This window comes from Solanum dulcamara, chromosome 2, assembly GCF_947179165.1.
Source record: "Solanum dulcamara chromosome 2, daSolDulc1.2, whole genome shotgun sequence".
Taxonomy (NCBI): domain Eukaryota; kingdom Viridiplantae; phylum Streptophyta; class Magnoliopsida; order Solanales; family Solanaceae; genus Solanum; species Solanum dulcamara.
The window spans coordinates 82011063-82151859 of NC_077238.1; the positions used below are offsets into that span (position 1 = coordinate 82011063).

Sequence of the window (140797 nt, forward strand, 5' to 3'; positions counted from 1 at the left end):
ATGAGACTATAAGTATTATTCCCACAAGTCATTAAGGGGGGTCCTCGAGAGGTTTTAGAAAAAGAGTCAAAAAATCATATCACCAAAAAATTCATTAACTTACACATGAAAATTTAAGAAAATCACCTAATTCTTATTGAGTGGCTTTTAAATACTAAAACATGGTGTGGATCATGGTGAAGTTATACATATTGTTCCCCCAGGTAATTACGGAGGTGTCTGTAAAGGTTTGGAAAAAAAGTGTCCAAAAATGATATCACCAAAAATTCATTGATTAACACATACGAAAAATTATATTGAGAAAATCGCTTAATTCCTAACTAGTGTCACCTAAATGCTAAAAAAATAAGGTAGATCATGGAGAGGCTATAGTATTGTTCCCCCAGATCATTACGAAGGGTCCTTTAAAAGTTTTAGAAAAAATCTCCGAAAATTATATCACCAACACACGAAAATTTGAGAAAATCACTTAATTCTCGTTGAGTGACCCTAAATGTCAAAAAAAAATATCGTGTATCATGGTGAGGGCATAGGTATTGTATTCTAGGTCATTACAGAGGGTCCTGTAAGTGTTTTAAAAAAAAGATCAAAAATCATACCACCAAAAACTTTATTGAATAATGCACACGAACAAATTAAGAAAATCACCTAATTATTGTTAAGTGACCCATACATACAAAAACAATGGTGTGGGTCATGGTGAACCCATGTATATTGTTCACTTGGTCATATAGGTTTCGAAAAAAATTTGACCTGAAGCAAGTTCATCAAAATATCCATTGGCTAACACACAGAAAAAAAGAAGAAGAAGAGAAATACCTTAATTCTTCTTGTACGGCTCCTAAATACTATTATTAGGTCGTGGATCGTGTCAAGACTACACGTATTGATTCTCCGGATCATGGTGAGACTATACTATTGTTCCCGGATCATTAAAAAGTGTCCAAAAATTTTATCACCAAAAAATTTATTAACTAACACATACGAAAAATTAAGAAAATCGTCAAATTTCTATTGAGTTAGTTTTATTTATATTTAATTATTTTTTGCATAAATATAAGTTTTCACTTATATTGCACCAAAATCAAATGTCAAATCACCAAAATATAATAAATTTCTTTTCTTTCTTGAAATTGGCTAGACTCCAACACTTTCTGCTCTTTAATCATTGTCATATTGTAGCATATATTGACCATTCTTCTCCATTCTATTTATGCTCCAAAACATATCACCTTTTATCTGTCCTTTTGATATAATGTCTTAGAAATTAGCACCAATTACATCAAAATATTTTGCACTTTTTGAATATGTCAAATTTGGATAGCATCGATATTTACAACAAATTATATCAATTTATTATAATTAAGTAAGAAAACTTTGTTATTAATTTGATATAATTATGAATGCAAATAAACTTCTACTAATAACACTTAGAGCCCGTTTGGATTGGCTTAAAAAAATAACTTTTATGTATGAAGTGTTTTTAGAACTTTGAAGTGCTGAAAGTTATTTTTATAAATAAGCAGTTGAGTGTTTGGATAAAAGTGCTTATGATGTGAATTTTAGGATTAAAAGAATAAAAAAAAGGTAGTTTGAGAATTTAGTTAAAATATAAGGGATATAAAAGTAATTTCCATGGTCAAAGAAAATGACTTTAAGCACTTTGGAAAAAAAAGTTAGGAATCCTAACTTTTCATTTTTGACTGACTTTAAGAACTTTATGGCTTAAAGTCAGCATTAGGCAAACACGTCCAAAAGCTAAAAAGGGGCTTTAAGTTGGTTTTGACCAACTTAAAGCCAATCCAAACGGGCTCTTAATGTTCTTATACTCAAACTTCTATTTATTTATTTATTAAATATATGTCGATTATGTGAGCAACTTTGATCATTTCCTCTAATTCTACTTTTTTTTCCTTGTCAAATATTAGGATTGGTGATGTATGTGATGATGAATATTGAAGTAAGAAAACTTGTTCACTTTCCTAAATCCATAATATGTTTTTTCATTAATTAAAATAAAACTCTACATTTATTTGTTTAATTTTTGACAATAGTTATCATTCACCTAATCTTGTTGACATTTTGGCAATGGAAAGTTCAAATCTTTTATAGATTCTCTAATTTTTATACTCCAAGATTTAATATAATATATTAGGAGACTTTAATGTCTTGAATAGAAACTTAATTAACGAATAATTTATGAACAAGACACGTATGTATGCACGAAATAGAATCTTTAAAATAAACTTAGCTTGATGACTAGGCATATAACATTATAATAATCAAAAAAATTCTTACTTGCAGCCGATATTTGTATTAAATAAATAAGTTAATTAATTCTAATAATAAAAAATATAAATAATTAATTTAATTATTTTATATAAATATCGAGTGTGAATAAATATTTATCAATTCATCAGCCGAAAAAAGCAAGCCTATAATTGGAAAAAACAACAATTAAGATACAGTTCTCACTATTGCAACCAAATAAACATATATCATAGTGGAATACTTTAATCATGAAGTTATACATTTTATATTATAATATAAATTATCGATCAATATATTACAAGTAACTGTTATAGCAATTATTTGATATTTAATAACATGAAAAGCAAGATAGTGACCTATTCCAATAGCTTAAGTATATTAAGTAATGTAAAATTTTTATTATATTATCAATGTATGTAAATTAAACTTTTAGTTAATTTTATTTGGTGAGACATTCCAATAATTAAGAGATTTAGAAGTTGTTTGGCTAGTGAGATAAGAGATTATAATTTTGAAACAAATTGTATCCTGTAATTTTTTTTTTTATGATTAGCGCTCTTGAGATTGTTCATATAATCATATCATAATTATGATATTATTTTTTCCACATTCTATATGAGGTAATAATATTGAAATTATTTAATTTCGAGGTAGGAATGACATCAATGAATGACAAAGTGTGGTAAGCGATATTGAGATGGTTCAGATATGTAAAGAGAAAATGTACGAATGTCTCAGTGTGGAACTGTGAGAGGTTGGATATGGATGATTTCAGGAGAAGTAAAGGTAAGTTGAAGAACACAGTTGCAGCTTATCGAGGATATAAGTTTAGATGAAAAATTGTGAGAAACACAAATTAGGGTACAAAATTAATAAGTAATAAAACATTGTTTCGATTATCTTCCATACTACTAGTAATGGTCATAGTATTTCTTTTATAGTGTCTTGTTACTATCTATTATATTTTTGTACTTTGACTATCACACTTATCTTTTCATACTTTCAATAATATTTTATCATGATCCATTCATTTTAGTTATTTCATTTTTGATCTACTTTGATACTATGATTTTCCTAAAGCTAAGAATTTATTGAAAAACCTTTTTACCTCAATAAGGTTACCATAAAATCTATATATTTTACTATCTTCAAATTCCATTTAAATAATTACTTATTGTGGTACTAATCTCAAAATAAAATAACAAAATCATACATTTTCACTTCCTCAAAGCTTCTCTCATAAATTTGAGTTTCAATCATCTAATATCTCTCCCAAAAAAAAAAAAAAACAAGAGAGAGAGAATTCCAGGGAGATTGACTAAAAAAGTGTGTGTCAACTTCCTTCACATATGTGTAGACATATTCATGCAGGCACAGAAGGGAAAAAAATATGGAGAAAGAGTCAATATATGGTAAAGGTGGTACCTTTGACAAGAAAATTTGCAAGTTCTGTTGAATAAACAATTTGGGTGCCTTTTAAAGTAAATTATTCAGTGTGGAGAACGTCAATTTTTTGGAAAATTGAAAAATTATTATAAGGGGTATTTTTTTTCTTCCAAGTGACAAAAGGGGGTGTGGGTATTCTGATAAGAGGTGGGTATTGTAAAATTTGTTTCGAATGGTAGTAACAGAACAAGATTTGGAATTTTCTTGGGAATTTGATTATTGGGTTGTTGACTGGAAGGTAAAGTTGCAATCTTGGAAAAAAAAATTGGGAAAAAAGATGACATCTTCAGCTGTGAATTTGGTGATGACAGTGATTGGGTTTACAGTGAGCATTATATTCATAGTATTTGTGTGCACAAGGTTAATTTGTGCAAGAATTCAGTACTTGACAAGGAGGAGGTCTTCTGCATATACTTCTAGATCTGATCTTAGCATTGTAAGTTCTTGAATTTACAGGTTCAGTATCAATATTGTTGAAATTTTTAGTGATTTGTCACATATTTATATGTTTCGTGTCGAAAATACTGGTTCAATTGACCCCATATTGCATAGGGTTGGAGCAGCAAGGCTCAGAGAGGGAAAAATAATTGATTTTATATATATAAGATAATTTTCCAGTGAAGAGAGTTCGGATGAACCCCTTACATACACTCAGTGTTGTAGCTAGGAGATGTTCTTTCCTTAGTTTTCTTTGTTGCTCTTTGTTTGCTACTTTTTGTTGTGAGAAACTAAAATTTGAGCTGGGGTAGCAAGTATCTTATCATGACTGTAGTTTTTGATTGGTTCAGTAGTCTAGCTTGTACATAATCATGTAGGTCTGTGATGCTTAGTTTGTTTGGTTTGTGGACTTTTAGGATGCTTTTTATGACTTGTAGAATTCTTTGATTTGAAAACTTTCAAACTTCAAGTTGTGCTTGTAGGTCCTATTCCCCTCACTTCATATCCTTTGCCACTTATGTAACTAGATTAACCTTGTACTAGTTTAATTGCTTACTATATAATATATGCATCCAAGTTGTGGCATAATGGTCAATGAAGTGGGTTGAGAACCATGAGGTCGCATGTTCAAATTCCAGAGACAAAAAACACTAGGTTATTTCTTTCCATCTATTCCAGCCTTGGTGGACAGAGAGTTAGTTGGTACCTGGTAGGTATCCCATGGAGTTAATCGAGGTGCACGAAAATTGGCCCGGACACCATGATTATTAAAAAAATAAAAATTGCTTACTATATATATTGAGTTCCCTTTCTGTTTGTGTTCTGCTTTAGTAATGGATCTCTGTTTTTATATTGGTGGTTGGTCTGTGTAGCCTATAACTCAAGAATGTTGTCTTTCTACTCTGAAGAAAAATGATTTTTTTTCTTGTGAATCATTTATGACGCTTCTCTTAAACAATAGTTCCTGTTTACCTCGTACAGTTGGAACGTGGTTTACATGGTCTGGAGCCTCTTGCTGTTGCCAACTTTCCAACAAAGAAGTATAGTGATGCATTTTTTTCATTTGCAGAAGATACTCAGTGAGTTAAATCTTTTCTCCCAACTCATTTATTGAACGAGCTTACATAAGCGGCACTTGTTTCTAGTTGGTTGTTTTAAACTTCTTCATGAAATGGAATATTTGGATTGTAGATACCGAAAAGCAAATTTATTTTTGATGAAAAAGGATTGAAATAATTGATCCTTGTAGTAGGAGTATGTATATGTTTTTGGATTATGTTAACATTGATAACTGTTGAAGTCCATGCGAGTTAAATCTTAATATGACGGTTAGAAAATTTCTGAAATTTTAATTCATTAACATTGCAGAGGACTGATGAGTGGATCAGGAACATAGTGAACATCTGCTACCTGACTTTATTACGTGATAATCGTCTTCGTTTGAGATCTTGAAAATTCTTTTTTTGTTTTTTCATCTGAATCACGGTATAAGTTGAATGAACATTAGAAATGAAGAAAGAACTGGCTGCTCATTGCAACATAGTTTTGTGTGTTTAGATGAGCTGTTGACATCCATGTGTAGATTGTTTTAGTTTAGTGTATGATTTGAACAGATAGTTACAGGCAAGCTTAAAGAGCCTCAATAAGTTTTGTCGGAGAGGCCACCAAACTGCATATGGATGGAGATGATTCCAACATCTTTTCTAATATGGCAATTGGTGATAGTTGTAGTTTTGCCCCTAATTTAACTTCTCGTCTGTTGTTTTTGCAAGTTCATACTTTGTTGAACCATCAGGAGTAGTGGCCATGGAATTGTGGTACTTCCACAGGCTCTTAAGTTTTCAGAGTGAACTTCTTTTGGTGAAATCTTGTCAAGATTCAATTCTGATTTCTGAATCTAACTGGATTATGTGAATTATTTGGGGCGACACCGAGGGAAAACTTGGTGAAGAGAAGGTCAAGAAAAAAGAGACTCTTTTGGTTAGGCGACTTATCCTAAGCTTTGAATCTCTTCCTTTTGCTTTAGCCTGTGCCGTGTTCCTCCATTTGTTTATATTAGAAATATCAGTAAGCCTACAAGTGGATGAGCCGAATCAGGAGAAATTAGGATCAATTAGACTCTACCTGCTAAATTGAAAACTAAATATAGATTAGGTAGTGGACAAGATTGTGGAATCCAAAAAAATTGTTATACTCTTTGGATGGACATGTTTGAAGGTGGTGCCGATATTTTCATTCAAGAAGAACTGGTGAGAGGCCTCAGCTTAGAAATGTTTAAGCCAGCTTTCATTTGCATTTCCTTGTTAGATACGCCATTGCAGATGCATCTTCCACTTTCTGATTGAAGGATCGGGACATTCTTTTATCATTTACCATAGACCCTTTAGCTTTGGATGGTTCCCTTTTAGCTCACGAATACCTACATTTTCAGCAAAGGAAGCTGTCCATTCATTTACCTTTTGCACAGCCATCTTCTTTCATTTCCTCTGTGTATTTAATTGATGCCTCCAGCTCTCCTGCCCTTTTCAGGAAGGGAGAAATACTGAAGTTATTTTGAAAATCAGACTTTGTCTAGATCGATGAGAATCACAGCAATGAGTTTCAATTATTCAAAAAAACTTGAAAAGGATGAAATAATCGACTATTTACAAATTGGGAATGACGCGGGAATAAGCTGGCCTTTGCCAGGTCATATGGTGTTCGGTAGTACATACAAACTGTGAAGTAAAAGAAATTTGATGTCAAATCTGCATGACTGAAGTATTTACATCACTTGATGTTTATCTAAGTTTAATGATCATGACTATTGGTTGCCTAATGTACTTTATACTGTAAAGCTCATAAAGGTAGGAAAACATCAACTTGTGAGTTTCCGACTAGTATGCACAAAGCATCAGCAATACATGTTCTTGTGTGTTCAACAATATGTCAAAGAAAGGGAAGAGACAGAGGATCTGCTTGGAGATTACTAGAGGCGGTATGTGTTACTTTCTAGTTTATTTTGGCCATAGAATGCTCTAGGTCATGCAAGTATGTTCTAGTGGACTTTTGCCATCATCCATAACGTTAGAGGATGCCGAAATTCTTTGAGGTCACTCAAAGATTTGGTGTTTGTATAGGTCAATTTAGAATATATAGTGAGCCAGACGAGGAGATCAGTAGTTTGATGGAGATTTGGTACTGCTACGGGTGTACATAAAGCTTGAAACATGTCGTTCCTTGGAGTGTAAATCATCATAAAGCCTTTGTAGCTTCTTTGGTTACTCTTTTGGTCTCTTTATGAGAGTCAATTACTTTACTAATCAAAAGAATCTCTTTGAAACTCAAGCCATGGAAAACGTAATCGAGAGTTACTGCCCTAAGAGCCATTTCTGTTTTACTCCAGGAGAACTAGGAGTTGTTGAAAGTCTATCATATGAAGGTGGATTTTGCTCAGCTTAATCTCTAATGGAAGTACTTTTTTTGACTTACTGTGTGCGTTTATTGTGTTTAGAAGTAACATGATTTACATCATTTAATATTTATATGCAACGCCAAGATCCCAAACAAAGTCCTCTTTAAGACATTTTCATGTTTCTCCTGAATGTGGTACAATTATCATCATCTCTTGGTGAAAGGAGAAAACGGTGTATTATCAGGTAAGAATTAGGAAGATATATCACTTGCTGCATTTGTTTTGTAATCTATTTAAGTATGAATGCCGGTAAATAGGGGTTGCAGAAAGCAGACTGTGCGCACTACCACGTCAAAAAATCATCATGTCTGACACAATACAGGGGAAGCATGCCTGACATGTGGTCCAACTCGTTTGCAATTGAAGTGTAGTTAATTACTAATTGATAGTACATTATTCAACAGTTGAACAAATGTGGAAGTATCATGTATTTTCTTGATCCAATTGTGTGATATGATTTAAAGGGATACCGTTAATAAGTTTGTTTTGAAATCGACATATGTTGCTTATATTGTTTTGTTCGTCATGTTATCAGTGTCTCCTCTGGTGTACTATAGAAAACTTTCAATCAATCATCTTCTGACTGCCTTGTGTATTTCATTGCCATAGATGCACAGTTTGCCTTTCTGAGTATCGGGAGGAAGATACTTTACGTATTTTGCCATTATGTGGACACTACTTCCATGCCACATGCATCGACATATGGTTTCAGCAGCAATCTACTTGTCCTGTTTGTCGGATTTCCTTACGCGAGACTGCTGAGAACAAGTGCTGCTTGCAGCCCTTGTTTAGTTCAGCTTTTCGATCTCAATATACGATGGATACCCTGAATGTTAATTCGAACCAATGCTCGTCATCTGGGCAGAGGCATTCTTCAAGATTACACGACAACCAGAGAACGAACCCCACTACAGCAAGTGCATCAAATGCATAAGCCTTTTCGCCACAAGAGTATAAACGGTGAAATTGGCAGACAAAAGGTATTTACAATGTTGTGCTGACATTCATCCAGGTATCCAGATTTTGCTCATCCCTTTTGTTAAGTATAGCAAGGTGATATCTATGTACCATAGACTCAATACGGTCCAGTCCTTCTTCAAACCCTGCAAATAGCGGGAGCTTAGTGCACTAGACAACCTGGACGGACTTTTTTTCATGGCAATTTTTTTTCTCTTTTTGTAAATATAAGTTCAGTTTAGGTGGTAGCAGTCTTGTATACAGAGCCGGAGCTAGAGAGACGAAAGATCCAAATCTCTGTTCATTGGATAATTACACTGTATATATAAGGTTAAAATTTTTGTTTACTACGTTTATATAGTAGATAGATGATAAACTTTCTTGGTGAAAATTCTGTCTCCGTCATTGTAGGTATAACAACCATTATTTTAGTTGATATAGATGTGTATATGCCTTTTTTTTCATTCATATTGGTGTGTTTGCTTGAATGAAAGAGACATTGCAATAAAGTAGCCACAAAAATTGATAGTAGTACATAAAGACTATTTATGGCAACAATAATTTTGAAGTTGTACTACTTCTTTTTGAAGTCAAGTAAGAAAAAAGGGAATAATAATGGCATATGATTATTCTCATCTGTGACCGACGATTGCTGGCAAGAAGAAGCACAAAATAGTGAATAATTTTGTGTTGGTTTTTAATTTTTGTCTGTTAAGATAAATCGAGACATAAATTTATATTTTAGTATTATAATATCAATATCTCATAAGCTATGTCTCACGCCTTTAAAGAATTTATTTTACACTAGATACAAATTCAATTGCTAACGATAAAAATCAAAAATCAGATCATTTAAAAGATAAATCGTGCAATTAATAGTGTGTTTTTTACCTCTTTTGTTAGAAGGGCCCTCTTGCATTTAACTTTTTGGGCAGGGCATAATGAAACTTTATTGTTGTCTTAATTAATATTAACGACTAACAAGAAACCAAACATAGGAAAAAAAAGACTTTGTTGACTTCATTTAATGCCTCTCTGTTATAAAAGAAATTAACTTAGAAAATTAATAAGAGAGATAGTAAGAGAAAGAGAGAGGCAATTGAGAGAATTCTGATTTTTATGTATCTATCTTTGCATCAAACATTGGCTATTTATAGCCATAGCAAAGCAACTATCAGCACACCATCGTTGACAAAAGAGAAAAAAATTTAGGAGAAAAGAGGGAAAAGGGGTTAGAAGGAAATAGTGGGTAGGGGAAAAGGGACGAAAGCGACATTCATACTTTTATTATTTTACAACACTCCCCCTTGGATGTCCATGTGAAGGAAAAACAAATTCTAATGAAAGTACAAATATATATAGTTATTCTGAACATCCATAGATGTTGTGCATCGTTGAAACCTTATTAGGAAAAACCAGTGGGAAAAAGCCTAGTGAAGAAAAAAGAGTACATACATCTGGTAATACGCCTTGAGTGTTGCCTCATTAAAAACCTTACCAGAAAAACCCAGTGGGACAAAATCTTGGTTAAGAAAAACAAGAATACAACGCGTATTTTACTCCCCCTGATGAAAACATCACTTAATAGCTCGAAGACGATGCATTCCAATTTTGTATCTCATTTTTTCAAAGGTTGAAGTCGACAATGCCTTGATAAACATATCCGCTAAATTGTCACTTGAACGAACTTGTTGGACATCTATTTCACCCTTCTTTTGAAGATCATGAGTTAAAATTTTTTTGGTGAAATATATTTTATTCTATCTCCTTTGATGTATCCTCCCTTCAATTGAGCTATACATGCAGTATTTTCTTCATACAATATTATTGGAACGTCTCTTTTCAAAGAAAGGTCACTTATTTCTTGAATGTTTTGAGTCATTGATCTTAACCAAACGCATTCTCGACTTGCTTCATGGATGGCTATTATCTCTACATGATTTGAGAAAGTGGAAACCATAGTTTGTTTTGTTGAACGCCATGATATAGCTGTACCACCACATGCAAATAAATAGCCTGTCTACGATCGACCATTATGGGGATCAGACAAATATCCCGCATCTGCGTAATAATCAACTGTGACGTGGATTCATTTGAGTAAAACAATCATTTATCAATGGTCCCTCGGAGGTATCTGAATATATGCTTAATTCCAATCTAGTGTCTTCGCATTGGGGAATAACTAAATCTTACTAACAAGTTTACTGAGAAAGCTATATCTGATCTAGAATTATTGGCAAGATACATTAATGCATCAATTGCGCTAAGGTATGGTATTTCAGCACCAACAAGCTCTTCATCATTTTCATGAGGTCGAAATGGATATTTATTAATATCAAGAGGTCTCACAACCATTGGGGTACTTAGTGGGTGTGCTTTATTCATGTAAAATCTCCTTAAAATATTTTCTGTATATGTTGATTGATGGATAAATATCCCATTTGCAAAATGTTCAATTTGTAGACCAAGACAAAATTTTGTCTTTCCGAGGTCTTTCATTTCAAATTTCTTTTTCAGACATTTTACTGCCTTTGAAAGTTCTTCAGGAGTTTCGATAATATTCAAATCATGAACATATACTGCTATTATGACAAATTCAAAATCAAACCTTTTCATAAAGACACAAGGGTAAATTGGATCATTTTTATATCATTCTTTTAGCAAATATTCGCTAAGACGATTGTACCACATTCGCCCTGATTGTTTCAACTCGTATAAAGATTTTTGAAGTTTTATTGAACAAGTTTTTCGAGAATCTTTATATATTTCATACATTTTAAATTCTTGAGAAATTTTCATAAAAATATCCTTATCCAGATAACCATATAAATAGGTTGTAATGACATCCATCAAATGCATGCCAAGTTTTTTCATAAACTGCCAGATTTATAAAATACTTGAAAGTGATTGCATTCACCATAGGAGAATATGTTTTCATATAATCAATGTCGGGTCTTTGCAAAAAATTTTGTGCCATAAGTCGTACTTTATATCTTACGACTTTATTTTTCTCATTTCTTTTTCGCACAAAGACTCAGTTGTACCCCACTGATTTTATACCTTCAGGTGTTCGGACTATCGGTCCGAAAACTTTGCGTTTTTCAAGCGAAGCTAATTCAACTTGAATTGCATCTTTCCATTTTGGCCAATCATTCCTCGTCTATATTCATCGACAAATTTTGGTTCAAGATCCTCATGTTGTTGCATTATTTCCATAGCAACATTATAAGCAAAACTATTGTCGACAATTATATTATTTTGGTTTCGTATTTTTTCTGATGAGACATAATTTATCAGAATTTCTTTATCATTTTCAGGCGCCTTAACCTCTTCCAAGGTTTTATCAATTGTTATGTATCTCGCTCTTCTTGAGCAGGTTCCGGCATATCATGACCATCTTGATTGTTTGCTCCTTTTTTTTCCGAGGATTTTTATCTTTGGAACCGATCGATCTACCACGTTTTAAATGTGGTTTAGACTCATTTGCATTAATTAATTGTCCTACTGGGACATCAACTCGAATTGGAGCATTAACAACTGGGATATGAGATTTAGTAACTCTTGATAGGTCAGTGAATGCATTTGACAATTGATTTGCAATATTTTGCAAATGAATTATCTTTTGAACTTTCAGTTCACATTTATTTGTACGAGGATCTAAATGAGATAGTGATAATGCATTCTAATGTATTTCCCTTTTCAGCTGCTTACTTTCTCTCCCTAATGCTGGGTATACTAATTCATCAAAATGACAATCAACAAATCTTGCGGTAAATAAATCTCCAGTCATAGGTTCCAAATATTTTATGATAAAAGAAGATTCATACCCAACATATATCCCCAATCTTCTTTGGGGTCCCATCTTTGTGCGTTGTAGTGGAGCAATCTGAACATATACTGCACACCAAAATATTCTAAGATGGAAAATATTTGGCTCCTGCCAAAAGTCAATTATAATGGGGAGATTTTATGATAATTCGTGGGTCTGATCCGCACTAGACTTGCTGCATGCAAAATAACATGACCCCATAATGAAATGGAAAGTTTTGTTTTCATAAATATTGGTCTAGTAATTAATTGAAGACATTTAATCAATGATTCTGCTAGACCATTTTGAGTATGAACATGAGCAACCGAATGTTCAACTTTTATCCCAGTGGACAAACAATAATCATTAAATACCTTAAATGTGAACTCACCAGCATTATCAAGACGAATTGTCTTTATTGCATATTCTGAAAATTGTGCTCTTAACTTAATTATTTGAGTAAGTAATCTCACAAATGCCATATTACGAATTGATAATAAGCATACGTGTGACCATCTTGTAGAAGCATCTATTAAAACCATATAATATTTAAATGGTCCACATGATGGGTGAATGAGCCCACATATATCACCCTGTATACGTTCCAGAAATGTTAGGGAGTCAATGTTCACTTTAATTACTGATGGTCTAGTAATCAATTTGCTATTCTTTAAATTGAAGAATCTTTTGGTTCTTCAAAGAGTGTTCATGTGAACTCTCAATTATTTTGCGCATCATATTAGAATCGGGATGGCCCAACCGGTCATGCCAAATAATAAAATCATTTGAGTTAGTAAATCATAAAGGTTTACTATGACATGCGTTTCAACCATGCTAATACTTGTGAAGTATAAGCCGGATGAAAGAGTGGATAACTTTTCAAGTATAAACTTTTTGCCTGACATCATTGTAATAATGTAAAGATATTCATTCTTTTTATCATTTGTAGTCTCAATATGATAACCATTTTGACGAATGTCTTTGAAACTTAATAAATTTCTTTGAGACTTACTACAATATAATGCTTCATTAATTGTTAAATTTGTTCCTCTGACAAGTACAACTTTAGCTCTCCGGATCCTTCAATTAATCTTGTACTATCAGATATTTTATTAACATTAACTTCTTTCATAATCAAATAAGAGAAATATTTTTTATCTCTTAAAATAATGTGTGTTGTGATACTATCAATAAGACACATATTATCATATTTGATGTTGGATCCAACTGATGACTGGAAAATTTCCATATTCTGATATAGGAGTTAATTTATCTAAAAAAAATTAGAATTTCGTGCTGACAACGTGTTATAAAAGAAATTAACTTAGCAAATTAATAAGAAAGATAATAAGAGAAATAGAGACAATTGAGAGAATTATGATTTTTATGTATCTATCTTTGCATTAAACATTGGCTATTTATAGCCATGACAAAGTAACTATCAACACACCATCGTTGACAAAAGAGGAAAAAATTAGGAGAAAAGAGGAAAAAGGGATTAAAAGAAAATAGTAGATAGGAGAAAAGGGACGAAAGCAATATCCATACTTTTATTATTTTACAACACTCTCAATTTTTTAGTAGTACTATAAAACAACAACAACAACAACAATAATAATAATAGACAGTAATAATATCTATAAAGGTCATAAAATACAAAACTTAAACCCCACCACCCAAAAAAAAAAGTCTACAAAAGTAAATAACAAAATATATTAAACTAATTATAAAAAAACCACTTAGATTCTTGGTTTAATTTTAGCTCTTAGAGTATTTTTCATCACAACAGTAAATTCCAATTTTTCAGTAAAATCCACTCGGGTATTTTCCGGGTCGGACCATTCGAATTCTTGAATCAATCGGGCCAACATTAAACTGACATGTACCGTTGCCATATTCAAACCGGGGCAAATCCTCCGGCCCATACCAAACGGTATCATTTTCACACCCGATATACCCGTCATATCCGCATCCTCCTTGCCCAGAAAAAACCTATCCGGGTCAAACTTCTCGGGTTCGGACCATAAATTCGGGTCATCCGAAATCCCGGGTAAGAAAATTTCCACATTCACATCCGTGGGTATATCATACCCACCCAATATAGCTGGCTCCGTTACTGCATGGGTCAATGACATGTACGTAGGCGGATGCTTACGTAATAATTCTTTTATCACCGCGTTTAAATATGGCATTTTTTCTATATCTTTTTCATCGACTTTATTTTCTCCAACAGTATTTTTTATTTCTTCATACAATCGCGATTGTATATTTGGATTTTCGATAATTCTCCCTATGGCCCATTCTATCGCTGTCGCCGTTGTGTCCGTCCCTCCGTTAAGAAATTCCGAACATAATGTGACTAGTTCTGGATTCGTCGGGGCTGAATTTCTACCTGTTTTAAATAATTAAAAAAATAGAAATAACAAAATTAAAGATAATTAGAACTCAAATTTTGAAGAGAAAACGACTTTTCTTAAAAATATAAGTAAAAATATAAGTGCCTTCAAGATAAACAAATCGATTGTGTTATGCAAATTAACTTAATTAGAAAGACAAATCTAGAATTTGAGCTTTATGGATTCTAAATTCTAACAATTTATTGAATTTTAAATTTATAACTTATACGTATTTAATTTTAAACCAAAGCTACTAAATGGTACATCCCACTCTTATCACTTCTCATAGAAAGCTTGAATTTATAGTTGAAAAAAAGTTATTCTAAATAGTCATCTTATTTCATACTCCCATTAAATTTTAAATTTAAATTCAAACATTCAAATAAAATTGAAATTACCAAATCTTTTACTGTAATATATAAAAACCTCAAATCTCATTTTCAGAAAGACTTTTTTTGTCGTATACTAAATTTACTATCTTAAACATGCTATCAAATTTTTACAACTATAAAAGCATGTCATTAAAGGAAAAAGAGTATAAAGAGATGTCTTTTAAAGACAAGACTAATTAAAAAGAAAAAAGAAAAACTACATCAACAATAATAACAGACATAATCTAATTTCACTAATGAGATTTAAAGATAATAGTGTGTATGCAGTTTTATTCCTAGTGAGACTAGCTGTTTTTGAGAGAACCTCAATTCAAGTAACGTATTGTATACAAAACAAATATAATAACAAAGAAATCATACTAAAAAAATAACAAATAATACGATAACGTACCTTCAATTTTGAGATCAAAAAGTGTGTCAAGGTATGAAAATGAGGCAGCAGTTTTATCACATTCTGGACTTTGTAGAATGTTCTTACGTTTTTCAATAAATGGCACAATTGTTTCAATTTGTTGTTTTCTAACATCCATGGCCCGTTTTCTTTGTTTAGAGAAAAAGGGGCTCAAAATTGGTAAATAATCATCCAATCTTGGATCAAGAACAATCAACACACTTTTCATCATTTGATCAATCATTTCAATCGTTTTTTCATCCATTTCGACTCCAAAACAAATTGCCAGAAGAATGCAAAAGACGGCAAATCGAGCGTTTTTCAACACCCAAACGACGCCGTCATTTGCATCCGCTTCAGCCCGAATTTTCTCTATCATTTTGTCCATAGCGGATTGCCGTACGGCCCGAAATTCCTTAAGCTTTATAGAGCTAAGCCCGTTTTGGACCATATTTTTCCGCAATGACCTCCAAACCGGCCCGTATACAGCCGCGTTGACAGTAAACTTGTCGCAGCTAAATACGGTCCTGGTCGGATTTTCGCGAGGCCTGCTCGCGAAAACCTGACCCTTCTGGACTAGTGCTTCGTGGACTAAGTCCGCGCTGCTGACAATGATCATGGTCCTCGTACCCATTCTAAGGGTGAAAATGGGACCGTACTTCTGACGAAGCTCTCGCATGATCTGGAACCACGGTTTTCCAGATCGTGCGACTTGTAAAAGGTTACCGACTACCGGCCATCCCGGTGGACCGGGAGGTAATTTTAGTTTTTTTGATTTGTTTTTTTGGGTTAACAAGTAAATTAGGCTAGAAATAACAAAGGCTAAAATAGTGAAAATGAGATGATAATAAGGGGAAAGTGAAGAAGTTGAGAAAGAATCCATTGGGAAAAAAAGAGAAGAAAATAGTGCTATTTTTTCTCTCAATATTCTTTAATGTTTGTTTGACAAAAAAAGAGAAAATTTTGAGTATAAAAAGAGGAAGAAAGCTTGAAAATATAGGTGGGGGATAGGGAAATAATTAATAAGGCACTTCATCAACAAAAGAGAGAACTGTGGGCGTTAATTAATGCAAGTAAAGATTATTACATATCATTAATGATCGCGTGAGATGGATTAAATTCTTTTATTTTTATTTAAAAATATCGAATTTAAGTCGTGTAAATGAAAAAGATCTTAGCATATATAGGAAGTGTGTGATTCTCCTTTTAATGGACAATTCGCAATGTGAATCAGGTTCAGTATATCAAAGCTTAAAGCACGTAAAATATCAAGTGAAAAAATAAAAAATAAAAAATATGATTGTGTAAATTAATAGTGTAAAAATATTTACATAATCGATTATTTAAAAAAGTGGTTGCATATCTTTTTTTTTAATCAATAAGACCCAAGGGTCATTTTATATATTGAATTCAAAAGTGGTTGCATATCGGTTTCATTCTGTGACATAATTTGAATCTAATATAAAATTTAAGAAATAAATAAATTTATTAGAGCTATATGGCATTTATATGAAACTTATTCCGTTAAACATGATGTTAGGATATTTTAGACTAATATCTTCTCATTAATCACATTAGATATTTTTTTTGGACTATATTATCTTCTCATTAATCTCATTAAGATTAAAACCGAAACTGAAAAGTTAATAATTTTTATATTAAAAAGTGTGCATAGTGTCACATATTAGAAACATAGACTTTTTCTACCGCGAATTAATATTGTTATAAAATATAATTTTTTTTTATCAATTTTTCATCGAATCAATTCACTAGAAATCGCATAGTTGAAAACAAATTCTTACTGAAATACTGAAAAACTTTCTAATTTTTTTCGTGTGAAAACACACTATTTTTTTTAACCGATTCAATCTAACTATCTGTGCAAACTGCAAACAGCCACTAAATATTTTCAAGTGGAAATTTTTAATAGGAAAATAGTGACTTTATAGTACCAATGTTAGAATAAAAGGTATTACTAAAACGGATAAGTAATTTAATTTTAAAAAATAAGAATTAGCGACAAACAAATATTATCGTTAAATATCAAAATTACAGAGTAACGATTAGTTTCATAACTATTTTTAATGATAAAATACACTTATAATATAGAAAAAGTTATTCCCATAATTAATTATTTTTATATGACTTGAATTCAATATTACATATGGATGAAAAAGATGGGATGGGAAAACGGTGGAGTTGGGAGTCAAGAATATCTGTACAACCACCTCCTAATACTCACTAAATTTGGACCAGGAAATATTAATTAAGACATGACAAAAATGAAAAAATATGGAGTGTTGACTTTAAAAAAACATTTATGTACCATGCATGGCATTTTGTGCACAAACTTTTACTTCCTCAATTTATTTTTGATTTGATATATCGAAAATACTTTTTATTCTTTTTATTTGTCTGATTTTTTAGGGGCCAAGCGATATGAATTTTCGTCAATAGTTTAAGATGTATCTTTTCATCAAATTAATATGAGGAAAAATTGTAATTTATAGTAGATTTCGTATAGTTTTTAGATATCTAAATTTAAGAAGTCGGTTAAACTGATTTTTAAAAGTAAAAAGTGACAATTATTTTGAAATGGAGGAAATAGTAACTAATAAAATGAATTTATTATATTATCCTTTGAATATATAATAAATTCAATATTTTGAGAAAGGATAATAGTTAATAGTAAACGTAAATTAGAAATTAAGTGATAAATTATCTCTTGATTTATCAAACTGAACAAGTAAAAATCGATATTTATTTTTAGTACAATAAAAAAAGTAAAAATAAAGGAAAAAAGTACTATAAATATAAAATGAAACGAAGGAGTAGCTTTTTATCATAAATAGGAAGGTGAAAGTTATCATCAAGATTGTGGCGGGATGAATATATTTTTTCTATTCTTAATTAAAAATTTTGAATCAAAATCTTGTGTATAAAAAACAAATTCAATTCTAAGTTCTTCCCACTTTAATAAATCTTAGCCTTAGCTTTAATATTTAAGGAAAACAATTATGTTTTTTTTTTCTTGATAGAAAGGAATTTGCAAGAACCCCAAGTCCCCAACTTATTCTCTTTATTAATGAGTTTAGTTTTGAAATGATATAATATATGTGGCAAATCATAATAAATCACCATGATGATATTAAATTTTCATATGTTAAAGATATTTTCACCTTTTTTGGTTATGAAATTAAAAAGTTGTCTTTTCAGTATTATAAACACTAGATATGATATTACATGAGTTACTTCATTTTGTTGCTGTCAAAAATTTGTCTGTCCTTTGCCTAACAAAAGTCCAAATAGTGATCTTCTGCATTTAATAATAACCAATTTTATTGTTGTAACTTGTAAGTTGCAACTCAGCCTAAATCCTTGTTATTTTTAATTTATTGGGGAAACTCATTAAAAATCAAATTAACTTTTAGTAGACTATTAATTGGTGTGCACTCTATTATTGTTTTCATAATTGAACATTGATAATACAATTATTTGTTGTACTTTCCATTTAAAAATATATGCTTAATTAGTAAGTTGGACTATATCAATGGTGAAATCAGATTTTTTTTGTTTCAAATATATTCAGAGAAAGAGATTTTCTTCCTAGCTAGAATTTCAAGTCGATTTGACAATCGAGATTTAATATCTATTACATATACATAAAAATTACTTGATCTTATATATAGTATAATTTTCGACAAAAGATATTCGGATGAACCCCTTACAACTTGTGCCTCTAAACTTGCCCCTGCTATCGAGCTACTAGTATTACTGGTAAAGTTGTTGCCATGTGATCAGGAGGTCACGGGTTCAAGCCTTGGAAACAGCCTCTGACAGAAATGCAAGGTAAGGCTGCGTACAATAGACCCTTGTGGTTGGGCCCTTCCCCGAACCTTGCGCATAAAGAAAGCTTTAGTGCACCGGACTGCCCTTTATCGAGCTACTAGTCTTACTACACATTTAGCAAGAGTAGTCAAAACGACCCTCTTAAAGACTTGAAATCTCAATCAAAAATTCCAAAAGTTATTTAAAGTCGTTTGTTTTAAGGTAAAATCTAAATATATACCATTGATTTACCTTTTTTTTTACCCCTCTAACTAGGAGCTTTCATCATTTTGTTTTCTTGGTGACTCGAATTCATAACCTTAAGATTGGAAGTGATGAATGTTCAATTATCATCCAAGCTATTCCCTTTTATCACCGTCAATTTACCTAGTTTAAGTATTTTGCTGAGAAAATATTTATTAGAGTAATGAGTAAATAAAAAGGAAAATTATACTATATATAATTAAAACAAAAGATGGGAGGATGAGAGCAATAAATATAAGGAGGTCACAGTTGTTAACTGTTAAACAAATTAATGAAGCATGTGAAGTTAGTTGCATCTTCAAACTCCAGAAAGGAACAACTCTACTCACATTACATGAGGTGGACTGTCTGAAACTCTCAAATACTTATTTGTATCGGATATTTATATTAAATTATATAAATTTATTATAATTAAATTTTTTAATGAAGCAAGAATAATGCATATTTATTAATTATAATTAAGTGTGCAAACACATATCATATCTATATTGATTTAATCAAATATCGAATATTCAAATGCGATCGTGTAATTTTTTACCTCACATCGCGTGTGAAGATAGCATCATCAAGTGCATACGATGTAGAGATTTCTAGTTCGAGATATGATAATAGAGATACGTGATATAGCCTCTAAAGTTATTTTAAAACAATTATGATGAATTAAAATTTCTATTTTAATATATCCTTTTATAGTCAAATGAACTTTTATACAAATCTTCACTTTTTTTTTTGGAGGGCATGTCAACTAATTCTATATTACATAATTGAGAATGAACAATTCTCTTTTGGTTTTTCCTTTTTGGATGTTGTAGAAATCTCAAAAGTTTGAAACTATTGAAAATCAATTTTACTAGAACTATCATTTAACAATATACTAGTACAATAACAACAAATACAATATAATTATATAAATAGGATATAGTAAGAACTAGTAAAGATATCATACATAGTTTTACTCCTATTTTTAGAAGGTCTTTATTTGAATTTGAGACCGATAATCTGAACGAGCTCACACGACGTAGTTAAATAATAATGAGTAGAAAATAAAAAGAAAAAAAGAAGATAAAATGTGTCATAATTTGTGTCAGCATCTGCAAGTACAGTGAATACACTGATGGATTTAATATGGCTCACAGACCAAAAATCAAAACAAAATTCAACCCTATCCCTTTTGTCCCTAACTTTAAATCTTATTTTTTCCCAATCTTGGAATATGGCTATTTATTTATATAGATGCATGGTTGGGACAATATGTTAACAAAAAACTAATTTAATTGTCTATATGGTTTGGATGTTCTTGTAATGGTAGTTAAAGCACAATGAATCCTGGAAAGTTGAAACATGGCTACGTACAATCAAATCTTTCTATAACGAAATTGTTTGTCTGATTTTTTTTTGATTGTTACAACAAAATATTATTATAAATAACATATAATATAACATAATATGAAAAATTAATTTTAATAAAAACTAGGTTATCATAATCATAAAATGTTATAAAGAGATGTAAATGTATATGATTCATTATGTTATTTCTAGTTTCTCGACATGTGCATTACACATATATATTGAGTCGTGTATTTCATAATTTTGTAAAGCAATATTAATATAACTAAAATAAAATTTTGAATGAATAATCATATATGGCATAATAAAGTACAAGTTTTTTGTGAATGGTTAGTATTGATCATCGTATAAAGAATTTATCTTCGAGGTCAAGCTTATTGGATATCGTCAAAATCTACCAAATATGAACCATCAAAATTTAATTAGATATAAATTTAAAAAATACTATTTTTTAAAATTTGTTAAACTTTACAATGATAAGGTTATTGTTATTCTGCAAACTTTACATAGACGAGACCGCATAGCGCAGTGGATTAGCGCGTTTGACTTCGGATCAAAAGGTCGTGGGTTCGACTCCCACTGTGGTCACTCGTTTTCGTTTTCTTTTACGGATTCAACCGAACCCAATACTAACCAAAGCCTCGAAACACACATAATAATCTCACACTTCATTGATTTAGATTGTAGGTGTTTGTTTTCTTTTACGGATTCAACCGAACCCAATACTAACCGAAGCCTCGAACCATGTATATATCCGAACACATTATAATCTCACACTTCATTGATTTAGATTATCGGTGTACAAAATATAAACTCTTACATTTACGATGTCTTCTATCAGCCCTCTAAATTATATAGAACAACCAAAACATTTTTTCCATTATAGTACAAAAATACAAACATTTTAACCATTACATTATATCCCATAAATAAATACAATAGTGATAGGCAGCATACTTATCTTAGCTGCTTATTCACATTATAAATGAATTTCAAAGGTACTATTCGTAAATTTCAAATAAAGGTTGCTCGAACCCTTCAACTTGTTTAGAACTGAGGCGTAACTGTTGTATTATTTTCAAGAATTTGGAACAAACACTCCAATGTAACCAAATCCGGCTACAAGAAAGGCTATGCCTTGCAAGAATAAGTATATGTAGAATCTATTCTTTCCAAACGAGTAGTCGTACCACCCACAAAACATAAGGTACAACCCCACGAAAACCTCCACGAAATGTACCTTGTTGTACCATTCTCCTATCCGAAAACGAGACTTCTTGGAAGATCTCGTGCTTGTTTTTGCCTTGAGTCCATCTCCCAATTTCTCCGTCACAACCCATTCATTGACTCTCCCAACCTCAAATAGACCGATGAACGTTGCCCTCGTTCGATGAAGGGACATTACATTCTCAAACAAGATCCAAAAAACCAACAAATGGAGTGATCTACACATCAAAAACGAACGAAAAAAGAATCAAGAGAAGAACGAATTTAGGAATTAAGAGATTGAGCCCAAATGACAAATCTGTGAGGTCTGCTGGACCACAACAGACAATACGTGTCATGGGCTTATGTCACGATATGACACCAATTGTTTATTTTATTTATTTACCTTGGAGTCCCCACAGCATTGAGGAGGGTGATTGTTGAAGGAATATAAACAGCACCCCATATAGGAACTTGAACTTCAGGGATCAAAACAGTGGCAGGCATAATAACACAATAAAATATAAATGTAACAATATGTGCAATGAGTTTTCTCACAAAGAAGAAGCTGTAGATCAAATAAAACTTCTTCCACATTGATACTTTCTGCAATAATCAAAGTAAGAAGAAATAAAAATTATACTATCAGGTCACATAAAAGATATATAATACTACATGAAAAAATAGCGTATAAAAATTCAGACTAGTAGCGTGAAAAATATGGCAGGTGACTTGCTACAATAGGTAAAGGGGTGTAATGTAGGCAGTCGACCCTGACACAAAGTATAGTGGCTTGATTCAATGACTCGAATCTGCGCGCGACTCATAAGTCACACGAAGATAACTTTATCGTTGCTCCAAGGGTCCACTTCACTAGCATTTTAAAAAATTCTTTTCACTACTAGCTAGTGTGTATATAAGTAAGGGTAAAAAAAATATTATACTGCCCGTGTGTATAAGTTAAATCCGAAATTTCCCTTTTTCATGTTAAATTGCTAAACAAAAAGGGCTATGTCTTATAAGTTTTATAACTCACCTTATTTGAAGCAATTTCCCCTGCCATTTTCTTGAAAAGATTAGCAGGTCCACAAGACCACCTATGCTGTTGATAACGATAGGCCTTGAAAGTACTTGGCAATTCATTTTTCACCTAATTGAAATTTTTTTTAAAAAAAAAGTGAAAAAATAAATAATAAACGCTTAAATAGAGCGATATGGATAGTGACTATTTATAAAATCGACTATAACTTACTTGAGATTGAGATATAATTATTATTTTAATATATATAATACTATAATAAAGTCGATGGATGTATAACATGTATGTAACCATTTATAATGAATGTTTGATACATGTATATGATTAGAAAAAGTAAATAGTAAAATCGATCAGCTATTTACATAAACATCCTATTTTGTTTTATTTTAATCAAATAATGTAAGATTCTGGGACCCTTTTCAGCATACTCTTTAGCTTAAATTTAACTTCCAATCATTTGTTTTTTCAGAGTACTTGTTGAAGTTACTTCTAAGTGAATCGAGCTAGGGTACCTAGATAGTGATTTAACTCACTTTTTATATATCTGTCTTCATTCAATTAAAAATGTCTATGCCATAAAATGAGACTAGGGACCCAAGCTTCCATTATTTTTGCATATATATATATATATATATATATATATATATATATGATTCGAACAGAAAACAATATGTTTAGGTGAACTTACAGAACTTGTACTGAACGTACCTTTAGGTCACCAACATAGACAAATTTCCAGCCTTTAAGACCAGCTCGAACGGCGAGATCCATGTCTTCCACAGTTGTTCTGTCTTTCCATCCTCCAGCTTCATTAAGAGCTGAAATTCTCCACACTCCAGCAGTTCCTTCGAAGTAAATGAACTCGGGATGATTTACTACTTACTGAATTTTATCCACTATAACATAAAGTCACAATCGACTATTTTTATGTCACGTTAAAGTAACTGAACTTTCGTATTGTACATAGCCTTACCATTGAAGCCAAAAAATGCATGAGTTGTTGATCCAACTTCTTGCTCCACTTTGAAATGGTAATCAAGTGACATTTCTTGCATTCTTGTCAACAAACACTCATCAGAATTCACTGCACAATTAATTACAACAATTATTTTTCTCGTAATAGAAATGATCACGCAATTCAACACGATCTTTGGGTTCAAATTTCAACGTCACACACACAAAAAAAGCACGTTAACGGACTACGTGTTAAGAAAAAAGGAAACAACAACAACATACCCCAGTGTAGTCCAACATAGTGGAATCGTTTTGAAAGGGTAAAGTGTACGCAGACCTTACCCCTACCTCAGAGGTAGAGAGGTTGTCTCCTATAGACCTCAGCTCAAGCAAAAAAACAAATCAAAGCAATCCAGAAAAAAGAAGTAACGGATGTAAAAGCATAACAAAACATACTAAACAATATCTACAACAAAATAATACGATAATCAAAATACAAAAAACAACAGATAATAACAAAAATCAAAGGACAAGAAACTACAAGAGTAATACTACGACTACTAATATGGAAGGATTAACCAAACAACACTCTACTACCTGCTAACCTACTACCCTAATACATGTTAAGGAAAAAGGCGTTTACCGAATTTCCAACGAGCTTGAACGAGTCCGATTTCGGGGTTGTGTACAAGAAAAGGAACAGTTCTCAACAAGAAATCAAATTCAGGTTGAAAATCAGCATCAAATATGGCTACAAAATCACACATTTTCACATAATTATGCTTCATTCCTTCCTTCAATGCCCCTGCTTTGTACCCTTTTCTATTGTCTCTTATTTCATATTTGATGTTCACTCCTTTGCTTGCCCATCTTTTGCACTCTTGTTCCACCATTGCCTATACAAACAATTTAAGAAATTATACCCTGTCACGTCATCTAAAAGATATTTATTAGATCGTAATCTTGAAAACGAGATAGATAATTATTTTTTATATAATCGGTGTATAAAAGTTAATCGTTAAGTTATATATACCAACGCAATCAATGTAGCTTAAAATGTGATAGAAGGTCACATACGAGGTATATTGCTCAGACTTTTTAAAAATATCATTGATTACGTGTTAGAATCCTCTGGTTCAACAATATTGGAGGATAAAAAACGAGTACGACAATATTTTTAGAAAGTCCGAGCAACGTAACATTTACCATGTTTATGAGGTTACTAACGAACTAATGTTCATCAGACAAATTTACCTATTTAAGTGATTTAATATTTTTAGGATATTTCCTCTTTAGAAAAAAAAAACATTTTCAAATTATATTAGAACAAGATTTTTTTTTCTTCCTACAAATGGAAAATTAAGGTATTAATTGGACCTTAATGACAGGATCAGTTGAATCATCAAGAACTTGAATTAAAATTCTATCAGCTGGCCAAGAAAGGTTACTAGCAGCTCCAATAGACAATTGATACACCTGCAAATGAACAATTTGCAAAAAGAGTTTAACTTCGAAAACGTAAATGAATTTTTACACTATCAAATCATCTAAAACATGAACTATAATCTACATGTAATACATTCATTAAAATTGAGATTAGTGAGTCGGAAAGTAAGACAAATATATATCTGCTATAACATGTTAAAATAAGTTGATAGTATGAAAGTTAAATCCTTCCACAATCTCATTACATTAAGTGCAAGACAAATTATTAAAACTACGGATAAGTCCAAAATTAAGTGTCCCTTTCCCTTATCGAGAATCAATTTAACTAATGTTTAAAGTTAATTGGATTAGATCAACTCAATATTTTAAAATGAAAATTCAAATATTAAAAAAATAATGAAAAGTATTATATGTTGGCATTCTTCTTATGTCAATATATGAAAAATACATTTAACAATCTTGGTCAATGATTGAGGGATCAGAAATTTTAACTGGGGAGATTCAAAAATAAAAAAGTAAACATACGGCGAATTTAATGGAATTCAACATCTACTAAATATATATGAAAAATAGTTTTGATCATATATATAGTGTATCCGGTGAAGGAAATTCAGATGAATCCACTAACACCTCATAGCTTCATCCTGTTCGTCACATAATTTAAATCTTGAGAAGCGAAAAATGATAGATAATTCAGAATCAAGGGAGTATTGAAAATTAGTATTACCTCTCTTTCATTGTACATTGGTATTTGAACTAATACCATAGGATAAGAAGAATTTGCTAGCTCCAAATCATCTTTTATTGGCTCCCATTTGTACTTCTTTTCTGGTTTTTGACTTAAAATTTTGATAAAAACTATGACAATTCCCATATAAACTTTCTCAACAAATAACATCAAAGACATTGCCAAACACAAAATAACCATAATTTTAAGAAATGGCACAATCAATGGTGCTCTAACTTGTTGCCAAAACAATCCAATTTGTCTAGTAATTTCATGATCAGAATAAATATTCAAGTCCATTTTCTTGGTTATATCTTAAATATATTTTTCTTTAAATATAATTTAAGCAAGCCAAGAAAATGGTATAGTGTGAAAAAAAGAAGAAACTTTGAGGTGTGAGTAGATAGAGAAAGAACTAGGAGAAGGTGCTATTTATAGAGTGAGTATTTTTGTGCAAGGTGTTAATTTTACTATGGTCACTCAACTTTATTCATTGTTACTATATACAGTAAAACTATAAGATTATTATTTTTTATCAACTTATAGGACAAATTATTATGTTAATGAGTTAATGATCAAAAATACATCTGAAATATTTAGGTTTTTCGATTTTCATATTCTAAAGTATCAGATGTGCAAGTTTCTTACCTGATTTATCACCAAATGTTTATTGAAAGGCATAATACATAAATATGATTCTTAATTTGGTTTTAGCTGGCAACTACGACCTCAAACTTTACTAGTGCACAAATAGACATTTTAACTATCTAAAACTTGACTAAATAGACACATTCGTCCTACATGACATCCTACATGACAATTTTGTGTCTTATGTGGTATCCTACGTGTATTATGCTACGTAAAACACGTGTGTCTACTTGTTCAATTTTATATAAGTTTAAGTGTCTACTTGTGCACGCCCAAAGTTGAAGGGCATAAATGACATCTGAACCCATTATGCCTTATTGAAACATACCTCAACTATCAAATTTATCGAATATTTGGTGATAATTCAGGTAGAAAACTCGCACACACCTAATAGTTCAGATATGAAACTCAAAAAATTGAGATACTTTTTAGATATGTTTTTAACCTTTCACTCTTAAATTTAATTAATATAGATGTAGATTCAAACCGCTGAAATAGACTAACTTTATACACTTAATTTTGTTTATTTAACGTAATTTCTTTCTTTATTTTTAGACAAAAATAAACAAAGAAGAATGGTAAAACATAAAGGACAAATAAAGTCACTCAAACACTTCCATTTCATCCAACTTTATATATGGAAAACAAACTAAATTTGAATCATTTTCTTCTAAACTTCCGTTTCCATTTATTTTTTCTCCTTCCTTTTTCTTCTTTGAGTTTGTTTCAAATTTATTTTTATATAAAATAATCAATTTTATAACTAAAGCTCTATGTAAATGCTAATTATTGCTCCATTAGATTATTCTTTTTGGAAAGGAGACAATGAGAAGCCCAAAAATAGACAAAATTTAGTGTTATATACGGTTAAAAGTACAATTATTTTAATAGTGATAAGTCATAACTTTGTGACTATACTATTATAGAGGATAAAATTCATTAGGTACTTTAATCTAACAACAAAAAAAAGTTATACTCTCACTGTCTCAATTTACGTGGCATCATATTTGAATTTCGAGAGTTAATACCATACTAAGTTCAAACGCGATCAAATCTATAAGTTTTTTCAAACCTCATTTACATACTTGAAACTACATAAAAAGTACTACAAATCACAAATAAATATTTAAAAAACATATAAAAATTGTAATAAAAAGCGTACTCGATTATTTTACTCTCAAAATCTAAACATTATTACATAAATTGAGACAGACGGAATAACAACACTTAGTAACCATTAGTCACATTAACGTGTTTTATATATATATATATATATATATATATATATATATATATATATATATATATATATATATATATATATATATATATATATATTGGTTTGAGTGGGAACTATATAGGTCTTTGATTTTTGCTTTTGTGCTACTCCAAAGACTATGTATCTTTGTCAGTCACTTTGAAACTAAAAGGGACAATGGTGGACAACAGAGTCACATGCAAAATTATAATATCATCCACCAAACACAAACCAACAGTTTGGAAGAAAAAAAAAAGAGAGTCAACTTTATATACACATGGCTTAATTAATTTAGAATAATAATTTAATGTAGTATAAAACCATGGTTTTGTAAGAAGTATAGTACTTTTAGGGTGTGTTTGGTATGGAAAATGTTTTGTTGAAAAAACAAATTCAGAAAAATAAGTGAGTTTATTGTATATTTTTTTGCGTTGAGTAGGTAAACCAAAAAAGTGATCTTAAAAATATTTGTATATAATTTAGACAAATACTATGAGAGGTGAGGTTGAGGAGGATGGGGTGTAGGATGGTGAGAGTGAGAGTGAGGGCTACGGGGGTTGAAGGTGAAGATGAGGTGTATTGGAGAGTGAGAGTATACAATCAATGTGGAACCTCCACATGTAAGGCAATGAAATATTGATCGACATTTTTAACCTAGAGATACAAGTGTATATCTCAAAAATACAGTGACATATAAGTAATTTTTGGTGATGATTAGAATATTTTATGGTAATGATACAAGTATATCTCATAAAATAGAAATGTTACTAGATGTATTTTACTGCATTTCAATTGATGATTAGGATACGCATGAATACAATGTATTTTACTACATTTCAAAACAAACTATTGCTATATTTCATAAATACACAAACTAACGTTCATAAGGTTGGGCCAGTGGATATAAATTTAGCGAAAATTATGCAACTAAGCAAAAATCTCAACTTATTTATAGAAAATAACCATAGTTTAAAAAAATTATTAAATATCACTATATTTTGATTTTATAAAAAAATTTATGTTTTTAATTATCTCCTAAAATTAATCCTCTTTTGAATCACCCTCATTCCCACTCTCTCTTTCTAAACAATTTCATGTCTCTCTCTTCTCAATATTCCCTTTCCCTCATATTTCTTTCCCGCATATCTCTCAGTCACATCCTTTCTCTTTTTTTTTCTCAAAATGGAAAAAATCATACAAAGGATTTCTCAGAATCCCACTATATCAGGCGTCTACATTTATGAGTATGTATTTTTTGAGATTTTTGAGATTTTTTATAGGTTTGATTTGTATTTTTTTTGGATCTTTTAACTATTTTAATGTCTAGGTATCTGTATATTTCCGTTAATTATGATTTTTGTTTAGTGTTTGTTTTGTATTTCAATAATTTTTTGTATTTCCAAAATTCAATTTATATTCAAAAGAAATGAGTTGTATGAGAATTTGATTTTATATGTATCCCTCGCAGTTTGTATTCAAGCTTATAAAATATATACAATTTATATCCCTCACAAAAATGGTTACATTATATTCATAAGATATTTTCTACCTAATACACAAAAATTGTATTTATAGGAAATTTATTTTCTAGTTATCAGATTTGTATTCATAAGACAATTGTATTATATTCTAGCCATCATATATACAAACAGATTGGTATTTTACTTCTTATCACGTATATATTTTCCAAAGAAATTTGTTTTCTAAATGGTCATGCATAGAGATTACCAAGTTATTTCTACAATTCGAGAAAACATTTGATTCCAAAAAAATTTGTTTTTGAAGTATAAATTATATCCTCAGGGTTTGTACACACAAAATATCAACTATATATTTCAAAAAACTAATTTGTATCGACTAATTTGTATTCAATATTCAAGTATCAACTAATTTATATTCAATATACAATTATACTCTATATCCATTATCCTGTATACAGTTAAAGACTATAAGCAATATATATACAAATTATCAATATTGTGTATAATATCCAAAATATATTATGGATCATACCAACTTGCATACAATATACATTAGAGATCATACCAATTTGAAATTCCAAGCTAATTTTTATTCATAGAAATTATCAAGTATTTATTCCAATCAATTATCTGATGCAATTAGTCAATCAACACTATCATATTATCAAATTTGTATCAAAATATAAATTTCTAAATTTAATCCATCAATTAATTCTTTGTAAATTCAATGAGTTTTTTGAGAAAATACTTGTTCGAATTCGGGTAGTGAACAATTGAGACTTTTCGATTCCAATAGTCTTCACAGATGCAACACCGTCTTTGTATTATTCTTGAATAACGAAGATGTTCGAATTCGGGTAGTGAACAATTGAGACTTTTCGATTCCAATAGTCTTCACAGATGCAACACCGTCTTTGTATTATTCTTGAATAACGAAGATGTTCGAATTCGGGTAGTGAACAATTGAGACTTTTCGATTCCAATAGTCTTCACAGATGCAACACCGTCTTTGTATTATTCTTGAATAACGAGGATGAACTGCTCCAAATTAATTAGTCATTTTGAATTTTCGATAAAAAACAATGTGATCTGAAGGGTTTTTCAGATTTAAGGAGTTTGAATGAAGGTAAACGAATTTCAGAGTCCTGCGTGTAACTGCAATGATATGAGAGTGATTTCAGCATTTTTTACCAAGTTGGATTAGTTTTATTCCATGATTTACTCAAATTAGTTATTTGTATTTATATTTTTTGTATGTAACTGACGAAAGAATACAAAAATTTAATGGATAGCAAATTAAAAGGCTAATGTTTTCTATTTGTAAAAAATTCCCATAAATTTACTTGGGCTCAACACAGGAGTCCATAAGGTTAAAGTTGAATAAATTTTACCTAAATTTCATAGTAATTCTTCCTAATTACATTCTATCCCTACTCTTTTAAAAAATTACACAAAATTCCTTCTTTTTGGTCACTTTCGAATACATCACATACGTTTTATACATCACGTAAAGTGATGTATCCAATCGATACAACACGTACAGTGATGTATCCGACCGATACATTGCGTATAGTGATGTATCAGAGAATAAGAGAGGGTAAGAATTTTTGTAATTTTTCAAATGATAGAAAATTTTAAGAAATATAGTAAAATAAGTTATGTATTTATGTAATTTTTCCCAAAGATAATTCAATCTAAACGAGAACTATCCACTATTTTGTCTTTGATTAAAAGGTTGAAGACATTAGTTTGTTATTTTAAAATTATTGTGAATTCTTTACAACCCCAAACTATAATAAAAGCTTTTTTTGGGGTTTCTCACTCATCGTCCGAGACTCTATTGAGCCAGACTAAATCCAAATCGCGCATTAGACTATAATAAAAGTTGTGTCTCATAATGATATATAATATAATAAAAGTTGTGTCTCATAATGATATATAATGTATTTGAAGAGTAACTATCTCACAAAGGTCACTCAACTATGAAGAATTAAAGTCATTCAATTTTATTTTGTATGAACAAAATCACTTTCCTCTTCTTTCTGATAGAAGGATGGCAAAGAACTGTCAAATATGTGCATTTAAACAAGAAATATAAGTGAAAAGTGCATCTAAGACTGACAAAACTAACTTACAACAAGAGTCCCTCCCCTTGGAAAAATTCACAACAGGAGGGATAAACAAAAGCTTACAAATCATCAAAAACCAAAAATTATACCAACAAGAAAGATTGAAAGAAAAAAAAAACTGCTAACTTCAAATCTGGTGTTAGAATTTTATTCTGGCTATACATCCCAACCATCCATCCGATAGTTAAATTCCGACTTCCGGTTGGTTATGCTTCCATACATTTCCGAGAATTTTTGAAGGCAACTGCTACGAAGGCCATAGTGAATCTGTGTGTTCTTGCTAATCGCGACACCAGTAAACTTTGAAGTATCGATTGCCCATGCAGGTTTCACGTATTCGACTGTATTTGAAGAGCTTGCGTTTGCGTACAAGTAGTTTAACAACACATCCTCACAGTTGAAAAGATTGTCTACTACTTCTCTACCTGCTGCTGCCTCTTTGCTCCAGTACATTTCAAAAGCCATTTTAGTGTCCATGAAGGCTGCTCCAGTCAGAATCATGTTATATCCATTGTGCTTCCGAGCGTGTTTCTCAGCCCTGTACTTCAACGGGCTACCATTTGCTAGTCGGGGGTAAAACCCTACAATTCGCTCAGGATGCTCACGCCATACCTTAAATCCTCGTTCAACGTCATCACATGGCATCATAATGTCGTCATCAAGCTCAAGAACAGCTCTTGTTTTAATGGAAGGGTCAACCTTGAATCGGTTATTTAGTGAGTTTCTCTCCTCTACTCTAATCCTTACGGGCACTGCAGAATCAAATTCACTCAATTCTGGAGGTTGTCCTTTATTCCACACTACAACAATCTCACGCACTGAAGAACATCTCGAGTAATGCTTGACATACATTTTCAAATTCCAGATCCGAGCATCGTAGGTCATTGTTAATAAAGTGAATTGAGAGTACTGACCTTGCAATGGGTAAGCTTCATGCGCGCCACTACCTCCATATATGTAATTAACTCCAGTACACATTAAGACCACAGTTACCAGAATTATTAAAGTAAGAACCAAGATTCCACTGCAGGTGTTTGGTTTTATTCTGGCACGGAGTGATGAGCTTGCTCTATTCAATTGGCTGCAGAATAGTCTCATTCTAGAATAGAACAAGCTTGACCGTTCCCAATCCAACGAAGCATCACTCCTCTTTCCAACATTATGTGGGCACCAACTTAGAGGAACTAAACCTTTAACAGCTCCAAGTAACACACCGAACAGTATAACCAGGGCGGCAACACCTAAGACTGATGCACAACCTAAATGAAACCGTCGACTTGCATCTCCTGAAGGCACTCGATCCCCATCCATAACTCCAACCCACTCTCCGGAGCTTAATTGTTGCACATCAAGATGATGGCTGCGGGCACCGTTCCAGGCATTTCTTCCCTTAATTGACTCTTTGAGGCCCATTGGGACTTCAACTTCTTTGAACTTATCAGTGGTCAAAACTTCTACTTTGAAGAGACGTACCCTCCGCCCGTATGTTTCACCATCGTCTTGGCCAACACGATAAAGATTACCATCAAATAAAAATGGTCGACCTCCATTTCGGGCTCCCATGCTCTTATCTGTGTTATAGATCGGATTTTTCTTATGTGGTCTCCAAGGACCAAGCGGTGACCTACTGTACCATATTTCCAACTGAGCATTATACTCTGCACCAATGCCACTATGATCTGAACCAAAGAGCCAGTATTTTCCATCATATGGAATGATAAATGAATCAACAAGAGGCTTTTTCATTATGATCTTTTCCAGTGTCCATTCCAAGGGAAAATTTACAGCTCGATAAAGACGAAGTTGCCCTTTTGCTCTGCCCTCGGGCAGCATATATATCTGTAGACAATAACACAATTGATAAAAATATTAATCACTAGTCGAAGCAAAATAGACCTAAATGTCAGCTGCAAGCAAGCAAAAATAATCGTTCCCAAGATTCATATTTGCTGGTAAGCAGCAATTCTTGCCATGAAAATTTTTAATGACTTAAGTATTTACCTTGTAAGGAAAGGAAAATGTAAGAGGACCAAATATTAATTAATACTCCCTCCGTTTCAATTTGTTTGTCTTATTTCATTTAAAAAAGAATGCCTCCATTCCTTTTTTGGCAACTCTTTAATTCTTTCCACATGACATGTTTAGAACCCCAAGATTAAAGGCTATTTTAGTACATTCTTCATATCTTTAGTTTAAGGCCACAAGATTCAAAAGTCTTCTTTACTTTCTTAAACACCGTGCCAAATCAAAACAAGACAAACAAATTGAAACAGAGGGAGTAGAAAATTGTGTATCTGTTGTATTTGGTGCTGTCCAAAAATAGCTTCAATATTGACATAATCAAGTCATATAAGAGCATAACCATCTATAGCATTACATGGTATCAGTACTGTGCAAAATTCTAGTACGATGACACAGAAAATCTTCGAGCTTTCTTCTACTGATAGAAGGTTCTATCAACTAATAAGTGTCTAGAACTATTTCGAATGTGAACGTTCACACATGCTATCATGAGCCCTGCACACATTACTCACTTATCCAGTGTTCGAATATCCTTCCCTTCCCTCCGGGCCCTCTTTTTCCACCCTCAACCTCGTTATTAAGATTTTTACACATCAAGTCTAGCGTTGTTGCGGATGGAATTGAGTTACATTGAATGCAAGTTGCTCATGGAAACAAGAACTTACATTGCCATTATATTCAAAGACATATGGATAGGACAGATGCCAGTCTTCATCCAAAGCTACACCTAACTGCTCCCATGATGCTCCCTTGTCAGTACTTCTCGCAACTCCAATATCCCCTTGCATTGTGATTGAATTCTTTGTTTCAAAGAACAGGTAAAAGACATCTCCCTGCATTATATAATCAAAACCTCAGATTAAGGATGTCTCACACCAGATCGGAATGCTAGAGAAATAAAAAATTTAGGTTACAAACCAAAAAATCAAGATCATGTAGGCACTAAAGTAGAGTAATCTAAATATTCCACCCCACTAACTGAAAATCTGGACCAGTCAGTTTAGCGAGTTCAAGATACCATATAGTTAAAGAAAAACAAGGGGACCCACTATTTTGAAGCTCATGAAATGCTGCTGTTTCGATATTGACTGGTCAACATTGGAGCATCACAACCTAAAAGAAGGATGAGGATTTAATGAGATAGAAACCTTGGGGTAAAGTGGTACAAGAAAGAGTTGAATACATTCGGCTATAATTTTAAACTTGGATACTTCTCCTGTTTATATTTTCCATATGCTCTAGGTATACTCACAGCAGGATAAAGGTAAAATATAGCCAAGGAAAGAGAAACAAGAAAGAGCCAAGGGAATATTGGTAAGAAACAAATATCATCTTTTCCCGTCCAAACTAATATATTCCCCCTCAACGCACATGCAGTAATTGAAAATGCTATTCATCCCTGCAGGATTCCTCAGCAAGGGGATAGTTTCATCGACAGATTTTGCGACGCCATCTACCAGCTCAAAACATTGCTATATGCTATAGCACACACAAGATTATAAATCATCCGTTCAGCGGTGATTAAACTGACAAGTTCCATAACGTCACATCAACTAACTTATAAGATGCTAATAACTATATAGGATTAATGTTAAGTCCTCATCCAGACGGGTCTCATCAGTGATACTCATCCATCATTTCACCAACTTGATTACATGACAAATAGAACTAAAGATGCTTCATTTTAATCCCATATATCATAAAATCTACAAACACAATTCTAGTAATTACTTACTACTCCCAGAAAATAATCAAGGAATTACAGATTACCTGAATATAAAGAAAGGGGTCGGCAACAAAATTACTGGAAAAAACAGCCCCAGAGGCTGAAGCACAGGTGATAACAGGATTGCCAACTGGCCATGCCGCACTCTTATCCCTCCATATATTCATCTGCCAAACATTAGCAGCCACAAAAGTCATATAACAATACATTCCAAGAAATCTATAAGCTTAAGCCTTAAAAAAGATCAAAACTTTGAGCAAAAATTTTCCAAAAATAATCACCAGGATTTGCACATTTCACAAATACCCGACACCCCAGAAGCTTAAAAGATCCATTTCAAACCAAAACAGTAACAAACTGAAATTTGAGCCAAAATGAAAGACTTAAAACTTTGAGCAAAAAGTTATAAAGTACACTCAACTCTAAGTGCAACCATCCAGAAATTTTCCAACAATATTCAAATCAATTACTAGGATTTTCCCATTTAACAAACACCCGATAATCCCGTAACCTCAAAAGATTCAAAATTCAAACCAAAACAGTACAAAACTGAAACTTTTGAGACAAAATGAAAGGCATAGGACTTTGAGCAAAAAGTTATAAAGTACACAACTCTTAGTGCAACCATCCAGAAATTTTCCAACAATATTCAAACTAATCACAAGGATTTGCCCATTAAACAAATACCCATCTAACCCAAAACCTCAAAAGATTCAAAATTCAAACACAAAACTGAAATCTGAGACAAAAATGAAACCCAACAAGAACAAGCAATTAACATCACCAGAAGCAAAAAAAAAAAAAACCCATTTACCCAAAATTCAGCATCAAACAAACAGAAGAACAAATCATTCAATATGAATACCAAAAAAAAAAGCTTACATCTTCAATAGGTTTGAGGGAAAAAGGAGAATCACCATAGAAAACACCAATAGACCAAGAACCCTCATCATCCTCCTTACATCCTGTAGAAGAAATACTCGCATGGACATTTGGGGTCATCATAAATCGAACATAAATCCCAGCAATCGAACCCAAAGCTACAAACGATACAAGTAAATACACAAACCCAGAAGAGCTAACACACGGATCATTCTTGCTCTTGTTATTGGGTCGGGTCCTCGTACCTGAAGTCCCTGAAACCACAATTGGGCTAGAACCCATTAACAACGAAGGTGAAAGATGTCGCCGGAAAGTATCTCCGGTCGCCGCCAGCGAGATCTCGTAGGCACGTGCTATGCACGTGATGTGAGAGAAAATTCAAAAAAAATAACCAACATTCAAGATTTTTTATCTTTTTTTTCGTGGATATTTCTGAATTGTACTCTTTTTGAAGAAAATTCAGAGAAAATTGTAGACTTTGAGGAGATTTGATTTGGTCTTTTGGTTGTGATTTCCTTTCTCTCTCTCTCTTTCTCAGTGTTTTGAAGGGAGTCGGTTTTTCTTGAATGGTGAGTTGTCTTTATTGTAATACTATAATATAATAATTAATTATTATTATTTTTTAAAGTAAAAAGTTCAAAAATATTTCTCTTAAGCATACAATATATCTTCTGGTCACTATTAAAAAAAAAAAAAATTATTCGGTATTGAAATCTTTAATTAAATTTGAATCGTACGATGTAGAACTAAATCTAAGGTGGCGCTTTCAATATAATTTGCTTCAAGATTCGAATTTGAGATTTGTGATTTTTAAATTTTTAAGATATTTTTCATTAATTTTCATCATTTTGTTGTTTCTATCTTCATTGACCATTTGATGGAAGTTAAATTAACAAAAATGGTGGCTGGTGAAGAAGAAGGAGAAAAAAAATTTAAAAATGAATTAAATAGGTCTTTCACACGCGATCAACGATTGTATTACATCCACTATGCCATGTAAGCAAAAAATGTCAAAATAACACAGCAAAATTCGACATGAAGTATCTAAAATGAATAAAGCCTAATTAAAGTGTTTAAGTGGAAGTTAGTGTCAACTTTAGAGGGTCACCGATGAGTTTAGCCTATTTACTTTGAAGCATTGTATGTTGTGATAATGGTGTTCAAATTAATTTGTGCCTATGTCGATTATAATATGAGATATTTGTTATTTTATGTTAGTATAGATATTAAGTAACTTTCTTTGATAAGATATCGAGTAATATTTTTCACTAAAAACTTTAATAACAAACCTATTACTTTTAGTCATCGGTGTAATTTGTTGACACGCCAAGTGTATGAATAACCTCAAAATATAATTAATATTGAAATTAAAAGATATTATTTTATGTTGTGGATATAATAACTTAGGATCTTTTTTTAAAATGTATGATTTGATTGTTTTCATGGTTGGAAATATTACTAAACACCATACAAACAGTTTCTCGATTCTCTTAAGGTAGAAGTAAAATTGTGTATACATTACATAAAATTTTAGTTGATATGTTATTGTTGTTATTATTATTATTATTATTATACCACGCAACATTAAAGCATTTATTGGCATAAAGCAATTAATCATTGGACACATTGTCATTACACTTAATCTTCTATTAATCCCCTCCACAAAACTAAATGTACACGTTTTATGTCCTATTATTTTATGTGTAGATAAAGGATAAGATCAAACAATTAATTAAGTGCACTTCAATCTCAAATTAATTTGAGATCAAATATATATTTTCTCAATATATTTTATATTAAGTTCATTTCTTTTCTAAAACACAATTATTTATTTACAATAGTAGTATCTTATTTGATATTATCAATTATGGTCATTTTCTCCTAAGTTAATTTGCCACAACCTTTGGGAAAAAGAAGTGTACTAATCTTTATAATAATAAAATGGAATATATTCTTCTTCTTAGTCATCGCCTATCAACTAATTGTTAATATCCAATGTATTATTGAAATTAATATAAGCAACTTGTTTATTTATTGATTGAGATCAATACAATATCCTTTAAGTTGATTTAATTCATAAAAGATGTAATTCTAGCACGAGTCATAATTTAAAATCCCTTTATTTTTTTGATTTTTTGCTCGATGTTTAGTATTTATATTGTGATTTGATTAAATGCGAATTCGCGCCAGAAAATTTTATATTAGAGAATAAAATATTCTCTAATAAAGGATATTTTATATTCAGCAAGGTTCGAACCCGACACTTCGATAATCACCCAACATTTGTTGCATCTTAATTTGATTGACCTATCAATTCTCATACAACGATAAAGCAAAACTTATTGCTATGACAAATATAACCCTTTTTCTCTTCAAAAATTATATAAATTAAGATGATAATATTTATAAAAGTATTTCTCAACTTGATGATTGTATGCAATTGCATATTAGGACAAATCAAGAATTACTAACGAGATGTGTATATATTGATTAGTTCTACAAAGTGGTGGTTAGACCGGCTATGTTATATGGGGCGGAGTGTTGGCCGGTTAAGGTCTCACAATCAAAAGATGAAAGTTGCCGAGATAAGAATGTTGAGATGGATGTGTGGGCATACTAGGAGCGACAAGATTAGAAATGAGGCTATTCGGGACAAGGTAGGAGTGACCTCAGTGGAAGACAAGATGCGGAAAATGCGACTAAGATGGTTTGGGCATGTGAAGAGGAGAGACACAGATGCCCCAGTGCGGAGGTGTGAGAGGTTGGCCATGAATGGTTTCAGAAGAGGTAGGGGTAGGCCGAAGAAGTATTGGGGAGAGGTGATTAGACAGGACGTGGCGTAGTTACAGCTTACCGAGGACATGATCTTAGATAGGAGGGTGTGGAGGACCCACATTAAGGTAGAAGGCTAGTACATAGTCTCGTTACTCTTCCTTATTAGTAGGCGCATTAGCGCACTGTAATTTCTTGTGCTCTGATTTCTGTTATTGTTATTATCTATTACTTTCTGTACTTTGATTACTCTATTTTATCCCTGTCGTTCTCATTATTTGCTTTCTCATATATGCCTTATCTAACCTCTTTTATGCTTTTATGCTTTTATTGAGTCGAGGGTCTTTCGGAAATAGCCGTCCTACCTTGGTAGGAGTCAGGTCTACGTACACTTTACCCTCTCCAAATCTCACGTTATGGGATTTCACTAGGTTGTTGTTGTTGTTCCTGAATTTTCGACACAAATTTAAATTAATTAAATTTTAAAATAGATTTCAAATATTGAGTAAAAAAATAAAAATGAGAAACGGAAAGAAAAAGTATTAGTTGGATTTAAAAGGTCTACCTAAAATAAAAAGTTCCTTATTCGCCAATTCTTTCCTCTTTAATAAGCTTTACATAATATAAATTATAAATTTAAATTAGTGGAATTTCACAGAATAGCATCATATATATATATATAATATAACATTTGTATTCCATAAATTGATGGCTAAATCATGGGCTTCAAAGTGTAATGTTTAATAATGAGGTGTGGTCCCTACTAATTTTTGAATTGACGATTGGGAGGTTTTTCCATTGTATTTTATTCCTATTTTAAATTTAGACTTAGATAGAATCATGTCATTTAAATTAAAATTTGTTGAAATATTTTGAGTCTTTTGACATACAAGGGCAGATTCAGAATTTTGAATTTTGAATTCTGATTCAGATAACAATTGGATAAGAAAGAGATAGTTTATACATATTTGGTGAGTTTATTATTGTTAATATAGAGTTTTGATCAAAATTATTTGATTCTCTCAAATTTATAATTTACGATACTGTATATGTTATTATTTTTCAAAGTGAAAACAATAAAGAAAAAAAAAACAAGACTTATTCAAATAGTTGTTGGACCACATAATTTTCAATCAAACTCTGGACAAAAGTTAGAATTCATATTATGAAAGTGATATTTACATTATCGATATCAAAATAACTTGTATCAATCAGATTCCAAAAATAAACAAGAATTTAATTTTGGAGAGAAATTAAAAAATCTTGAAAACCTTTTCTTGGGTATGATCACCCGATATTCGAACGGTAAAATTTATTCATCAAGTTAATTAGAATTCACAATAGCTAAAGTCCATTAAAAAAGGATCGCTCCTTATCTAGAGTTTTTTGATTTATATAGCTCAAGCTCAAAACATCAATAATCAGTGACGTAGTCACATATAAAGAAGGGTGATCAGCCGAATATTCTTTGACAAAAAATTATACTATATATATAAAAAATTATATAAAGTATATTAGTTAAAAAATATTGTCAATTTTAAACTCAAAAATTTTAATTAAAAATAAATGGACTTTATTTATCAAAAAGAGCATCCAGCGATGGCTGGAAACAAACTGGAATGTTATTGGAAAAAAGACATTAGTATTTTTTTATATTGACTTTAATATGCCATTTACCATTTTAGATTGGATTTATACAACTTCCCAAAGGCATCAAATGAGTTGTTCAGCAACATGGCTATGCACTTTTCAATCACAACATGACTACTGCATTCTTTCCGCTCCTCGTCTCAAATTATCTATCGTAATTTTAAATTATGTTAGCTATAATTATTCATATGTTGCTTAATCACAGGTCAAATAACTTTAAAAAGTAATAAAACATAAATAGATATTAATATTTGATTTCAGTCGATAACTATAAACACTCAAACTTTGAATATGCACATCTAGACACCTTAACTCGTTTTCACTCATGTGTCAATTAAACATACCAACTGATAAAATGATCATCTAGACCTCTCTAAAATTTATGTATCGCGTCAGTATCGAGTGTCCACGCGATACAATAAAAACAAATTGAAGTGTTTAGTTATAAGTATTGAAGTACACAATCTGTAGGATAGCAAAGCGTCTGATTTTAGGATTGAAACGTTATGATGCATAAATCATAAAGATTTTAATAAAACCTCTTATAGCTGAGTTGTTAGTTAGTATGCAAATTTACTGTAGATTACTATCTAATTATAATTTTGATACTTGACAAAACATTTTTTATTTCAAAACACTCACTGATATTTGATATGGTATGAACGTACAACACGTGTATATCTATTTATCTATATTATTTTTAAAGCATAAATAACAATATTGAACGATCAAAATAATCTTAAATATTGATCGATTTTTATATCCTTTTAGTCTAATTCTATTACTATATTTCTATTGGCTAATTTGTTTTTCTTTTTTAAAAGACATTAAAAATAGAGTTCTAACCAAATTCTACTTCTAAATTTTGGTTCCCAAACTACTAATTAACAGACCTTAACTATTCACTCCAAAAGAAAAAATATTGATCATATTTCCGATATATAACAAAGTAAAATTTTAATATATTCAACCGTCTAATTGGAGAAGCGAATTATCAGGTGAAATCAAACCCTCGCCAACAAAGTGAAGGTTCGGATAGCCAACTGACTTATCTATTAAGATTTTCTTATGAGCTCGAAGCTTCCTTCGTAACTCTATGGAATTTCTTCGTTCTAACTCTCACATATGCCTCATTTAAGAGGAAACCTCAAAGTGGCTCTATTTCACTATATCTCATCTTATATCTGACACCTCTAACATGGTAAGCTATTCTTTGTAAATCATACAATAATTATGTCTCGATTCAAAGTAAGTTAGGGTCAAAATTTTTTTCTATTCATATTAGTTCGTTTTAAGTGTAAAGTGTACTTAGATAAACACAGTCCAACATCTTTTGTATTGTAAAAGATTCAAATAACTAATTTATACCAATCATCAACCTACTGCATTTTCCCCCCTCTATTCAAACTTGAGACCAGCAATATGCCCAAAAACAGGCTACATGTCACTTGGAAATATCAAAGAAATGAAATTATTGAATGTGAAGCATAAGTAAAACTAAAAATAACCAAAGAGTTGAACACAAAATCAATATGTCCAGATAAAACATTGAAATCATTTTACAGTAAAGGTTCAATAACATTGATACTGAATCACCAAAAGAACTACAAAAACTCGAATTTGAACAACGATGAGCTAGAATTCCACGCTAATAAGACCACTATTTTCCGATACTATTCCACTTTCTAACGGGAAACAAACTTTCAGTATACTGATAAGCACTTACATGATTGAAGTGTAAAGTATCACTTACTTCATCAGGCAACTCGCGGATAACTTTAGTAGTTCGATGTACTAAGTTGTACATGACTACCTTCCCAGGAATAGTAAGCAATAAGACTGAATTATCATCCTTCTCTCCACGGATCACAGACAAAATGGAGTACATATATTGTACACCATATAATGCTTGCTTAGCCATCTCAGGAAATGTTGAAATTAATCGAGCAAGATGAACACGATACTTCACTGACCATTTCCAAGTATCTTTATCTAATTCAAGCACATTAAATTTCTTGGCATATCGGCTCTGAACCTGAATAAGATGCAAATGTCCACATGATTCACCAAAATACCTGATCTTTTCGTCAAAATCACCGTGAGGCCTTCGTGGCATACTTTTCATAACGACTTCCTCTGACTTAGCATCAAAGTGAACAGAGGAGCTTTCACCAAGCCAGTGAATTGCACCATTCCAAAACACCCCACTGTCAAAATGCGTAGTATAGTTTGCATAGAAACGACAACAAGATCTCCATGAGTCAGTACCTGGCACATAGACACTAATTTCGAGATCTCTAGAACCAAAAAAGAAACCTCGAAAAGTAGTACCTAAACGCTTTACACAATAAACTTTGTAGTAAGGTGGTTCTAAAGGATCAAACATCAGATAATATCCATAAATCAATTCATAATACTTAACATAAGGGTTCGGTAATGGATGATACTCGTTCTTTGCAGGATTGTAAACAAAACCGAGTTTGAGATCAGATACTTCATTTTTCGAGGTGATCACACACATTAACAAGCCATTGCAATATTGCGTAACCTTGACTGGAGATCCTGTTTTTGCAGCCATTTGGTCAAGGAGCGGAACAGGAGGGAGGCTTGTTACATTATCATTCAGCGTAACAGAGTCAATTCGTTGAAGATTGGTCAAATTATTATAGAAGTAGACACCGGAATGGGGGAGGGTATTGGATAATGCAAGAGTACGACAATGATTAAGCCTGAATTGCGTACGAGTAGTGATGTACAACCAAAGCTTGCATACTAGACCAAACCTGATGAGAGATCTTGCAGGCAAACGAAGTAGAATTTCAGATAAAAGATCAACATTTCCGAAGATGACATCCATCGAGGTAGTAACATGAAGTCTTTTATTCATTTGGCTCTCCTCCATCGTCAGTCTATGATAAACATCAAAATAGAATAACGAATCAGATTCAAACTCGAATAAAGACATGATATACACAAGCTAAGCATGATAAGTTATTCAACCCTGAAAAAGACTTCACTAGAACAAAAACAACTTTTAGCATCAATAAATTAAATATGCATATTAACAAAAAGCGCTAAAGCCTTTACCGGCATTAGTTAATCGTCATTGGATCCAAAGAGTGCTAAAATATAACTGTCACTAGTAATTGCTTCTAAAAAAATCATATTTAGTGGAAATTAAGTTATTGTCGTTCATTAATTGCCGTTAAAGATCATTTTTGGTGTAGTGCTCGTATATACAAAAGAATTTACTTGTTGGATCAAGTTGTAGCTCAACTGGATGTCGCCCATAATCTATGTTGCTCAGACTTTTCAAAATGGCAACGATTGAGTGTTAGATCCTCCAAAAATAGTGCATTTTTTTGAGAATCTTGTACTTGTTTGATGCTTTTCTGGAGAGTCTGAGCAACATAGACTATTATACCAATAAGCAAAATGAACCCAAACAATCCAAATGCAAGAATGATGTCCATTTCAAGCAAAGAAGCAGCAAGAAATGAGTAAACATTAGTGGTTGAAATAAAATTTATCTATTTGAAAACTACACAAACAAGTAATGTTATAAGCCGCAATAATTGACTATTCAAATTATTTAGAAGATAAATGAAAAAGTTATAGTCAACGAAACACTTGTTTGAATCTCGAAATTTAAAAGTGTAACATATAAATTGGTACATAGTGAGTAATATTTCACAAGACACACTTTCTTGCAAATAATAAAAGATGTCATTTTTGCATACCCCTTTTAGCATTTGATGAATCAAATAAGGGAAAATTGAATAAATTCATAAAGATTTAACAATGAACAAATTAATCTTACCAATCTGAGCAAAAACCCCAAAATTTATCTCATTGATATCAACAAGCAATAAAATTTTATGTGTGTGTGTGTGTTTTTTCTAATAAAAGGGAAACGAACAGAGAAATGGGAAACCCTACAAAGAGAAGACGTGGGTAAAAGAGGGAAAATAAAAAAAATAATATATATGGAATGTAAATTAAGACCCTTTTTTTTCATTTTTAAATTTATTGTTTTGAGTTTTCTACAATTAAAAAGAGTGGGAAAATGAAGATCTTTCTAAAGTCTAAATATATAGCGAATTAATTAATTATCTCACAAAATGAAATTAATGTTATGAATATTTGGTTATCAATGATTGAATGACTTGATGATATTATTAAAAAAAATGATTGTCAATTTTGTTGTAGCGTTGATGGTATATTTTTAAATGGAAATTACGCGAATAAGCAAATATATTCTAGTTAATATAGTTATAATTTAGGTAATTTATAATTTGTCATTAACATTTAGCATTAATTACATTTTAAGTTTGTATAATTCTCATGTTTGTATAATTTAATATGTATATCTTTTATATAATGTAATTTTGTATAATATAATTTGTTTAACTGTTTAAAGTTCAGATGTTTGTGTTTGTATAAATTCGTTATTTCGAATTTACACAAAAATAGCACAATTATACAAACTCACCAATGAATTATATAAACTCACGAATCATACAAATTCACCAATTATATAAATGAGACAGCTTAAACCATATCTCAATCCATAAATATTTAAACTATAGCTAAGAAGTATAATTAAGATACTTATAATAGTTTGTGAAATTTTTCCCACTTTTAATCATGTGGCATATTATTTTACGTTATTTAATGTACTAAAAGTGTATACAATAAATTGTTATTTTTTAATATAAGAGAACTAATAGTCTAAGTTCTTTTTATTTTTTTGATAATATAGAAAGTACATAAAAATTGCCTAGATTTCAGTAAACATGCCAAAGAGAATATGGTGAGCTGAAAAAGGTGAAAAAAGAGGAATGTGACGGTTTTAAAGGTACACAAAGTCGGTTTATAGTTATTACACTTTTTTGCCTCAAACGTGAATAAGGGCCAACTCGTCATGCATTTTCGTATATAGTGACGGACCTAAAAATTTTAATAAAGAGTTCAAAATTTAAAAAAGTAGATATATAAAGTAGTCTAAAGGGGTTCAATATTTAATATTTATATATAAAAAATTATTTCAATTATGTATAAATAATATAATTTTTTGTCAAAAAGAGTTTTCTAGCCACAATGTGGCTCCGCCCCTGTAGTTTCAAAAAAAGTGACGTAGACAATATAGTTTAATACAGGCATGATAAAAGTGAATATTTTGGCTCCAGTTATTACTATTTGAAGTCGTTCTAAAATTCAGAACTTATAAAGTTGAAATTTTGATTCCGCCTCTGAATGTGATAGTGTAAATTCATGTGAGAGGGACATGGGAAGAAAAAAGCTAGGTAGAACTCATGCTTTCATATGCTTGTGTAAGAATGAAGAAATATCAAAAGCCTCTTTTTTTTTTCTTTTTTTTTTCTTACTCAATTGCCTTCCATTGCACTCCTCTCTCTTTTTCTACTCATATATAAATATATTCACATCTAACTTCAGAAACATCCCTCCTATAGAAATATTTCACACAAAAAAAAACTAAATAATTATGTCTATAGATCAAGAATTCCCACAAGAATTACCAAATATCAAAGTAATTAATACTTCTTCTTGTGATGAAGATGAATATATTAATTGTCAAACTCCAAAATCTTCTCAATATTTGATCCCAAAAATTCTTAGTTGTCCACCAGCACCTAAGAAGATAAAAAGGGTGTCTTTTTCTTCATGTAAGAGGAAATTAATTGATGAATTCAAGTTTATTCAAGAGCAAGAAGAAATTGAGTCATTTTTCAGGTTTGTTAATGTAAATTCTTCTACCAAGAAAAGAAGAAGAAGAAGAAGATGTCTTGTGTAAATGATAAAAGATACAACTAACATTTTTACAAAAATTCATTGGCCTAGATGGAATAATTCTTCCTTTTTTGATTTCCCATTCAGAATTCGGTATCTGTTTTGAGTTCTTGACTAATTCAGATTCGTGCCCTTACATCAAAAGGAAAAAAAATGCTTTCATTTTCGAGGCTTGAATCTGAAACCTGTGATTTAGAATGGGGAATCTTGTTCATTCCGCGATGATCCTTGGTGGTTATATGATGCTAGAATTGAAGAAATTGTTGTATGTATTTTTCATACTTTTATTTTTAGATATGAAGAAGTTTGTAATGTTTTCAAGAATTCAGGCAAATTTGATCTGAATCTTGTACTATATAGTAAAAGTCAATGAAATGTTTACCCAATCTAATTGGTTTATATTTCCAATCTAAGAGAATTATTTTGTTGCGATTGATGTTTTGATGAATTCATTAGAATGATAAATTTTTTAATTTTTTTTTAGAATGACAAATTTTGACCTTGTCATGTTATGTTTTATTTATTCCCTAGTTCAGTAGCTCGTTAGAAGGAATTTATATGAGTTTAATTTATATTTTATCGATAATATACAAAAAAACATGTTATACAAAAAAATCGATAAACATATTAAAAATGAAATTTGTAGTCTTGAAATGTCAACTAGGGTAAATGTTATGCGCAGTAGGTAATGATGATGGTGGCTGATAATAGAATTAACGGTGGTAATTGATAAAACGGCTGCTAATAATATGGTGAATGATAGTAATAACTAATAATGACAATGACTGAATAATGATTAGCGATATATAGTAGTGATTAGTGATTGTTGTAGTAATAATGATTGATAAAATTATGATTGCAAATGATGATTAATAGTGTTGATGAGAATTCTTTGTGACTAGCAGCAATAGTAATTGTAGTTGAGGATCATGATGATCGTAAGCGATAGTAATTGTAAATGATGGAATAGTGGTTAAACATCATCTTTGCATAAATTCTTGAATGTATAACGCGTTAATGATATTAAGATTTTGATAAAGATATTAATCATTTATATTTATTAAGTGCATGTAAACTTTTTAAAAAATATAGTTAATGATTGAGATATGAATAATATATTTAATGATTGAAATGTTAATTATATATTAATATTCATACTTTCATTAGGTATAAACAAATATAGGAAAAATTCAAATTTCTAATTCCAACAAGTGGACTAGTCCAAATGTACACGTAGTAATTAAATAGGTGGAGATCATACTTATTTTCGTGTGATTAATTTAAATGATGGTCCAACACTCCAAGTAAACGTGGTGTATAGCTACTTAGCTAATTTTTTTCCTTTGAATTGACGTTGATTGTTCAAAAGTTTTGAAAATATTACTACAAGTTACGTATTGATTGATACTAATATCTGCAAAACTCAAATTATACGACTATGACTTTCAACACTCAAATTAAAGGCACATGCAGATGAAATCATATTTAATGCCTATGGTTTAATAATTTGTGGGAGTAAACCTCACCATTACGCATCCCTAAAATATATCAAAGAAAAAAAAAAGTGGACTACCAACTATTAGTTGAACAAAGATTAGTTTTAATATTAACTAATAATCAAAAAGTCACCTCTCATAAAGTAGCCTCCAAAAATGAGCTTACATCATAAGCTACTGTGATGGTAATTGGTATAAAGAGGAAAAAAACTAGAAAGAGTGTTCAGCTAATAAAGTAGATTGAGATCCAAACCAAATGAAATAACAAATAGTAATACACTAAAAAGAATAAGAACATCGGGATTATTAAATAATACTATATATCCTTGACCTTCACCCTCTTTTTATCTAGAGTCATGATCTTAGTAAACTGGAGTGGTATCATGGCATGTCTAATCACCTCTCTTTAATTCTTCTTCAGCCTACTTCTACCTATCTCCTAACTCATGTTAGGAGTCAACCTTTCACATTTTCGAACTATCTCAATCTTGTTTCCCTCGGCATATCCCACCACAGGCTCGCTTCCACCTTGCCCCATATGACTTAATACAAAACGTATTTAAGTAAAATTTCTTTCTTTTTGTTCCAGTCCAATGATCAAGTATTCCAAAACTAAAAAAACTTGCATAAAAGATGGAAGTTTTAAAGATCTATAAAATAAAAGGAGAAGACATCCAAAGAGTTTGACTGAAATAACTCCTACATCAACGGCAGCCAGACTGTCTTTACACCAAATATATGAAGAAAATAGTTTGTGCAGGGCTTAAACATGTCATCTGGCAACAAAATTCAATACATACAGATTATCCATCCATATTTTTCTACACATTTATGGTTGGTGCTTGGCAGGAACACTTGCCTGGAGTGAGCTGCAATTTAACCACTAACCGAGCATAAGTTGAGAAAATCAAATTATCAGCTTGATATGGAGAAACTGGCGGAAAATATTTGTTTCCACCAAAGAACTTCCTGCTCTCATGCAATTTAGACTTGCATAGGATCATGACTTTTGCTGTCTCAAATCTGACCAGTTCCTAGAGGCTGCCTCGAAGTATCACCTGAAGCCCAAGCTTGATAGTCCTTCACTAGCTGGATGCAAGAAACCCAGCGCATTAAAAGGCGAAATTTTCAATACAAAAGAGTGGAAGCCATCTTAAAGAGAGACTACTACTTGAAACAGTGATGTAAATTCTCACGTAGGTTAAGAATCACGATTTCTAAAAACAGGAAAGGTATAATTTTACAGCTAAACCCCAAAATTGGAAGTAATTGTAGAGTTCAGCTGATGTAATGTATAATCACACCCACGATATTCACAAACAACAACAGCATGGTAAATTATGTGAAAGAAAGGCAATTCACAGAAACTCAGAACTTCATCATAGTTAAGGTTTACATTGAGTTAGATTTTCTAGTACATACCTATCCACTCAGTTCTGGTTGATCAGGGTTACCTTCTGGTCGATATTTAACTTCAAAATCGGATAGAGAAAAAGCTTGTTCAATTAAGGGCATGCCTTCTGTTTTTGGTTAAATTTTTGTGCACTCACAAGGTATTGTTGATTGGTTCATTTTAGAGAACAATATTCTGTCATGGTCCAACTTATCTTACTTCTTCTAAATTCGGTTTCACCCCATAGATAAATTATTACGTTATTGGAAACGGAAACTATTATTTATTGCCATTTCCCCCTCCAATGCCGTAAAATTTATGCTAGAACTCAATTCATTGGGTTAAACACTAAAAAGAAACAGAAACCAAAGACGCCATTTTTTCGTATGGTAAATTTCACAACCAAACTCCTGTACCTAGTCGTATGATAAATCTCACAAACAAACTCCTGTACCTAGACGTCACGCAGTCACTTCTCCCACATTACCCTCTTGGTGACTCGAAGCCTCATCTTCATAGTTGCAGGTGGAGCAAGAAGGCCCTTCCCACTAGGCTATCTATCCCTTGTCAATCTTGGCACTATTTTCTGTCCCCTTTGTTTTTCTCTCTCCTTTATCTTTAACACCTATCTATCTATTTTCCTTAATTTTCTTATTAGGCAAAACTATCTTGAAGGGAAAAGAATTTTTTCTAGGAAGCACAGAAATTTACAAAAGAAGGCATGTCTAAACCGAATAAGTGCTTTAAAATAATAATGGAGAACATAAGATAAAGCGAAGGATGAAGGATATCCACATTAAAATATCAACTTTTGGTTAATCCAATCAGATGGTTGTTTTTCATCAATTAGAAGAACATGTTGATTCCGTACTTTACCTTAGTACTTTCAGGGAGTAGCAGCTACATGCCTCCCAATGCAGCCTCATATAGAGTTAGTACAACCAGATGACTATATTTGTTTGTGCCTGTTACTTATTGTAATGTTTTAATAATGACTTGTGATAATAGTAAAAGTTGTACAATTTTCCTTGGGTAGAAAAGATGAAAATGTGAGGAAGATGGTGATAAAGAAAAGGAAGTAACAATAGAACATAGTGAAAAATGAAGAGATACTAGTGTCAACTATAAAGTGACAAGGACAACAAGAAGATTAAACCATCTGTTAGTCTTTTCTGGAATTCAATTACCACCTTGATGGAAGGGACACTTTAGAGAGTTGGAGCAGGAAATGGCAAGAAACAATAGTTTAAAGGATTACAGTACAAGAATTTTATTTAACAGAAAGCGGACTGTCAAGATCAAGCTAAACGGACAATGAACGAACAAACCTGTGACATAAACCGAGGGAGCATGATCCTTAGTATCTGATCTAGGACCTGAGAACCAGTTGACTCGATTGCCTGCACTGGAATTGCTCGAAATGCAAAGGGAATTTCAATGTTAACCTGCATAAATAGCCAATCAAAACCGATGCAGACTAACCAATATTGTAATGTTTTCACTTTTATTGCAATACGGACAAACTTAGCTAATACCTCAATAACAGCATCTGAAGTGAGCTGCTGCAAAGGTGAGTCTCTTCGCTTGCTATCATAAGATATTTTGTTCACCATAGAAGCTGCATGCCCATACTAAATCAGTGTCAAAGCACTCCTGAAAAGAATTATGTAATAAAATTCAGAATTGAACACACAAACTTGACTTCAATCATGTTACATGATTACGTCAATTATCTATTTATCTTTGCAATGTTCACAACAGAAACCTCTTACCGACAGCTTATCAACACAAATTAGAATATAACTAGTGGAAGAATATGCAACATGTTAAAACTGCCGAACTTGACTTGAACTTATGGGGACATCAAGTTTTACTCCGAAGTCGATGCAGAAGCAATTATTCGTTAATTGACAATTGGAATCCTGGATTAACCTTACAACAAGAAAGATAGCTTATGCTGTAGTTGACAACTTTTGAGGAGGATGACAAATGCAACTATTTCAGGTATTACAGGAATAAAGGTAGTTAATGGTGCACTAAACTGACAGACAGCACTAAAGCATCCATCCTCTAAACAGGACTTTTTTCTCTTTTGACAAGCAGCAAGAGTAAGATTACATTGTAGTTCTCAAAATATCAGGGACCTCTAGTGCCTTTTCCATGGATCCAATATTAAAAGAGAAAACACATACTCCAATTTTATCTCTATTGTTTTACAAATGCCATGTCAGGAAAAAAGAGATTGATTGGATTTATGTAGACATTGATGAATAGTTAATAGGACTAAGAAAATCTTGCTATGGGCATTTCTTCACCAACATTTATTTCTTTGAAAAATTTGCTCCCACTTTTGACTCTTAGACAATTTATAACCAAACGCGAAAATACAACAGCCACTAAGAAGAATTTGCTCGCAGAAAGAAATACAGAAATATCCAAATCAAAGTGAGTCCAGCATCAAGTTGCATCCAGAAAAGGTAATCTGGTTTTAAACGCATTTTTTAACCTTTATGGATTAATACAAAACAAAAAGATCAAATCTCAGCATGACTGAACAAGTGCATAAAAATAAAAGTTCTTTGAATTCAACGATCACATATTCAATTTTTAAAAAGACCTGTGCACATATATTCGAAATGATAGAAATAGCACTAAAAAAAGACTACATACCATCAAATTTATCATTTTGAGCGACCACAATAGGAGATCCCTCAAGCTGAGAATCAAACAACAGAAACAATAACATGATTATATATAACCATAAATTACTAGAAATGTTAAACAGCTGGAAGATCAGTAATAAGTATAAGAAAAAGCAATATACTACCTTGCAAGACAACAACTTGATACAACTTCCATCAGGCTGCTCCTCAACTCTTACCAACAAAACAGGACATACTTCAAATGCAAAGAACTTGAACCTATACACGTAACACCTGAACGTACTATCATCCACTCGTTCAATCCTCTCTGCATCCAACACCGAGTACTGGCTCGCTGGCAAGCTCATATACTCCACTAAATCAACCCAAAAAAAAATTAGAACGTCGAAAATTCAACAAATAATAACAATATCAACATCCACTGCTTCAAATAATCAACCAACTTGGATTACACTTTGTGAAAATAGAGTTTACTTTTTTTCCCCTTATCTGCAACACCGACTACTTGCTCACAGGCAAGCTCAAATACTCCACTAAATCGACCAAAAAAAAGAAAGAAAAAAGTCACGAAATAAAAAACAATTTCAACAGGTTCTGCTTCAAATAATGAATCCTACTTGGATTATGATTTGTGAAATTAGATTTAACTACTTTTTTTCTTCCTTATCTCCAACACTGAGTACTTGCTCGCAGGCAAGCTCAAATACACGAATAAATCAACCAAAAACTAATTCAAAAAATAAGAAACACTCAACAAATAAAAACAATTTCAAGAATGAATCAACTTGAATTATATCTCGCCGTCAAGCTCAAACACAACACATGAAAGAAAATCAATATCGAAAGTCACTGCTTCAGAAATCAATCAAATTGGATTACATCTCACAGGGAAGCTCGAATGCTCAGCTAAATCAAATAATTAATCAACTTGGATTATATTTCGCCGGCAAGCACAAATAAACGAACAAATCAACCAAAAACTAATAAAAAATAGTAAAACTCAACAAATAAAAACAATATCAACATTCAAATCAACTTTGATTATACTTAGTAAAATTCGACTTAACTACTTAAAACAGTAAGAAAATGGAAAACCGAATGTTCGAGAGAACTTACTTAGCGGACGTTGAAGCTGCTTAACAGATAATGACTCTTTACGCCGGGAAATAAATCGAGCTTTAGGAGCAGAATCAGCAGTAATGCGGAGAGTACATTTTGACGAATCAACAGAGGAAAAGGTAGTAGAGAATCTAGGGTTTTTGTATTGGAAAGAAATGTAGCTTAGATTACTTAGCGAAGATGAAGCTGAGCTCAACGCCATGGAAAAGGAGATTTGGTTGATGAGAAGAGAAGAGTGTAAGGTGTGAGGTTAAAAGGATAAGTTCACGAGTGTTGTGAGGATTAGAATAAGACACCAAAGCGTATTTTAGCTTAACCACAAAAGGGGCAATTTAGTTTGTGTTGGGGCCAGATTAACGGATCAATTTAGCTCGATTATTTTTTAAAATTAAAATCAAATCAATTTCATTATTTTTAAAATTATCATAATCAAATCAAATCAAATAAAATATACCTCCATCAATTTAATTGTTATCAATTTCGATTTAATTCGATTATACATCATATATCCACATAATATTAATACAAAAGGAAAAGTTGTTCAACAAATATTAACAATATAGTTTGGGATAGGGAAGTTTGTTTATTTTTGGATTAATATTTTTATCGTTAATTATTATCAATTGGATCCAAAAAAAGGGTATTACATATTTGTATAGTTATATAAATATCTTATTTAAGTATTAAAATAAGTCATTTTTTTCAATACTTGTCACATAAAATGGGTGAGGTAATAAATATTTACTTTTAAGCATCTTACGAAGACATTGCAAGGAAAACCATATTGTAGGAATACCATTTACACAGATATAATTTACATTAATAATAAGGTAATTTAACAGTATTAGGAGTAATCAAAATTTAAAAATCCCATTAATAAGGGCAATATTTAGATATCAAAATTATTTTTCTTAGGAAGAAGTAATTTTCTGCAAATATGGACGCTGAATGATCTAACATTGGAATTATCAAAGGCGCATTTTAGCATCGTAAGAACCCCGTCAACAGGAAATATCTACACAACTTTAGAGGAGAAAAAACTATGTACTGGTTTTGGACTTTAGCAGCACATGACGCACTTAAACTTCACCCACCACCTAACCCGGCGCTAAATACACCGCCAATTTCAACTTATCAACAAAAAAAACTCAAATTCAATGACGAGAACTGAAAATCAAGCAAAATCAATGAAGAAAACTGGAAATTTTCATTCATAATAAACAGAGGATTAACAAAAGGATTAAGCTAAAAGCAAGCTAATTAAACTAATTTTACATCCACAAAATACTAATTTAAACCTTAACAGTAGCGCACAAAACCTAAAAATTAAGAGCTAGTGAATTTGGTAACAGCCTTAGTTCCTTCAGAAACAGCATGTTTAGCCAATTCACCAGGAAGAACAAGACGAACAGCAGTTTGAATTTCACGAGAAGTGATAGTAGGCTTTTTGTTATAACGAGCAAGACGAGATGATTCCTGTGCAAGTTTCTCAAAGATATCGTTGATGAAACTGTTCATTATACCCATAGCTTTGCTAGAAATACCGATATCTGGATGTACCTGCTTCAACACCTTGAAGATATAGATCTTGTAGGTTTCAACCGACTTCTTCGATCTCTTCTTCTTTTTGTCTCCGGCAGCTGCACCACCGTCCTTTGGTAGCTTCTTACCGGCTTTTGGCTTCTTCTCTGCCGGAGCTTTCTCGGCAACGGGAGTTTTTTCAGCTGCTGGTTTCTTCTCGGCGGGCTTTTTCTCGGCTTTTGGTGCCATTGTAGGAAGAAAAAGGGGAAATTGACAGATGCTTTGAAGTGAAAATTGGAAGGAATTTGGAAAGTTTTGTGGAGAGAATATGACGGGGGTTTGCTTTATATAGTAGTTTAGCCGGGAGTTGTGATTGGTTGAGGAGGAGTGACTTGGATCGTGAAGGATGGCCGTTGATCTTACTATTCAATCAACGGTAGTGATGAATAGTTTTGTGATCCGGGTCATTTTTTCTTGAACTCTACCTAGTATGCCCCCATTCTTATACTACGTATTTTGATAAATTCAAACTATACCTATGTTAGTTAATTAATTAATATATATTTATTTATCGGAATAATTTCTATTTTCATTTACGGGTAGTTTTAGGTGTAGTCCAATTTGACTTATAATAGAAAATTTCCAAATCATGGATCACGATAAATAAAGAAAAACAACTTATTAGTTTGGTTTATTAATCAAACAAACATATAAATAAATGAGAAAAAGTTTTTTGAGTTAAGTTTTTTCGATTATGACTTATTATTTAATCCCAAGTGACTCACTTGTTTTGAAATATTGGGTTCATTGTCAGGTAATTGTTTATAACCAATCCCTCACACTTATGCACTGGGGTATTTATTTATTTTCTTCTCATATGCTTGAAGTTTATCGCATCTTTGTCTAGAGGTAACTCTTATCTTTTTTTGAATATTTTTATTTTTTAATCATATCTTTCCTTATATGGCCATACAACCATCATAACATCCTCATCTATGCAACTTTTCATCTTCTTCTGAACATGAAAAATTCTTGTCTAGCTAATATTCTGCCCCAATACATATATTTATTTATATCAAAATTAAACCTTTTTTCTCATCTAAATAGATTTTAATCATCAAGGTCTTGAATAAAGTCCTAATATCATTAAGAGGTATAAAACGTCACTCCTAAATAAATCTTGCGCTGCACAATTTAAATTTAATCAAAATTTCAATGCAAATTTTGAACACTAAGCGAAAAATCCAAAAAAGAGATCCAATGAAGTAGGTCCATACTTTTTTTTCAGTTGACTTATTTCAACTTGACAATAAGTATTTTAAGTGCATCCGAAGTGTTCACAAAGTGCTAGGACAAAGTTTATATATTATTCCTCAACCTCAAGTCTTGGTTTGGTTAATGTATTAAAATAATTGATTTCAATATACAATTCTACATAAATTGATATAGTATATTTTTGTATATATTCAGTGTCTAGTGCTTTTTCATTTTTATTTTGTATATCTTAGGATTTGATGAGATTTTCTTGATATTTATGAATCATTTTCTTCGTTAAATATATATTTTATATTTTAATTTTTTTTTTAATCCTAACTTTCTACTTTAGATCATGATATTAAATGATATTTTGATATATTTCGCATATTCTTTTCATTTTTTATATTGTTGACAAAAAAAAGTTCAAAATTTGTTTTCTGTCATTTTCTTTTTTTATATTACCACTTCGTTAGCATTGCTTGTACCACTCTCTCTCCATTTTCTCTTAAATCTCCTCTTTTTTTGTCACATACAGAGAGAGTAGATATTTCTACATAAATCACAATCTTCACCTTCTTCTTCTTTCTTCACAAATTGCTAATGTTTTGAGTCCATTTTTCATCTATAAATTCTCTCTATTTATTACACTTATTAGGTAATTAATGGCTATGGAAGGAGTTCAATCTGACTATAATTCATCTACTGAAGGTTTACAGGAACACTCTTCTTCGCCTCGCAGATCTCAATCTCCTCCTCCTTTGTCAGGTATATATCTTTTTTCTTACTCTATTAGCTTCGGATCTACTCTTTGTTGTTTGTTTGGTGATAAATTTTGTATAATAATGGGATACAAAGATGTGACCTAGTCGTCGATGAAGTAGATGTAAGTGAGTCGAGAATAATGAGGTCTCGTGATTGAATGCAAAAGTAGTAGGTCCATTTGTTAGGTGAAATTAGTCGAGATGCATAGGCTAATGAATCCCTTTATTTTGAAAAAATGGTGTGACTTATTCGTCGATGAAGTTGATGTGAGAAGGTTGAGAATAATGAGGTCTTAGGTTTGAATGCAAAATTAGTAGGTGATTTGTTCCCGTTTGTTAACTCGGGTAACATGTATCAAGTGAAATTAGTCGAGATGCATGCAAACTGGACCTGACATAACAACAACAACTAGGTTGGCTAGATGAATCCCTTTAGTTGAAAAGAAAAAGGTGGGATCTAGTCGTCGATGAAGTCGATGTTAGTGGGTTGAAAATAATGAGGTCTTAGGTTTGAATGCAAAAGTAGTTGGTGAATTCTTCCCATTTGTTAACTCAGGTAACATGTATCACGTGAAATTAGTCGAGATGCATGCAAACTGAACCCGACACAACAATAACAACTAGGTTGGCTAGATGAATCCCTTTATTTTTCTCAAAAAAAGGTGTGACCTAGTCGTAAATGAAGTCGATGTAAGTGGGTTGAGAATAATGAGGTCTTAGGTTTGAATGGAAAACTAGTAGGTGATTTCTTCCCATTTGTTACCTCGGGTAACATGTATCACGTGAAATTAGTCGAGATGCTAGATGAATCTTCCTTTTTTTCTTTTTATAAGAAAATGAAATTGGGGCAGGGGATTACAAGGTGGTGAATCAAACTGTCACCTTATATAGCCAACCATCTTAGCTATTAAGATTTCATCTAGCTAGATGAATCCCCACTTCTTCATTGAAGCTCATTTCATGATTCATCATTTGTACTATTGTAATGTGGTTTTAAGATTCTTATTTTGCACATTGTTGACTTATTTTTGGGTTGCAACTGTGTGAGCTTACGATAGGAGCAAGTTACTTTAGCTTTTCCCCAAAAAGGAACAAACTTGAAAGATGACTGTTTATGTTAAATGAGAAAGAAATTAGAAGCAATGGGTGGATGTCAGATTCAATCTAAGTTATAGAGGAAACACCTATTTGTTGTTGCAAGTGTCTGAACTTTCAAAATGAGATAGTTTATTTTTGCTATTTTGGAAAAAGAAGTGAACTTGAACTTGAAAGATGACGGTTTATGTTGCCTAAGAAAGAAATTAGAAGCAATGGGTGAGTTAGCAGATTCATAACCTGTTTGACCAAGCTTCGGGGAGGCCAAAAGTGCTTAACTTTTCCAAAACATGCTTATTTTAAAAATGTGAGGTGATTGACCAAGCTCTAGGGAGGCCAAGAGTGCTTAAGTTTTCCAAAATGTGCTTATTTTAAAAAAATTGAGGTGTTTGGCCCAGAGTTTGGGCTAAAAAAATGTAGCTTTTCCCTAAAAGCACTTTTTTGAAAAGCATTTTTGGGAAAAAATACATTTAGAAGCACTTCTAAAAGTTTGGGCCAACACTAGTTGCTGCTCAAAAGTGCTTTTTAGATTTATTGGCCAAACACAAACTGCTTCTAAGCAAACATACTTTTTTTTGGAAAAGCTCTTTTAAAAAACAGACTTTTGAAAACAAGCTGATTTTAGAAGCTTGGCCAAACATGTTATCAATCTAACCTAAATAAGTTAATATAGAGGAAACACTTACTTTTGGTTGCAACTGTGTGAACTTACAAGAGGAGCAAGTTTCTTTAGTTTTTAGGGGAAAAGAAACAAACTTAAAATTGAAAGGTGATTGTTTATGGAAGATTGGAAGTTACCAGTTTCAAAAAAAAGGAAGGTGCTTGTTTAGTTAAATGAGAAAGAAATTAGAAGCAATGGTGAGGTAGAAGATTCAATCTAACCCAAATTAGTCAAGATAGAGGAAATGAAAAATCTATAAGTTAGAAATAATTCAGGATTGACCTTGAGGTTATAGACTATCCATATATAGTAGTGATACAAAAGAGTTTCAAAACTGAATTAAAAAGATGGAAAGAATCATATCAGGATGAGTTTGGTTTCTTTCTGCTTAACAACATTTTAAAAAGAATATAGGAACATTTTGTGAACAATCCAATTGAACTTGACCACCGACCTCCTTCTTGAAAGATATGACAATGTTTTATTGGATTCTTAGCTAACTATTCTTCCTGAGGGTGTGCATACCATCCAATTAACGTAGATCATTACTTTGGAACATAGATGGAATAATGGGGATGCAGGGGCTCAGCAAAGGAGTAGACTTTAGTCCCTGAACATATGATACATTTGTCTTGAACATCCATATCCTCACTTACCATTTCTATATGTAGCAGTTAATACCAAAGTTAATACAATCATGTACAGTACCTTGAGAAAGTACAACTGGATCAGATACATATGGACTAGGTAATCAAATTCCTTCATGCAACATTGCTGCTAAAGTTGACTGAATAGGCAGAAGTGCCTGTGCTGATGTTTGTCCATATATTTGTTTCTAGACAAGATGCTTCATAGAAGGGGTAACATCCTTCAATTCAATTTCCAGAGGTTGCTATTTGTTAATAGCTTGTACAAGATGTTGTGGAGGTGTTAAGTAAGTGAAACTTAAGGTCCTCATTGCTGAGGTCTTCATTTAGTTACGGGGTATGTAGGATTAGGATGATCAAGGATGAGGATCAGATTTCTCAACCTCGTCTCTTTTATTTTGAGGATATTCAGCTTCACCATGTCCCTGATGAAAGCACACTGAATAGTATGATTGAAAGGGCGGAATTTCCGACCATTAGATCCAAATAATCAACAAGCTCTCCACCCTCTGGTGCGTGAAAAAAGAAGATCATTTAGAAATTCAGGGAGTTAAATAAGAAAAGGGAACTGAGACGTGTATTCTCGATTTTCTGTTTGTGAGGTGGACCCTTCAGAATGAGCTTGTATGTTTGCTATTTATGGTCTGAAGTCTGTACTTGCGCATCCAGATGCTGTGTGGTGGTTTTTTGACTTCTGTGCTGTATGCTTGTTTGCTGTCTTGAGTCAAAAACAATTTTGGTTAGGCTAGTTATGGTAATTAACTTGACAAACATTTCTTGGAATAATTGAATTTTTTAGTTTCTATTGGAAGGAAGCCTTAACTTCTATAAACTAGTCATGATAGGTTTATGGAGGGGCATAACCTCTCCTATGTCTTGAGATAAAGAATCATTTTCAATTTTTTTCATTCACATTCAGTCAAAAGAACTGCAATCTTTGTCACATACTGTATCTCACTGAGCGTCATTGTATTTTGATTCTTATATGACGCCTTTGCGTTCACACATGTGGCCATCCTTAATTCCCAAAGACTAATATTGACCCTCAAACACATCACCTTACGGATTGGATGGGAAGTTTTGCTTTTGTAAATACTAAATTAAAAAGGTGCTTAATCTCGAAAGTGTGTAGCAGAGCTGCATTTTTCAACTTATCAACTACATTCCTGTGAAAAAACAACTATCTTTTGATGTGACAATGCACCTTCACGAAACATTTCTTACTCCTCCTCCCCCTCTTGATATGTCGGACATAGTATTTTTTTGCAAAAGGACGTGACAAGGAAGTCCAAGTATGTACAAAAGCTACAAGTGGATCAAACTTTTAGCTTCAATGATATCATTGCTGATAGTAATTTTCTAGTCCTCCTAGTCACTCTCTTTTATGCCAAAATTTTTACACCATTTCACCTATCTTATACGTTTTGTACTTAACATGGGAATATGTCTTTATTGCTGCTTTAGGGGGAGGGGGGTTGAGAATACGTTTTAACTCTTTTTCCATTACTAGGGGTTATGCCTATAAAGATGCTTGGTATCATTATACTGGCACTGTGTAGAGGGTTTCAATTTACATTTTATGATTCCGGGATCAAATTTTTTCATCTTGTTTTCAGTAATTTGACCAAAATATTTAATTGATTATGCCACAGTATCTCATTCCCTTCTTACTCTTCACTGTGCTGATGTTTACCTTTGTGTTTGTTATATTTCCAGACCATGAGGAAAACAAAATATCTATTAAGTTCCTTCTATCAAATGCTGAGGCTGGTTCAATAATTGGAAAGGGCGGCTCGACAATCAGTGACTTTCAGTCTCGTTCTGGGGCGAGAATTCAGTTGTCACGCAACAATGAATTTTTCCCTGGTACCATGGATAGGATTGTAATGGTATCTGGGCCAATTGATGATGTACTCAAGGCAGTTGATCTTATTCTTAATAAACTACTAGATGAGGTAATATGATGTCTTAAATCCCATTCTGTGTACTGTTTTTGACAGATGGCTTGAAAATATTTATCTTCTTCCAACTCAGAGTTATGTTGAAGATGGTGGTGATGTTGGCCCGCGATCAAAAGTTAGACTAGTTGTGCCCAACAGCTCTTGTGGTGGAATTATCGGGAAGGGAGGATCTGTGATAAAGTATGAATCTTTCCTCATTTTTATGTCCTATAAGTTTTTAGCTTGCTCCCCCGCCCCCAAATACGCTGCTCCTGAAAACACATGCAGGTTTCATAGTCTCATTACTCATTTAAGATAACTAGCTCTTCTTCTGTTCTTCCAAGCAAAGATTTCCTGATTCTAAGATGCTTGGTTTTGGTACTGATAATGTTAACTAGTTTCTGTAACATGACCAATCTGAATTTGCTGTTTTATAAGCATGCAATGGCACAGCCTTGTGCTGGAATGAGTTAGCTGACTTCGCCTTGACAAAAAAAATGTTCCATTTTCATTTTTATGTTTCTAACTGGAAGTTTGATCAACCGTGTGAGCCTTGCATCCTAGTTTATTACTGCTTTAAATCAAATAGTACATGCCATTAGAAGCTTTGGTTCAATTCTTCTTGTTGATCTGACTGGGTTCCTTGTCCCATTTGAATATTCGAACTCATTCGCTTTTAAACTTTGTCTTCATGGTTGAACTCCCTGGGTTAATGTGTTGGTACCCCTTCCCACACCAGGATGTTGTCAATGTGCAACATGTGAGTCTGGTGGGAATAAATGCTTAAAGTTGTTCGTTATTTTATTTAGTGCTTGTGACTTTATTGTTCGGGGAGGTTCTTAACACAGATATTCATAACCTAGGTCATCAAGCAAGAAAAGTTAGGATAATAACCATACAGTTAATCTGCAAATTAAGGGAATGCAGTGTTATCAAAGGTGAAGAGCAACAAGAAGCGCTGAAATTTGTTGGAGCTTTAAGCGCAAACACAAATAACGCATGGGTTTTATGGACAGGAGAAGGGAAAGATAAAAATCTATATGTAGTTCAAGAATGATAACTATAAACCGTAATATGTACAGAAAAATTGAAAAAAAATTAGAATTTGGTAAAAAAAAAGAGTGAAATATATATTGTCTAGTGTCAGTCTATCCAAGAAAAAACATAGTAATGATTTTCTTGCCTTAGCGCTTTTGTCCTGCAATGAAGCAATACTTGAGCGACGCGAAATGCACATCGTATTTTGCTCTAGCTTTAGGGCTTAAGTGCATCTCAAGCGCCTCTTTGACAACACTGACTATTTTATTTAATGGAGTTGTAAGTTGTAACTATTGTGTGAAAGTCCATTTTGAACTTCATCTGCAACCAAAATTATACAAAGGAAACACATTTTACTAAATTTCCAAATACAATTTAAGATACAAAACAAAAATGGTCGACAAAATCATCAAATTAACATAGATGGTTTTCTTTTACAGGTCATTTATTGAAGACTCTCGGGCTGGCATAAAAATATTACCTCAAGATGAAAACTTTCCAGGACTGCATGATAGGTTAGTAATAGTGATTGGAACTCTAGGGGAGCAGATGCGGGCTATTGAATTGATTCTATATAAGTTGGCCGAAGACACTCATTATGTACAGAACATGAATGCTCCATTTCCTTATGCAGGTATTATTCCAATTTAATTCATTTGTAATATTTTCATTTAAGTGATAGATCAGGAGGAATATGATGTGCTCCTCTGTCTTGATCATTATCTGTGCTTGTGAAATTCTTTTGGTATCGTTTCATACAGTACCTGAGGTAAATGAACGGATGAGTGGAGGGAAGACATTACTTGTTTCTTGTCTGTCATACTTTTCTACAACATTTATGACCATATCCTTAGTAATGTTTTCCAAGCTATTAGGTGTTCTATTTAGAAGATCATCATAGTAGTTGATTCTGCATCTTAAAGTTGTTTTATAATGTCATATTCTGATTCCTAGTTCTACTTCTACTGCCGCCTATTTTCTTAGCAGCTTATCTTGGAATGAACTACGGACCACCAAATGGAGTTGGAGGGAGATATCCAAATAACAGATATCAGAACAAGATGGAGCCTAATTCTGTGAGGACATCATTTTTATTGCCCCTAATGCTTTTGATTGGGTTTCAACCCACTTTTGCCTGAATTCAACTTAATTCTTTTTATTGGCTTTGAAGCTGATAACGGGAATGCTTTTATCATGTTCCTAAATAAGATTCTGCCATTTTCTTCCCTTTTTTTGAAAAAGAGTGCCATTTTCTTATGAACTGTCAGATTTTGTTATCAGTTTTTTGACCTGTGCCTACTTCGGTGGTTTTGCAGGAAGATAGGAACAATTCTGTCACTATTGGTGTTGCTGATGAGCGTATTGGTTTGGTGCTTGGCCGGAATGGAAGGAGTGTAATGGAGATAAGTCAGGTGAGTAAGGAAGTTGCAATCTTTTCCTTGTTTCTATATGTTGTAAGAGGTCGTTTGGATTAGAAACTAGTTATTCAGGGATTGCAATACATGGATTAGTCGTGCAAAGATCATTTTTCATCGGACATTTGGTTCTTTATACTGAAAAGGGGATATATAGGATTAGCTATTCAAGATTCAAAATACAAGTCAAACACGGGATGAAGAATACCAAACTTTATACCATGATTATCTTATACCTCAAACCAAACGAGTCCTAATTAAATATCTGCTGTCTGTTGCAGGTAAGTGGAGCTAGAATAAAGATATCAGATAGGGGCGATTTCATGTCTGGCACTTCTGACAGGTAAGATTTCCTGGATTTAGGCATGAGGATATATGAAGTATATCGTTACATTGCTCAGACTCTTCAAAATATTGCCGGATGTGTGTTTAATCCTCCAAAAGTAGTCATTTTTGGAGGATCTTACACAGGGTGGGCCAGCAATTTGAAAAGTCCGAGCAACATAGGACTATATATATAAAGACTTTCTGGACTTTTACAGGAAGGTGACCATTACTGGATCTCAAAGAGCTATCAGCATAGCCGAGTCCATGATATCTAAGAAAGTAGCAACAGTTACTGAGAGGTGATCTGATGGATTTCGATTTCTTAATATTTCGTTTATGTTATTCGTAATGTATTAGCTGAAATTTCATATGCATATATTGATTTTGGAACTATTTTGACATTTCTATAGTTGATGAGTTTGTGATTTGCTGATCCCCATATTGGCCAGAAGAGGAGAAGTTTCAACTAAAAGAGAAAAAACAGTGCATGAATTTTGTTTGAGTCTTTGATCATTTGAAGCAGAAATTTGAGGTAATAGAACTATTGTAATTGATTCAATTGACTGAATATATGGTCATTTTATACAGTTGTAATTTTTAAGTAGGTAAACATTAAATTGAGAATTGTGATTTTTATTGGATAATGACATTTATTTTGTTCCTTTATCATGTCTTGTAGAAAATGGTCATTTTCATCAATATCAGCATCTGTTTCAGTAACAACATATGAATCAAAGTTTAGTCTCTGACTGATTAGGCAACGATTCTGAGTGTACGTTAGTTAGTCGGAGTAAATAATATGAAATTAAAAGTTAAAGAGAGTTGTAAGGAAAATTATGGTATAAAACATGCAAATATAAAACGTACAATGAAAAATTCATTACATAAATAAGTTTAAGTGAAAACCATGCATTTTATTTCACAAACTTCCTAATTTCATATGCAAATTATGTGTAAATTAATTAACTTTTTTCATCTAATATACTTCAAGGTTCATCCCCTCCATAGCCTCCATTTCCTCCTCCATACCCTGATCCATAGCCGGAGCCACTACCATAACCCGAACCATTGCCGCCACCTTCACCACCTCCTCCTCCACCACCGCCACCACCACCACCACCACTTCCATAACCAGAACCACTTCCACTTCCATAACCTGAGCCATTTCCTGAGCCGCCACCACCACCACCACCTTGGCCACCACCGCCACCACCACCCCTACCTATTCCTCCACCTGATCCATACCCTGACCCTGATCCTGAGCCATATCCAGAGCCACTACCCCTTCCTGAGTTTCCACCACCACTGCCACCACCGCCGCCACCACCACCACCACCACCGCCACCGCCTCCGCCATTCTCAAACACATCATTAGTCTCACCATACCCATAGCCTTTCCCAGAGCCATACCCTGATCCATAACCTGACCCCACCCCCAATGCTGACCCTCCACCACCACCTCCACCTCCCCCTCCGCCACCTCCTCCTCTACCATAAAATCTTGCACCAAAAGCAAGATCTACAAAGAGCAATATCAATAATATTGCAACTCCAATAAGTTTGGAATGCACCATTATATTAACTCCAAACTTCCAAAATGCAAGACTTATATTATATATATCAAGTACAATAATACTAAATAAGTACTTGTGTTTATGCAATATTTATAAGGAAAGTGTGACTTGCCAAGAAAATAAATACTTATGATTGTGAATGACAAAGTTTAAGGTTATTCTTGCTATTTATAGGCACTCAAAATCCAACTTTTATAAGTTGCATGGTATTCTACTAGCCTCTTAAAGAGTAATATTTTATTGGAAGAGGAAACTATGAATATGTTGATTGGAGTTAGTGGTGTTGGTAGTGTATGTGTGGCTGTATTTTTTTATAATATAAGTATATTAAAACTTATCATGATGGGGTTCAAAGTGGTGGCCCTTCATCTAGCTTCATGGAAAATTATATCAAGAATTTAACACACAAAAGAGAAGTAGTTGCAAGTATCTTGGGTCTATCATGCAAGGCAGTGGGGAGATTGACGATGATGTCACACATCGTATTGGGGTAGGGTGGATGAAATGGAGGCTCGCTTCCGGAGTGCTATGTGACAAGAATGTGCCACCAAAACTTAAGGGCAAGTTCTACAAAGTGGTGGTTAGACCGGCTATGCTGTATGGGGAGGAGTGTTGGCCAGTTAAGACTTCTCACATTCAAAAGATGAAAGTTGCTGAGATGAGAATGCTGAGATGGATGTGTGGGCACACCAGGAGCGACAGGATTAGAAATGAGGCTATTCGGGACAAGGTAGGAGTGGCCTCGGTGGAAGACAAGATGCGGGAAATACGATTGAGATGGTATGGACATGTGAAGAGGAGAGACACAGATGCCCCAGTGCGGAGGTGTGAGAGGCTGGCCATGGATGGTTACAGAAGAGGTAGGGGTAGGCCGAAGAAGTATTGGGGAGAAGTGATTAGACAGGACATGACGCAGTTACAGCTTACGGAGGACATGACCTTAGATAGGAGGGTGTGGAGGACCCACATTAGGGTAGAAGGCTAGTCCATAGTCTCGTTATTCTTCTCTATTCATAGGTGTAGTAGTGCATTACGATCTCTTGCGCTTTGACTTCTGATTTCTGTTATTTCTGTTATTATTTATTACTTTCTATGCTTTGATTACTCAATTTTACCTGTGACGCTTTCATTATTTATTTAATCGTTATTTGTTATTAGTCTTTATTTATTTGTATTTATTTGTCATCTATTTGTTATTTGTTTGTTGTTTTTCTCATAAAGCTTTTAATTTTCTATTCTTATCTAACATTTTTTATGCATCTATGCTTTTACTGAGCCGAGGGTCTCCAGGAAACAGCCGTCCTACCTTGGTAGGAGTAAGGTCTGCGTACATTCTACCCTCCCCAGACCCCATGTTGTGGGATTTCACTGGGTTGTTGTTGTTGTTGTTGTATATCCGAGACAGATCTAAGATTTTAAATTTACAAATTCTATATTTTATGATAGAATAACGAGTAAGTTCGAGATAAATAGTTTATACATATATATATATAAAAAGCTATTGATACTATCGAATCTATAACTTGTGGTGTAATTTTAATTTTTTTTTAACTAAAGACACTTGTGGTGTAATTATGCTCCTGAGTTACATATATAGCGAGTGAGTTCGAGATAAATAGTTTATTAGTTTATTGTGGATTTTGATTGTCTAAAATGTGTAATATTATATGATGAATTTTTACTATACAATAATATATCAGAATGTTATCACCTAAGCAACGTTATATTAGTATCTGAGGATTTGAGGCAAGTTTAAATGGGATAATGTAAATAGTAAGATTTCATATAACATGTAATCAAGATATAATTGTTAGGTATTTATCTATATAATAACATGTAGCAACATAGATGGACCTAGATCATTTATAGGTTCACGTGAATCAGTAGCATTTATATATATTTTTTTCGAACTCAATTATTGTTATATATTAACTTTAAATAATATTAGAGATTTGATTGAATAACAAGAAAGGATTTACTAGGTCTTCAACATATGTTGTCTTTTGGTTGGATATAGGCATAATAGACATGCAATTATTTTGAACTCCTAAGCCACCAATGAATACCAAATACTAAAATAATTCATTAATTCACTATTCTTCGTTTTTTATTTAGTGTTTGATATTTATCTTAAAACTTTAATTAATTGGAATTTACATTACGTGATTTATTAAAATGCAAAATATTTCCTACCAATTTTTTTTTAATACATAAAATTTGAATTCGAAATTTTTAATTAAAGTTGTCGAAATCCTATTCATCATACCATGAACCTTTCATTTATAGCACCCAGCAAGATGAGTAAGAGTTAATAGTTGTTTTACTTTATATGTGGTAGACTATAAACCTTTTTGATAAATAGTGCTTCCATGGTCCAATATGAAAAGGAAAGAAAAATATTCTAAATTTGATTGGATACCAAGTAAGGGTCAGTAGAAGTAAGTAATAGAGTCGGAATTTTTAATTAAAGGAATTAAAATATATATTTTTTTTAAAATGGACGCATGAATAAATAAATAAAAATCAACATCTAATATACATAACTTCTTTCTATCTGTTCACACAATATAATTTTTCGTTAAAGCGGTGTTATTTGATAAATTTTGACTCCTCTCGGACAAAGATTACATATGTTGCCATTTGGTTGGGTATAGACTTAGGCATGCAATTTTTTTGGGAATTCCTAAGGAACAATGAAGACCACAAATTAAAATAGCCACTAACTCACCAACTCTTAAATTCATTTTCATCTAATTGTGCATATAGTGGGGGAGTGGGAAAAAAGGTTTGGAAGTTTCTTCTCTTTTTCTTGGAAGTCACTCTTTGAATGACAATTTTCATATTTTTCTTGCTTTGCTTTCTCCTTGAAAACTCAATCATAACATATTGACACTAAATTCAACAATCCAAAGTCTTGTAGTGCTCTTCCCTTTTTATTGTATACTTTAAATTAATATAGCATGTCGTGTTCAAATCATCTTATATGTAATTACATAAAAACAAAACTTTATAGAAGGAAATTTAAAAAGAAATTATAGTGTCATACTTAGAATTTGAAACTTGTGATTGAAAGTAATATTTGAAACCCCTTTATCTTTATACTAAAATTTTACTTGTATAATTTAACAAGGTATATATTATCAAAGAAATTAAACTCATTTTTCTCTCTATCATATCATAAAGTATTCATATATTCCAAAAAAAGCTTATATTTCTTTTATCTCTAAGACGTTTTCTAGAACTTTGGACAAGTTACGACCACCCTCATAACTTGTGAAAGTTGTGTCTATCCAACCACCACTGCGCCCTACCCAGTGTATCCCACTGGTGGAATCTGAAGAAGGTAGTGTGTAAACAATATTGTCCTTGCCTTGTGAAGGCAAAGAAGTTGTTTCCCGATAAAACATAAATAACAACTAATAAGAATGGCATGGAGAAGATCAGCCAAAAAGACAATGGCACTATGTAAAGTCAACACAGTACTTGATTGCTGTGTAAAATGAGTTTTGCAGCTTCCAAGCTGCAATACACCATTGAATTTTAAAATTTGTTCAGGAGTCAGAATCTGCATCAACTCACTTTGATGTCTAAAGCACTGAAAAATTCCTGGTATAGGTTGTATCATATATAATAATGTTCACTTCAGTCAAAGATCAAGATAACCTGCCATGACTTTCAAAAGTAAAAACTAGTTTTGAGCCCGTTTTCGATTGAGCTCTCTAGATTCTTGAGGCCTTATGTGGCACGAATTAAGGTCCCAATTTTGAAGGTTGTGGAAAGAATGAGGACCCAAAGGAACAGATAATAGAACCAGCACCAGGACACTGTCGAAATTGTCTTCCCAGGAAGAATACTAACTGCTGATTCCAAGCGAGCGGAGATATCACCACGCTGTGATAAGCCTAAAGATAGGATAACGCTGTAATTCCCATGCTTTCCCATCAACCCGTCCATCCCATTGCCACTCACAGTCATGTTCGTTATTTGAATCAAACCAGTGACGTGGATTGAACTGGATGCTTCTGAGGAAGAATTCATACGGAGAGCTGAGTTTTTTGAAGGGAACTCTGAAGCATATGCAGGAGGAGCAGGAATACCGCCCAACATGCAGCTTGCCTGCTTCATAAATGGATACTTATAATCTGCACCATTGAAAAATAAGTGAAAATAAGATAAAAAATGTTATCTTAAGAAACAGAATTGTTGGTTTAACTGAAATTCTTGCTAAGCAAATCTTGAGTATCGAGTCCAAAAAGAACCCTTATCACTACCTGATCCAAATTTAGATGGTTCCAGTTTCGATGATGATGCAACATTCTTCTTTTGGTCCTCGGGCTCTTCACTTGGTGCAATTGGTTGATCAGTTACCTCACCAATATTCTGTCATGAAAGTAGTTAGCTAAGATTCAAGAAGACCAGGACATAACAAGTACAAGAAGTGGAGTCAGTAAGTAATGTTACCTTCTCCTCCAGAGATGCCAAGTCGGAGACATGATCATCACCTCCAATCGTCATTGGTGGATTGAAACCCATACTTTGGAAGTCATCATCTGCATCAAAGAATGTAAGGTACTCCTCAAGCATGTCAAAACCTGACGTATCAACCTCAATGGGTCTTGAAAGATCACTAGCTTCAAGGAATGCTCCATCATTGAATTGAAGGTTATCAGTTGCAGTTACAATTGGTTCATCAAGCAAGTAATCCACATCTTCAATGTTCACACTATTGCTTGGTTCACTCATGAATTCATGCTTGACGGGATTTGCATCTGCATTCTGTTGAATTGCAGGATCAAATGATTCCTGCTCGTCCGGTTGCTGAAGCCAGTTTTGTGCTTCATCAAAGGAGTTACTTGTTTCCCCACTATTGCTAGCATTTTCCTCACTATAGAGGTTCAAAGGAGGTGGAACACCATCCACAGGTGTGTCGGTCCCGAGAATCTGGTGCAAGAGAAATATGCACCAAAATGAGAAGATACATATCAACTCTATCCAAAATAGATAGCAAATTTATCTAAATATAAACAGGAAACAGGCTGCTAGCCTTGCTTTCTTTTATATGGAGGTACAGACAGGATGACTCAAGATATAGGATCCAAAAGCTTCATCAACTCGGACTACACAGAATTGATAATGAGAAATATCCATTGTTACTCATGTTGGTGTCAAAGACACCATAATAGAGTAACTTCAAGGATGAATCACTATTTGCACTCTGTAAAAATCAGATTTGTATGCTACTAACAGCTGTCCCTTAAAATCTTAAAGGCAAAACTATGCATGTATAATTCATTGGTCGCAATAAGTAGCACTGAAATACCACATTTAAGCTTAAAAGCGAGGACCTCAGCACTTCAAATCTAGAATATAAAGAAATCGCAGCCCTCAAATGAAAGCTCTTCTTCGGATTAAAAGTGACTCAGTGATACTGTGATAGTTGCATGCTAGTCTGTCAAGTTCCATAACTTTTTGTTCATGAGAAGCAATGTCATTAACACCACTAGGCATTAGTGAAACTGGCCCCTAGACTATGATCAAGTTGCAAGAGCACCACGTGTGCTGTGTGTGTTCGTTAGACACATGCCCACGCACTCGAAATCCTACCGCAAATAAAAACATATTATTTAAGTGGAGAACGATTAAGAGGGCACATTATCCACTGAGTTTCGAACCATGTGTCACTGTCTCTTGGGGATTTCTAGGTTATAAAAAGAAAAAAAGAAAAACCAGGCATAACAATGCTGCCGAGACACAGGAAACAGAGGGAAGTTAACATTTCTTGCATTTTATTACATTTAAATGCGACATGTCTTGTTAGGCTTTGTGTGTGTTCATATGTGATTTTTTTTTTGGGGGGGGGGGGGGGAACAGGAGGGGGGGGGTATGCTAAGCAAAAATGAACCAGATTTTTAGCGGACCAAGGCATAACCCGAACAGAGAAAAGTAAAATGTACGTCACAAATGTATATACCTGCTCAAGATCATGTCCATCTAGATAGATATCATCTCCAAATTCAACTTCCTCAGCCTCCTCCTCCTTGGGAACAATTTCTAACTCATCATCCTCCCATTCCTCCTCAACAAAAGGTGCCCCATACTTTTCCCCATTCTTTGGCCCTGCACCACTCTTCTGGAAGACTCTACATAGCACAAGTGTATCCTTTACACCAAAAAGAGGAGAAGAAAATAAGTTAACAGGAAGAAACACAACTCAATATATAAATTAGCAAAAACAATCAGCATCATCCGGTTCAAGAAAGAAAAAAGAAGGGGAGAAGGGGGGGGGGGGGTTATCTCCTTCCTGAGAAATAGTCATTCACTATTCTTTTCCCTGCAGCACCAGGTTTAGAGAGGGGTTGAGAGACGCAGGAAGCCATTGCATCGAACAACCATAACCACATGTTTATACGATCTCACCTGAACAATTCCAGCTTTATCCAACTCCTCATCAATTAGTTTGTACTCATGCATGACCCAATTAGTCCTCTGACCTTTTGGAGCCCGACCACTATGAAAAACTAGAGTCTTCTTCATACCGACAACCTTAGACTTATGATGGACAGCCCTGTCCTTTCCAGTTGTCTTCCAGTAGCCTCGTTCTGTTGCCCGATTGGTTTTTGCTCCATTACCATGCTTCCTGTCAAGCACGCTGAAAAAGTACCATTCCAAATCTCTTGTTTTCAACCTCGACATACCTAAGACACAGATAAAATTATGCTAAGGTTAACCAATCAAACAAAAACTTTTTATACTAAGCTTACTTTAGGGATCGTGACTATATAAACACCAATTCAGTAAAAGCATAATCAGATGTTTTAATAAACAAATCCAAAATGGTGCCAGGTTGTGATTTATAACTCCATACAGAGGAAAATAAGATAGGAAAGCTATTGTCTAACATGCCAAATCACAAAAGAGGGTTGTGAACATATTCTTGAAGGATAACATGCCATAAATAGTAAAATGACACTCCCTTTGTCCAATTTATGTGACACACTTTCCTTTTTAGTCCGTCCCAAAAAGAATGTCACCTTTCTATATTTAGAAACAATTATACTTTAAAATCCCCCCTTTACTCTTAGTGAGATGATTTACAACCATACAAATATCTAAGGCTTATTTTGGACCACAAAATTCAAAAGTCCTCTTTTCTTTCTTAAACACCGTGCCTTGTTAAATGTGTGCCACATAAATTGGGACAGAGGGATAATAAAAAACTGCGTCTCTTTTTTTTTTTTTTTTGAATCGAGCGAGATGGTAAAAGATAAGAATGTACCGTAGATGCTCTACTAAACAGATAAATGGTAATTTCTAACAGACAGACCTAAAAAAGCTATGCTCAATCTTAGTCCTTAGGCTGTAATCCATGTTTGCACTGTACAAATATTTTTTTGATTACCATGGCTTCTGAACTAGCTTGCACTCACCTCAATTAATTCCACTGGATACATGCTACCTAGTACCGGGTAACTCTGTCCACCGAGGCTTGAACAAATGGGAGGAAATCACCTACTAGTTCTCAAGCCACTTCATTGACCACAATGCAACACCTTGCATGTTGTTCCCAGTGTACACATTATACATAACTAATCAACACAGATGCATAAATGTACGTACTTCTGACAAAATATATGCATACACGTGACTCAAGCACTCTGAACAAAAACTTGAACCACGAGCCAATCTCCTAACTTACAATTGAACATTAGAAAATTGGAGTAAGAAGCAAACTAAGTCATTAAAATGTGGAAAACCCAATGAAACCAAAACCTACTTCGTCGATGGAAGCAAATAAGACGAGCCAGAGCAAATTGGCAATCTTCCTGAAGGAACACATCCCACCCCAGTTCAAAACTGCCTATCATATTTATGAACTGATAGTATTAACTGGCAGAACAAACTGGCAGTTCTGTATTAGTTGACAAGTGAAGCTGAGTGAAGAACTATATACTTTCAAGCTATTAACTTTAAAGGCAAGAAAGAAACACTACCAAAAAACTCAGATAGAAATCTTGTTCATTTAGCTAGAAATTTATCAATCAATAACTACATCTCAATCCCAAATTAGTTGAATTTGCCTATATAAATCCTCCTCCATGTCCGTTCCCTATTTATTATATCCCTTTAATCTTGCTTTGATTACTTCCTTTGAGTTGAAGGTCTCTCGAAAACCACCTCACTACCCAAAAGGTAGGAGTAAGTTCTACATACATCCTACACTCCCCCAAACCCCAACTGTGGAATTACACTGGGCATGTTGATTAGTTCCTTTGAGCTGAGGGTGTATCGAAAACAGGTTATCTACCCAAAAGGTAGAGGTTAAGTTCTAAATACATCCTACCCTCTCCAGACCCACAAGTGGAATTACACCAGGCATGTTGATGAAGTTGTATTCGTTCCCTATTCGATGTCAACCTACCACAACTCTTCTCAGACTTTAAATCAGCTACCCAGTACTCAACCAAAGCTCACACAATAGTCAAACGTACACGGAAGATGAATTCACTACATTTAGCTCCATAGATCTAACAAATTAAACCCCAATTCACCCAAAAACACATAAAGACGTTACTCTGCATCAATTATTCATCAAATAACAAATGAAAAAAAACGAAGATTCTAGAAAAAAGAAAAAAAGAGTCTAACCCAGAAGATTCTAGAAAGAGGAAAAAAAGGGTCTTACCCGGAAGATCCCATGGTTCAACTTTGTAAATATCGATCTCTGAAATAGCATCAAATCTCAAGGGTTTACCAATAATCTTTCTCCGTAGATAGTACCTAACTAACTCTTCATCCGTCGGATGAAATCTGAACCCCGGCGCCATCAATTTCGTCGACCCTTTTGATTCCATCAATCCCAGATAACAATTTTGGATCAAATTCTGTAAAATTAGTAACGATTTAACAAGAAATGCTTCACTATAACAGTTGAAAGTTCATACACCAACAAAAAACAACACAATTTTGCTAAGATTTAAGGGTTACAGAGAGAGAAGACGGCGAAGATGAAGAGGTGTTATACTTGGAAAAAAGTTGGTCAAGAAATAATTTATATGACTTTATATATTATTGGATCACGCTACTGCTACGTAAAATAGTTAAAGCTTTGACACGTTTTGGTGGACTTTACCTTTAAATTATTTGTATCCGATTTTGATCGTATATGTATCTAAGTGGATTCACATGTATACACTAATTCTTTTATTTGTCTTTTTATCTTGCTCGTCTTTCTCTCTCACCTTCCTTTCTCCTTTCTTTGACTCGTTTATTTCCTATGTATTTATATTTTAAAATGCAACTAGTATCTCAAATACATGTATTTAGTGTGATCTATAGATACGGACTCTCTCGCTGATGTCCATCCTGTCTCACTTGTCTTTCTTCCTTTCTCGCTCGCTTCTCTCCTTATGTATTTGTATTTTATAATGTATTTGATATTAAAAATACATGTTTTTGGGTGTATTTAACTTGAATGAAATTATTAATTAGTGAAAAAATATGTAATTATATCAAATTATAAAAAGAGTTAATAAATATGATAAAAATATTTATGTAATTAAATAGTTAATCGTTAAAAATATTATATATATATATTTTTGGAATAACTTCACACCTAAGCATACATAGCTAGGAAAAGTCGTCACTCCTCTCTTTTATCTCAAAAAGATAATAATTATCAAAATGTACTTTCTTTTTTGTAACAAAAAGAAAATTACGTGAAGATTTACTTTGTATTTAAAATGTAAAACAATAGTGCATATATTTATGTGTATGATGTGACAATTATTATATACATCATCAATCTTCTTTCCAGTTTTGATCAAACTAATATCTTGATCAGTTCGTCTAAATTTTGATAGACAAAATTATCGATAATTGAAATAGTTGAGGTGTACATCCATCTTATCAAGATATTTATGTTATTCGGATTTTTTAAAAGTGGTGCGGCACTTATGTCCCATCCTCAAATAATGCACTTGCACTATTTTATAGTTTTTGAAAAATCCAAACAATATAACCTAACACCACTGCTATCAAACAATAATTTCATTCAGACAAGAGGCAAGACTCAAGATGTTTAATTAAAATTTAAAACCAATGCAATAGAAAAAATTCTGCAGATACCTAAAAGGTACATTTGGTCCAGTTTACAGTAAGAACTACAGATATGTCTCAAACATCTCTTTAATATCTTGCTCTTCCTGAAGATAGTACAAAGCTAAAACGCATTGAAATGCTGCGATAGTCTAACCACCTCGGACATGTCTTCTCATGTCTTCATTCTCTTTGGTCAAAAGATCAATCCGCGATTGAAGAACGTTGATCATGGCTTGAGCTCTCATCACTTCAATCTTCAGCGTCTCCCTCTCCATGGAAATATTTAGGATCCCAGTCTCTAAGTTGCTAATGAACTTCAAGTAGCCTGGAGGGACGGATTTTTCAAGATTGGAGGAATCAAATGTCAGGGGATTAGAAGGTTGGCTTTCCTTGGGCTCAAAGGACTCTAACAAGGGGAATCCTAGGGGGCAATCTTTCGTCGTCATCATATTCACCGGATCCTGGCTAGTAATAGTTGAATCTTCAGAACCGTTTGCACGGCTAGAGCTCGGAACATTATGCTTCGATCTCTTACTTTGGCTTAAAGAGAGAAGTTCAGGTTCTTCTGATCTCTCCCTCTTGCAAGCAAATGGAAGACATTGAAGTTCAATCACATTTTCACTATGGAGAGCAGTCTTGGGCGGAGCATCCTGTTATCAAAAGGTCACAATCAGTGGCGAGCAAAATAAATGTCATACTGCCAAAGTTAAGCACACACCAAGGTTTATCGAATAAGAAATGCACAAAATTATACGGGATAGATAAACCTCAAGTTTATGCAATCAGATGCTAATGGATATGAGTTATGCTTCTTAAAGAATTAAGAAGAATCCCCCGAAACTAAAAGAAAGAAATGGAAACTTCTTTTAACTTGCAAAAGACTCAACTAAAGGCGAAGTCCGCATAAAAACAAAGTAAAATATTGTGAGAGCACTAAAGAATGATCAGATACACTCCATATTCCAGGTGAGAATTCGACAAGATTGAAATCCAAAATATAATAATCAGTAGGTCTTGAGAAGCTCTCGTTGATCATGTAATACTTCAAGTTAGCTTACCATTTATCTTATTTCATGAACAACCCTACCACCAAAGAAAAATATTTTTCTCTGATGCATGCTAAAGACAGACCTATACATCTTGCTGAATTACAGTCCACTTTGCCAAAAACTTCCAATCTAGGAGTGGTTTTCAGAATTTATTTTTGTAGCTTCATAAATGAATCATCTCACCCAACGAACTGAAGTCCAGGACATCTGGAGTAGGTGATGGTTATGATGATGAAGCAGTTATTGACAAAGACATATGTGACATGATGCAGTTTCTCAACAGGAATCTAGTGATATCTCAAAGTGAACATGGGCATCGAGAGGGACTTAGGTGGAACAAGATGCTAAACTGTTAAGTAAGCAAAATATTCCAACAGTAATACTCACTGAAGTAGATAAATACAAGGAGAAAGAAGAGAAATGGAAAAGTAGCAAAAGTTTAAAATTTCGAGTAACGACATTGACATTCATACTTTATTCTGGTTTGTCATTTTGATTCCTTCCTTTAGTAATATCAACGGTAAAACAAGATGTTAAACCGTTATCTACAACTAACAGAACAACAAGAAGGTCGAAAGCCAAGGAGACAAAAGATGACACAAAATAGCAAAAAGTTTACAATTAAGAAAAGAAGAGCAACAACAAATAGCAAAAATTTGCAATTAAGAAAAGGTGTAACGACAAAGTAGAAAAAAGATTGCAATTAAGAAAAGAAGAGCAACAACAAAATAGCAAAAAAGTTTGCAATTAAGAGCATTATATCGACACTGACAACATAGGCATTCATACTTCCCAATTCTGGTTTGTCCATCGCTCCATCTGATTCTTTCTTTACCAGTAGTAAAGCCATTGCATTAAGTGCAATGTTTCAGCAATCTAAGAGAGATCACATTAAAAGGAAATAATGACAACCAAACAGAAACCTGGTCAAGGTCGTTGCTCTCAACTCGTGCTTCAACACCATTCACCGCATCATCCTCTGTCTCTCCTCCAGGAAGCACGGCTGAATCATCATCCCATTCCTCCTCAATAAATGGTGCATATCTGTCACCAGTTGGTGGTCCCAAACCACTTTTTTGGAAGATTCTACATAGAACAAAGGAATCCTATATCCTCGCAAACCAACACAAGGGAATCTTTTAAGATCCGATACTCAATATGGAAAGTAGCAAAGTTAATAAAAACGCTAGTTCGAACCTGCACGATTCCAGCCTTCTCCAACTCTTTGTCCGCAAGCCTGTACTCATGCATTACCCAATTTGTTCTCTTGCCATCAGGAGCTCGACCACTATGGAAAACGAGTGTCTTCTTCATCCCAATGGCCTGAGACTTATGGCTAATATGACGATCCTTCCCAGTAGCTTTCCAGTAGCCTTGACCAGTAGCTCGGTTAAGTCGAGATCCATTACAATACTTCTTATCCACGGGGCTGAAAAAGTACCACTCCATATCTCTGCTCTTCACTGATGAATATTCTGCACCACATCAATCAATATGTCTTTCATGAAAAAGAAAAGGCTAAAAATTTCACAAGAAGAATGGAAGTGGGCTCATACAAATTAATCACTAGCTCAAACAAATACAGAAGAATGACTAGTACAACAACCCAACAACAAGAAATGCTATTCTTATAGAACTGCACACTAACTTCCTTGTACATTTTGTTGTGTGCATTCCAACAACAACAACGAGCCTCAATCCCAAACAAGTTGAGGGCGGCTATATGAATCCCCACTTCTTCATTTAAGCCCATTTTCACATCACTGCTATATGCATTCCAATTCAACTAATTTATTCATATCCATACTAAGACCAGTAATTTAACCGTAAATTAGTCTTATCCATACAAAATCTTGAGCAAACAAAGAAGCACTTCAGTATATGTCTATACTTTCCTCCTCTGATTCCTCTTTAAAAATACTCAAACAACAAAGATTTATAATCAAATATACTCAAGGTTCAATCTTTCTGTTTTTTTGGACAAGTAAATACTAAAAATTCAATCTTTATCATAAATCAATCTTATACATTCAAAACAAATTATTTCTAGCATCTAAAACCTCCTAAATCCAATCCCCACCCCACCCACCACTCACAAAATTCAACATAAAAATTAAGAAAATAAATCAGCAAAAAAGGAGATTGAATTGAACCTGCAAGCTCACAAGGTTCAGCTTTGTATACATCAATTTCAGTAACAGCTTGAAACCTGAATGGCTTCCCACAAACCTTTCGCCTGAGATAGTACCTAACTAATTCCTCATCCGTCGGATGGAACCTGAATCCCGGCGCTAAAGACGTCGGCGCCGGCGCCGTCACAGCCCCTGACACCATAGATCCTTCTTGCTCCATTTCTCAACCCAAAAATTCCCAAAAAAAAAAAACGACAAACACCAACTTTTTTAAGGATACCCAATTAAGAAAGAAATCCAGAAAGAATTGAAACATAAAGATAGGGGGAAAAGGGATACCATAGATATGAGAATTGAGAAGATTAGAAGTGAAGTAAAGTGAAAATTGGAAAGGATACTTGCTTAACAAGGTAATTGAAAATCCAAGAAAGATTAGCCGTTTATAGGGGACAAAGTGGATTTGTGGATTACATTTATTTAGACAAAAAAAAAAGATTTTATTTTTCTATTTTGGAAACTAAATTTGTTGTTCTTTTTTATTTTGGTTATTTATTGATCAAATTAATTCACAGGACGACAGTGAATTATAAATGGAAGGGAGGGAATTCAAGTTTTATTTAGTGAAGTTTATTGATCAGATTAATTGAGATTCGCATCGAAAAGTGATAAAATTAGTCGAAAAGGATGAAATTCATATTTTGATTTAGTTGTTCAATATTTTATTAATCAGGCTAATTTAGATTTATATCGGATAATGATAAATTAGATGGAAGAAAATGGAGTTCAACTTTTGTTTAGTCGCGTTGGTATTTGAAGTTTATTGATCAACGCACTAGACAAGTGATAAAGTGTAGGTGGAAGGGAGGGAGTTCAACTTTTGTTTAGTTACCTCGGTATTTGAAGCTTACTGATTAGATTAAATTAAATTTGCGTTCGATAGAGATAGATTAGATTTGAAAAAAATGAAGTTCAATTTTTATAATATTATATAAGTTCAATAAATTTAAACATATTTTTAACATATATATAAAATAAGGTAAAAATAAAATTGCGTACATATAAGGTTTTTCGGATCCATTTTATATATGCTAGTAGTTGTTATGTAGTAAAAGGCTTACGATAAAGTTCCACGAGAGATATAATGGAGATGTTTGGAGGCTAAAGGTGTACCTGTGGCGTATATTAAGGTGATCAAGGATATGTATGAGGGTGCCAAAACCAAGGTAAGGACAGTAGGAGGGGACTCAGAGCACTTCCCAATTGTGATACTTTTCGCGGACGACATAGTCCTGATCGATGAGATTCGTAGCGGAGTTAATGATAAGCTGTAGGATTGGAGACATACATTGGAGTCTAAAGGGTTTAAGCTAAGTAGGACCAAGACAGAGTACTTGGAGTGCAAGTTCAGTGAGACACCTCAGGAGGTTGGCATTGAAGTTAGGCTTGGTGACCAAGCCATCCAAAAGAAAAGTAGTTTCAAGTACTTTGGGTCTATCATGCAAGGCAACGGGGAGATTGACGATGATGTCACACATCGTACTGGTGCAGGATGGATGAAATGGAGGCTCGCTTCCAGTGTGCTATGTGACAAGAAAGTGCCACCACAACTTAAGGGCAAGTTCTATAAAGTGGTGGTTAGACCGACTATATTATATGGGGTGGAGTGTTGGCCAGTTAAGGTCTCTCACGTTCAAAAGATGAAAGTTGCTGAGATGAGAATGTTGAGATGGATGTGTGGGCATACCAGGAGCGACAAGATTAGAAATGAGGCTATTCGGGACAAGGTAGGAGTGGCCTCGGTGGAAGACAAGATGCAGAAAATGCGACTGAGATGGTTTGGACATGTGAAGATGAGAGACACAGATGCCCTAGTACAGAGGTGTGAGAGGTTGGCCATGAATGGTTTCAGAAGAGGTAGGGGTAGGCCGAAAAAGTATTGGGGAGAGGTGATTAGACAGGACGTGGCGCAGTTACAGCTTACCGAGGACATGACTTTAGATAGGAGGGTGTGGAGGACCCACATTAATGTAGAAGGCTAGTACACAGTCTCATTACTCTTCCTTATTAGTAGGCGCATTAGCGCACTATAATTTCTTGTGCTCTGATTTCTGTTATTATCTATTACTCTCTATTACTTTCTGTACTTTGATTACTCTATTTTATCTGTATCGCTTTCATTATTTGCTTTTCCATAACGCTTTGAAATTCTTAGCCTTATCTGACCTCTTTTTATGCTTTTATTGAGCCGAGGGTCTTTCAAAAACAGTCGTCCTACCTTGGTAGGAGTAAGGTCTGCGTACAGTTTACCCTCCCTAAACCCCACGTTGTGGAATTTTACTGAGTTGTTGTTGTAGTAATAGTTGTTATGTAGTATAAGACAAAATTGAAAAAAAACAACTAGGCTATAATTAAAATTAATTAACTTCATTATATCATGGTCAGACTCATAAGGCAATATTTTTTGTCAAATAAGCCAACTCTACATTACTTGAAGGAAAAAAAATCTCTTAAAAGTTAGATTTTTGCTATATCATATCATGACTGAAAATGACATTTGCAATTACTTTTTTAATACTTATGGAAATTTGGAGCTTTTAGTCACTAGAATATCAATAAATTTTAATTTTGATACTTGTAATATTTAGTTAAAAATATATTTAACCTCTTTTGCTTGTGATTGTTCATCAATTTAACTAATCATGTACCATTTTAGTTATTCAATGTGTTTTATTGAGTTTGTACTACTCCATATTTGAAGGAAATAATGTTCCAAAAATAGTCTAAATGTAAAATATTTTATACATAAAAGGTCAAAATATTTTTTCAAGTAAAATATATGATCAAACATTGTGTTTTAAGTTTTGAAATTAAAATTGTAAAACCTATAACTTTTAAGTTCCAACTTTAGGATTATGGCCAAACGGAAGCTTAATATTTACTTATGGGGCCAAAAATACTATTATCTCTATATTTATTTACTTGGTGCATGGTTTGGGAAGGGAGGTGGATTTTTATTTATTTATTTATTATTATTATTACTATTATTATATTATTTTTTGGGGAGGTGGATTACAAGTGGACCAAAATTCAAAAAATAAATAAAGAAGATGTATATTATATTTTATATGTTTTGGAGATAGGAACAAAATAAATGCAATTTAGTTAAAGAAGTGTGAATATGAATTGAAAATTTAAATAAAGGGAGTCAATGCGTGTGCAAATTAACGATAAAAGGTTACTACCAACCAATATTAGAAACCTTTGGCTCTTTTTCATAATTTCTCACCCACCCATCAAAATATTTATTAATAACATCATTCATAAGGTAATTATAAATAATTTTTTAATATGTATTAATTAGCATCATGATAACAATGATACTCTTAAGCCATATCTAATTATTACATGTTAAATTACACTAAAAATGTACATCAATACAAATTCATAAAAAGGACAATATTTTACAAAACCAAAAAACTTGACATTACTTCTTAAACATTATTTTTTTTTGAATAAAATTTTCTATGTATTTCCTTCTTGCTCAAGTAAACTTGTTTTTGAAATTTCGAAAGCCCACAAATGAAATTTAATTATTTTTGTGTTGTCCAAATTGAAAAAATCATAATCATACCACCATAGTTGACTGGTCCAAATTTGGTTGCCCTGCTTGTCAAGTAAGATAATATCATAATAATAATAATAGTTACACCATTCTAAAATGGAAAACTTACATAAATATATAATATTAAAAAAATATTTACCATCTATAGCAATAAAAAAAAATTCACTGAATACTTATAATACATTTATAATACAGTTTTAATACATATTGCAGAGAACTATTTATAAAACATATATAATACAAGTTTTATAGATGGATAATACATTTTTCACATACTTTAATAAATTTATAATACATTATGTCAGTTTCTTACTACACAAACATAATATATATTTTAAAACACTTATAATACATTTTTATTGTATGCATAATTCACTTTTAATACAAGTGTATATTTATCATAATATTGCTATAAATTGTAATGAATAAAAAATATCGCTAAAATCAGTAATTAATTTTTAAAAAAGCACTCAATTAAGTAATTTTTCCTTCTAAAATTGTTTTTGTATTCATTTGAAATATAATATTTTATTTGGAGTATATTATATAGTTTATGTATGCGGGTTTCAAACTTCATGAAATTAAAAATGACAAAATTGCCCTTGTGTTTGTGACATGTTTAAAATAGTCCATTAAATATATTTTTTGGGCAATTTTAGTTCTTTAAGTTTCTTTAAAATGAGATTTCATGCAATTATGACAAATGCACAACTTATTAACTCTTTTTGCCGGCATTCCATTATTCCATAATTCAATTTATTTGTCTTAATTCTCTTGTCTAATTGGCCTAATTTTTATCTCAATTTTCTTAGTAAACTCCACCATTTTTATTCCCTTTTGAAATATTTGTTCTTTATATATCACCTTCATAAAAAAAAAAAACTAAAATTTTTCTTTAGTATGATGGCATTTCTTAAGGGGATGTTTGTTTTTGCTACAGCATTTGTTGTTCTTAATGGAGTAAATTGCATAGACATTTATCATGAATGGATTGTTTCCATTGACACAACTATTAATCCTCTTACATCTCATCAGTCTGTAAGTGTTCTTGATCCCTTTTGTCTCGATTTTTGTGGCATGCTTTCATTTTTAGTCTGTCTGTCTAAAGAGGATTTCGAATAATTTAACTTTAATATTCTCGTTTGATTTATAGTTATATAAATGTCTAAGGCTCGGTTAATTTAGACAACAAGTTTCAAAAGTCATGGTCTAAAGCAGTGGCACGTAAATTGGGACAGCGGGTGTGGGGATGTGTTTTTTTATTGTTCATTTAGCCGATTATTTGAACAAAATTGTATCTGCACAGGTTATTACTATCAATGGGATGTTTCCTGGACCATTGATCAATGCCACAACTAATGATGTTGTAATTGTGAATGTCTTCAACAACATGGATGAATCCTTGCTCATAACATGGTACAATCAATCTTCTCAATAACAACGTCATTTGTTTGGATAACTTTTTTGACTGCTATATATAGCAAAATGTTGTTATATATAACATATAATATAACGTAACATGAGAAAATCAGTTCCAAAGAAAACTTTATTGTTATACAGGATGACTGTTATGGAGAGGTTTAGCTAACTATATATGGTACAATCAATCTTCTCAATAACGACCCCATTTGTTTGGACTAGCTGTTATCATAAAATGTTATGATAGAGAAACATATAATATAACATAACATGAAAAAATTCGGTTCCAAAAGAAAACTTGGCCTTTATAATGAAATATTGTTATGCACGATGACTGTTATAGAGAAGTCTGACTGTATATTGTGATTTTTTTTCCTGTTTTGCTGAAGGAATGGAATCCAACAGAGGTTAAACTCATGGCAAGATGGAGTTTCTGGCACAAATTGTGCAATTGAACCTGGAAAAAATTGGACATATGTGTTTCAAGTTAAAGATCAAATAGGCACTTTCACTTACTTTCCTTCAATAAACTTTCACAAGGTTGCTGGTGGATATGGACAGATTCGTGTCAATAATCGTAATGTTATAGCTATCCCCTTTCCTAAACCAGAAGCTGAGTTTGATCTTCTGATTGGCGACTGGTTCCGTACTGATTACAAGGTGATCAATACTTTAATCTCTATGTTGAATTACGCGACCATCTCATCTAAAAGTGTAAGCTGTTACATAGGGTGAATGTTGTTTAGTTGTTACATCATAGACATTCTCCCCTCGCGTGACCATCTTCTCTAATACCATGTAGTATATATTATGACCAGTCTCATCTAAATGCTTAAACTATTAGAGATTATGCGCGTTCATTTACTTAATCATATCTTCAATGTTCCACACTGGAACTGATTGGCGATTGGTTTTGTATTGATTACAAGGTGATCAACACTATAGTCCATATGTTAAATTACACGACTATCTCATCTAAAAGATTAAGTTGTTAGAGAGAGCAACATGATCCCTTATGTGACCATCTGCTCTGATATCGTGTTGAATTATATGACCATTTTATCTAAACGTTTAAATTGTTAGTCAACTAATGTCTTGTTTTTTCCTTGTTTTGCTCGTGTACCTTGTAATAAGTAGTCTCTTAGGTCCTCTATACAAGAGAAGCAATCTAGTCAGTTCTTTGATGTCCCTGATGCAATCTTGATGAATGGTAAAAGACCTTACGATGAACTCTCAATTTCGAAAGGACACAAGTCTTTTACTGTAACAAAAGGTAAAACAGAACATTTTTTGTTTTCTTGATTCTTGAATTTGAAATCTCTTTACCTTGTATGATTATTTACTTTCATTTTTTTGCATATATATATAGGAATGACTTACAGATTCAGGATATCGAACGTTGGAACTGTCATGAGTTTTAACTTGAGAATTCAAGACCACAAAATGGTTTTGGTTGAGACAGAAGGTTCATACACAAATCAGATAACACTTGACTCTCTAGATGTGCACGTTGGTCAATCGTATTCTGTTCTTGTTACTGCTGATCAAAATGAAGCTGATTATTTCATCGTAGCAACTCCGAAAATGTTCAAAAGTGATCAATCTCTTGAAGGAATAGGGATACTGCACTATAACAATTCTTTAACAACAGTTAGTAGTCCTGTTCCTGCTGGTCCTGATCCATTTGATATCGCGTTTTCAGTCAATCAAGCCAAATCTATCACGTAAGCTAATACTTTTTACATTATAGACGACCTCAACTAGTTTGAAATTGAGATATAGTTGTTGTTGTTGTATTGAACATTGTTAGTTGATGTGTTTTATTAGGTGGAACATGACAACAGGAGCTGCAAGGCCTAATCCACAAGGAACATTTAACGTGTCAAACGTTACGTTGGCTCAAACCTTTATTCTTCATGGATTGAAGGGTGAAATTAATGGCTGGCCGCGATATCTTGTTAACAACGTGTCCTATCTCACACCCGAGACACCATTGAAGCTCGCTGACATGTTCGTGAATGGATCTGGTATCTACCAACTAGATCAATTTCCTACTCACTCTGTGAATGCTGCTACTGCTTATGGAGTTTCTGTTGTCTCTGGAATCCACAAAGGGTGGCTAGAAATCGTATTCAAGAACGATCTCAATGTTATGGATTCATGGCATTTGGATGGTTTCGGGTTCTATGTTGTAGGGTAAGCCTTATCCTCTACTTAAGAAGCCAGAATTTTCACTAAGCGTGTTAATAATTTAATATATATGTATAACATAAGTAATTTTTCTCTATATACATACTCTAAGGATGTTCAACTGACCACCCTTCACTACTACGACACTTGGTTATCCAATCTTCACATACATTATATTCAAATTAAGGCATGTTTAACAGTGAAGGCACACAAGCTACATACAATATCCTGACTTTGCTAGCCAGAACAAAATGGACATATGAGTGATCGATTAATTACAAAAGATCTTTGTAACGTGTTTTTTTTTCAGATTTGGGAATGGAGATTGGACACCAGCAGCACGTGAAACATACAACATCTTTGATCCTGTTGTTCGTTCAACTGTTCAAGTTTACCCTGGAAGATGGACATCAGTATATGTTTTCCTTGACAATCCTGGAATGTGGAACTTGAGATCACAACATTTGAAGAATTGGTACTTAGGACAAGAACTATTCATACGAGTTTTCGACAATAATCCTAATCCTGCCAAGGAGAAACAACCACCTCAAAATCTTCTTTTATGTGGTTAGTACCATCAAATCTTTATACTTAGTCATAGGAAGTTACACATTACGCCGCTCGGCCAAAAATATTTACATCCGTTAGCTAATATACCAATTATATGCTTGTTATACATATATTATACATCTGCTTCTTGTTCTTATAGGGATGTTTGAAAGTTCTATGTCACCTGTTCCAAGTCCAGCTCCATCTCCACAAGCAGAATGGTGAAAAGATTTCTATTGATTACATGAAGATTCTTGATTTTAATTTCTATGATTGTATCTTAAGTAACATTTTACATTTAAAATTAATATCTTGAGGCTTAAACATTGTTTAAATTGGTTGTCTTTATTCTTTTGCATAGGTTCATTTCCACTTGATTAATGAATAAAAGTGTGACAAATAAAGATGAAAAATAGGGTAAAAGAATTACAATAACTAACAAGAATGACTATGCATAGATCCTAAACAAGTTGGGGTGGACTGTTTGAGTCGCGACTGACTATGTCATGATTGCACCACAAGTTAGCACGTGAGACACTTGGTAAAAGTCACTAACCATATCGTTAGAGCTACATACTTCTGCATCAAACTACATTGATAGTGTAAACAGTCTTTACATGCTTAGTATATATAACTTAAATCCATATATAATATTATTATTTTTTCATTTTTTGTATCTAACATCAATAAAGCTAGCTAGCTATCACTATCAGACACTATAACTACATTAAATTTTAGTACTTTACAACTTTAATTAGCAATGTATGAAATTCATGAGGAATAAATTTAAAGAACTTTTAACAATAAGAGATGAAAGAATGGTGGTGACTCTCATTTACCTTTTGACAATGTCCATGTAGAATCGCGATTGGTTGCGTATAAATTAATTTAATTTTGGGGGTTCATAGAGAAAAGGAAAGAAAAAAATGAACCATGCATTGTATGATTTATCCAGAATCTAGTAAGTTGCCTTTTCTAGAATACGCAACCTGTAAACTCAAAATTCTGGATTCGTCTTTGAATTTATGTCAATAATGACAATCAATAAGTTGTGGGGTGGTGGACAAAACAAGTGCTGTTTGTTGTTGTTCTTGTTCTTGTTGCTTTTGTGCTTGTTCTTGACGATATTTTGGTGGATGTTGAAGATTTCTTGATTGATTTTGATATTCTGGTGGTGCTGGAAGATTAAGATCTAATGACAACCCATTTCTTGGTTTCTTCAAATTATAATTAGCATCAATACTTAAAGGGCTTAAACACAAAATCGTATTGTTATTATTAGCACCCCCTCTATGTCTTCTCATGTGACCACCTAATGCTTGTCCTGAGGTAAATTCTGCCCCACAATATGAACATGTGTGGATTCTAGGAGAAGGTGATTTGTTGTAATTTGGACTTTCCATATTGATATTGTTGAATTGGGATGAAAGAGGAGACAGTGTTGGTGACAATTTGTTGTTGTATTTGTAATTTGTTGTTGTTGGTGGTGAGGGTTCGTCTTGATCTGAAAAATAGAACCATGGTTGTTTTTTCGGTTCAATTGTCAATGGCTTAGGTTTTTTATGACTTGCTCTGTGCCCACCTAGTGCTTGAAATGATGAGAATGTCCTGTTACACGTCTTGCATTCGTACACGTATGTACCGGCCTTGCCACCTTTTCCTAGGTCGGTCGTCTCTACATACCTCTTGCTATTAAATTTTGTTTGGTACAACCCCATTTCATCGTTGAAAAGATCAAAGAACTTTTTAGGTGGGGTCTGACGATGATGATGATAATGATGATGTCCACCTTGGGACAAGAGGATCAGACACTTGGCGGTTTCTTCTTCTTCCTCTGTGGGGACATCCTCGTCAGGAAAGTTTTCGTCCGAAGTGATAAGGGGTGGAGTAGAATTATTATTATTGTTGTTGTCTTCGTTGTTATTGAGGATACTTGCTTCTTCTCCGTAAACCGTGCCATCGACGTTCATGTCGCTGGTTGATGATGAATGTGCATTATTGATGGTCATGAAAGGGATTAGAGATTGAGGCCTAACACGTTTAGTGCGTTTGCCCTTAGAGACTCCCATCACTTCCTCTTGGGGAGCCTCCATCTCTCTTTTCGTCACCGCGAACGTATTAAAAACATGAAATTAACAACAACAATAATAATAGTAACAACGATGTTTTCTCCCCCAAAAAAATGAAAGATTAAAAGGGTGGGGGGATCGAATTCATGTAACAACAAAAGATAGAATAAAGAGAATACAAAAAATGATGAGAACGGAGAGTGAAGGGTTATGAATATATATATACTTTATATTATACACCAAAAATAGTGATATGTAGGTTTTTAGAAGTCAAAAAAGAGAGAAATTTAACACCATTAATATAATTACTGAATTAGAATGGTACTAACTGAAAGTAACCTCCTAATTCCAATACTTTTGGAGAAAGAAATTAAAATGAATGGGAGACAATGAGAGAAAAGTGGAGAGAAGGAAAGAAAACTTGAATAATTTGATCGTATTTGATTGAACATGAAATTTATAAAGATAAATATAATTACTTTAGTATTACTTTATATTTGACATATATATTAATATTATACCACAAGATAAAAGAGAAGTTAAGATAGAGATCTAATTATTGATCATATTATTCATCAGCTTACAGCTAGTTAGTAATGTGATTAATTAATTAAATGAGGATCATGAACTAATTATTTTGTTATTGTTTATTTGGATGGAGTACATCTGTATGGATCATATTGAGGAAAAAAGTAAATATTTTAATTAATAAGGATGCATGTACTAGTAGTTTCTAATAGTTAATTAATTCCACTAATTAAACTTAACTAGTCTTGCAAGTAAGTTTGTGTATTGCACGTAATGAAGTTCCTTATGACAAGCAAAGGATTTAAGTTCATGCTATAAGCCATTTCTCCAACAACTATATCTTCAGTACAAAACATAATCTTTTTATCTTATTTATTGTTTTGGAATCATATCAATAGATTGAAACATATTGTTTTCCTTTTCTGTTTTTTTTGGTTTCTCACTCGGTGTTCAGTACTTTCTTTGGAACTTTATTAGTCTGAACTTTTACCGAGCAATCTTACTTTGAGGATTAAATCGCTCTTTAAGAAAGGTTACTTCATTTTCGTGGCTTGAACCCAATACTTGTGATTAAAGATGGAGAAATACTTACCATTCAATCACAACCTTTGGTGATAGCTTGAAACAATCATTGTTCGTTTCTCATTCAAGGCCTGATATCTATTTTGGGGTCCGATTAATCAAGATTCGCATCGAGAAATCCTACCAAAGGTGACTTCATTCCAAAGGCTCGAGTTAAAGATGGATGAATATTTTACACTCTATCACATCCTTTGATAGTAGCTTGAAACAACTTGTTTTATTTTTATTTTTCACTCGCTGTTTAGTATCTATTTTGATACTCAATTAGTTCAAATTTGTGCCGAAAAATCTTACTTTAGGGTAAAACACTCACTGTCAAAAACAACTTTATTCTCAAGGCTTGTTGAGTGATTTAGCAAAAAAAAAGAAGGAAGATATATTATGTAATAAACCATGATTAAGTGAGAGAAGTCTATGTACAAACACATCATGACTTATGCATCTATTGATTGATGTAAACACCAAATGCGGGTAAGTTTTGACCGTCAAGACAGTTGGTCCTATTATTTCCTGTGTGTTCACTCATATAACAGGATAAAACTTACAAGCAAATCATGTGAGCTTCATAGAATCTACAACTTCAGCTATAGGCCCTTAACCTCGACATATTTCAAGAGAACAAGAAGCCGAATTGCCAGTAAAAGCCCCATATTTACAACAACAACTACATACCTAGTGAAATTTCACAAGTGGAATCTGAGGAGGATAGAGTATAATCAGACCTTACCCCTATCTCTAAGGTAGGGAGACTGTTTCCGGAGGACCCTCGGCTCAAGAACAACAAATCAACATAGGTATGGAAAGGAAAAATGGCAATGAAGAAAACATAGTGACTAATAAAACGATAACAACTAATAAGCCCCATATTTCTATTGCAAATAAAGTCAAAGACCAACTTTTAACATAGAAATCAGTTGTGGATAAAGTTGAATGAAATCAACAGAATTTAACACACTGCCAAGTATGATCAAGTGAAGTAAATGGCTCAAACTAATTTCATCAGTAATCAAACACAGTAGAAGATGCATTTAATCAGTATTTACAGTAGGCAAGATATTGATTAAAAAAACATTTACTCAGGAAACACGCTTGTCAAGACATGTTTGCACTGGGACGAAATTAAAATTGGAACATTTTATCGTTCAGCATACCTCTATAGCAAAAGCCTAAAAGGTTCAACAAAAGATACTAAAGACAACCTATCAAAAGATGCCATTAGGCATTTTATCACTCAGCAATAGCCCCTACAGCAAATAGGTCAGAACAAATGATGATGGTTATTCATACTGGCCTGCGCATTTTTATGTTCAACGGAACTTCCTTGTAAGACTGCACCTTTTTAGCTGCATGCCTGAGTGGTCTACTCAAAGATGATCGTCCAAACTCTATAGATTCAAACCTCAATGCAGAATTATTTTCTAAGTCAGAACCATTTTGCTCGACTAGATTAACCATTGGTGGGCATTTGTCTTCTGCCTCAAAATAATCTTCCTCTGGCTTCGTTGCTTGGGATTGAGGTGTAGATGTTGTTGTTGTTGTATGTTGAGATGCTTCACGTTTAAACCGAGCAGACTGCCTTCTTACACAAGGCCTGCCAAGATAGCATAAAGTCATTATGAACAATTTTCTTTACAATATTTAGAATCTTTAACATCATAAAATTGATGTCACATTCTATAAGTTCAAATATATAACCTTTTATTTTCAGCCATATCCTGGGGTGGCACTTGCGTAGAAGAGCCCAAACCAACATGTCCTAAGTAAGGAAAGAATGAAAACAAAAGCAAGAATTTTAGGCACTTTTTAACAGCACATCACCTAATATTCATATGTAATACTCACTCTTTGCCTGAGGCTTCCTTTTGATTTTTGCAGGTCTATCATTATCGCCATTTCCCAAAGGGGAATCCCCCATCTCTTCACACTTGATGGGTTTCACCTTCAAACAGTGACAGCAAGAGTGAAGATTACCTCTAGCTCCTTAACAGTTATCTAATGCACAAAAAATTGCATATATACCTCATCATTCAACTGCTGGCGCATTTTTTGTTTTGTTATCTCCTGATTAAAATGAAGACTCGGTCAAAAGTGAAAGAAAAAAACTTAGGCAGCAAACATATTGAGTTACCTAAACCTGAACTAACCTCTGCTTCAAGCTCTTTAGCTTTAAGTACACCATTTTTACATCCAAGCTCATGCTGTACAGATTTGAGCTGATCAAGAAGTAGCACTTACATTAAATCGAGGAGAATCATAAATTCGATCATATAAGTAAACCTGACATTGTATTCAAGTGCTTACCCTATCTTTAGCTGAATTTAGTTCCTGAGAAAGATACAAAAATAAATAGTTAACTGGGCTGGAAACTAACTGGATTATACGAACTTTTACTAGCTTGATTATGGGAAGTGAAAACAAACCGCAAGCATTTGACTATTTGACTTCGCAAGTTCATGATTCTGTTGCTGCATTTTCTGTAGATTAATTCTCATCTTCTGTATCTCCGCTCCAGCTATTTCAATGATTTTTCTATTGAGAACACGAATCAAGGAACAGGGCAACAGGCCCACAAGTATAAATGTAATAGTACCAATAATAACTAAGAAAACCACCTATGAATCATTCAATTCAATCTACTATGCCCTTCCAAACTAATTGGAATCAATTATATGAATCCTCTATATCCATTCTGCTTTATATGAGTTCATTTCATGCCAAGAACCCTCAACACTACAGAGCTATTAATCACGCACGTGGCTGCGAGAGCACATCCCGATGAATTCTGTTTATACAACTATTTTTACTCTGACTGACAATCTACTGCAAACCTCCTATGTTAATATAGACTTGATATCGCCTATGCAAACCTAACATAAGTGAAGTAAAGGCCACCTACAAACAGGACGAATCCACCCTTCAGCCCAGGTATGAGATAACTCCATCCATGTACCAATTCTAAACCAGCCACTCCAAATCCTAGATATGCCTATGGGAGGATCTCTATTCCACTTAGTTTGTCTGCAGATTACATCATGTTTAGGGGAACTCCTCCCCTTTTTGCTTTGGTAGAACTGATACAGTGCGATCAGTTTCCGGTTTGTAATAATCAACTTTGAAACTCTTTAGTTCTATGCAAAATCTTTCCTTTCCTCAAAACTCAAAAGAAAATAATAAATGAATCCCAATGTCTATAAACAATAACAACAACATCATACTCAATGTAATCCCACAACTGGGGTCTCGGGGAGGTAAGCAGACCTTACCCCTAGTCCTGATGTCTATAAACAATTATAAGCAAATGCAATTTCTATACAAAATAAAGGATACTTTTTTTCTACTATTATCCTCATCAACGCCTCATTCTCCTGTACCAAATTTCCATGAAAAAGTTCAACCAAAACTAAACTTTTGAAATACAATGTACCACTACATAAACCAAAACAAAAAAGGATCTACCTTCTGGACCTTGTCTACGAACTCTTTTGAACAAATTGATATACGTTCTGACTTCTCATTTTGGTTATTGAATTGCATTTCTTGTGGTATGTTGCTAATATCAGCTAGTTTTTTTCTTGTAGCATTCCCCAATGAAGCCTTCATTTTTTTTTCTTTTTCACCCAATGCTCGAGAATCTCAGCTTCTTCCAAGAAAAAAATTCGTAGTTTACCATTAACATTAGGGCTTTTTTGGGGTCGAATTCTAGAGAGTGAATAAGAGAGGATAGAGAGAGAGGGGGAACTTACAGTTCGATCTCGCCGGAAGATATGGTGAGGGTGAAAAACCGTGGCGAGGATTTCGCCGGGAAGTTGGATACCGGTGGAAGACGACGGCGGACGATTTGGGATTCGGGCCGAAAATAAATCTGAATTTTGAGTTCGGTTATTTGTGAGAGTTGTCCCGCTAAAAGACGGATCTCTGCATTTGAATTTCATGGTTCCACGTGTTTTAAACTTTTTCCCCGAGAAAATTACTGTGTTTCAAGATACATTATATTCAAGTGTATTCGCATCTATTTAGGATATATCAATTTTTCGCTCGATTTTCTTTTTATGTATTTGTAGTTCTGAATGTATTTTGTATACATGTATTTAGTATGATTCACATCTATCTGGGATATACTGACTCTTCCGCTCACCTCCCTCCTGTTTTGGTCACCTCTATCCTATCTCGCTTATCTCACTTCACTCCCTATGCATTTGTGTTTCAGAGTATATCTTGTAACAAAAATACATGTACTTAGATGTATCTGACTTGAAATTAGGCATAAAACTATTTTAATTAGTGAAATAATATACAATTATTTCTGATTATAGAGAGACTTAATAAATATGATATGAATATCTACCTAATTAGGTAGTTTATAACTTTAGATTGATCTCATGATACATTTCTTTCACTTCATGGGCTCACCTTCATCATGATTTTCTCCATGATTTGGGCTCTGTGGCATAGTGTGGCCCAAATCAAGGCCTTTCATTGTAGTTTTGGGCTTTGTCAGCTATCAAATTTTCTTTTTCCTTTTTTTATATTTCGAATTTATATTTAAGTATTGAAGGTAGCATCTCTGGGTAAGTATAATTTTTTTTTATGTTGTTTCTTAAAAGACGTGAACAATATCATATTATATTAAGAGCGTTTTTGATTTGGTGTAGCTCAATAATTAGTATAAGAGATGATGGTTTGTAAGGACGAGTATGGAACAGCGGAGAGAGTAATTCAATAATGTTACAACCCATAAAGAGCTAAGAAACTTAGTTTGGGGAAAGATTATTAAATATGCAAACAAAGTTTTATATTGAAATCGCACATACAGACTTAATATCACGCCATTATTACAAGCATTTTTGGACCGACTTAATCCAACAAATGTATCATCGAAAGTCTACTTTTTCTAAATATTGTCACATCTTTCCAAAAAAAAAACGTACATATAATAACAAATCAAATGTAATCCTACAAGTAAAATATGGAAAAGTTGATATACGCAACCTCACCCTACTTTGTGAACTAAGAAGATGTTTGGACTGATTTAATCCAACAAATATATCATAAAAAGTCTACTTAAAATATATCATAGAAAGTCTACTTTTTTTTTCTTCATTTTTTTGTCTTGTTAATTTCACGGTAGATATGTATCGTTAGAGGATAAAAATTGATACTTTGATTCAAAGAGAAATTAAAGCAAAGTCCAAGTTGGGCACTTTTTAAAAGACAACTTTAGGTGTTTTCCTTTTTGTGTATGTTTTGATATTTTTGTGTCTTGAGGCAATGTATGATAAAATTAAAGCATAACTTGTCTACTTGGACAAAAATACACATACATTTGCCACTCATATCTTATCATAAATACCTTATTCCTAGTCATACACATATGGCAAAAATTTAACATACTATGTATCTTGTTCGAAAAGGAAAAAAATATATGAAGAAAAAGAGATTTTCTTACAAGAAAAAGCAAAGCAAAAAAAAGAAGAAGAGTATTTAGTTTTGCAATTTACAAAACTATATGTGAAAAAATGAAAGGTAGAATAGAAAATGTGAAATATTTGATAGGATTCATTTTCGGAAACGTAAAATGTATGTAAGAGAAATTCACAATAAATATCCTTCAATTCTAATGCTTACAATATAGAAAAAGTTTGCTTTTTTACAATTTAGCTATGTAGTAACAAGGCTACATGTGTGTTTGTCTTGTAATGTATACTTGATGACAAGGATATCCATATTATCCCTCTCATCTTTGTTGCATTCTTTCACTTGAGAAACTACTAAAAAGTGATTTAGAAATTAAAGTGATGGACTTACAAAAAAGCACAAGTAACATGATGAGATATAATACGTATATAAAACTTTATAATAATTTGTAATAAATTTTGTCGAAAAAGTCTTTCAGAAATAATCTATATACTTACATATTAAGAATAAAGTTGAGTACATATCAATCTGATAAAATCTTATTTATAAAATTATACTGAGTATATTATAACACAACGTAACAACAATATTTAACAAACGTGCATGTTACTTCTGAAATGATTTAACCTATATCTACTTATGGTGTAATGATTTTCTTATACATTATTAGATTACTAATTCCACCTATTAATTTTGGGATGTACATCGGTAGGTTCGTTTTGATTTTATTTATTATTGATTATCGATTTTTAGATATGTTAAATTAATAACCAAATCAATAAGACATTTTTATTGGTTTCTGATTTTCGGTTTATCAATTTTTTATCCTTAACGATTTGGTTTTCGGTTTAACCAATAAGAAAATACTCATAAAATAATTATATGACTTTTCCAACAATTTGGTGCGACAAAACAATAATGCAACTTTATGATATGCTAATAAAATAGAAACAATAATAACTAACATGAAAAGAACTATACAAGTGCAACACAATTAAAAGAATTAGGACAATAATGTGAATGGAAGGCTAAAGAGCAAAAGTAGTAACGGATAAAGTATTGATATAATTATTTAATGTTCATGCATGTAGAGATAAAGTAGTAAATTACTATTGTCTTAATGAGTTATCAGTTTACCCAATAACCCAATATTGAAAAACAAATATCAAACCAATAACCCGATAATTTTATTTTATAAAACCATTAAAAATTCATTAACCCAATAAAAATAATTCAATAACATTTTTTTCGATTTGATTTAATGATCGATTCGATATTTACACACTCCTACCTATTATGCCAACTTTTTATGTTATTTTCTTTTAGTGTATTCTAAATGAAAGGAAAAAGACATAAGTTACTCCTTAAAATTATCGAGAAAATAATCAAGATTTTAACTGTACCACACCTTATTCTTGTTCAAAATGAAATTTATTTTCACACATTTAAATAATGAGATATATTATTTATCATGACTTCTGTATGTAGTCAAGAAGTGATCTATAAAAAAATATTAAAAGTTTATGGCATCTGATAAATATATTATTCTGATGTTATTCGAAGCCATATTTTAACCTTTCAATTGGGTATCTAGCTTGTAGTCCTTCCCCCCAATTTCTTCCGCAAAAAGAGCACAAAGTTGGGTATCTCCTTTTTGGATCTCGATTAATTCGGATTTATATTACATAGTTCATTTCTAAACTAATACTTCCGATAAAAAAAATTCATTCTCAGAGTTCGTGATAGGAAGCTTTTTGAATCCTCTTTACTAGTTCTATAATGAACACGAAATTTGAATTGATCGACCAGTGATAGGAGTTAGGAATTATGACAAGGAAATTCAAAAAAAATAAAATGTTAAACTTGAGATTTAAACATGCATTCTCTTATGTTTAAGGATGCAAAATTCTATATGTATATACTAGAAAAATTATTTTTATCCTATTCATATAGCATAACGTTTCATCGAATACAAAATGCATAAAAAGTATCACATGTTCACGTAGGGTACTCAAGATAACGATTGCACTTTAAGAGATTGTGATATATATAGACAGTTCATCCCGATGCAATTATAAATATAAGTTGATTCATAGCTCAAGTTCACGACTTATAGATAACTTTATCGTTATTCCAAGGTCTATTTCTTTAGGTACTAAATGCATAAAGGGAATAAAAATAAGCAAGGAGATGTTTGTACATTTTGTATAAGCCGTTTCCTTGGATAAAAATCTAAACTTTTCTTTATTAAATTAATTACTCCTAGAATAATTAAGATGCAAGACAGGAATTTAAGAGAATGAGGAAAGCTGCAATTTGCAAAGAAGAGCAGAAATAAAAACAAATAAAAAAATAAATGATCAAACACATTTAAAATATTTTAATTTTTCACATTTTATATCTGAATTATCATCAACTATTTATTAAAATACACCTTAACTGTCATTTTTTTCTTTTCTTACCTGAAACAATGGTGTGATATTTCAGGTTACGAAAAAAGAACAACTAATAATTGAATTGTGTTTTGATAAATAGTCGGTGATTAGTTTAAACAGAAAACTCTACATCTGATAATTCAGGTATGAAACTCAATTAATCAAGATACTCTAGGTATGTTTCTGATCATTTACACAGAAAAAAAACTAAAATAAAAACACAAAGTTATTTGATATGTGAAATGAGATAAACAAGAGTATCCTGTGAGTTAATTCATAAGATAAAATTAATCTCAAAATTATTATTCTTATCCCACGTATCAAATGACCCCAGAATCTTTATCCTCTATTCCTCTTCAATGGAAATAGTTTTTTTTGGGCTGGTGTCAACATCACAGCCACCATTTCCAAAATTTCTTCCTTCTTCATCAAATATACTTCTTCTTTTTTTCTGATTTTATTCATTAAATATACTAGCAAAAATATACCCCTATTAAGTTAAAGTTACGAGGACTCTTCGCTTTTGATGTCGAATTCTTTAAAAATATATTATTTTTAGAGAATCCGACATAGTACACCTGTTGACATATTTGAAAAGTCCAAGCAATATAACTATTAAATTCAAGACACCTAGTACCAAAAAAATATATTTTTTTTTAATTAATCATTTTCAGCTTTATTACATCTATTATATAGTATATAAGAGACCTTACAATTTTCCCAAGTTTCCTAAGAGAGCATTGAACAAGAAGAATCATCACAACAAAATTAGTTGTACAAGATTTCAAGAATACAACTTCATCAATTATTGATATTTCAAGAATGCTTTCTAATACTTTCTTTCTCCTTTTTTTCTTCTTGTCATTTTCTCAACTAATATCAGCTAACTTCAATAATCTTACACTTTCTCATCAACACCCTTTTCCTGAATCTGTTGTTCAACAAGTAAACAGGTGAAATTATCTATCTCTTTTTCACAAGGTCAAAAACACGTTTAAGTATCTCGATTTTTTGAGTTTCATACCTGAATAATCAGATGTACGAGTTTCTTACCTGAACTATCATGATTATTTATCAAAGAACACCTCAATTATCAATTGCTCTCATTTTCTACCCGAGCGAAATAGGAAACATCAGATAGTTGGTGATAGTTCAGGTAAGAAATTCACATTCACTTGTTATCATGATAATTCAGGTAATAAACTCGAAGAACTGAAATACTTAAAGATGTTTTTTTACCATTAACTCTAAAATATTAAAAAAAGAATCTTGGTTTTGCTCATTTAATTTTTTTACATTTTTGTCAACTGGATTTTGCTTATTTCTGCATTTTCTCATCTGGGTATTTTCTAATTTTTTTCACATAACCCTTAAGGGAAAAAGCAATCTTGGTTTTGCTCACTTCTGCATTGATGCAGAATTGAAAATTTTAGTTTATGAGTTATGAATCACACTTTTTTTTTCCTTATTGGTTTGTGGATAAATTATTTATAGGTGATTTTGTGTTATCACACAATTAAAGAATTTGAGCCTAAGTTATTGAGCTTCGTCGAATCCGTAACTACATTGCAAGATAAATTTTGCATTTGCTCACTTAGGTATTTCTGTTTTCATCTAAGAATTCAAAAAAAAAAAAAATTTAATCTTGGTTTTGCTCATATTACATACACAGGTTTCTTGAAGTTTTGCTATTTTCTCTTATTGCTAAGATTCTTCAAAAATGTGTATAAGTTCCTTTAAAAGTTACATATTTTTGAAGAATTTGACACGGATACAACATATAATCTCATTAATTTTTATGAATATATTTTCTTCCATTATGCATAGTACTATATCTTATATTTTTTCCATATTTGTACAGGAGGATCAATGAATCCATATCAAGAAGGCAAATATTTGATACTACAGTAACAAATTACCAATGTCTATCGGGCAATCCGATAGACGACTGCTGGAGGTGCGACCCTAATTGGGTCAACAACCGCCAGCAGCTTGCGGATTGCGCCATTGGGTTTGGTCACGATGCGATCGGAGGGAAAGGTGGCCAGTACTACCTGGTTAGCGATCCCTCTGACTATGACACCGTGAACCCTACCCCTGGAACCCTCCGGCACGCGGTGATCCAGGAGGAGCCACTCTGGATCACCTTTGCTGGAGACATGATCATAAAGCTCAAACACGAGCTTATGATCAATAATTACAAGACCATAGATGGACGTGGCGCGAACGTCCACGTCACGGGTGGTGGATGTATAACATTACAATATGTTACAAATGTGATTATACATAATATACATATATACAATTGTGTTCCATCAGGTAATAGTAACATAAGACAAAGTCCAACACAAGTTGGATGGAGAGGAATGTCTGATGGTGATGGAATTTCAATATATAGTTCAAGAAATATTTGGATTGATCATTGTGCTTTGTCTCATTGTACTGATGGCTTAATTGATGCTATCATGGGATCAACTGCTATTACTATTTCTAATAGCTATTTCACTTACCATGACAAAGTTATGCTTTTAGGGCATGACGATCGATACGTACCTGATGTCGGGATGCAGGTTAGATTTTTTTAAACCTTTCCAGTAGTATTTGTGTTGCTCAGACGATCCAAATGTTTGTTGTATAAAGTTGGAAACTTTTTAAATTTGATTTGTAAATTTGCGTGAGTATTAGGTGACAATAGCATTTAATCATTTTGGAGAAGGATTAGTACAAAGAATGCCAAGGTGTAGAAGAGGATATATACATGTTGTCAACAATGATTTTACAGAATGGCAAATGTATGCAATTGGTGGAAGTGCTAATCCCACAATTAATAGCCAAGGCAATCGTTTTACTGCACCAGAAGATCCAAATGCTAAAGAGGTAACTAATTCTCATATATATTTACTTTTATAACTGTCGTATCCCATCCAGCTTAAGTTGAGCACGCCTTGATTATTCTATCAGGTAATTTTGTTCATCAAAACATAGGCAGATGAAAAGAAATTTCGTAGTATTTCTTTATTTATTATTTGGATAGGGACTAAGAGATAGTTAACCAAACAATAACGATTAGTGTTGATTGTTATAAATTAAAAAAAAAATTAGAAAAAATGAAGGAAAGGTAGAGTTTCGTGTTGATAGAAGTAGGGGCGGAACTAGCTAGGAGGAAGGGATTGGAGTTATACTGTGCAAATGGAGGGAGGGAGAAATGAGTTTTTCTTGTTATATATTACCTGTTGAATCTCCTTGACTTGAAAGAAAAATTTCTTTAAATTCGAACGATAGATAGTGTCATTGAAATTCAAGCTCGTATTGTGTGATTATGATTGTGAGTAGGTGACGAAGCGAGTGGACGTGGACGAGAGGGATTGGACAGAATGGAACTGGAGGACAGAAGGGGATGAAATGGTAAATGGAGCATATTTTGTTCCTTCAGGTGATGGACTTAGCAACCAATATGCCTTGGCATCAAGCATGGAGCCTAAATCTGCATTTCTCATTGATCAACTCACCATGAATGCTGGTGTTATTGGTGTCCCCAGGTAACCCCCCCCCCCCCCCCCAAACACTCATCTTTTTGATAATCAAGAAATCTCTCAGGGTTAGTGGCACACGGTTCGAAACTGAATGGATAGTCAAACTATTTCCATTTTTATCTGAAACTTGTGGGAAATCATATAGACCACACTTTTGTTTACAACAAGGTTCCAACTCATGACAACATGTGAAAGGTGGATTAGGCGCACATCAGGGGCTTTCTTTTTCGTTTTTCAATCTTCTGTCCTTCATTTTTGCATCTTCAAATCCTGCTTTAGACAGAAGTCCGGCATTTAAGTGGAGAAAGGGTAGAGGGTCGGGCTCATTACCTACCAAGTTTCATATCGTGCACCACTAGCCCTCGGGGATTTCTCATTAAGAAACATATTTAGCATAACAAGCCATCTGTTGTAGACATCTACCTCTACTCATTTACAAAATGCCAGCATAGTATGGTAAAGAAGTCTACTATTATGCAACAGGGATACCACTGTGGCCATGTCATTTGGTGGGAGAACCAGAACCACCATTACAGCCAACCGGAGCGGTAGTGTTAGACCTTCAAGGTCTAAAGATGGTGATGGTGGTTTCTTAGAAAAGGTATTTGGGAGCGTTGCATCAGCGGGATCATCAACATCATCACCTTCAAGTTCAACCACCATCATCTTGTTTTCTCTTCTAATTTTGTATATTGCCACCAACAATGGTGGGCTATTAACATTGCCAATATTACTCATACCATAGTAATCTAAGAGAGAATGGTTGTCATAACAAGGAATGTAATTAAAGAAAATTTTCTACTTCACAGGATCAGTATCAAGGATTCCCACTTCTTGTACATAGTTATTTGATAGCAATATAAGGAGGGATTATAACCATTTATACTGAGATCATATTCATTGGAGCAAAGGTAGAGTTGAGGAAAAATCAATAATTTCTCGGTTTCCTAAAGCAACACTTATTTTGGACCAGATTGGTTTGGCTAAAACGACGCTTAATTTTGAACGGGAGGGAGTATTACCACCTTGCAGCCTCACACGTCTATCAAACGCCTAAACCTCAAACTTGTGAGTTGTGACCATTGCAACACTAGTTCCTCGAAGATCAATCAAATCGAAGGCCAACTCTTGGGGCTAAAAATGTTTCCTAGTGCTATCACATCTTTCCCTTGGTAGCAACTAAATGGTTTGTTAACAGTTCAAAATTCTCTTAACTAAAATGAGGCCAAACATAACCAAGAAGATCTCAAAAGTTTTCAAGTGTGTAGTCAGAAACTGATACTCTACGCAGTTATGTTCTGGATAATACTCTATCTAATGACCTTGCTCCCATGTCTGAAGTCCCCACTCTTTAACCTTTCCCTCCTCTTCAACTCCCAATCCCTCTTTCCCTTTCCCCACCAAAAAAAAAAGTGAAGAAAAAAGATTAACCATTTGGGCAAACAAAGAGTGAAGCGATAATTATTACATATAGACTATGAGTGTTATCAAAGGCGAAGAGCGCAAAAAATTCTTAGGTTCATTGGGGCTTTAAGCGCAAAGCACAAATAAATGAATAATCTGTGAGGTTAATGAAGAAAGGTGCAAATAAGAAAACGTACAAATATGTATATGTAGTCCTAGACTAATAATTATAAGAATAAATAACAAATCTAGGACAAAGAAATTGAAAAAAGTCTATGATGAAGTGCTTAGGTTATATTGAAATATCAGTTATTTAGTGTTGCCTCTTCAGAGTTATGATCATTGGCAAGAAAACATATGTCTTAGACTCTTGATGACAACACTGAAGTGCCCGCTAAGCAAGGCAACGCACTAAACATGTATTGCGCCTTGCTTCAAGGCTCCTTTGACAACACTGGGCGTTTTTCCCCAAGTCCCAACAACAATACACACACATGTACTTTTCTTCTTCAATTATTTTTTGGGGGTGGAGTTGCTGGAAGGGGTCGGGGGTCGGAGAGCAAGTAGAAACCTTGAAGCTATTGTTTGCCATAAGGAACTTTCGAGAAGTTACTACAAATAAATTACTTGGGGAAACAGAAGAAAAAAGAGGGAAAAAAACGATCAACAAGCATATTATCACTATAAAAGTATTTCAGACAAAGTACAGGCAATAAAGAAACGATGGAATAATATATTTCTTTATCCCATTTTCCTTGTCCTAGAGGAAGACAGCAGGAGGGGGGTGATCACAAAGACCAGAAAAATGATTATTGGTTAGTCCTAAAATGCTAAAGAATAATCGTCTTAGAATAGCTAAAATAAACAAAACTTTCACACATGTCTGTCGAGGAAAGATAACACAATGCCAATACCTTCAGTCTGCATCGCTCAAATTATGGGAAAGCAGCAGGAAGCATGGAACAAACTTTGGAGCGATTCATCTTCAGTTTGCAAAGTCAAACCATCATCAGGCAGTTTGAGATGCTTCTACGCAGAGGAGTACTGCTTGCACGGGGCTCAGCTGGACTCAATAAGCTGTTGCAACATGTTCTACCCAACCAGTGCAGCAGCTTCTTCCAATTTTTTCCAAGCTTGCTCGCGCTGCTCCACAAGGTCGCTGGCACCGGCTGCTTTTTCATTGTATTCCCTTTCACACTCCTCGAAAAATTCAGAATCCATCTCCAAGAACATTCTCCGGACATTGGAGGTAAGCCCATGGACTGCCTGATTCCAGTGACCATACATATTCCTTTCTAATGGCTCAAAGATGATTGGCAAAATTGCACGTCGATTCTGCGCGATCAAGTCTACTATATGCTCATTGTTCCATAAGAACAGAGCTCGTTCAGCAACCTGCCATGCATAAAGTCTTTAGATGATAACGTCATTTTCATGCAACCTTCTGAAGCAACGACACAAGAAACATTTGGAAAAAAAAGAATATTACAGACCATATTGCTACGACAATATGAGACGCCATACTAAATAAATAATGATATCATGCACTTCAAATTCAGCAACTATTTTCAAATAATAGGATATCTCCCAATGGCCTTCAGTAAGTACCCTGTTTAAGCCTACTATTTTCATTACATTTGAAATTGCCATAGGTGAAGCATATGTTGGGTGGGCAAATGGTCAGCTAATACGATCCCGATCACCTTAGTTTTCATGGCATAAAATTCAAAATAAATAGGAACTCTGCATCATTTCGGAATAACATGTCACCCATTGCATGCACTGTATGTTGTTCGACTATCCAAAAGCTCAAGCTCAGAAAATGGTAGCAATACTCATGACTGGATGAAGTATCAATATGCGAAGTACGGACTAAAAATCAGTGGAGAGAAGCAGCAGCAGTATATTCTACATGCTAGAATCTCAATTTTACAAGAACAGAACTGCATAACGCTGCCTTTCCAGGCATTCGAGAAACGCATGTCAAACTATTCTCTTCATTTCACATTATTTTGTTGTTGTTACTGCTCTTATTTTTGTATTCCCTTGTTCAAACTGTTGGATATGCTTTATTTTAGGCCAAGGGTCTATTGGAAACAACCTCTCAATCTCTACGAGGTAGAGGTAAGGTTTGTGTACACTCTACCTTCCCAAGACCCCACCTGTGGACTACACTGGGATGTTGTTGTTGTAAGCTCCATATAGCTGTCAGGTTGATAACATGAAACAACAAATGTACCAGAAACAGTAATGAAACATTCCCGTTCATCAAGCTTGGCATATTTGAATCATATATATCACCTTTAAGTTTTAACAAATCAATCATAGCACGCACATACAATGGACAAGACTGAGAATTCTTAGAAAGTGTGAATAAGGGACTAAATTTTGACTAGTGAACTGGTTCATTTTAGGATATCTAATTCACCCATAGAAACCGGAGAAGCATGGACACCTACAAGGAGGCAAGACAAAAAGTGGTTCATTTTGACTAGTGAACTGGTTCATTTTAGGATATCTAATTCATCCATAGAAACCGGAGAAGCATGGACACCTACAAGGAGGCAAGACAAAAAGTGGCAACTGATACATATACCAATAAACTTAGATCTTCTCTATTTGCCCTCATTCTAAGCCATTGCTAGAATTTTGCACGGACTGTTCGTCTGCTAAGCGCTTGAATTTCAGTTTCTCGCAGTGCACTAAGTGCTCAAAAGTAAAACACTCAAACATCAATGTATGGATATAACAAATTGCTAAAGATAATTGGAGTCTCACCATCATAAATCCATCAAATCTTATGTTTGTCAACTTCACAATCAAAAGGAAGATAGAAGTGCTTAACTAGCTTAAGGCATGGTCAACCAAATGAGTCAGGAGTACAACAACAACAACATACCCAGTGTAATTCAACAAGTGGGGAAGGGTAGGATGTACGTAGATTTTACCCCTACCTTTGCAGGGTAGGGAGGTTGTTTCCGGTAGACCCTTGTCTTAAAGAAAAGAAGAATTCGAAGCAGGGTTGCAAGGAAATAAGACGGCAAAATAATAGGATAAAAAGCAAATGATGCAACAAACAGTAATAAACACGGAAGAAAAGAAGCGATGTGATTACTAAATCATTAATAATATGAATAAGAAGTGGAGAAGAGGCTAGCCCCCGCCTTTCCCACAAGCAGTGCGACAACACGCGGCTACCTACTAACCTTCTACCATTATCTTCGACCTCCAATAAGTCAGGAGTAAAATGTATAATTCTTATAATTATATCATAAGATGCTATAGGCATGTCTAAACTGCAGAATACAATTATTCAGCCTTTCAAATTGAAGCATCTGGATTATCCACAATGCTTTGTTGTCTGTGTCAAGCATAACATATTAAAAGTAAATCCTATGTTTAACCTTCAAGGAAATGTGCCACAAAGGGAAGTGTCCTTAGATCATTATACCATAGAAAGAGCAAACACATCACAGTTTATTCAAGGACTGAAGTTCTGTTAAAAGAACTGCTAGTTCATATGGCAAACCCCTTCTATTATATTATGGTGATAGCAGATATGAACATGATTAGTCCAAAAGAATTGCGATTGAAAGGTTATATTTCAAGGAAAAACTTCTTTAAACATTACTTCAAAGAGAAACAAAATCAGTCAAATTGTCGACTTCTCACCTCCAATTATCTAGTCATTAGATCAACGCAAAGCAATTGATGTAGATTTTATTAATAATAATGGATAGGCTGTCTTGTCAAAGGCCCGCTTAAAACACATAAAAGCCCTAAAGCTAGGCTCAAAATGTATTGAACGCTTTGCCTCGCTTAATGTGTGCTTCAGCGTCATCATCAAGGTTCTAAGACATACTTTTCCTTGTCAATGAGCCTCTTCTGAAGAGGCGATGCTAAACAATTGATATTTCACTTTATCGTAATTCTTTTTCAATTTCTTTGTTCATATATTTGTCATTCATGCTTATAATTATTAGTCTTGGACTAAACATATATATTTCTATGTTTTCTCCCTTTGCGTCTTTTTTCATTAAAGCTCACGCTTTATTTGCGGTTTGCCGTTTGCACTTAAAGCCCCAACGATTCATAGAGCTTTTCTGCGTATTTTGCTTTTGATAACACCGTGGACAGGTAAAACTTGAGGGAAGTTTTCTCCATCAACTTTAGGTAAAGAAACCACATTTCAGAAACTAGAAGAAGAAAAGTTGAAGCCTTCAATTTCGATTGCCACGAATATTTTAGTCCCTTTGAGCATTAATTGCCTTGTCAACTAGTCAAGATATCTCATAAATTGATGCAAATTAACTCGTGCATCAAAATATTATCAGCATTCAAACCTTAACCTTCTGCGTTGAAAGCCCAGCATCAGTCTGAGGCAAAGTGTTTAAGAAGGGCAAAAAAGCTTTTGATTTAGAGAAAAAAAAAATTCCCTGTCATCAAAATGGAAATATAGCCCCCCTTAGTTTTTTTGCAAAAAATAGTGCCTATCACATTGTCTGAACTTTGATTTATTGCAAGTTAAGCTCCATACTAGCAGGCTGCCATGCAATAACTTTAGAATCTTTTTCTTTGGAATTATCCTTGCACTAGATTTCTAAATCCTATGTCCAGCACGCTACAACAATGTTTTTTGGAGTTACCAGCCTACCATCAAAGGGAGTAAAGAAAGCCATATGCAATCAATAAGCATCAAATTAATCCTTGAGCCAGCAAGAGGTAACTCATATACGGACATTTTTCGTTACACTACTCTAATCAAGCCACAGATAACAATATCAAGCACACTCATGTAAAAGTGCACTCGCCTGCCTCCACATTCCATATTCATTTTCTATTAATTTTTCCCAAAGTTGGGCGCTGAGGGGCACTAGTGCATGAATGAGAATTTGTGTTATGATGCAAGAAACTAAAAACATCCATAAGTCAAAATTAGATATAAGATTCATTGGTTCAATTCATTGCTTGATTTCAGAAACTAAAAGTAAATTATGCATCTTCAAAGCAGAGGACTTCCAAGCTACTACGGTATTCTGTACATGAAGAACATAAGAATGAGATGCTCAAAGCTCTGAGGTACATTACTTCAAGCAGTGAACATGTGGATGCAGTTTCCCTTTATTACTTACAATCAAGAAGAAGATTTAATAATTCTTCAATGTCATAATCCTTTTCTTAAGATAATAAAAGAAAATTACAGTTTGTTTCAGTATTGTGCCATTCGTCAACACATTTGACTAATTTTGGAATCAAGTTATAAAAATTAGATGGAATCTTGGATAATCAAATGTGATACTTTTACCTTATAGGTGGAAATACCTCAAGTATCACTTTGCTCTAATGCTTTTATCAGCTTTAGGAACATATAATTCCACATTGTAACCTATTATACGGGTGCATCACCTGTTATATAGTTATATTGTATTGATTTTCCAAATGGACAGATATCATCATTAGGATCACTTGAGTAAATGCGATACTGTTGGACTCATGTTTTCTATTTAGAGAAAATGATACAAAATCTCTAAACTGCATTCCCTCTATTTAGACTTCCAAAAAGGGCTTCTCAACTTCTTATTCTTTTCTTTTCATAAAATAATATATAATTTAACTGATAGTAACAAAATATCATATTTCTTCAATAATCAAGTCATGAATGTTATAATCAAAACCTAGTTCCTCCAATAAACAGGATGGTGAAGCTTCACTTCTTTTTTATGAATGCACACCTTGACTAATTCCACTCGTACTTGTTAGCTCCCACCAACACCACAAGTATTGGGTAACTCCGTCCATTAAAGCTTGGAGAAATGAAAAGAAATCACCAAGATTTTGGTGTCCGCTAGGATATAAATTGAGACCTTATGGTTCTTGCCCGCTTCATTGACCACTAGGTCATACCCTAACAACTTGTTTCAGCAATTACAAAATCTTAGAGCAAAGAACAGCAATGAAGATACAAAAAGAAAGAAGATCCACAATGATCAGTTCACAAAACAACATACCCCAGAGAATTCCCACAAGTGTGGTCTGGAGAGGGTAGAGTGTACGCAGACCTTACCACTACCTAGTGAAGGTAGAGAGGTTGTTTCCGAAAGACGTTCTGCTCAAGAGCAACAAATCCAAGTACAAAAAGAAGAAAACAGTGAAGAAAGCATAACAATTAATAAGGAAAGCAGCGTAGAGCCTACAAGAAAGGAACAATAACAACGACAAAATAATGTGATAATTGAAACACAATAAACAAATATGACGAAAATGATCAGTTCACCCTTGATGAATACGCACAAGAGATTGCAATGTAGTGAGCATAGGGATAATAATAATAATTCACGGACCTGAAAATGGGGACTATTGATGCTTCGTCCAAGTTGCTTGAAAAGTGGAACCAAACAGCGCTGAAATTCAACAGGTTGCGTACCTTCCAGGACTTCTTCCAGTTCATTAAGAAAGAGAACCTCCTTTCCGCAATTAGTAATTGGCCAGTATTTTAGTAGCCCCCTGATGACGATATCTGCCAATCGGTAATCTTTCTCAACAAACTGAGCAATGCAATAGGACAACTGATGGTGATATGCAGAAACACATTTAGGCTTGTGGAGTGGAATAAGTGCCCGGACAAGAAACAACTTGTGCTCTTCTTTCATTGGTAGAGCAAATCCATTAATTACACTTCCAAGAATCTCTAGCAATTCACCGATACCGTTATGCCTCTCCGTCTCAAATATAAACCTGTAGAATACATTGTTTATCCCGTTCCTTATAAACGGCCTATGAACCATGAATTTCCCATATATGCGGTGAAGAATAGTCTTCAAATACTCCCGCTCTCTAGGATCCTCTGAATCAAACAAGTCGAGCAGTTTCAGCACAAACGAGTGGTCAAGAAATTGCTTGGCAACCTTGGTATCCATTTCAGGCGACAGCACATACCTTAGAAGTAACTCATACACTAGCTGCAAATGAGGCCACGATGGATCCAGATACATGTCATCCTCTTCCTCAACACCTTCCGACCCAGTATTCTCATGCGAAGCAGGAGGCAGGCACCGGAAAATATTGGTAGATATCATCCTAACCAACTCCTCCTGCATTATTTCATTCATCTTACATGAACCCGATTGAACTAAATCAATAAGCTCTGTGAGTGTTTGCCTCTTGATCTCCTTCTGTCTAGCACACTTCACCGTATCCGAGAAGTCAAATTGCACACAGCAAATTTGGAGCTTCCGGATAAACAAAACATGGCGTTCAGAAAGTGCAACCTCCTTCAATAAGGGCAAAACTTCAACCACACTAGGATCTGGTGTGGCATTTGCCAAAGTAACATGTTGTGATGCCACAACAGACGTTGCTATCCTCGAAGCATGATCAACAGGCGCATTAGGCAATGAGCTCGGTATCGGAGGCTCCACAGCCTCCCCTTTTGAGCTTTTCTTTCCTCTTTTTATTATCTTAAACATAACTCTTAATCTATTTCACCACAACTAACACTTTGCAAAACAAAAACACCAAATGGGGTTCTCCTAATTCACCATTATATCTCCTACACCTCTTTCACAAGAACATTTTAAATCAAACAAATCCCTAGCAACTCAATAAAAGAATCAATCTTTTTCACAAATTCCTCAAAAGGGTATTCAAGAAATCTAATAAACTACAAGAATCTGAAATCCCAGATCAAAAATCAAAACTTTTTAACAATCCATGCCAGAGGGGAGCAAAAATTCAAGAACCCATCTGCAGAAAAGTGAATATGAATGATACATGTAGAAATGCTGCTAAAGAAACATATATTCAAAGTATAAATGGAGCAAGATTTGATTTTTTTTTATTTAGGGAACAAACAGGGAAAGTGAAAAAAGGTACCTGCACAGAGATCCGAGAAGAAAGGGATGAAGAAGAAGAACAGAACATTTGTGCTTTTTTTGAGTTTTTGAGTGTGAATATGCTGGCATATTTTGAGGTTATAAAATATTTTAATTATTTGTAATTGGAAAAAAAGAAATTAAAAATTACTTTAAAAAATGAAAAGATAGTATATGTTTTCTTTTGCCTTTGTCTACTTCAAAATTTGAATCCAAAAACTTTTTTTTTCAATTGAGAAACTTTGCAATATTGTATGCTAGAATAGATTTTTACACAAATATAAGAACTTTACAAAAAGAAAGTTTATGAAAATAATTCTTTTCCTAAAAAGTAATAACCTATTATGCTTCGTAAAATATTTTCTTGAGATTATTTTATTAATATTGGGTAAAAATTTATTATGACATAGATTTTTTGTAATAATTAATAGATTCATGATATTCATGTGCTTTAACTTCAGTCGAGTATTTATCGAAAACAATCACTTTATTTTCAGAAGTGTAGACATAAGATTGCATACACAATACACCTCAAACATCACTTATAAAATTAAATTGAATATGTTATTAAAATAAATGCATGATATATATTTCTATATAATTTTTTCCTCGATAAAATAGAATTAATTAAAAATCCTTTATGGTTTTTTCTTTTGGCAACATATAGTCTTCTTAACATAGAAAAGTATAGAAATCGAATATCATAAAAGAATGGTGTTGAATTTTTGTCTTTGCTTTAAAATATTTTTAAAAAGTATAGAATATTATTTGTAGATTATAAGAATATTTTTTTTATAAAGGGAGGATAATTTTTTATTGTCAATATTATCATAACTTATAATTAATTTAACATAATTAGTAAAATGAATAGCACCAAAATTAGTTGTCCATCATAACTTGTGAAAACATGCAACTTTTACCTATATAGCAAGTCTTTGGGCTCTAACTTTATCGAAATGTCCAAACCTCTTGTATCATACGTAAAACTAATTTGAATCACTATTTAAGGTCCGCGTATACTTTATTTTTTTCACTTTACGTTGTAAAATTTTATTGGGTTGTTGTTGTTGTATTTTATCGATGGACAACTAAAATTTGGCCAAATAAATTCAGCTTGGGCTCGGGTCCCAATGGGTCAGACTGGGCTTTATTTAGGGAACTGGGCTGGGCCTAAACCTCTTTACTACTACTGCTGCTACAATATGCAAGTAGTAAATTATTTATGACATTTTAGTAATAATATATATACGGAAAAGGACCTAAAATATTTTTGAATTATTGAAAATGGTATAAAAATACTCTTCATTTATTTATTGAGCCTAAAATTCTCTTGACATCCACCTTTAGGTCAAAAAATGACCATTTTTTAAATGGTAAAGGGCATGAGGGGCATTTTTGTACCTTTTTCAATAGTTTGAGGGCATTTTAAGTCACTTTTCGTAATTAAAATTTTGTTAAATAAATTTTGATTTATAATTAATTTTAAATAATTAAATTGTAACCAATATATGGCTGCCGCGTGTTTAAAAAAATTATTCAGATTATTTAATTAAAATTATGTTAAATAAATTTTGATTTATAATTAATTTTAAATAATTAAATTGTAACCAATAGAGAGCCGTCGTGTGTTTAAAAAAATTATTCAAATTATTTAATTAAAATTATGTTAAAGAAAAGGTCATTTATGTAAATCAAACTCTTCGAAAATGTGGACGGATGCTTGTCGAATTCTCTAAAAGTAGTCTACTTTTTTTTAGGATTCAATCCGGATGCACCGACTTTTTTCAGAGTCCAAGCAACATTGATTGTATAAAGTAACTTATTATGAATCCCGCCATTTGTTCGGAGGGTTGTATGTAGACGTAGATATTCATTGGTGATATGATGATGTATATAACTTAAACTCAAAAATATAACGATAGTGTAGAGATGTCTTTTATGTTATTAATGTAGTTTAACATGTGACATCAAGTTAAATATATAATATATTTCTTAATATATATATACAAGGTCGAAATAAAAGTTACAGATTTCACATGAATTTATAACTCATATAATGTCAGGTCCGTCCGTCTTAAAGAGTGTCAATTTAACATGATTATTAATAAATACTTATTATAGAAATTAAATTATTATTATTATCTTATAAATAATCTAATTATATAAATTATTATATTTTTTACATGGTGGATACATAGATTAATGTCATCATTCCTAGGGGAAAAAAAGGTTCCTTTCTATATTAGATCTTGCGTACCGCACGCCTACATTTTAGAAGTGGGGAAGAGCTATTATATTATATTATATAGAGACTTCACAGTTGTCTTAAAATAGAAAAAAATATCCACTTTTAATTAGTTAGATATTTTAATAAATGAAAAGATTAAAAGTCCACACAGTTGGATCTTTTTATAATAGTGAATAATAGTGTATTTTCTGTGATAACATATTATTATAATAATTATGTATTTTATAAATTCGATCTTCTATATTATTTTATATTATATATTTTTTATAATAACATCTTGCTAGAGCAATTAAAAAGTATCGAAACAAATTATGCTAGTATAAAAAGATTTAATGATACTTAATATGAGTATTTAATTTTTATTTTATTTTCTATTTAGATCCTGTTGTTCTTATTAATATTTAAATTTGAGTACATATTTGATTATTAAGAAATTATTATTTTATAAATTTGAATATTAGATAATTGACACATTATTTTTTTCAGCATCTAAACATGCATAATTTATTTTATTTAGATAATTTAATACATAAGTAACTCTCAACTATAATCGAAATTGTTATGACACACTTTAACTATACGTGAGTTCTATTACCTCCTAAATTATTTTAAAGTGTAATAAACACATCATTCAGTGCTGAGGTGACACATAGAGTATGTTCACTCTCTTGGAGGCATGTGAGAGACGAAAAAGAAGTATTAAAATCTAATTAATTTGGACACATGTCCATTTTCAATTGGACATTTTCATTATTAATTAATACACATAAGTAGTTAACATTAAAACTTAAGTTGATATCTTTTTAATTAAAATTTCTTTTTTTTCATTATGAAATAGAGCCCAATTTTATCATTTTTAGAAATATAAATATTTTTTTCACAACATACTTAAATTGCCGGTGATCTTTTTCAGATATTTCATCAATTTGTATAATATCGAAAGAATTTTTCTTTTTATTTTTATTTTTTACTCAAACACTTAACATGAAATTCTAAAAAAGAATTGTATATTAGAGATTTAGTTTAGGTTAGAGATTTAGTTTAGATAATATATGGTGAGCACAATTTAAATTAATTTTTTTTAAATTTTTTTTTAGATCTGACGATTTAGTGACGTGGCGCTGATGTAAGGATGATGTGGAGGAAAGTGTAAAGCACCTCCCTTCATGTGAGTGATTATATATGTTTTAGGTTGTGTTTATTACACTTTAAAATAATTCTGGAGGGTAATAAGACCCATGTATAGTTAAAATGTGTCCTAGCAAATTCGGTTATAGTTAAGGGGGTACCTGTGTATTATCCCTTTAAAAGAAGAAAGCGATTGATTACTCGAATTTGTTCTTACATTTTATTATCCAAAAGAATGAATTCACGAGTGTTCATTGATCGAGTGAATCTATTTTTAATTAGAGGTTTGTATCAGTTGGTTCAGTTTGATTTTAAGTATTATCGATTTAGTTTATCAATAACCAAATCAATAAGATATTTGTTATCGGTTTTTAATCTTTAACAGTTAATAAGAAAATACTTTAAAAATAAATATACAATTTCTGGAGCCACTGTCGTAGCAACTTGCAAAGTTGAAACTTGCAACTTGCAAACCCTTGCCACTGAACCTAAAGCGGCAAAGCCTAAAAGGTAAATACTAAATACTAAATACTAAATAGTATGATATAGTGATTAACTTATTATATATTTATATTAATACTTTTTGTTTGATATTTGTGTATTAGTAAAAAACTAAAAATTAAATTAGTAAATTATTATAGTCTTATGGGTTATCGGTTTACCCAATAATTCAATATTAAAAAATCAACACCAAATTGATAACTCAATTTATTTATTTTTATAAAATCATTAAATAACTGTCAACCCAATAACTCAATAGTAATAAACCAATAACACATTTTTTTATTTGATTTATCGATCGGTTAGATTTTTACACACCCCTAATTACTATCCCATTTGGATTGTTTGGTCAATGTTAGAAGGGGGGGGAAAATTGAGGTTTAACCCAAAGATAATTTTAAACCATAGTAAAAAGTTGATGGATAAATTTCGAAGAATTTAAAAATTGGAAGCCAATATATTTTACGATGGAGCTCCATCAATAAGACAGATAAATAAATACAAGGCTAACAACAAATTTATAGATGAACCAAACCTTTCTATTATAGTTATTCAATCAATAATATTTCACTATGATGATCAAGTATTTTTTTTATGTAACTGATTATTATGTCATGTTATATTGTATTTAATTTTCTATAACATCATTTTTAAAGCGGCTAAAAAATATTTGAACAAACAATACAATGATATTGAGGCTTAATTGTTCTAGAAGAAAATTAAAGCAATTTCACATACGAATAAATTTAGACATTTCCCTTTCTTTTTCTTTTTTTTTAATAAAAAGAAATTATGATTCTAGAAGGAAAAAAATAGGGAAGTGCTTTCGTTTTCATAATAATTCTACCTAGCCATATAAAATTTCAGACATTGCTCTATTATATATCTGACGTTATCCAAAGTGAGACACACGTGCAAAAAAAATTAAAATACAGGTACAAATTAAATAATGATGTCAAAATTGAATATATGATCCTCTCTAAGGAAAAAGTGAAGCCATCCACGCCAACACCTTCACGTCTAAGAAATCACAAATTGTGTTTTTTGATTAACTAGAACTTGAAAGATGCATCACACTTATTTTTTTACAAAAATAACAACCCACTATTAAAAATAAATAGCGTGAATATTGTTGAATTGTCGATAATCACCTCAAGAATTCCATCTCGAAAACTCTAATCCTATTCTATTCATTCTCTAGCTTAAAAGATTCTATTATTATTATAATTCACAAAAGTTGAATCTATTGTACTGAGCTCGCCGATAAGTGAATATAATAGGTTTAGAGTATTGGAGATGGATTTCCTCAAATGCTTATCGTATCAACAATATTTGCGTTGTTTATTTCTGAAAGTGGGTTGTTGTTTTTATAGGGTTTCTGAGATGCATATTTCAAATTAGTTAGTTAATTTCAATACCTTGTGATCTTCCAAATGGTGTAATCTTAGCTTTATTTTATAGTTAGAAAAACTTTTTCTATACTTTTGGATGTCAATAAAACTTGCCACCAAAATGCATGCACACAATTAAATAAAGAAATTAATGGGTTCGATTTGTAATTATTATTTGGTTAATAATCCAATATATAAAAATAAAATAAAAAGTTAAAATATACATCCCAAAAAATAATTATAACAAATATAACTAAATTATAATTACTATATTAACAAAACACATAAGTATTCCTTCATCATTAACCAAGAGATCTCGGGTTCGCGTCCCTTTAGATATGGAGTCGCCTTTATTAGGGAGCGTTTTACCCCTTGATATAGAATTTTCCGAACTTCAATATGAATACCGAACGCTAAAAAAAAGAAGCCAAATAGATGTCACACCTAATATGAAAACATGTTCTCTGACCTAAAATCTGGCCTAACACTAACTAATTATTTGTTTCAAATTTATTGCCCCAAAAACTAGCTTAACACTAACTACTAATTTGTTCCAATTCATGCCTAATATATATATATATTTGTGGTTTACGATTTTGTTTAATGTAATTTTTAATAGTAGTATATGTCAAATATATATTAGTGTAATTAAATTTATACCATAACATTCACAAATACACCATGTAGATATCTTTTTAACCGTTGCATAATTATGATATAATTATTTTTAATATCAATATACAAGAATTTATATTTAATAATAAAGGTAGGTAATATTATGTATATATATATTAAATTTTTATAATTATTTTTTGGTATACTTACTGAATAAATTATGAATAATAATAGTATAGTATTTGTGTATTATTATTATATACATCAAATATAATCAGGATATCATGGCATCTGTTATAATTTTTGAGCAATTGAGCTAACACATGCAATTTTTGTATATAAGGCAGGACTTGTAATTAATTGAGCAAATTTATGTCTGACTTATTGAAATATCTTGAACATCTGCATCATAACTAAAACTAATTTATTCCACAATTTATAGAGAATGAGCAATAAAAGTTTTACCAAATGAAATTTCTGAAGTTAAGGCTATTTATTTAAAAAAATTGTCAAGCATAATCAATAATTTGAGATTATCCCTTATAAAAGTCATTTATGTAAATCACCCAACAACAAAACAAAATAAAAAAATTATTCCCCAAAATGCTAGACATGCCACTTATTCTAAAAAATTTTTTAGCTATAAACTATAAACACGTATGAATGCACATAATTATACATATATTCAAAAGTAGCAAATTAAAATCAGCACATAGCTCACAATATAATTTAATGTTCAATACACATAAAGTAAATGTGTACCAAACTAGCACACATAAATTTATTGTAAGTCGACATTTTCAAAATTAATTTAAAAAGTCAATTGTCATTGTATTCCTTCTAACTTCTAAGTATTAAATAAAGCTAAGCTTACACCATTTGGAAAATTACAACGTAGAAACTAACTAATTTTAGCAATATGGAAATCATTATCCTCTCTAAGGAAAAAGTGAAGCCATCAACACCAACACCTCTACATCTAAGAAATCATAACTTGTGTTTTTTTGATCAACTAGCATTTGGAATATGCATCACACCTATCTTCTTCTACAAAAACAACAACAATATTGTTGATAATCATCTCAAGAATTCCCTCGCAGAAACCTTAACCCTATTCTATCCTCTAGCTGGCGAGCTTAGTTCAGAAGATTCAACTTTTGTGGATTGTAATGATAATGGAGTTCTTTATGTGGAGGCTCGTGTAAAGGACGTTTGTATGGATGAGTTTCTTCGAAACATTGATCTCTCACAACTCATTAACTTCCTTCCACAAAATGCAAGCATGGGTAGCAAGATGAACTATGTTCAAACTCTTGAAACCCTAGTTTCTATACAAGTAACTAGGTTTGATTGTGGTGGAGTCGCAATTGGTGGAGTCTTGTTTCATAAACTCTTGGATGGAGATACGATGAGCAAATTTTTCAACACGTGGGCTAAGATTGCATGTGGAGATAATGATGATGGAGTTGAAAATATGGCGTCTCTTGATTTCACATCATCATCACTTCTATTTCCAGCTCAAAATTTTCCTCAGGAGTTTCTCGAAACCAAAAAAAGGATATTTTTCTACGAGGAGAAATCCCTCGTTAGGAGATTCGTGTTCTATGCCAAAGCAATTGAATCCATTAAGATGAAAGTGTCTAGTGAAAATGTGCCTAATCCAAGTCGAGTTGAGGCATTGACTACTTTCATTTGGAAGCACATGATTTTAGCAACAAGAGCAACAAAGGGAATTAGCTCAAGGCCAATCATGGTAGCACATCTTGTGAACTTGAGATCAAGAATTGAACCAAAATTGCCTAATGCATTTGGGAATTTAGTCTTTGTAGCAAATAGTGAAGTTATAGAAATGAGTGATCATGAATTGGAATTGCCTCACTTGTTGGGAATAGTGAGAGAGATGTTTGAGACTATGAATAGTGAAAACTTGAAAGCTTTGGAAGGAGATGATGCACTTGATTGTATTGTGGATATGGCAACACAAGTTGGGAGCTTATTGCCACAACTAGATACTTATAAGTTCTCAAGTTGGTGCAATTTTGGACTTTATGATGTTGATTTTGGATGGGGAAAGCCTATTTTTATTGCTCCCTTTATTGAACCTATTAGCTCATTGAATAAGCAACAAATTATCCTTGTGGAAAATGGAAGGAATGATGGAATTGAGGCTTGGATCCTTAGAAACAATGAGGAAATGCTTGAGTTGGAGAGTGATGAGGAATTTCTAGCTTATGCATCTCCAAATCGTAGTTTTCAATGTGCCCCTTGATCTTGTTCGATTTTATTGGATGTTCACTACTAAAACACACAGGAATTTCCAACAGACATTCAATCAGAAATCCATCAGAATTTAGTTCGTCAATATCTTTTTTTTTATGAATTTCCAACTGATTATGTTGGAAACATCTACTAATATAAATCCCTATCTTAGTAGTGTGTCGTCCATTTGAAGTACTTATGTAGGGATTATCATGACATCTAGATCGACGTAAGGTGCGTAGCGGTAACTTTTATGCAGGGAATAATAATAATGTAGGGAATGCTTACTTTAAGGGTGGTTTTTTTTAGATATTCTGTTTTCACTTCACTTCACTACATGTATTGTTATTCTACATTTTATTTCATTTAGTAACGTAGAGTTTAATATATATTGAGTATTAGTTATGCAGAGATTATTTTTGTTAGCATAAGCTCGTTGAATACATCAATGTAAGGCATGTGTGGCCCAGAACACATCGTCAGACAGGTGGTTAGTTTTAATCCTAATGATAATAATGTCACAATAGTAATTCGGCCTAGTATGAAAGGAACAATCCTACATTATATTATACTCAAAATCCTCCAAGCACTTTGAAGGTTTGCAATATTTAAACATCAAAACTTATCACAAAGAACAAATCAAAATTTGCATTACTTTTTTCTCTGCCAGACCTGTCATAATCTAGCTCGAATTTCTTGAAGACTGCAAAGAACAAAGATTATATAAGCCATGATGAAATTAGCCATGGGTAACTTTTGTCGCTAAACAACAAAAATACGTAGCTAATCCTATTTACCGTTGAATTAGTGACATATTATCAAAAAAAATCCTGTTAGCTCCAGCCTATGGGTTATTTAGCGACTGATTAGCAATGAATTTCATAGCAAAGTCATGTTTTATTGTCGTATGTATTGGTTCATACTTCATATATAGCAAAAGGAAATGAACTAAGCTTACAAGTAATTCATGATCGCCCATAATCTCATCGATTAATTCTTGTAATGGCTTCTCCGCGCTGTTTGGAACAAGAGCAGCAAAGACGGGGTCTTCAAGTCCTGTACATAGTTATATATGTGTTAAATTGAATACAGTATTTTCGACACGGAACATAGATATATATATGTGTGTGTGTGAAAAAACACTAAATTTTCAACAAATACTGAATTATGAACTCATAATTTCAAAAGTACAACGAGTATGACCAATGACCATGTAGAAGATCATCGATATCACAGACCACATTGAACTGAAAAAAGGTTCATAAATGATAAAAAGAAATAATCGATTGTTATTGTATCGGTTTAATGCCTTATTTGTCATTGCTATGGAAAGAAGATTACGAAAGAGAAAGATGTAGCTTTTGTCCGAATCCTATATTTGTCTTAAGAAATGTAATGAACCAGTATAAACTATTAATTTAGAACCAATAACTTAAACGGACTAGAATCCCAAACCCATAAACTTCAAATCCTGACTCCGCCTCTTCTGAACAAAGAGAGCATTCTAATACTTATGTGTTTTCCTAATAAATGTTTCATCATAATCTGTTTTTCCTACTAAGATCTCAAGATAATCCTGTATTTCTCTGTCTTTAGTAAGTTTTCTCTGTTTAGACATAATCTTTTCGTTAATTTTACGATCTTAGGCTGTGAATGCAGCATAAAAATAATAATTATTTACCACTTTCTTCAAATGCGTCAAGAAACATCATCATCTCCTCTCCAGTAAGGCCAGACAGGAAGCAAATTCGCGGAAGCTGTTTAGCAATCTGCATAAATGATACCTCCACATTAGAGTAATTAATGATGAGTCTGTCGTTTAGAGAAGCAATTTCACGATGCTTACAACACTTCATTAACACTTAATTAAGTGAGCAAAAGTGTAAAACACACGGATAAACATATATTAAAACAACATGGGCAACAACAAATTCCATGCTAGTTGGAGTCCACTATATGATCCTGAATGTCTATTTTGTTCCATTTGGAAACGTTTCATTTTACTATGCCAATACTCTTGGTTCTCTAACACCAAAGGTCTCTCTACATTTTCCACTGACATACAAATCTCTAAACGGACTAAAGAGACTCTCAGAAAAAAAGTTGGATCTAATGTAAGGCGCATCAACAGTCCTGTGAGTGCAGAAGGGCAGAGATAGTTCCGTTATCTGACCTTTGAAGCATCTAAATTGGTCTGTTTTGTGTTCATTGCTTCCCAAAGTGAGCGAGAAATCATGTCTTCGGTACAAAAGATGACCTGCAGCATATGTTATATAGAATGTAACTTTCAAATTAAAATGCAAGAAAATGACATTTAGTGTGAGTGAGAGAACCACAAACTTAGTACAGGGAAGAAAAGTAAATACTCCATCCGTTTTGATTTGTTTATCTTACTTTTCTTTTTAGTCCGTTTCAAAATGAATGTCTCTTTCTTTTTTTGGTAATTCTTTAATTTCAACTTTCCACATGACATGTTTAAAACCACAAGATTAGAGCACTTTTTGGTATATTCCACATATCTTTGGTTTAAGACCACAAGATTCAAAAATCTTCTTTACTTTCTTAAACTCCGTGGCAAGTCAAAACCAGACAAACAAATTGAAACACAGGGAGTAGTTTATTTATTCAGGCTCTCTGGCTTCAGATAATACCATCAACTCGCTAGCAGTGGAGAAGTCTAGTGAAATTTACCTGGAGGAATTCACCATCCATTTCCTTCAAAAGCTGCTGTATCTAAAACAAGATAAACGTAGAGGGATCAGTTATCGACGCTAAGGAATACCGAGGGTGCGAGTTTAGTTATTATCTAAGTTTATCTTCCAAGAAGCATGTTTACATAACATCAAATTTACTGCTATCTATCAGTAGATATCGTTACTCTATTTGTTTTACCTTCTTATCCTACTAATATATAAAGCATTAAGAGAAACATATTCTTTGTTCCTTTCCGAGTTCCATCTGAGACACCGATTCACCAATGGTGAGTAATGTTATAACACACAAAACTCACAGCAAAGCCAAACACGAACATGTAAAAGTTAATTAGTCTAGACTTACCTTTGCTGCTTCGTCCACTTCGAAGCCCAGCAACAACAAAGCCTGTAAATGGGTCATTGACGCATTCATTTAAGATTTAAAAAATCGAGAAAAATTATATCAGGACAACAAAAAATGTATGCTAATCTTTGAAGAATCTTTTAGCTTGAAAAGATGACATTTGAAGGCCATCCAAAACCGCCATCATCTGGTTAGTAGTATAGCACTTTTTCTTTTTTGTTTTATTTAAGTTTAACTCATTAAATTCAATAATATATTAATTCACATATCTGACTAGTTCCGGGTTCGAATCACGGGCAACCCACCAACCCAACATCTTATGACACGAGCTGACGACAACCATGCACCACCTATGTCCACTTTCCCGAAGGAACCCCTCTCTTTCAAGAGGATTCACGGCATATGCATTTTCTGACACACAGTTTCATAGTAGTTCCCACATAGATCAACCAAAATAAATTGAAATATAGGAATGAAATGACTGATGATACTAAAAAAAAACTAACCAGAACTTACAGGTGGACCAAATTTTGGGTCTTCAGCATTTACAGGAACAAACTTAGAATCTTCAGTAATCTCAGAGGGAAGGCCTGCAAGAGAGCATCGTGAAGAACGAATTGGTCAATAGAAATTGCATGAAAACAAAGCCTCATCTACAAAGTTCATGATAGAGATATGTTTAAGAATGATACAAACACGTTAGAAAACATAGATTCTTGTAGCTAATTCAAGTTAAGCAAAAAATTTAGGTATGATGCCTAAACAAACACTCAAACTTGGCCTCAGTTGACAAGTAAGCACTTCATCTTTGAATATGCACATCTAGACACCTCAACTCGTCTCCATTGTGTTAGTTGAACACTCCAACTTACAAAATGATCATCTAGACACTTCCAAAAGTTTTGTGCAGCATCGAGTGACCATGAGTGTGTACTTGTCAGTTGAGACCAAGTTGAGGTGTATAGAGATGTGCACTCTCAAAGTTGAAATGCTTATTTGCCAGTTGAGGTCAAGTTTGAGTGTTTGTTTATGTATTATGCCAAAAATTGAGAATAGCTCAAAAATGCCAGGGCTCATGTGTACATCTCTCCAGCTTTTTGCATATGTAATTATATATCCTGCGCCGTATATCAACTCTAACACAGAGATGGTATAATATATAAAAATTATTTGGTTTTACCCTAACCTATAATGTCACAATTCTCTTTTTTCAAACATCAAGCCTCTGTTGTAATATACCAAACTCATGGAGATCAAACAGAAGTTAGATTCTTGGTGTAACGCTAAGGTCGTGGACTCTATGTTCCCAGAGATTTCAGAAGTTTATCTAGGCCTTAGTTTAAAAGGCGAAGCTGATGGTGCACTACCATTCTAATCATAGATGGTTCTCTAGTACTCCTATAGCGCGAGATTGACAGTTTTCTACACGTAAGTTAGGATGTTTCATATGTTACATAAAACCTGTGTACACTATCTGTGGTCAAAACAATTACGTCTAGCTATATCATTATCACCAGCCATTTGAAACCAATATTCATAATAAAAGGAAGTTCATCATCGATTATCGGCTATTCGACGCTCAAAGAAATTGCCATACCCATGTCGAATCCTCCAAACATGCATAGATTTAGGATCTCACACACACCTCACGGAACTTTTGAAGAGACCGAGCAACATAAACTATATATCGGAAGTCTATTTTGCTTCTGTTATAGATCACTGGAAGCAGCAACAAACAAGAAGCTTGAGTACATTATTTAAGGTAGATGGAGATATAATACTTTTAAATGTAAACGATCACAATTTGTAACATTTTATGTAGTTTCCAAATAAGTACACTACTCGATGCTTTCCCATTTATATGACCCACTTGCCTTTTAGTCTGTTCTAAAAAGAATTACACACTTCTAAATTTAGAAAGATTAACTTTGCACTTCCCATTTTACTCTTAAATAGAAGCTTTTATAACCACCTAAATATTATGGCATGTTTAACGTCATAAGTTTCAAGAGTTATAGAGCCACACAAATGCTATGACATGTTTTAGACCACAAGTTTCAAAAGTCTTTATTTCTTTCTTAGAACTCCATGACGGTTCAAACTACAACAACAAGAAGTCAACAACATACCAGTGTAGTCCCACAAAGTGGATATGGGGAGGGTAGAGTGTACACACCTTACCCTACCGCAAAAGTATTTCCAATAGACCCTTGGCTCAAGGAAAAACAATCCAAAGCAGTCCAGAAAAGGAATAAATAGAAGTGAAAGCATAACAAAACATTCTAAACAGTATCTATAACAAAATAATATGATAATTGAACTACAAGAAACAATAAATAGTAATAGAAATTGAAGGACAAGAAACTTCAAAATCAATATTACGACTACTAGTATGGACCCACGACTGTTCAAACTACCTCACATAAATTGAAACTGACATCCAAAAGGGGTAAAATTATGTCCAAATTGAGACCAAAAATGAGATCATTCTTTAACTTATGAAGCCAGAATCTTGCACTTTCAAACATGAAGAACCAAATAAAGATAAATTCTTTAACCAAATTACAAACTCAAAATCTCAAGTAGAAACAGAAGAGGGGTAAATTTCTGAGGAACAGAAGTACAAGAATTCTAAGAAAAGAATAAGAAAGACAACAAAAAAGTAGAACCCCATTATTCTTTTATCTTATAAAAGCCACAATCTTGAACTTTTAAACATGAAGAACCAAATAAAGATCAAATTTTTAACAGAAAAAAAAGTGGAATTTTGCCAAGAACAAACCTTCACTATCAGAAGATGCTCTGGGAAATTGTACCTTAAGCTTCAAATGTTGTCCATCTTGGGTAGATAAAAAGGCTGAGATATTGGAATTCTTGAAATAGTTTGGTAAATGTGGTTGCTTATTATAGTGAAATCCATAGCAGAATTTTCCATAGTTTAAGCTAATTGAAGAAGAAGCCATCACTTATCCTTTTCCTCTATCTATTTGCTTAATACAAATAGTAGTACTATTTACAGTTAACAACATTATCTGTTTGCAGTCCTTTTTTTTGTGGGGGGGGGGGGTTTCAATTTTTTTTTGTAGCAAACAATTGCAAAATAACCAATTTTATACATCAATAATAAATGAGTTAAAAAATTGTTAAATAAGAGAGTTAATCCTAATATGCAATTACTTTAAAAAATTAATACTGTTTATTTTCTAAATATTAAATATAAGAAAATTGTCTTTATATAAATTTTATGTAAAATATTTAAGAAAATTATTCAATAACTGATAGTGATCGGAGGCGTCGATTGAAAAGATTCCATGCAAAATACAGAAGAAAGCTTAGAATCAGTTCATGGTTACCAAATTTGATATTTTTCTTTTCTAGTTTGATCTCTGTAAGTTAAAGATTTCATCTTTTTTTATAATACTGTACCTATATGCAGAGTTTAGGGAAAAGGGTTTGTTTTGATTATGTTAATTTTTTGCTTAATGATAGAGAAAATGAGCTAAAGATTTGATTTTGAAAAATGGGGTTCTTGTTTCTTGATGGATATTTGCATTTACTGACTGAACTTAGTTGAATGAATATCTTGGATTTTGGGGATTTTGAGGTTTCTTGATTTCCTATGTAATTTCGTTTCTGTTCATTGATATCCAAGCTATAGGCAGTGGTGGTGGTGGGTTGGGGGTAAATAAGTTGGGGGCGGTGAGGTGACATGCCACGTGGTGTCCACCTTACTGAAATGTTTGTGTCACGTGGGATTAGGTGTTCACTTTGGACAGCCCTAATGGAGGAGAAGGGGTATATGAGAGCCACTTCTGTAGCATCGGATAGTTTTTGTAGAAAAGTATAACGGAGGATAAAATTGATCCTTTTGCTTAATAGAGGGGCAAATTTGGCCCGATTCACATTTGTTTTTGTTCATTCATTTCTAAGTTAGAGGACTTTTTGCTAAGCTTACATATTATGAAAAAGATTATACAAACATATAAGATATTGAAAGTAAACTTTTAGTGGCTTTGCACCTGTGGCGGATTGAGAATTTTGAATTTATGGGCAGTTTATCGCTTTCTGAATAAATTATTTATACATACTTGGTGAATTTCTTAATACAAATACAACATTTTGGTCAAAGTTATTGGATTCTTCCCCTGCAACCACTGCCTCTAAACTCATGCATGGTAATTTGTCAATTGGACAAAATGATCTTCCAAATATTGGTCCTATGTGTTTGCTTGAATTTCATATCAAGTTCTGTACTTTTGGCGGAGAGCTCGAGCAAGTGTTGTTTTTGGAATGTGGTCTGCCTAAGATATTAATTGAAAATCAACTGATATTTGCACTTTTGGTCTTTTTTCTAGGTTGCTGGAACAATTTGAAGTTAAATACAGTTCTTAGATATCGATGCTTTTTGAAAACCTGTGCACCTTGTGCATGGATGAGTCATGTGATATCTGTAGTTTATTTTGAAGGTATTAACGATTGCAACTTATGCCGGCATATTTGTTTTTTCAGATTGTGCACGTTACACTCTGTATCAACTTCAAATTGGCTATCTGTGGACATGATATATGTTCAGGTAAACGTTTAATGAGCGCAATTCTTGTTCCTAGATGATTTGTTGTTACAATATAAGAAATCGTGAGAAGCTGCAACTTCAAGTTCCTGATTTTCTTAAGAGATGCATGATAATGGATTGAGTCTAGATTATGCTATTGATTGCCGTTGTGTGTTGAACATAATCAAGAAGAAGACATGATGCTTGGTAATATTAGCTAAATTGTTAAAACAGTCCATATTATCACTTTGGGCCATCTTGATTGATTCTGTTCTTCGAATTAGAAGTGTATAAAACGTGAATGTCGTTACTCACTTTTTCTCTATGGTCTAAGAGCTTCTCTTTCTCTGGAAACGGCACTTTGGACCAACCACAACCTTCGAAGCTCGGGGATGAAGGGTCTGCCCCTCTATCCTTCCCCACTTACTGTATTTAACTTGGTTCTTGTGGGATTACACTGGGTATTGATAACTCCATTAGTGGAGCTTAGACATAAGTGGAAGAAAAAGAAAAAGAAGAAGAAGAAGAAGAATATTTAGAGGAAGAAGAATGTATATTGAATGAGAGAATCTTAGTTTGTTACCAAAGTTAACTAGCACATGTATAGTGTGATATATTTATATACTCCAATGTTTAACTACTTTCTAACAGCTTATAACAAACTTCTAACAACCTCTAACTGAATCTTAACCATGATAGATTGCTAACTCTAAGCTATAGTTAACACTCCTCCTCAAGCTCATGGTTTGAATAGATTCATAACTCCAAGTTGTGTTGGCAATAGGTTGTGTACCTGTAAACTGAGTAACCTCAGCCTGATTTGCATAGGAATTGGAGCTGGTGTTTTCACTCCTCTTCTTTGACTTCCATCCAACTGGATAACCTTTCACTTTGAAGCATTGTTCCTTAGTATGTCCCCTGTAACCACAGACTTCACACACAAGAAGTGGTTTCTGAGACTTTGATGGCTTGTATTGGTTATCATAGTGTCCTCTTCCTGAGTTACCATCACCTCCTGGTTGATGGCCAAAGTTGCCACCTTGATGAGGACCACCTCCTCTTTTTTTGCTGAATAGAGCAGTGCTTTCAACAATTCTAGGAATGACATTTTCATGACTTGCACTTGCAAGGTTTCTTTGGCTTTCAGGATCTACTATCAGAGTGTAGGTTTTGTTTAGGCTGGGAATTGGAGTCTGCATCAATATTTGGCCTTTAGCAGCTGAATATGACTCATTTAATCCCATAAGAAATTCAAGTAATCTCTGGTATTCAAAGTGCTCTTGGAACTTTGTTGATTCAATACAGGAACACCCTGGGCATGGCATGATAGAATCAAACTCTAGGTTAGTATAGGTAATCTGTAACTGTCATAGTTCCTTGAGTAAGACTATGAATTTCATTATGCAGTTGGAACACATGTGCACCATTAATTTTGTTAAATCTCTCTTTTAGATCACACCACACCTTATGAGCATCACCAACATATACAATATTACTCAATAAGCAGGTGTAACAGCATTCATTATCCAGGATAACATTACAACATTACATTTTTCCCAGACATCAAACAACTCAGGTGCAAACTGAGATTTAGGGAATCTACCATCAACAAAGCCAAGTTTACTTTTACCTAGAAGTCCAATTCGCATGGATCTACTCCAGATTGCATAGTTCTCAGAACCGGTAAGCTGAAGGGAGATTAGAGAGCTACTTGGAGTGTCATTAGGTTGGAGATACAACTGATGATTGTGATCTATGATTGGAGCTACATAGTTGGTTGGTCCAGCAGTTGTATGTGTTGTGTTCAAGTTTATGTTGCCAGTTTCCAGTGATCCAGATGTGACTTCAGTTGTGTACATCTTTATTGACAGCTTCGAATCTCGACCTCCAGTTGACTGCTTACTCTCGACTCAACTGATCACTCAGTTTTGAATCTAAGCATGTGTAGCTTTTTTAAACAAGAACTCACACACTTGTCTTCTAGCCTAAAATCATTGTAGGCTCTGATACCATGATAACTCCATTAGTAGAGCTTAGACATAAGTGGAAGAAGAAGAAGAAGAATATTCAGAGGAAGAAGAATGTATATTGAATGAGAGAATCTTAGTTTGTTACCAAAGTTAACTAGCACATGTATAGTGTGATATATTTATATACTCCAATGTTTAACTACTTTCTAACAACTTATAACAAACTTCTAACAACCTCTAACTGAATCTTAACCATGATAGCTTGTTAACTCTAAGCTATAGTTAACAGTATATTGTTGTATTTAACTCGATTGTTTGGTAACATGGAGATGATGGATGTCATATGTATATGTGTCAATCTTTTTAAACTAATCAGCTTTGTTTATTGTAAGTTCAACTTATACTTGTCTGCATTAACTGCCTATTGACACTGATAGAACTGCAGTAGTCCAACAGGAGTAACGTTAAAATTATTCGATCAAGTACCTGCAAGTTTTATATAGAAGAGATTTTCAATTTTAGAACTTTTGAATAGTTTATTGAGGATTTTGTCTAATTTGTTTTCTCACACCACCAGTGATGAAGAACATTTGGCTTTCAAGAAAATGCATGCGTTTTCCACAGTGGACGGCTTTGTAGAGATAACCGAGTCTTTGGTGGAGATGATAAAGTTCATTGCAAACGAGCCCTCAGCTGGTGTTTTCTACGTTCAACAGCATACCCACACTGCCGTGCCCAACCTTATCAATCTCAGTAGCAAAATTGAGGAAAAATCTCGTCAAGTGACTTTGCACACCGCAGATTCAGAGGATTCTATTGTCATGGTTAGGTCAATGAAAGAGTGTGGATTCTCAATTGCTGACGAAATGATTAAAGATCTCAGACATTCTCTAGCTGTCGTATCTGAGAAGCAGTTGAGAAGTGGATTTATAGGAAGACCAAGTTCAAGTTTCCGGATAGGAAGAACTATCTCGTGGAATCCTGCTACTTGGGGTCCGAAAACATGTCCAGAACAAGATGGTGAGAGGAATGCTGATTATATTTCAAATGTTTTCAGGTCTGCAAAAGAAAAAGCTAGTAGTTTCAAAGGGCCTCAGATGGATTCCATAGAATTTAAACCATCCAAGAATGATGAGCCATCTGTGACCTATTCTATTGATGCGACGTTAGCAGCAGATGCCAGCTCTTGCACCAGAGGTCAACAATGGTGAAACGTTGCTGTTCTCAATCCAAACTGATGATGTGCTACAAGACGTCTGTGTGCAGGTAAATGAAAGCATGTCCCATGATCGAATTTTGTCTTGAGAATCATAATGCTAAACATTGAAAGGCTTTAGCTCGATACAGCTTTGAACTTGAAACAATTCTTTATTGTTTGGACTCGACTTTACTTGTACCACGTTTGATGGATCTTTGTACTAGAACATGAAACGAGAGATTATGATACTTGTCTCCGTACCTTGTTGAATCTATCTTTGTAAAAATGCTTTTAGTTGATAGAACTCCAGTTTATTACTGCACATTGTCCACTGCAATGAGCTTGCAACTTCATCTAATTGAAGTTGTTAAAGGGTGAGTTTTTATTATGACTTATTAGATATTGGCATCAAATAATAGGTGCCAAGTACTCTTGTGCACCTATGGCATTTGGAAATATGAAGTTTTATAGTTACACAAATAAGACGATAGGTTTAAGGCTTACGAATGTTACGACAATCTATTAAATATTCTTTAGAGAAAAGACATAAAGTTACCACTGAAGTTGGACCGTTTTTTCAAAAAGATATCCAAACTTTGCGGGGGTCCTAATACACCCTCAAACTAATTTAAAGTTAAATTATTGAATCCTTTTTCGAGATCTAACACAGAGAGTATATATCACTCTCTTGAATGTGAAAACTAAAAAAATTAAGATTACTTTTTGTTAAATCTATTTATTACCCTTTATTTTATTGTTTCAATCTTTTTCTTTTTCTTTCTCTTTCTCTTTCCTTTTTTTCTACTTCTCTAGCTTCACCATTGAAAGGTGTTTTCTTTTTCTTTCTTTTTGTCACGCCCAAATCATTGAGATAACAATGAGATTAATTCTTTCTTTTTGTCATCTTCTTCATTCAAACTCAAAAGACCCAATTACCTTTTATTTATCTTCAACTTAGAAGACTCATTTACTTCACCCATTTTTTGTCCTTTTTTCAATTAAGTACTATTTCTTCTTCTTTGATATATGTATTTTGATGATTTCGAGCAGTAAATGCACATTAATAGTTAAAAACAGGGGAATGAAAATAAATAGGTAGCCGCTTGTAAATAATTTCTTTTTTTTTTGGGGGGGGGGGGTTTTCAAGTGTTATTTTCTCTATAATTTAAAGCCCATTTGAGGGCCCAATATACTAAGGCCCATATTCAATTTGGACTATATTTTTATAAGTCCCTAGTAAATAAGAAATCAAAATCAATTAACAGAGAATTTGGAAGCCTACAAAACTCTTGCTCCCTGCCTTAGCCAAATTTTGCTTGTAACGTTGCGTGTCGTTTACTCTGTGTTGTTAGGCTGAAGTTGGGTGCAACACCGACTACCGGACAAGGGTGACGTTGAGGAGAGAAAAAAATCACCCCTGTTTCAACTCAGTCGATCGAAAATGGCGCAAGTTTCGAATTTGGATAATGCTTCGATAAATCTGAAATCGTTAAGGTACAATTACGTATGCATAATGTACTTCACTATTTATGCACAATTTTATCCCCAATTTGATTCTTTTATCTTAAATTGACTTTACAGAGATCAATCGCAGAAAGAGCTGATTACGATTTTGAAGAGCATGAGTTTCATTCCTCTTTTTCGGCATTTTGAGATTTAGATTTTTAAAAAATTGTAACTTTTCTATTGATTTTTCATAAATTTATGAGTTAATGGTCAAAAACATTAATAGAGTATGTTGATTTTTCGAGCTTCGTATTTGAATTATAAGGTGTGTGTGAGTTTCTAACTGAACTATCACCAATTTTTCGGCATTTTGAGATTTTTATTTTCTTTTAAATTGTAGCTTTTCTACCGAGTGTTCGTAAATTTATGAGTTATATCTGGGGTTTTCGAGTTTCGTATCCGAATTACCAGGTGTGTAAATTTCGTAGTGAACTATCACAAACCTTTTGGCATTTTGAGATTTTGATTTAAAAAAATAATTGTAGCTTTTCTATTGTTTTTTTGTAAATTTAAGAGTTGATGGTCAAAAACACAACTAGAGTATCTCGGATTTTTGAGTTTTCTATTTGAAGTATTAGGTGTGTGAATTTCGTAGTGAACTATCACCAACTTTTTGGCATTTTGAGATTTTGATTTTTGTTTAAAAAAATTATAGCTTTTCTACTGATTTTTTATAAATGTAAGAGTTGATGTTCAAAAACACGACTAAAGTATCTCGGATTATCGAGTTTTCTATCTAATTATTAGCTGTGTGAATTTCGTAGTGAACTATCACCAATTTTTTGGCATTTTGAGATTTTGATTTTTTGAAAAAATTGCAGATTTTCTACTGATTTTTTTATAAATTTAAAAGTGCAGGTAATGAAGAATGAAAAAGAAAGAAAAAATAAAAAATGAAAAAAAGTCAATAAAATAAGAAAATATGAAAATAAAAATAAAAATAAAAATTAAATAAATTTAACACGTGGCTGATAATAATTGGTGCGTAATAGCATTTCTTTTCTTGCAATTGAGGTTGGTTGAAAAATGGGATATTTATAACAGTTTTAAATTGTTTATGAGGGACATAGGACGCCCACAAAGTTAAGATGTCTTTTTAAAAAAATGAGACAACTTCAGTAGTGAAAAAAGAGCCTAGCAACACAAATGTTTATTCAACTGATCGTTCTGAGTACAACTTCAAGTTCACTTACACAATGAGGAGGAAAGTAAAAAGTGTTGGTAGAAGATATTAGCAAAGATAGACGTTATCCAATTGTTGCTTGTATTGAGCGTAATACATCTATAGATAAAAAAATATGTTTGAAAGCAGTAAATATTTTATTGAAAAAACTACATAAATTAGATCAATTATGCAAAATATTTATCCAAATTGGATCCAACTCAAACTATTTACATTGATTAGACCCATAACCCAAACTATCTATCCGAATGCCCCTTGTTCTATTCACGGAATTACTGCTTCTTTATCCTTGATACTTAACTCTAATGATATCTATATACTTTGATGATATCAAACAATAATTGAGAAGTCTTTTCACTGAAACACAATTTGTTATATATATACTCTAATGGTATTAAGGAGTAATTGAGTAGTGTTTTCACTGAAGTACTATTTCTTCTTCTTTGATATATATATTTTGATGATTTCAAGCAGTAAATGCACATTAATAGTTAAAAACAGGAAAATGAAAATAAATAGGTAGCCGCTTGTAAAAAAAAAAATTTTTTGGTTACAATTGTTATCTTCTCTATAATTTAAAGCCCATTTGACGGCCCAATATAGTAAGGCCCATATTCAATTTGGACTATATTTACATAAGTACTAAATAAGAAATCAAAATCAATTAACAGAGAAAGCCGAGAAAACTCTTGCTCCCTGCCTTAGCCAAATTCTCCCTGTAGTTTACTCTGTGTTGTGAGTGTTGTTAGGCTGAAGTTGGGTGCGACGCCGACTGCCGGACAAGGGTGACGTTGAGGAGAAAAAAAATCACCCTGTTTCAACTCAGTCGATCGAAAATGGCGCAAGTTCCGAATTTGGATAATGCTCCGATAAATCTGAAATCATTAAGGTACAATTACGTATGCATAATGTACTTCAATGTTTATGCACAATTTTTATCCCCAAATTGATTCTTTTATCTTAAATTGACTTTACAGAGATCAATCTCAGAAAGAGCTGATTACGATTTTGAAGAACGTGAGTTTCATTCCTCTTTTTCGGCATTTTGAGATTTAGATTTTTAAAAAATTGAAGCTTTTCTGTTGATTTTTTCATAAATTTATGAGTTAATGGTGAAAAACATTAATAGAGTATGTGGGTATTTCGAGCTTCCTATTTGAATTATAAGGTGTGTGAGAGTTTTCTAACTGATCACCAATTTTTCGGCATTTTGAGATTTTGATTTTCTTTAAAATTGTAGATTTTCTACTGCTTTTTTCGTAAATATAACTGAAAATGGAAACTTTAATTGAATTTTTGGTTGGAGTTGCAGATTCGAGGGAAGAAGTGTTTGGTAATTGATCCTAAGCTTGGAGGTTCACTCTCCCTTATTGTACAGAGCTCACTTCTCAAGGCAATTCTATCTCTCTATCTTCATAATCAGTTATTCACTTTACTGAGTTTAAGCTGAAATTTTGAGTTTTTGCACTTCCTTTTTTGGGGTTATTGCAAATTTTTGTTTGGTGGAATATTTCCATTGTTTTTGGAAGCTTTGGATATTGAGTAATGGAATCTTAAAAAAAAAAGAACATTTTTTTTGTTGGAGAACACCTCAAAATCAACACATTTATTTTGCAAACTCAGTACAATGGTAGTAGTAGTAGTACTTTTTGGAAATATTAGTACTCTCTCTGTCTCTAGAACAATGGTGGGTTCAAAGTATGAGATCAGATCATAATTTTCTATGTCAAGTCAAATATCGATTGTTGGAAAACAAAAGAATTCGAATAGTGATTCCTAGTTTATTGAGTTAAAATTTATTTAATTAATTAATTTTTACGGTGTTGTCCGAGCCAACGTGCATGCCTCGACTAATCCACGGTACATATTATCTCTCACTAGCACATATACCTGGTAATTTTGCCTTATCAAAGCCTAGCGATTGGAAATATATTTCCTTTTTTTTTTCATCTATTGGAAACGACCTCTTTACCCACACAAAGGTAGGTGTAAGGTCTGCGTACATATAGAATGGGTATGTTGTTGCTGGTATTTCATGATTCATTCTAACTTATTGACCGTTAGACCACACTCTCGAGTGCAAAATGAAATTTAGTAGGCCTATATGCAGTTTCAGGTCCTTGAGATCTGTAACTATTCTGGGTTATAATAAGAAGGGATATCTTGGCACAATGCTAAGAGTCCACCAAGTGTCCAGGAGGTCACGGGTTCAAGCTGTGGAAACAAAAACAATCTCTTGGGAAAATGCAGGCCGGCTGTGGTCTGACCCTTTCCAGATCCTGCACATAGCAGGATCTAAAGTGCACTGGCACTGCCCTTTCTGTTTTGGGTTATGATTAAGACAATGAATTGATACTGGAGAAAGAATTGTTGTATGAATTGTAAAAATCGACACTTCACTGAGGAAAAGAGAACAATTATTTTGCTGTTACATTGGGTGGCAAACATGATGATGCCTTCATTTTCACACTTTCTTCTTTTCCGTGTTTATATCACGCCTATAAACAGGAGCATGGGGCTGAATTGCGGCATCTTAATGCGGAACCAGTTCAAACTGATTGCACAAAAGTAGTCTATCTAGTCCGAGCCCAGCTTGACTTGATGAAGTTCATTTGCTCACACATCCATAATGATATTTCTAAAGGGATTCAAAGGGAGTATTTTGTTTATTTTGTCCCTCGTCGTGCAGTTGTATGTGAGAAGGTTAGCCTTTTTTTTAACATCAAAGATAAACTTCTTTTAAGGATTTAGTTTGGCATGTATTTCTCATTAACAATTGTATACAATCCTGACAGATACTTGAGGAAGAAAAAATTCATCATTTGTTGACTATAGGCGAGTATCCCCTTTATTTGATTCCACTGGATGAGGATATATTATCCTTTGAGCTTGATGTTGCTTACAAAGTACGTCTGTTTCTCACAGTTTTATCCAAAGAAAAGATTATTGTACTTTTTTTAAAGATTAGCATATGTAAAAATAGTTTTATTTATATGACAGGAGCACCTAGTTGATGGTGACACTACCTCCCTGTGGCACATAGCAAAAGCTATCCATAAACTCGAGGTGCTTTTTATGTTTACTCAATAGAACTAACTACTATTTGAATAGGCTTCAATTCTTTAGGAAAAGTAGGTTCATCATAAATATTTTCTAACAGCTTTTTGGTTATTGAGAAATGTAGTTTTCCTTTGGACTGATTCCAAATGTGAGGGCCAAAGGGAAAGCATCAGTTCGTGTTGCTGACATTTTAAATCGGATGCAGTCGGAAGAACCAGTGAACACATCTGAGGTAACTCAAAATCTTAAATCCACTAGAATAAGATCATACCTCAAATATATGTGGGCACCATACATTGTCACAAAATAATACCAATTTGATCTTTTACTGCAGATGGGTGTGCCTGAAATAAATACTATCATACTTTTGGACAGAGAGGTAGCACGCCTTTTCTTTCTTCTACTTAGCCCTTCCCCTCCTCCTCTCTCATTATAGTTCATATAATGTAGTTATTAAAAAGCATAGGATTGCTGTGTGACCTCATGGGTTATTTGGTAAAGATGAGACGTAATTCTAGGATTTTCTTGAAGGTTCATGCTAGCTTATCATATTATGTTTTCAACAAATTGTTTTTGCTGCCCTTTCTAGAATAGTTAGTTGTCATTCTATTGTGTAGGATAATGTGTGTGTGTGAGAGTGAGAGAGAGAGAGTGTGTGTTTTGACAGAAAAACAAAGGTGAGAGAATATGCTGGAAAGATGAAGTTCGTCTTATCATACTCTTTCAACTTGCTTTGAAAAGAATATGCTCTTTTATTTGCCTCGTATTCAAACAGTTAATAATTCCGCAGGTCTAATCTTGCTTCTTGATATGGTTTTATTCCTTGTATCTTCCATACGGTCAATCAAGCTCTCTACTGCTTTAGTTTTATTTATATTTCTTCAACCTTCATGGTTGTGGAAATACTAGAGACTTGGTTTGTGTGTCATGAGTTGTGTGGAACAATATTCTTGTTGCCTTTATATCCATTTTCACTGTGGTTTGAAGACTTTCCTGGTATTATGCAGGTGGATATGATCACTCCAATGTGTACGCAGTTAACATATGAAGGGCTGTTGGATGAGGTAAAAGTGATATTCCTAGAATTGCTATGGATATGTATTGTTAGAATATTGTCTAGGCAGCTGTTCATGGTTGTATAATGTGTCTGCAGCTTCTAGAGCAATAAACAGACTATATATGCTGTGAATATTTTTAAAGCTATCTCTAATAGGCTTCATGCAGTTTCTTGGTATCAATAATGGTGCTGTGGAACTAGATTCATCTATTATGGGTGTCCAGCAAGAAGGCAAGAAAATAAAGGTTCCCCTTAATTCAAGGTAAACTAGTTTAATTGTTATTAGGCCTCACAGTTTACAAGAATGTTTACTTTTTTTATCCCAAAGAAAAAAGAACATTATGCTTTTTGAGGATAATGAAGAAATTTTAGTGATGTAAATTGGGGTGCATAAAATTTACAACAACAACATACCCAGTTAATCCACAAGTGGGGTGCATAAAATTTACAGAACAATAAATTCTTGTGTGATTTCTAGTGATATACTTCATGTTTCTTTTATGTGTACATGATAATTTCCTCTATTATTATGCATGCAGTTTCTTCTGTTATAAGGCAGCCTCTCATATACATTGTAGGTCTTTTTCATGTCCATCAATATAGTCAGATATGACTGCTTGGAAATATATATAGACTGTCTTTTCTTGTTTTAAAACAAAGAGAGTTTTTCTTATGTTAACCTTCTCTCCCTGTCTTAGATATTTTATTTCTCTGTTGTGAAATTTTAATTCTTTGCCTTTGTAGTGACAAATTGTTCAAAGAGATACGGGATCAGAACTTTGAAGTTGTTGTCCAGGTTGATTTATTTTCTCTCCATTTCTTTTAACAACTAAGTCTAGGCGATTCAGCATACATACCAATCTATCATGTCCTATCATAAGATTCAGTTGCTCATCTTCTTTCCTTAGTCTTCTGTTTCTTTAATTGTCATTTGCAGTGCGATTGCAGGTTCTACGTCAAAAAGCTACTTCCATGAAGCAAGATTACACAGAGATGCAGACTACGGTTAGTCAGTAATCTTAGATGTGCATGTCTTAGCTTTGCTAGTTCAATAATTGACTTCTGTGTTACTTTTTATATTATATGTAGAACCAAACAGTCTCCGAATTGAAGGATTTTGTGAAAAAGCTTAACTCATTGCCGGAAATGACAGTAAGAGTTCTTTTCTAATGTTTGATTTTACAACGATCATAATGACGTTAACAATGTTATAAAATTATTTGGTTTTCTGTTCCAGAGACACATAAATCTTGGTCAGCATTTAACTACGTTTACATCCAAACCCTCATTCCTTGGCCGACTTGATATGGAGCAAACTCTCGTCGAGGCTGAAAGCTATGATATGTGAGTAAAACGAAGCTTTTCATTCTACTGATTGATGACTTTCGTAGTTTTAGACCATATCAACCTTTCAGCTCTCTATTAAATATTCAACGGGTACTCAGAAGTCTCTGTTGCACCGAGTGTTTGGCTTCAAATATTGGAGAATTGTAAATGCTAGTCCAGTTTCTGTTGGCAAGAAAAAAATTCTTTGCATGCATGACATGATGTCATGTAGTAGTTTATTGTGTATTTGTGAGCAAGGGCGTGCACTGTTACTCACTGATTTCTCCTTTTTTTTCTTTTTTATTGTGTGGTAAGGAACATGATTATTATTCAATCAGAAGGCAAACAAGCATATCCAACTGCGGAACACTCTTGTCCAAAAAAAGGGCAGCCCGGTGCACTAAAGCTCCCGCTATGCGCGGGGTCCGGGGAAGGGCCTGACCGCAAGGGTCTATTGTACGCAGCCTTGCCTTGCATTTCTGCCAGAGGCTGTTTCCAAGGCTTGAACCCGTGACCTCCTGGTCACATGGCAGCAACTTTACCAGTTACTCTTGTCCAGTTCACATTAAACCAACCTAGAGAGAAAAGACTCAACAAATGCTAGTCTCAGTGCAGAAAATAATAACCACATAGAAAAATGCCTGCAATACCATCAACTCATGTCTTGCACTTAAATCAACAGTTTTCTTGCCATTTGCAGAATTCATGAGAAATAATATTGTTGATATTAAATTCCTTGAAATTTTGATTTTATTGTCTTTTTGCTTTTCAAGCAATGGTAGTCCATTGGAGGAAAGGATGATCAGAAAAAAGTGAGATATATGGGCTGGAGATGCAATAGAGGGGAGGGGGTCTAAGGGGTAGGAAGGGGTCTTTACCCTTTTCCTTAATCTTCTGAGGTGAATATTTTCATGTTCTATGTGCTTACTTTTTCCTCACTGGGTAAATGCAGATGCTTTGAGTACATTGAGGAGATGATCCATAAGCAGGAACCACTTATTAATGTTCTACGTCTTCTCATCTTGTTCTCAATAACAAATTCAGGGTTGCCGAAGAAGAACTTTGACTATTTGAGGCAAGTATAGCTGTTTGCTTATGGTTGACTTGGCTTCCATGCTTTGGGTATCACCACGTGAGAGAACTAACTGACATCTTGAACTTCTGCTCTTTTTGTTAGACGAGAACTGCTTCACAGCTATGGTTTTGAGCATATAGCAACCTTGAATAATTTGGAGAAGTCTGGATTGCTTAAAAAACAGGTCCATTCGTGGCATTATATTGAATCAGTGAAATTTGTCAACATTATTCTCGCTATTAACTTTCTTCATAATTGCAGGAGACTAAAAGCAACTGGATAACAATTAAACGTGCTCTGCGGCTTGTAGTGGAGGATACTGATACTGCTAAGTATGATATTATTTTGAGCTTGATAAAAGATGTTTTCCCTTCCGTCTCTTGAAACTTGAAGAATATGGCCATGGATTTAAAAAGGGTTCTTGCACAGCTGTCATTATGATCATTGCCTTACCATTGCAATCATTTTTAACATTTAATTTGATCTCTGACAAATACAGTCCCAACGATATATCCTATGTCTTCTCTGGGTATGCACCTCTCAGTATTCGCCTGGTTCAACATGCAATTCGATCTGGGTGGTGAGTCCTTTTTCGTAAGAGATTCTGTGTTGTTTCCTGTCTTAATATACCTAATTCAAATAAAGTGTGATTTTCTCTGAATCTGGCTGCTTTAATGATTTTGACTAGATTCCTTGTGATTCACTGGAAGAAGATACTTCTATTTTATATAACCTTAGAGTTGGCGTTCATTACATTGAAAAGTAGTCATGGAATTAAGTCTTTGCAAAAAAGGTTCACTAATTCCTCTTTTTGCAGTTAGAAATCCAACCACTGTTTCATTAATTGATTTTCTTCCTCCATGGCTACCAAGTGGGTGGTTAACTCCTCAATCTTAGTAAATGTAATATGGAACAGAGCGCCAAATTTCTTATTCTCAGTCCACTATTTACGACATCTGGAAATTTTTTAATTCAGGCGCCCTATTGAAGAAATATTGAAGTTGCTGCCGGGTCCACACTCAGATATTAAGAGGGTAAACTTTTAGATTTCTGTTTATGTTTTGTTCTTCACATGAATTCTTCCATTTTTTGATCATCTTATGACGGTATACAACTCTTGATTTGATCATCTTATGACGGCATACAACTCTTGATATGTTTTTGCTTGTTTCTCTACAGGGTGGATTTTCCAGCAGTCCGTCACTGGACTCATTAAACGGGTCTTTGCATAACTCGGACAAGTATGTACCAAAAGAGCATCCACTAACTGGCCTTGTAACAATTCTTGGCCTATAAAACACTGTCAAAAGAAAGTAAATGTAGTTTTTAGATGCATGCTTACCATCATTACTTAAATCAGAAAAGGCAATAAGTGGAGAAAACTCTGTTTGGTTGTGAATTTGTGGTGATATTGATAAGATGATTGTATGAATGATTTATCTAATTGGATGAGATTGAAGCGAGGTAAATGATGGTGGGCTCGGGTAGTGTGATCAGACCCAAAAAGAAAAGAAGTTAAGAGAAATCTGTTTGGTGGTTAACTTTAGGGGTGACATTGACAAGAGGATAGTATGAATCATGTTTGAAGTTGAGGTGAGAATGAAATGAGGAAAATTAAGGTGGGACCTGGATATCACTTGTCTGCAAACCCTCAGACTGGCTTACTCAAACTAGAAATTTTATCGTTGTATTACGATAAAAGCAGAGAGGGACACCCAGCGATGGCTGCTCTATGTCATTATGCTGTAGAAACTACTAGTTCTCCCTAACCCTTATGTCTCCCTTAAGCTGCTATTGTTTTGTTGCAATTGTTGCACCTTATTCTATTCTGTCTTTGCTCTTCACATTTGAAAAGTTGCTGGACCTTATAATTAACGTGATGCGTATAGCTGAAAAATTCTTTTATCATCTCTTGGAAGTTCAAAAACCTTCTAATACCATTGATTATATCCCAGAGTCGTTGATGGAAGGCGTTCTTTGGTTCTTGTTGTTTTCATTGGTGGAGTGACATCTGCAGAGATCTCTGCTCTTCGCTTCCTGAGCGCTCAGGTCAGTCTACTAAGCCTTATTCATGTAAATTTATCATCATAGTCAAAATTTCCCAGTATGGTATCAGAGATTGCTC

At 33.2% G+C, this 140797-nt stretch overlaps 20 protein-coding genes and 1 non-coding gene across 29 annotated transcripts in view; 8 read left to right on the top strand and 13 right to left on the bottom strand.

The window, feature by feature from the left end:
• The first annotated feature begins 3466 nt into the window (after positions 1 to 3466).
• LOC129881093 (RING-H2 finger protein ATL40-like) lies at positions 3467 to 8998 on the top strand. Its single transcript, XM_055955437.1, has 3 exons — positions 3467 to 4153; positions 5137 to 5234; positions 8219 to 8998. The coding sequence occupies exons 1-3, from the start codon at positions 3890 to 3892 to the stop codon at positions 8541 to 8543; spliced, it is 687 nt and encodes a 228-aa protein (XP_055811412.1). The 5' UTR covers positions 3467 to 3889; the 3' UTR covers positions 8544 to 8998.
• Positions 8999 to 13906: 4908 nt separating this feature from the next.
• On the bottom strand, positions 13907 to 16493 carry LOC129881094 (cytochrome P450 77A2). Its single transcript, XM_055955438.1, has 2 exons — positions 15554 to 16493; positions 13907 to 14766 (listed from the first exon to the last, which is right to left on the bottom strand). The coding sequence occupies exons 1-2, from the start codon at positions 16434 to 16436 to the stop codon at positions 14114 to 14116; spliced, it is 1536 nt and encodes a 511-aa protein (XP_055811413.1). The 5' UTR covers positions 16437 to 16493; the 3' UTR covers positions 13907 to 14113.
• Positions 16494 to 21506: 5013 nt separating this feature from the next.
• On the top strand, positions 21507 to 21580 carry TRNAR-UCG (transfer RNA arginine (anticodon UCG)). Its single transcript has one exon. It is a non-coding gene; the product is annotated as a tRNA-Arg (tRNA).
• A 226-nt stretch (positions 21581 to 21806) lies between these two features.
• On the bottom strand, positions 21807 to 26697 carry LOC129881097 (glucomannan 4-beta-mannosyltransferase 9-like). The gene is made up of 8 exons (XM_055955442.1): positions 26365 to 26697; positions 25569 to 25667; positions 24835 to 25087; positions 24211 to 24321; positions 23946 to 24082; positions 23235 to 23348; positions 22605 to 22804; positions 21807 to 22437 (listed from the first exon to the last, which is right to left on the bottom strand). Exons 1-8 carry the CDS (start codon positions 26662 to 26664, stop codon positions 22071 to 22073), a joined length of 1581 nt encoding a protein of 526 aa, XP_055811417.1. The 5' UTR covers positions 26665 to 26697; the 3' UTR covers positions 21807 to 22070.
• Positions 26698 to 31797: 5100 nt separating this feature from the next.
• Positions 31798 to 37090, bottom strand: LOC129881095 (glucosamine inositolphosphorylceramide transferase 1-like). Of its 3 annotated transcripts, XM_055955441.1 has the most exons (5): positions 36546 to 36634; positions 35673 to 35795; positions 34952 to 35015; positions 34568 to 34735; positions 31798 to 33719 (listed from the first exon to the last, which is right to left on the bottom strand). In XM_055955441.1, exons 3-5 carry the CDS (start codon positions 34964 to 34966, stop codon positions 32037 to 32039), a joined length of 1866 nt encoding a protein of 621 aa, XP_055811416.1. In that variant the 5' UTR covers positions 34967 to 35015; positions 35673 to 35795; positions 36546 to 36634; the 3' UTR covers positions 31798 to 32036. The 3 variants fall into 3 exon arrangements, with proteins under 3 accessions (XP_055811416.1, XP_055811414.1, XP_055811415.1); XM_055955439.1 differs by lacking the exon at positions 34952 to 35015 and having other exon boundaries at positions 36511 to 37090; XM_055955440.1 differs by lacking the exon at positions 34952 to 35015.
• Positions 37091 to 42447: 5357 nt separating this feature from the next.
• On the bottom strand, positions 42448 to 44874 carry LOC129878842 (F-box protein At5g07610-like). The gene is made up of 2 exons (XM_055953487.1): positions 44753 to 44874; positions 42448 to 43841 (listed from the first exon to the last, which is right to left on the bottom strand). Exon 2 carries the CDS (start codon positions 43832 to 43834, stop codon positions 42593 to 42595), a length of 1242 nt encoding a protein of 413 aa, XP_055809462.1. The 5' UTR covers positions 43835 to 43841; positions 44753 to 44874; the 3' UTR covers positions 42448 to 42592.
• Positions 44875 to 48841: 3967 nt separating this feature from the next.
• Positions 48842 to 53685, bottom strand: LOC129881098 (uncharacterized). Its single transcript, XM_055955443.1, has 6 exons — positions 53412 to 53685; positions 52460 to 52650; positions 52303 to 52348; positions 51168 to 51250; positions 50961 to 51077; positions 48842 to 49328 (listed from the first exon to the last, which is right to left on the bottom strand). The coding sequence occupies exons 1-6, from the start codon at positions 53614 to 53616 to the stop codon at positions 49257 to 49259; spliced, it is 714 nt and encodes a 237-aa protein (XP_055811418.1). The 5' UTR covers positions 53617 to 53685; the 3' UTR covers positions 48842 to 49256.
• A 917-nt stretch (positions 53686 to 54602) lies between these two features.
• LOC129881099 (histone H2B) lies at positions 54603 to 55261 on the bottom strand. The gene has a single exon (XM_055955444.1). It carries the CDS (start codon positions 55182 to 55184, stop codon positions 54741 to 54743), a length of 444 nt encoding a protein of 147 aa, XP_055811419.1. The 5' UTR covers positions 55185 to 55261; the 3' UTR covers positions 54603 to 54740.
• Positions 55262 to 56683: 1422 nt separating this feature from the next.
• LOC129881100 (protein BTR1-like) lies at positions 56684 to 64742 on the top strand. 2 transcript variants are annotated; one of them, XM_055955447.1, is made up of 9 exons: positions 56684 to 56957; positions 61073 to 61311; positions 61391 to 61497; positions 62775 to 62968; positions 63322 to 63410; positions 63651 to 63746; positions 64031 to 64092; positions 64292 to 64375; positions 64487 to 64742. In XM_055955447.1, the coding sequence occupies exons 1-9, from the start codon at positions 56855 to 56857 to the stop codon at positions 64488 to 64490; spliced, it is 978 nt and encodes a 325-aa protein (XP_055811422.1). In that variant the 5' UTR covers positions 56684 to 56854; the 3' UTR covers positions 64491 to 64742. The 2 variants fall into 2 exon arrangements, with proteins under 2 accessions (XP_055811422.1, XP_055811421.1); XM_055955446.1 differs by having other exon boundaries at positions 56697 to 56957; positions 63319 to 63410.
• Positions 64743 to 65062: 320 nt separating this feature from the next.
• On the bottom strand, positions 65063 to 65650 carry LOC129873849 (glycine-rich cell wall structural protein 2-like). The gene has a single exon (XM_055949045.1). It carries the CDS (start codon positions 65648 to 65650, stop codon positions 65063 to 65065), a length of 588 nt encoding a protein of 195 aa, XP_055805020.1.
• Positions 65651 to 69088: 3438 nt separating this feature from the next.
• LOC129881101 (NAC domain-containing protein 53-like) lies at positions 69089 to 74685 on the bottom strand. The gene is made up of 6 exons (XM_055955448.1): positions 74334 to 74685; positions 72068 to 72345; positions 71622 to 71810; positions 70112 to 70591; positions 69922 to 70030; positions 69089 to 69792 (listed from the first exon to the last, which is right to left on the bottom strand). Exons 1-6 carry the CDS (start codon positions 74500 to 74502, stop codon positions 69386 to 69388), a joined length of 1632 nt encoding a protein of 543 aa, XP_055811423.1. The 5' UTR covers positions 74503 to 74685; the 3' UTR covers positions 69089 to 69385.
• Positions 74686 to 75659: 974 nt separating this feature from the next.
• LOC129881102 (NAC domain containing protein 50-like) lies at positions 75660 to 79383 on the bottom strand. Of its 2 annotated transcripts, XM_055955450.1 has the most exons (5): positions 79269 to 79354; positions 78951 to 79151; positions 77995 to 78272; positions 77721 to 77903; positions 75660 to 76398 (listed from the first exon to the last, which is right to left on the bottom strand). In XM_055955450.1, exons 2-5 carry the CDS (start codon positions 79147 to 79149, stop codon positions 75898 to 75900), a joined length of 1161 nt encoding a protein of 386 aa, XP_055811425.1. In that variant the 5' UTR covers positions 79150 to 79151; positions 79269 to 79354; the 3' UTR covers positions 75660 to 75897. The 2 variants fall into 2 exon arrangements, with proteins under 2 accessions (XP_055811425.1, XP_055811424.1); XM_055955449.1 differs by having other exon boundaries at positions 78951 to 79383.
• Positions 79384 to 83454: 4071 nt separating this feature from the next.
• Positions 83455 to 86732, top strand: LOC129873860 (monocopper oxidase-like protein SKU5). The gene is made up of 7 exons (XM_055949055.1): positions 83455 to 83589; positions 83858 to 83967; positions 84360 to 84630; positions 85108 to 85243; positions 85340 to 85694; positions 85798 to 86166; positions 86471 to 86732. The coding sequence occupies exons 1-7, from the start codon at positions 83455 to 83457 to the stop codon at positions 86730 to 86732; spliced, it is 1638 nt and encodes a 545-aa protein (XP_055805030.1).
• An 804-nt stretch (positions 86733 to 87536) lies between these two features.
• LOC129878858 (zinc finger protein ZAT5-like) lies at positions 87537 to 88802 on the bottom strand. The gene has a single exon (XM_055953489.1). It carries the CDS (start codon positions 88800 to 88802, stop codon positions 87738 to 87740), a length of 1065 nt encoding a protein of 354 aa, XP_055809464.1. The 3' UTR covers positions 87537 to 87737.
• Positions 88803 to 90860: 2058 nt separating this feature from the next.
• LOC129878874 (shugoshin-1-like) lies at positions 90861 to 93792 on the bottom strand. Of its 2 annotated transcripts, none has more exons than XM_055953491.1 (10): positions 93632 to 93792; positions 93345 to 93525; positions 93216 to 93253; positions 92309 to 92417; positions 92190 to 92213; positions 92033 to 92101; positions 91908 to 91949; positions 91731 to 91827; positions 91584 to 91644; positions 90861 to 91479 (listed from the first exon to the last, which is right to left on the bottom strand). In XM_055953491.1, the coding sequence occupies exons 2-10, from the start codon at positions 93486 to 93488 to the stop codon at positions 91170 to 91172; spliced, it is 894 nt and encodes a 297-aa protein (XP_055809466.1). In that variant the 5' UTR covers positions 93489 to 93525; positions 93632 to 93792; the 3' UTR covers positions 90861 to 91169. The 2 variants fall into 2 exon arrangements, with proteins under 2 accessions (XP_055809466.1, XP_055809465.1); XM_055953490.1 differs by having other exon boundaries at positions 93345 to 93528.
• A 4683-nt stretch (positions 93793 to 98475) lies between these two features.
• On the top strand, positions 98476 to 102195 carry LOC129881103 (probable pectate lyase 5). Its single transcript, XM_055955451.1, has 5 exons — positions 98476 to 98691; positions 99600 to 100308; positions 100424 to 100615; positions 101072 to 101277; positions 101755 to 102195. The coding sequence occupies exons 1-5, from the start codon at positions 98561 to 98563 to the stop codon at positions 102014 to 102016; spliced, it is 1500 nt and encodes a 499-aa protein (XP_055811426.1). The 5' UTR covers positions 98476 to 98560; the 3' UTR covers positions 102017 to 102195.
• Positions 102196 to 103333: 1138 nt separating this feature from the next.
• On the bottom strand, positions 103334 to 110627 carry LOC129881104 (serine/threonine protein phosphatase 2A 57 kDa regulatory subunit B' beta isoform-like). 2 transcript variants are annotated; one of them, XM_055955453.1, is made up of 3 exons: positions 110548 to 110627; positions 109017 to 110418; positions 103334 to 104070 (listed from the first exon to the last, which is right to left on the bottom strand). In XM_055955453.1, exons 2-3 carry the CDS (start codon positions 110139 to 110141, stop codon positions 103768 to 103770), a joined length of 1428 nt encoding a protein of 475 aa, XP_055811428.1. In that variant the 5' UTR covers positions 110142 to 110418; positions 110548 to 110627; the 3' UTR covers positions 103334 to 103767. The 2 variants fall into 2 exon arrangements, with proteins under 2 accessions (XP_055811428.1, XP_055811427.1); XM_055955452.1 differs by having other exon boundaries at positions 109017 to 110604.
• Positions 110628 to 117300: 6673 nt separating this feature from the next.
• On the top strand, positions 117301 to 119024 carry LOC129881105 (stemmadenine O-acetyltransferase-like). The gene has a single exon (XM_055955455.1). It carries the CDS (start codon positions 117349 to 117351, stop codon positions 118696 to 118698), a length of 1350 nt encoding a protein of 449 aa, XP_055811430.1. The 5' UTR covers positions 117301 to 117348; the 3' UTR covers positions 118699 to 119024.
• Positions 119025 to 119162: 138 nt separating this feature from the next.
• On the bottom strand, positions 119163 to 124751 carry LOC129881106 (uncharacterized). The gene is made up of 8 exons (XM_055955456.1): positions 124528 to 124751; positions 122262 to 122335; positions 121746 to 121787; positions 121380 to 121421; positions 120862 to 120945; positions 120370 to 120457; positions 119647 to 119744; positions 119163 to 119391 (listed from the first exon to the last, which is right to left on the bottom strand). Exons 1-8 carry the CDS (start codon positions 124706 to 124708, stop codon positions 119371 to 119373), a joined length of 630 nt encoding a protein of 209 aa, XP_055811431.1. The 5' UTR covers positions 124709 to 124751; the 3' UTR covers positions 119163 to 119370.
• A 1213-nt stretch (positions 124752 to 125964) lies between these two features.
• Positions 125965 to 129552, top strand: LOC129878900 (uncharacterized). Its single transcript, XM_055953492.1, has 2 exons — positions 125965 to 126318; positions 128845 to 129552. The coding sequence occupies exons 1-2, from the start codon at positions 126311 to 126313 to the stop codon at positions 129476 to 129478; spliced, it is 642 nt and encodes a 213-aa protein (XP_055809467.1). The 5' UTR covers positions 125965 to 126310; the 3' UTR covers positions 129479 to 129552.
• A 3282-nt stretch (positions 129553 to 132834) lies between these two features.
• LOC129881108 (vacuolar protein-sorting-associated protein 33 homolog) overlaps positions 132835 to 140797 on the top strand; it is an 8410-nt gene continuing 447 nt past the window's right edge. The window contains exons 1-21 of one of the 3 annotated variants that reach the window (XM_055955458.1): positions 132835 to 133043; positions 133132 to 133171; positions 133467 to 133547; positions 134663 to 134857; positions 134950 to 135060; positions 135155 to 135220; positions 135339 to 135446; positions 135549 to 135593; positions 136222 to 136278; positions 136439 to 136533; positions 137016 to 137067; positions 137220 to 137276; positions 137361 to 137423; positions 137509 to 137615; positions 138550 to 138672; positions 138775 to 138856; positions 138934 to 139004; positions 139172 to 139252; positions 139649 to 139706; positions 139852 to 139913; positions 140628 to 140721. In XM_055955458.1, the coding sequence (XP_055811433.1) occupies positions 132991 to 133043; positions 133132 to 133171; positions 133467 to 133547; positions 134663 to 134857; positions 134950 to 135060; positions 135155 to 135220; positions 135339 to 135446; positions 135549 to 135593; positions 136222 to 136278; positions 136439 to 136533; positions 137016 to 137067; positions 137220 to 137276; positions 137361 to 137423; positions 137509 to 137615; positions 138550 to 138672; positions 138775 to 138856; positions 138934 to 139004; positions 139172 to 139252; positions 139649 to 139706; positions 139852 to 139913; positions 140628 to 140721 (1701 nt within the window). In that variant the 5' untranslated portion in view covers positions 132835 to 132990. Of the gene's footprint in view, positions 133044 to 133131; positions 133172 to 133466; positions 133548 to 134662; positions 134858 to 134949; positions 135061 to 135154; positions 135221 to 135338; positions 135447 to 135548; positions 135594 to 136221; positions 136279 to 136438; positions 136534 to 137015; positions 137068 to 137219; positions 137277 to 137360; positions 137424 to 137508; positions 137616 to 138549; positions 138673 to 138774; positions 138857 to 138933; positions 139005 to 139171; positions 139253 to 139489; positions 139707 to 139851; positions 139914 to 140627; positions 140722 to 140797 lie in introns of those variants that run through there. The other 2 variants (XR_008765524.1, XR_008765525.1) reach the window with 2 other exon arrangements.

Coding starts and splice junctions, on each gene's coding strand:
- LOC129881093 (XM_055955437.1), top strand. CDS start 3,890: ATGGTAGTAACAGAACAAGATTTGGAATTTTCTTGGGAATTTGATTAT. Junction 4,154..5,136: donor CTAGATCTGATCTTAGCATT/GTAAGTTCTTGA, acceptor TACCTCGTACAG/TTGGAACGTGGTTTACATGG. Junction 5,235..8,218: donor TCATTTGCAGAAGATACTCA/GTGAGTTAAATC, acceptor TCATTGCCATAG/ATGCACAGTTTGCCTTTCTG.
- LOC129881104 (XM_055955453.1), bottom strand. CDS start 110,141: ATGTTTAAGATAATAAAAAGAGGAAAGAAAAGCTCAAAAGGGGAGGCT. Junction 104,071..109,016: donor TCAATAGTCCCCATTTTCAG/GTCCGTGAATTA, acceptor TATGCATGGCAG/GTTGCTGAACGAGCTCTGTT.
- LOC129881102 (XM_055955449.1), bottom strand. CDS start 79,149: ATGGAGCAAGAAGGATCTATGGTGTCAGGGGCTGTGACGGCGCCGGCG. Junction 78,273..78,950: donor TGAACCTTGTGAGCTTGCAG/GTTCAATTCAAT, acceptor GATGTGGTGCAG/AATATTCATCAGTGAAGAGC. Junction 77,904..77,994: donor AGAAGGCTGGAATCGTGCAG/GTTCGAACTAGC, acceptor GCGAGGATATAG/GATTCCTTTGTTCTATGTAG.
- LOC129878858 (XM_055953489.1), bottom strand. CDS start 88,802: ATGGAGGCTCCCCAAGAGGAAGTGATGGGAGTCTCTAAGGGCAAACGC.
- LOC129878842 (XM_055953487.1), bottom strand. CDS start 43,834: ATGGAGGAGAGCCAAATGAATAAAAGACTTCATGTTACTACCTCGATG.
- LOC129881097 (XM_055955442.1), bottom strand. CDS start 26,664: ATGGACTTGAATATTTATTCTGATCATGAAATTACTAGACAAATTGGA. Junction 25,088..25,568: donor CAACTGATCCTGTCATTAAG/GTCCAATTAATA, acceptor TTGTTTGTATAG/GCAATGGTGGAACAAGAGTG. Junction 24,083..24,210: donor TGCATTTTTTGGCTTCAATG/GTAAGGCTATGT, acceptor TTTACTTCGAAG/GAACTGCTGGAGTGTGGAGA.
- LOC129881106 (XM_055955456.1), bottom strand. CDS start 124,708: ATGGCTTCTTCTTCAATTAGCTTAAACTATGGAAAATTCTGCTATGGA. Junction 121,788..122,261: donor ACCCAAAATTTGGTCCACCT/GTAAGTTCTGGT, acceptor ACCCATTTACAG/GCTTTGTTGTTGCTGGGCTT. Junction 121,422..121,745: donor AAGTGGACGAAGCAGCAAAG/GTAAGTCTAGAC, acceptor ATCTTGTTTTAG/ATACAGCAGCTTTTGAAGGA.
- LOC129881100 (XM_055955446.1), top strand. CDS start 56,855: ATGGCTATGGAAGGAGTTCAATCTGACTATAATTCATCTACTGAAGGT. Junction 61,498..62,774: donor AAGGGAGGATCTGTGATAAA/GTATGAATCTTT, acceptor TTTCTTTTACAG/GTCATTTATTGAAGACTCTC. Junction 63,747..64,030: donor GTGTAATGGAGATAAGTCAG/GTGAGTAAGGAA, acceptor TGTCTGTTGCAG/GTAAGTGGAGCTAGAATAAA.
- LOC129881095 (XM_055955439.1), bottom strand. CDS start 36,792: ATGGGTTCTAGCCCAATTGTGGTTTCAGGGACTTCAGGTACGAGGACC. Junction 35,796..36,510: donor CCCTCAAACCTATTGAAGAT/GTAAGCTTTTTT, acceptor AATGTTTGGCAG/ATGAATATATGGAGGGATAA. Junction 33,720..34,567: donor TCTTTGAATATAATGGCAAT/GTAAGTTCTTGT, acceptor TATTGTCTACAG/ATATATATGCTGCCCGAGGG.
- LOC129881094 (XM_055955438.1), bottom strand. CDS start 16,436: ATGGATTCTTTCTCAACTTCTTCACTTTCCCCTTATTATCATCTCATT. Junction 14,767..15,553: donor TTTTGATCTCAAAATTGAAG/GTACGTTATCGT, acceptor TATTTAAAACAG/GTAGAAATTCAGCCCCGACG.
- LOC129881101 (XM_055955448.1), bottom strand. CDS start 74,502: ATGGAATCAAAAGGGTCGACGAAATTGATGGCGCCGGGGTTCAGATTT. Junction 70,592..71,621: donor ATGGACATGATCTTGAGCAG/GTATATACATTT, acceptor CTCTTGCACCAG/ATTCTCGGGACCGACACACC. Junction 70,031..70,111: donor TGGCATCTCTGGAGGAGAAG/GTAACATTACTT, acceptor CTTTCATGACAG/AATATTGGTGAGGTAACTGA.
- LOC129873860 (XM_055949055.1), top strand. CDS start 83,455: ATGGCATTTCTTAAGGGGATGTTTGTTTTTGCTACAGCATTTGTTGTT. Junction 83,590..83,857: donor CTCTTACATCTCATCAGTCT/GTAAGTGTTCTT, acceptor GTATCTGCACAG/GTTATTACTATCAATGGGAT. Junction 86,167..86,470: donor TTCGGGTTCTATGTTGTAGG/GTAAGCCTTATC, acceptor TTTTTTTTTCAG/ATTTGGGAATGGAGATTGGA.
- LOC129878874 (XM_055953491.1), bottom strand. CDS start 93,488: ATGAAGGCTTCATTGGGGAATGCTACAAGAAAAAAACTAGCTGATATT. Junction 91,950..92,032: donor CTAAAGAGCTTGAAGCAGAG/GTTAGTTCAGGT, acceptor CATTTTAATCAG/GAGATAACAAAACAAAAAAT. Junction 91,645..91,730: donor AAGGAAGCCTCAGGCAAAGA/GTGAGTATTACA, acceptor TTCCTTACTTAG/GACATGTTGGTTTGGGCTCT.
- LOC129881098 (XM_055955443.1), bottom strand. CDS start 53,616: ATGGCGTTGAGCTCAGCTTCATCTTCGCTAAGTAATCTAAGCTACATT. Junction 51,251..52,302: donor TCAAAATGATAAATTTGATG/GTATGTAGTCTT, acceptor ATGGGCATGCAG/CTTCTATGGTGAACAAAATA. Junction 51,078..51,167: donor CTTCAGATGCTGTTATTGAG/GTATTAGCTAAG, acceptor CTATTTATGCAG/GTTAACATTGAAATTCCCTT.
- LOC129881103 (XM_055955451.1), top strand. CDS start 98,561: ATGCTTTCTAATACTTTCTTTCTCCTTTTTTTCTTCTTGTCATTTTCT. Junction 100,616..101,071: donor AAGATCCAAATGCTAAAGAG/GTAACTAATTCT, acceptor GATTGTGAGTAG/GTGACGAAGCGAGTGGACGT. Junction 101,278..101,754: donor GGTGTTATTGGTGTCCCCAG/GTAACCCCCCCC, acceptor ATTATGCAACAG/GGATACCACTGTGGCCATGT.
- LOC129881105 (XM_055955455.1), top strand. CDS start 117,349: ATGGAAATCATTATCCTCTCTAAGGAAAAAGTGAAGCCATCAACACCA.
- LOC129881099 (XM_055955444.1), bottom strand. CDS start 55,184: ATGGCACCAAAAGCCGAGAAAAAGCCCGCCGAGAAGAAACCAGCAGCT.
- LOC129873849 (XM_055949045.1), bottom strand. CDS start 65,650: ATGGTGCATTCCAAACTTATTGGAGTTGCAATATTATTGATATTGCTC.